We start from the raw sequence: 144,179 nt of genomic DNA on the forward strand, positions 1-144,179 counted from the left end.
TCTCACAAATTCCTCGTCATTGACAGGGAATGCGGGGGTCACATGTATCCTTAAACCTCTAGGAATTAATTGATATTGGATGTAATTCTCTAGAAAGGCTTTACTCCACCAAGATCTGGTTCTCTTGTATGTCAAATTTTTGATTGTTTTGAATAAGTCATCAAATTGACAACCACCAGATATCATAGTGTCAGCGTTCCCATTAGAAAAGACTGCTTTTATCTGTCCCTGCCATGATAGTTCTCTGGCCTTGAAATCCATATCCTGATTGCGAAGAAACGAACCGGTTCCTGGAGCGTGGATACAGTAGGCGTTCAATTAAAAAAGGATACAATCGGGCCAAGCATATAACAAGGCACCAAGCACTTTATGAGGGGAAACCACTTAAAACAGACCGGACAATTAGGTTCATCACTCAATATCATGGGCAAACGGAACTAATGAGGGCATATCTGAGCAAATCATGGGCCATTTTGAAGGCTGACCCAATAGTGTCACAATATATTGGGGAAAGACCGAATATCACCTTTCGAAGATCTAGAAATCTAAGGGATCAATTAGTTAGGAGCCATTATATGTATAACGCAGTTATTCCATCCTTTTTATCAAGTGCAAGGGCAGTGGTAGGCTGCAAACCATGTGGCCAATGTATTGCATGCCCAAATATCAAAAGAAGTGATTCTTTTTGCAATTATAACGGCACAACCACTTATAAAATTAAGCAGGCGATAACATGTTCCTCTAGAGCGGTGATCTATCACGCCATGTGCCCCTGCTCGCTTGTGTACGTGGGCATGACAACCAGACAACTAAAGGTTCGTGCCCGAGAACATATTCAGGGCATTCTCGCAGCTAAAGAAATAAATGATATAGCATTACTGAAAACAATCCCGAAGCATTTTAAGCTACATCATGAGTGTGATGCATCGTTACTAAAGATAACAGGGATTGATATGCTAAAAACTAATGAGAGAGGAGGCAATATAAGCACAGCCCTTGCAAAGAAAGAAACCAAATGGATTTGGACCTTGGATACTGTGTCACCAAAGGGATTAAATGAAAATCTGAGTTTTATACCTTTTTTATAACGGTTATTTTTATACATAGCATGTTTTTATAAAAAAACTCTTTATATAATTTTTATCCTGTTTATGGATTATTGGCTTTTATGTGATTTTAACGATTTTATATTGTTTTATCTTAGTCATCTACTTACCTTTTATGGGACTTGATTATGTCCAGGTCGTCATTTGCTTGAAGGTGATGTTGGACTGATGTTACCATCAGAATATGGATATTGGAAGATAGAAGGAAGAAAAAAAGAAAAAAAGAAAAAGAGAAATATTAGTGATGAGGAAGACATATATATGAAATATGGACTGACATATATCCTAATGTTGTCCCCTTTCAACGGACAATGGTTTTTGCTCATTATAAATTCTCCTCTTTTGACAAGCTTTATCTAATCTGTCCAACATTCATGGGTGAGATTTGTGACTGTATAATATAATCTCTATCCCCCCCTTTTTTCCAAACATATATGTTATTCTTAATGGTTGCACTGTATATGCACAGGCATATGTGCACATGTTGGTGTTTTATATCCACTGGGTTCCTGGCGGTTTGTTATAGCCGGTAAAATATCTATATATATTAATGGATGCATTGTATATGCACAGGCTTATGTACATATGTTGGCGATCTATGATGCTTCATATCCACACGATTCCTGGTGGTCGGTTATAGTCAGCAAAATATCTATTTTGATTATATGGTGCTTTTAATAATATATATAAATAAGCTTTAGACGATCTGAGTATTTACATTCTTTCTCCCACGCTGTGTCCCTTGGTTGTGCGCATGAGCGGTCTGTGTCCGGGAGCTTCGGTTCACTGCGTCCATGTATCCTTGGCTACGCTGGGTACTCCGCCCCCATGCGGCCGGTCATGTGACGCGGGTGCCGGAACTTCCGGTCCTCCGGACCGGGCATGCGCCGTACAGATCCGGGACGCAGCGCTCGGTTATAGTTCATTATAAAAAGCCTTCTTACCACGGTTTAGCTACCCCTGACGAAGGAGAGCAATTTCCGAAACGCGCGTCGGGTGCGCAGGAATAGCCGTTGGTCCCCCCAGGTACATATGCATGGGATTTTTTCTGTACTGTATACCACGTGATTTTGGTACATTGCCGCACTAATTTAGGTACTGTATCCATGGTCAGCAGAGGCTGACATAGGAGACAGCGCTATATGCACTGATTTTGGCACCTTATATTATATATTTTTTTGGCACATCACTGCATTAAATACTTTTTTGTTATATACGGTCAGCAGATGCTGACTCAGTAGTTCTTTTCTTTGTGAGGCACATTTTTTTGCACTCTTTTGCACTTTGGTGGTTGCACCTCATGACCTTTTTTATATGTGGATATTGAGCAAAGAAATATTTTATATTATATATATTTTTTAGTGCACATGGTCACTTTTATGGTACATATATTTTTATGTGTGGTAGTAGTTTACAATAGAAACCTGCAAAATCCTGATGTTTTAATGGGGACCGAGATGTAATTTTATCCTGCTATTTGATCATCTATATATGTTTTTAAATAAGTTTTTTTTTAAAAATCTTTCTGTTATCACCATTAATAAAGGCTAAATTTCACTATTCCCTTGGGTGTATAGTTTCTTTTATCTTTGGTCCATACTGTATTGCATTGTCCATAATTTTGGATGTACCACTGTAGATGCTGATCATCTGCCATTTACTAGCCAGACCCTGGCGCTAGTATTCTGTTAGGGCTAGCGGAATGCACCGAGTAAATATAGATGTTTATTATTATTGGTGCGTTTGCAGCCCGGGGTCCACCGTGCAGGAGGAACCTGCTGCTAGTGAATGGTGGCACTATTTGGCGGTATAGGCTAGCTCTGTTACTTCACAGAGTAGCTGTGAAAGGAAAGCACTGCGCCCTGTTAGACTCACAGGAGCACAAGCTAACTGCCGAACTGATAGCAGTCAGTGGTCATGCAAGCACAAAATCTCCTCACCAGAGGTGCCGGTATTCTAGGGGCTTATTTCAGCCGGGTCCCTGAATACAATCACATAATCTCCTCACCGGAGGTGCCGGTATTCTAGGGGCTTATTTCAGCCGGGTCCCTGAATACAATCACACATAACCACACTGACGCAAAGCACATAACTTGGATTGATACTAGCGCATGGCCGTGCGGTCATGCAAACCTTTTATGGCTGCAGCCAGTACAGGACCTTCTCAGATGGACCAATGAGAGGCTGCCACAGAAGTTGAACACTTTCAGGACCTTCCTTGAGGACCAATGGGATTAACTGAAGTATCTAAGCATGTGACCCTTGATCTCCAATGAAAGATCTTACCCTGGGCATGCTCAGAAGGGGAAAAGCAGGACTAAGTCCCAAAAACGCCTGCTCGCCGCTGCCCAGTGCTGGCTACAATGGTAGAAGCTGGAAAGGCAGCAGTAACCCTTTGCACAGAGCCACCTGAGTGAGACACTGGGACCGACGTCTCCGCTGAGCAGACTCCACTGCGGCAGGAGAAGAATGGGAGACTGCAGCAGAGATGGCCCGAGATTCCCCCTGTGCAGAGGCAGGAACTTGACCCCTAACACAGTGCAGAGGCAGGAACTTGACCCCTAACACAGTGCAGATCTACGTCTTTTTTCTCAGCTTTAGTCGGCTTGAGGAAAAAAAATCACAAAATGCTGCAATTTGGCTCTGAAATTGGATGGGTGCAAAAAAAAAATCAGATGCCATATGGACCATGTACGGATACATTACAATTCTGTAGAATAGGAAAATGTGAATGATTAATAGCTGCTGAATTAAAAAACAGATTACCGTAAATACAGACGACACAGGGAGAGCACACAGATATAAAATGGTCCCTATGGCATCCAATCTTTTACAATTTCTCAATTTTTTTTCCTGTTTTCCAGTACACTGAATGGTAGATTGAATGTTTTCATTCAAAACTGCAATGCAGCCTGCAAAAAAAAAAGCCCTCACATGACTATGTCAAGGGAAAAATAAAAAAACAGTTAAGAGTCTTGGAAAAAAAGGGGAGGAAAAAATGCCAAAACGGAAAAATCGCCAGCGATGAAGGGGTTAAATGCACATCAAATTATTACAAAATGTCATACCTTCTGGAAACATGAGACTCAGTTTTGTTATCCATGAGGCCTCTCAATTTAATAATGTCTTTCTATAGTCTCCACTTTACAAATTGTAGGTCTGTCAACTCTTTCTATTCCAAAAAAGTTAAAAGAAGCTAATCTGCCCATATGTGCTTTATAAAGTGTTCAGCAGCAGCAGACATAATTATTGTTTTCTTCTGATTGTCATCAATGTCTAATTGGTGGGGGTGCGACATCTAGCACCACTGCCGATCAGCTGTTCCCAGTGTTGTCAGCGGCCAGACCTGCTCAGTTATGGAGCTACACAGCTCTGTTGACCTCATAGTGGTTGCGGCCTGGTACTACTCATCAGCCCCCCTATTTAACTCAATAGTGAGTGGATGTGCAATACTGAGAAGCAGCCACTATTCTTTTGACTAAGCTGTGCACATTAAAAGGAATGTGTCAGTAAGATCAACCCCACAAAATCACATACATGGACATAGAGATCTTTGAAATATAACTCCATCAACACCTTTATATCTTCTATCTTCTGCTGCATTCCCCCAAAAAACACATTTTCATTCATATGCAAGTAAGACTTTAAATGCTTTGAAAGTGACAGATCACATAACAAGCCTCTGTCTCCCCAGGTTGTTTCTTAGTCCAGCAAAAGCTTCTTTGGCTTGATTGATAGTTTACTATCTGTGTGATATCAAATGCAAGGCAAAGAACTCAGACAGTGACCTATCAATCAAGCTAAAGTGACTGGTGCTGACCAGACAAACAACCTAAGTATTTAGAAGCTTGTTGAGTGCTCTGTCATGCCCAAAGCACTTAAAATCTAATTTGCATATCAAGTAAAGCACAAATTTCTGGGAAATGCAGTTAGAAGATGCAAGGAGTAAATGGATTTGCACTTGAAAGATCTGCACACCAAAATATGTGTTTTGGGTGGCGAGAGGGTAATTATAACAAACACTTTGTCCCTAACAGCTAATTATAATATACATTCTACCCACAGAAATTATAAAATTATAATATGCATTTTGCTTCATTCAATTTGCTTTAGTATATGATATGCCATTAGCTCCAACAAATAATTATAATATTCAGAGGAGTCCCTGATGACAAAAGTTACTTAATTTATCAACAGGCCCCTTTTCTTGTGTGCTGACAGCTAAAGTCTAAGGGCAGAGAAAGACTGCCATATTTCTCATGTGAGAATCGCATTGTAAACCTGTACTGGCTGGTTATACGTCAGTCTGGCTCATCTCTTACTCTCTGCCTTTATGCCAACCTTGTGCCAACTACAGTGGTGCTCAAAAGTTTGCATTGGGAACTCGGGTATACACGGAGTATTGCAGGTCCCCACATGTTTTAATTTTTTTTGTCTTTAACCCCTTAAGCCCCGAGGGGGGTTTGCACGTTAATGACCGGGCCAATTTTTACAATTCTGACCACTGTCCCTTTATGAGGTTATAACTCTGGAACGCTTCAACGGATCCTGATGATTCTGACACTGTTTTCTCGTGACATATTGTACTTCATGATAGTGGTAAAATTTCTTCGATATAACTTGCGTTTATTTGTGAAAAAAAACGGAAATTTGGCAAAAATACTTAATAAGTAACATTTCCCACATGTCTACTTTACATCAGCACAATTTTGGAACCAAATTTTTTTTTTGTTAGGGAGTTATAAGGGTTAAAAGTTGACCAGAAATTTCTCATTTTTACAACACCATTTTTTTTTAAGGGACCACATCTCATTTGAAGTCATTTTGAGGGGTCTATATGATAGAAAATACCCAAGTGTGACACCATTCTAAAAACTGCACCCCTCAAGGTGCTCAAAACCACATTCAAGAAGTTTATTAACCCTTCAAGTGTTTCACAGGAATTTTTGGAATGTTTAAATAAAAATGAACATTTAACTTTTTTTCACAAAAAATTTACTTTAGCTCCAATTTGTTTTATTTTACCAAGGGTAGCAGGAGAAAATGGACCCCAAACGTTGTTGTACAATTTGTCCTGAGTATGCCGATACCCCATATGTGGGTGTAAACCACTGTTTGGGCGCATGGCAGAGCTCGGAAGAGAAGGAGCACCGTTTGACATTTCAATGCAAAATTGACAGGAATTGAGATGGGACACCATGTTGCGTTTGGAGAGCCACTGATGTGCCTAAACATTGAAACCCCCCACAAGTGACACCATTTTGGAAAGTAGACCCCCTAATGAACTTATCTAGATGTGTGGTGAGCACTTTGACCCACCAAGTGCTTCAAAGAAGTTTATAATGCAGAGCAGTAAAAATAAAAAATCATATTTTTTCACAAAAATGATTTTTTTGCCCCCAATTTTTTATTTTCCCAAGAGTAAGAGAAGAAATTGGACCACAAATATTGTTGTGCAATTTCTCCTGAGTATGCTGATACCCCATATGTGGGGGTAAACGACTGTTTGGGCTCATGGCAGAGCTCGGAAGTGAAGGAGAGCCGATTGACTTTTCAATGTAAAATTGACTGGAATTGAGATGGGACGCCATGTTGCGTTTGGAGAGCCCCTGATGTGCCTAAACATTAAACCCACCCACAAGTGACACCACTTTGGAAAGTAGACCCCCTAAGGAACTTATCTAGATGTGTTGTGAGAACTTTGAACCAACAAGTGTTTCACTACAGTTTATAACGCAGAGCCGTGAAAATAAAAATTAATTTTTTTTCCACAAAAATGATATTTTAGCCCCCAGTTTTGTATTTTCCCAAGGGTTACAGGAGAAATTGGACTCCAAAAATCGTTGTCCAATTTGTCCTGAGTACGCTGATACCCCGTATGTGGGGGGGAACCACTGTTTGGGCGCATAGCATAGCTCGGAAGGGAAGGAGCGCCATTTGGAATGCAGACTTAGATGGATTAGTCTGCAGGCGTCACGTTGCATTTGCAGAGCCCCTGATGTACCCAAACAGTAGAAACCCCCCACAAGTGACCCCATATTGGAAACTAGACCTCCCAAAGAACTTATCTAGATGTGTTGTGAGAACTGTGAACCGCAAAGTGTTTCACTATAGTTTACAACGCAGAGCCGTGAAAATAAAAAATCTTTTTTTTCCTCACATAAATGATTTTTAGCAGCCCCAATTTTTATTTTCCCAAGGATAACAAGAGAACTTGGACCCCAAAAGTTGTTGTCCAATTTGTCCCGAGTACGCTTATACCCCTTATGTTGGGGTAAACCCCTGTTTGGGCGCACAGGAGAGCTCGGAAGGGAAGGAGCACTATTTTTTGCGTTACCACATATTGAGAGCTATCATTTTTCCATATTTTGGTCCACAGAGTCATGTGAGGTCTTGTTTTTTGTGGGACGAGTTGACGTTTTTATTTGTAACATTGTCGGGCACGTGACATTTTTTGATCGCTTTTTATTCCAATTTTTGTGAGGCAGAATGACCAAAAACCAGCTATTCATGAATTTCTTTTGGGGGAGGCGTTTATACCTTTCCGCGTTTGGTAAAATGGATAAAGCAGTTTTATTCTTCGGGTCAGTACGATTACAGCGATACCTCATTTATATCATTTTTTTATGTTTTGGTGCTTTTATATGATAAAAACTATTTTATAGAAAAAATAATTATTTTTGCGTCGCTTTATTCTGAGGACTATAACTTTTTTATTTTTTTACTTATGATGCTGTATGGCAGCTCGATTTTTGCGGGACAAGATGACGTTTTCAGCGGTACCGTCTTTTTAATCGCGTGTTATTCCACTTTTTATTTGGCGGTATGATAATAAAGCGTTGTTTTTTGCCTCGTTTTTTTTTTTTTCTTTTTACGGTGTTCACTGAAGGGGTTAACTAGTGGGAAAGTTTTATAGGTTTTATAGGTCGGGTTGCTACAAACGCGGTGATACTAAATATGTGTACTTTTTACATCGCGTTGCTCCGGGGGTCTCAGGGAAGCATGCAGGGAGCCCCCTCCCTGCGCGATGCTTCCCTATACCGCCGGAACACTTCGATCATGTTTGATCGCAGTGTGCCGGGGGCGGTCCGTGACCGCTCCTGGCACATAGTGCCGGATGTCAGCTGCGATAGTCCGATTGCATACGACGTACTATCCCGTCACTGGGAATTAAGTCCCAGGTCACCTTGACGGGATATTACGTCATATGGTATTAAGGGGTTAACAGCTACAAAACATGCGGGGCAGGAACTCGAACATGTCACTCGAACATCCATGATATTCGGTGCATATCCGAGCACCCGATGCAAACTGGAGTAGCTAGCACTTGCGCTCAACACTAATGACAACATATTCAATACGACGACCTAATTTTATCAAAATCTGTGTCGTACCTGTGGGTTTAAAATGCTCACTATACCCCTTGATAAAAACCTTAATGGGCATAGTTTACAAAATGGGGACATTTGTGGGGGTTTCGACTGTTTAGGCACATCAGGGGCTTCCAAATATGTCATGGCATCTGCTTTCAATTCCAGCCAATTTCGCAATCAAAATACGGTGCTCCTTCCCTTCCGAATCCTGCCGTGCACCCAAGCAGTGGATTTCCCCCACCTATGTGGTATCAGCATACTCAGGAGAAATTGTGCAACACATTTAGTTGTCCATTTTCTCCTGTAACCCTTGTGAAAAAAAAAAAAAGTTTAGAGTCTAAAGTAAATTTTTGTGAAAATTAGACTAGACTAGACTAGACTAGATGAGCGCATCTTCGATTGTTTTTCTGAAAAAATCGTCTACAGTCAATCATGTTCTTCAGCAGTCCTGTTGACATAGAAACGGAACTTACATTGCTTACGGAGCCTGCTCTAGATCCAAGGTGAAGTATTTTTATGGAAAATGGACAGAAGTCTGCAGAGTTCTTATATATCAAATGACACAAGTATACTTTTTTATATATATGGATTACCTCAAAGGATGAAATAAATACAGAGAATGTACAGTATATACACATCATTATATGAAAGCAAATAGTGTAGAACTTGCAGCTACAAATGAAATGCAAAATAATGTATAGTGAGCTGCATGCTATCGTAAAATCAAGTAAAACCACAGACCTCAATCATTATGAACTGAAGGTTATGTTACAGAGGTGGCCATTTCCTTCCTGTAATTATCTTCACATTTCAAAATATTAATGTTTTATTGGTCTAATGCCTGACAGGGCATTCCACGTACAAACGAATACTGACATCTGGCATTACGTCACCTAGCAGGGATTAAAAACATAGATAATAATATACAGTAATAAAAAAGTAACACATTTAAAAACAAAATTATTATTATTATTAACTAAGAAATGCTATTCATGCAAAAAGTTATTATGTCGTTATGGTGAAAAGTTAAATATTACAATGTCAATTTATTTTTAGGCTTTTGACTAGGGTTGAGCGAAACGGGTCGGCCATTTTCAGAAGTCGCCGACTTTTGGCAAAGTCGGGTTTCATGAAACCCGACCCAACACCTGTGTGGGGTCGGCCATGAGGTCGGCGATCTTCTGAATCTGGTATCGGAATTCCGATACCGAGTTCCGATATGTTTGCGATATCGGGAATCGGTATCAGAATCCATATTTAAGTGTAAAATAAAGAATCAAAATAAAAAATATTGATATACTCACCCTCGGACGCGCCCTGGTACTAACTGGCAGCCTTCCTTCCTAAGAATGAGCGCGTGAATGACCTGCGGTGACGTCGCGGCTTGTAATTGGTCGCCTGAGCGGTCACAAGGGCGGTCGCGACCCGACTTGACCCGACTTTTGAGAAAGTCAGGTTTCGTGAAACCCGACCCGATCCTATAAAAATAAAAGTCGCTCAACCCTACTTTTGACCATTATATATATAAAAAAAACTTTATAAAAAAATATTTTACCTTAGTATCTGTAAGCTAAAACCAGGAGTGGAACAATCAGAGGAAAGGTATAATAAAAACATGTGCAGCACTTCTGCATTTTCACCCAGCTTATAAATACTGATGTAAAATACTGACCAAATACTGAATATGTGAATGTGGCCTTAGGCCATGTGCACACGTTCAGTATTTTTCGCGTTTTTTTCACGTTTTTTCGCTATAAAAACGTGATAAAAACGCGAAAAAACGCTAACATATGCCTCCCATTATTTTCAGTGTATTCCGCATTTCTTGTGCAAATGTAGCCTTTTTTTCCGCGAAAAAATCGCATCGCGGAAAAAAAAGCAACATGTTCATTAAAATGCGGAATTGCTGGGGATTCCGCACACCTAGGAGTCCAATGATCTGCTTACTTCCCGCACGGGGCTGTGCACACCATGCGGGAAGTAAGCAGATTATGTGCGGTTGGTACCCAGGGTGGAGGAGAGGAGACTCTCCTCCACGGACTGGGCACCATATAAGTGGTCAAAAAATAAGAATTAAAATAAAAAATAGTGATATACTCACCTTCGATGTCTTCCCGCCTCTCAGCTGCATGCTGCCGCTTCAGTTCCTGTAGCTGGTGTGCAGTGAAGGACCTGCCGATGACGTCACTGTCTTGTGATTGGTCGTGAGCGGTCATGTGACCGCTCACGTGACCGCGACGTCATGGAAGGTCCTGCGCGCACACACCATCTATACGGAACGGACGCCGGTGAGGAGATCAGCTGTCTGCGGGTGAGTATAAGCATTTTTTTAATTTTTTTAATTATTTTTAAACATTCTATCTTTTACTATAGATGCTGCAAAAGCAGCATCTATAGTAAAAAGTTGGTCACACTTGTCAAACGCTATGTTTGACAAGTGTGACCAACCTGTCAGTCAGTTTTCCAAGCGATGCTACAGATCGCTTAGAAAACTTTAGCATTCTGCAAGCTAATTACGCTTGCAGAATGCTAAAAAAACGTGAAAAAAACGAAAAAAAAACGCAAAAAATAAATGCGGATTTCTTGCAGAAAATTTCCGGTTTTCTTCAGGAAATTTCTGCAAGAAATCCTGACGTGTGCACATACCCTCAAAGTTAACCTGTCAGCAGGATTTTGTTAAGTAAACTACAGGCATTGTCAGGTTGGCAGTGTTAACCTGATTAAAATGATACCTGGGGTGAAGAAATCTGTCTTGTGGTTCTTGTGTAATCAGTGTTAGAAGTTTTCAGTTAATGATATGCCCATGTTCTGGGTGGGACTGTAGGCAGAGTGTTATCTTCTTGCTCTAAGCCAGAGAAACCAAGGAAAGACCTGACCACAAGCTGCCCTGAAGCACAAACATGTTCCTCATCATAGTGACTGACTGTTTGTGCTTCAGGGTGGGCCTTTGGGCAGTTCTTTCACAAGAACCACAAGATGCATTTCTGCTACATCTGTAAATAGAAATCTGTGCAAGAAAAATTGACATTGCAGATTTGGAACATGCACCACAGTTAAAGCTGAGTAAAAAAGAAGCACAGTGGGAGGGAGATTCTTATAAATCCCATCCACTTTTCTGGAACTATAAGATGCTGCGTTTTTTATGCAGTAAAATATGCAATGTCAAAAACTTGCCAAAAACTTATTGTGGGAACACAGCCTAAAAGGTCCCTGACACCTGAAACTCTATTTACCTGCAAGTAATCAGCAGGCTCAATGAGGAAGTGGCTATAGGGAGAAAATTACATTTAATTCTCACTGTACATGCTCACTTCCAGTCATTTGGTATCTATGAGAAAGTAACTGCAAATCTAGATGTTGATAATGCGGCTGATGTGATTTGTCTGGACTATGCAAAGGCATTTGATACTGTACCACCTAACAGTCTTATACTGAAGCTACAGAAGCAGAGACTAGGGAAATTTACATGCAGTTGGGTAAGGAACTGGCAAAAAGGCAGGGGAAAAAAGAGTCATTGTAAATTATACATTCTCTAAATGGGGTATAGTCAGCCGTGGGGGCCTCAGGTATCTGTACTAGGACCAATTAAATTTAATCTCTTTATTAATGACCTTGTGGATGGGACTGAGAGTAAAGTGTCCGTTTTTGCTGATGACACCAAACTATGTAGGATATTAAAATCTGACCTTGACAGCACAATATTACAAAACAATCTGTACAAGATGACTGAATGGGCAAACACTTGGAACATGAGATTTAATGGTAAATGTAGTGCACCCAGGATGCAGTAATCCTCATGGGCATATACTCAGGAACAGGAAAAGGACTTGGGTATTCTGGTTACTAGTAAAGTGAGCAGCAGTACTCAATGTCAAGCAGCAGCTACAAAAGCAAACAAGATTTTTGGGTGTAAGAAAATAGAGATTAAATCCATCAATCCCAATGTATGGTTACCCTTTATAAATCACTTGTAAGGCCACATCTAGAACATGGGATCCAGTTTCTGACTCCACATTTTAAAAAGGATATTCAAAAGGTAGTGTCTATACAGAGGAGGGCATCTAGATTATTAGAAGGGATGGAAGGCCTCCCATGTGATGATAGGTTGAAAAAGTTGGACTTATTTTGCTTAGAAAAAAAGACACCTTAGAAGAGATCTCATTTATACAGTGGGCAAAATAAATGTTTGATACACTGCCCATTTTGCAAGTTTTCCCACGTACATAGAATGGAGAGGTCTACATTTTTTTTATCGTAGGTACATTTCAACTGTGAGATACAGAATCTAAAAAAAACAGAAAATCAGACTGTATGATTTTGAAATAACTAAATTGTATTTTATGACATTAAATAAGTATTTACTCATCTACCAACCAGCAAGAATTCTGGCTCTCACACTTTTATTTTTTTCTTTAAGAGGTCCTCCTACTCTGCACTCATTACCTGTATTCATTGCACCTTTTTGAACTCATTACCTGTATGAAATACACTTATCCACACACTCAATGAATTATACTCCAAGCTCTCTATCATGACCAAGACCAAAGAGCAGTCTAAGGACACCAGGTACAAAATTGTAGACCTGTACAAGGCTGGGATGGGCTACAGGTCAATAGACAAGCAGCTTGGTGCAAAGGCAACAACTGTTGGCACAATTACTAGAAAATTGAGAAAACACAAGTTGACTGTCAATCTTTCTCCTCGGTCTTGTGCTGCATCCAAGATCTCGCCTCGTGGGGTAAAGATGATTCTTAGAGAGGTCAGGATTCAGCTCAAAATTACATGGGAGGAACTGGTCAATGACCTGAAGAGAGCTGGGACCACAGTCTAAAACATTACTGTTAGTAACACACTACACCGTCCTGGATTAAAATACCTGCAGAGCATGCAAAGTCCCCAAGCACATGTCCAGGTTCATTTGAAGTTCAGCCAATGACCATCTGGATGATCCAGAGGAGGCATGGGAGAAGGTCATGTGGTCAGTTGAGATCAAAATAGAACTTTTTGGTATCAACTCCTCTCACTGTGTTTGGAGGAAGAGGAAGGACGAGTACAACCCCAAGAACACAGTCCCCACCATAACGCATGGTGGGGAAACATCATACTTTGGGGGTGCTTTTCTGCAAAGGGGGCAGGAGAGCTGCCCCGTATTGAAGGGAGGATGGATGGGGTCATGTATCGTGAGATTTTGGCCAACAACCTTCTTCCTTCAGTAAGAGCATTGAAGATGGGTCATGGCTGGGTCTTCCAACATGGCAATAACTCGAAACACACAGCCAGGGCAACTAAGGAGTGGCTCTGTAAAAAGCATATCAAGGTCCTGGAGTGGCCTAGCCAGTCTCCAGACCTGAACCTAATAGAAAATCTTTGAAAGGAGCCTAAACTCAATGTTGCCCAGTGACCAAAATCCCTGCTGCAGTGTGTGCAAACTTGGTCAAGAACTACAGGAAATGTCTGACCTCTGTAATTGCAAACAAAGGTTTCTGTAACAAATATTAAGTTCTGTTTTTCTATTGTATCAAATACTTATTTATTGCAATAAAATTAATTATTTAAAAATCATACAATGTGATTTTCTGGATTTTTCTTTGGATTCTGTCTCTCACAGTTGAAGTGTACCTACAATAAAAATTACAGACTTCTCCATTCTTTGTAGGTAGCAACACTTGCAAAATCAGCTTGTATCAAATACTTATTTTCCCCACTGTATGTATAAATAGATGTGTGGTCAATAAAAAAGGACTGAGGCATGACTTATTCCTTTCAAAGACCATACAAAGGAGCAGGGGGGCATTGATTACAGGTGGTAGAAAGGCGATTCCACCAGCTAAATAGGAGACTGTTCTTTACAGTTAGATCAGTCAGACTGTGGAATGCCCGACCACAAGAGGTAGTAATGACAGACACTGCAACAGCTTTTTCAGTAAAAAGGGCTGGATGGTTTCTTCAGTAACATAACATTGGGTGATATAGATAATTTAGTGAAAAAAAAGTATAATTGGTGTAGAAAGGTTGAACATGATGGACCTAAGTCTTTTTTCAACCATGTAACTATGTATAAAATGAATTACAGAAAATCTGCTTTTTGGAAAATGCTAATTTATGGAAAAATTCAAGTATGATTCAGTTTCACTCAACTATATTTGCTAACCTCTAATCAATATATCTGTAGGTAAATGGTATTTCGAGAGGGGACAGGTTCTCTTTAATGTTGGGTTCATATCAGTTTAAAGCTCCACAAGTGCGCCACTATATCTTGCTTAAAAACAAATGTCGACAGAAAGGAGGTTAAACTGAGTCCAAAATTGCAGACTCAATGGCTCAGTTCGAGGTTCTGTATGAGTTTCATTTTTCAGGGATTCAGATATAATTACTAAGGTTTTGAATGAGCCTCTGTAGCAGAGAAGTCGGTCTCTCTGAGCAAATCGGGAGCCAGTGACGCTGATGAGCGTTGTCTTCACTATAAGGCACCTGTGAATAGCAGTCACTTTAACTGACATTCACAAGTGTCAGAGCCAGAATCGGGGGAATGTGGACTACATTGGAGCTTCATGGGAACATTTTTGGTAATAAAATGGTGAACCAAGGAGTCTCTTGTTTTTATTTCTGTCTTTTTATGTTTTTCCGGTATCGATTTATTGACTACATCAGATAATTTGGATTATGGCAAACCTGCATAGGATATATTTTTTCGTTTTTTTATTAATTGGTAAATGAGGAATAGTATGTGTGTTTTTATTTTGGGTTAATGGCTTTGTAATGGGGGTGTCCGAAAGAGACCTCTCCACTAACCCCAGGAATTGATGGCAGCAGTGATTTTTGACAAATCATAGCTGACATCATCCCCAACTACAATTACCATAATTGCCACCACACCAGAGCAATCGGGAAGAGCTGGGCAAAGCGCCGGAATTATTGCATCTAATGTGATGCACCAATTGTGGGGTGGCTGTGGGCTTGACTTAGACTGGGAAGTGTCCAATAACCAGGGACCTTACCAGCCTGATAATATAAACCCACAGCTTTCTGCTTTACCAAAAATAAAGGGGGACCCCATGTCATTTTTTAAAATGTATTTAATAGGTTAAGTAAAGCAAAGCACCCTTTAGTACCACATGAAAGGCAATAAAGGGTGCAATTTTATGATTTGTAGGGGGCTTCTGACATTATATATCTACATGATATCTAGCTATTCTCACTCTATCTATCTATCTATCTATCTATCTATCTATCTATTCTATACACAGTTGTGTGAAAAAAGTGTTTGTCCCTTCCTGATTTCCTATTCTTTTGCATATTTGTCACACTTAAATGTTTCAGATCACCAGACAAATTTAAATATTATAAAGATAACACAAGTAAACACAAAATGCTGTTTTTAAATGCAGGTCTTTATTATTAAGGGCAAAAGAAATCCAAACATATAGGGCCCTGTGATTGCTCCCGAAATCTAATAACTGGTCGGGCCACCCTTAGCAGCAACAACTGCAATCAAGCATTTGCGATAACTGGCAATGTGCATTTTACAAAGCTCAGGAGGAATTTTGGCCCCTTCATCTTTGCTGAATTTTTTTTTAATTCAGCCACATAGATGGGTTTCCAGCCTTTTTAACGTCATGCCACAGCATCTCAGGACTTTGACTAGGCCAATCCAAATGCATTAATTTTGATTTTCTTAATCCATTCAAAGTTGCACTTTGTGTGTTTTGGATCATTGTCCTGCTGCATAACCCAAGTGCCCTTCAGCTTGAGATCACGAACAGATGGCCGGACATTCTTCTTCAGGATTTTTTGGTAGACAGAAGAATGTTCCATTTACCATAGCAAGTCTTCCAGGTCCTGAAGCAGCTAAACAGCCCTAGTCCATCACACTAACACCACCTTATTTTACTTTTGGTGTGATATTCTTTTTCTGAAATGCTGTGTTATTTATATGCCAGATGTAATGGGACATACACCTTACAAAAAGTTCAACTTTTGTCTTATCAGTCCACAGAGTGTTCTCCCAAAAGTCTTGGGGATCACCAATATATCTTCTGGCAAAGATGAAATGAGACTTTATGTTGTCATTGCTCAGCAGTGATTTTTGTCTTGGAATTGGGCCATTTTTGCCCATTCTCATTCTTATGGTGGAGTTATGACCACTGCATCTCAACTGAGGCAACTTAAGCCTGTGGTTCTTTAGATTGTTGTGATTTTTTTTCCTCTTGGATTAGTCATCACTGTGCTCTTGGGGTAATTTTGGTTGGCCAGCCTCTCCTGAGAAGGTTCACCAATGTTCCATGTTTTCGCCTTTTGTGACTCTCTCTGTAGTTAGCTGGAGTTCCAAAGCTTGAGAAATGGCTTTATAACGTTTTCCTGAGTGATAGATCTCAATTACTTTGTTTCTCATTTGTTCCAGATTTTTTTGGTCTACTTCACTTTGTCAGTTAGGTCCTAGTTAAGTGATTTCTTGATTGAAAACAGGTGTGGCAGTAATCAGACTGGCATGTGGCTAGGGAATTTGAACTTAGCTTCCCAAAGATGTGATAAACCAAAGCTAAAATATAAATTAAGTGGGGCGATCCCTTTTTCACACAGGGCCCTGTAAGTTTGGATTTATTTTTCCCTTACTAATAAAGACCTTCATTTAAAAACTGGATTGGTGTTTACTTGTGATATCTATTTTTAATATTTAAATTTGTTTGGTAGCATGAAACATTTAAGTGTGAGAAGCATGCAAAAGAATAGAAAATCAGGAAGGGGCAAACTTTTTTTCACACAACTTTATCTATTCTTTCTCTCTATTCCGACCGTTCTGGCTGTAAATTTACTGTACTTGGCTGATGAAATTATGTGGTTTCTTTGAGATGTGTGTATACGATGTGAATAACATGGTACCACAATACAATTTGTTATTGTATATTAAGATGTGTGGATAAAAATTTGAAGGCACACACATTGTCCGATTTTTTTTTACACCCATTGACTTGCATTAGTGAATGCGATCCAATGCTCGCATCCACTCGCAGCATGCTGCAATTTTTTCTCAGTCCAATTAGAGCTGAGAAAAAAGTTGCAGATGAGTAATACCTCATTGAATAACACTGGTCAGAATGCAATGCAATGTTTTCTCGCATTACACTTGTTCAATTTATACACTTGTGTGAACGTTTTATGTGTTAGCCTTTTTGATAATTTTTTAAGGTATAGAAGCAGAGGCGTAGCTTCAAAGCTCTTGATTAAATGCCAAATCTAGTGGCTCCTATTCTCTTGTTACAGAGAGATCTATGTGCCCCTTCAGTCTACATCTGCATCCTTTATTGACATGTCCCAGACCACAAGCTGTGAAAAACTTTACAAACTTCTGTATGTGTTAATATAGAATCTTAAAAAGGAAATAAGAAAGAAATTGTATACCTAATAGAGAGGAAGCAGTGACATCGGTAAGTGCTAAAAATAATAACCCAGAATGTGGCTGCTTGCTTTATGTACAGCAATTATGTTCTAGATGAGTTCATAACCATAAGGTTTAAAAGAGTAAGTCCTAGTCTGACAGCTTTTCTAAAGGTCATTCTGGCAACCTAACCATTTTTCATAGAACTGCAATTTCATCAATTTATTTTAGAATTTATAAAGGTAAGTGTCTAAGTTTCATGGGGACCTGGGATAGAAGCTTGTTAACTGTATATGATGGCTGTAATAATTGTTTTCTCTGATTTTTAAACATTCATGTGTTTAGGATAGTTGCATGCTGTTGACGAAAAACTTCATTCTAGTGTCAGTTCTTGTTGATGTCCAGCATTTCCTATTGCAAAGCTGGAAAAAAATAGTCAACGGTTTTGCAATAAATGCAATACAAATGAAGAGCATGTATAATGGATTGTATTCAAATATTTCAACCAGAAATGACAAGACCTATTTTTATTTGCAATTCCTCCATTTTATAAAAATTAAGATATGGTCATACTTACTTAATATATAAGTATACTCTATTATTCATATTCATATAAACAATGCAATTGCAATAAATATGTGTATTGTAATTTTTATTTTATATTTTTATACACACATATGTATAATTTGGGGGGAAAATGGGGGTTATAATCCTTATGTAGCTTTCTGGCGTGGGTGGCTGCCGTGGAGCTGGGTCTCAGGAGGCAGGGTCACCAGGATGCTGGTGACAGTGCTAGGAGTGGGGTGATGTTACTGCCATTTTCCCTAGGTCCACCACAGTGAACAGGATGGGAAGTACAGGATCTCCCGACATTTTCTGAGCCTGCCGCTGAAGCGTACTAACGAATACCCCTTCCTCCCAGCCCGGGACCGCCAGCATTGCCACACTCCTGCCATCACCACCACCTTCCTGCGGCAGTGACTCTGCCTCCTGGGACTCCACCCCAGCTACCTTCCCCTGATATGCTACCATAAAAGCAGAATATAAGATGTACCACCATTTTATTTTAAAAAATTCTATACTATTTATTTTATTTACTGTATATATAGTTGCTTTCGTTCCAAAATCATTGGCTCATCTTCTCCAATTTTAACCGCACCCCCAGCCCTAACTGACACTGGCACTACATTGTAGCCGGCTATCAGTGAGGGCCGGGTGCGCAGTTACAGCGGCCGCAATGTATACTTAGAGCAGTGACTGAATAGCGAATGCTGGTGGGGAAAATAAAGTTAATTTTCTCCCCTCTGCATTCGGCTACATGCAGGCGCCGGGCAGCATAATAACACTGTTAGCTTGCAGATTAACCGAATATCAGCAGGTTAACAGCGTTATTCCTGGTGACAGGTTCCCCCTTTAATATTTTCTCCATTTTCTGAGCCGGCAGATGTTGGATTTCAGTCTGATGTTTCACTCACATCCATACACTTGAATCGGTGTGCTTAATCCAATCATCAAGTGCACGCTCAGAATGCCGCAATTGCTTTCTTATTCTGAATCGGCATGAGAAAAATAATCGCAGATTTTTTCTCACTACCGTGCTTTCTGTGTATAATCAGTTTTTTTTTACTCAGCAGCTATGAATCTTTTACAGGACTATTTATAGTTTCCTGTTACAAAAGTTGTAATGTATCCGTAAAAGTCAGATGCCATACTGATGGTCCACATGGCATCTGATTTTTTTTCTCGCAACCATCCAATTTCAGAGTGAAATTGAAGTATGCTGCAATTTTTTTTCTCACGCTGAATACAGCTGAAAAGAAAAACTCAGATCTGCACTGCCTCATTAAATAATTATTAATCAAAATTGGAAAGTCAGATCCTACTTCAAAATCACTATATTGTAAATAACTTAATATTGGGGGTACCAAACAAACATAGCATAAACCCTTAATTGTCTCATCAAAATTAATTAATTGAAATACCAAGGAAACAATATCCAAAATATAACAACATTGTATTAATTAACAAAAAATAGTACACAAATACAAAAGAAAAAAACATTTAAAAAATACTCCATAAAACCAAGATAAAAAATCAGGCAGTGTGGTAAAAAATAAATAGCTTTAAGATAAGTACAAATCCATCAGTACATTTGAATAATGAGAGTATAGGAAAATACACTAACAAACATTAGTTATAGAGACCAAGCGTTTATAAGGAGACTAAACAATAGAAATGGTCCATAAATACTGTAGAATTCTAAAGCAATGTATAAACAGTAGTGTTGAGCATTCCGATACTGCAAATATCGGGTATCGGCCGATATTCGCTGTATTGGAATTCCGATACCGAGTTCCGATATTTTTGTGATATCGGAAATCGGAATCGGAAGTTCCCAGTGTATGGTTCCCAGGGTCTGGAGGAGAGGAGACTCTCCTTCAGGCCCTGGGATCCATATTCATGTAAAAAATAAAGAATAAAAATAAAAAATATGGATATACTCACCCCTCCGGCGGACCCTGGACCTTAGCGGTGTAACCGGCAGCCTCCGTTCCTAAGAATGCAGTGAGTGTAGGACCTGCGATGACGTCGCGGCTTGTGATTGGTCGCGTGAGCGGTCACATGAGCGGTCACGCGACCAATCACAAGCCGCGACATCATCGAAGGTCCTTCACTCTGCATTCTTAGGAACGGAGGCTGCCGGTTGCACTGCTAAGGTCCAGGCTCCGTCGGAGGGGTGAGTATATCCATATTTTTTATTTTTATTCTTTATTTTTTACATGAATATGGATCCCAGGGCCTGAAGGAGAGTTTCCTCTCCTTCAGACCCTGGGAACCATCCAGGATACCTTCCGATATTTGTGTCCCATTGACTTGTATTGGTATCGGGTATCGGTATCGGCGAGATCCGATATTTTGCCGGTATCGGCTGATCCAATCCGATACCGATACTTTCGAATATCGGAAGGTATCGCTCAACACTAATAAACAGCCATATCAATGGATAAGTAAAATAAATCTCAAATAAGTGAAAGATCCCCCTGAAGTAGAAATCACACTTGGTAGAATAAACCCAGACCAAGCCTATACCCACCATAAGCCATAATAGATGAAGACCACACTGCCCAGTACCCCAATATGCATTTCACATTTCATATCAGACTACAGGGGGCTGAATACAAAAGCACACCACAATTTTCAGATTTATTTTCTTAAAATAATTAGAAAAAAACAATGTATCATTTTCCTGTACACTTGCCAAATAGTTTGAGGGTGTAACGTGAAAAAATGTGGAAAAGTTCAAGCAGTATAAATACTTTTTAATGGCACTGCATATTCGTATATATATATATATATATATATATATTAATCAAAGAAAAAATGAGCGGCACTATCTTCAATCAGAGACTCTATACAGGGTCTGTAAATGCCACTCACACATGTGCCGTTTAATGACCTCGGGTGCTCCTCCAGGAAACAAAGTCTTCTATGTATATGATACAAAAAGAGAACAAAAGTCGAGGGCACTCACCAGTCTTCAAACAAATCCTTCTTTATTCAATATACATCCAGATAAAAACTCATGGCCGGGGAGGACGGAGCCGAAGCTCGTGTGAGCAGGGGAGGACGACGGCCGTTTCGCGCTGTGCCTGCGCTTCTACGGGTCGATTTGTGCTCAGGATAGACAGCGGATATAGTGCACCGGCCATGACGCACCCCGCTGCCAAATCCCTCCCACAAACCATGAAGATACAAACATTAAAAAGCACAATTAAAATACAGAACAAAGCTTAAACACCATTTGTGGACAACCTCAGAATAATCAAAAAAGTCCAGGAATCATTAAAGGTAGCAAAAATTACTGAGTTAATACCTATGGCTTTGCATACCATACAACTACTACATCCCCTAGAGGAATATCGACATATCCACTCTGTCGTTGAAGCCAAGTGGACCCATGGCATTACTGTGCATGATCCACCTGGCCTCACATCTCAAGAGCAGGTTGTCTAGATCACCTCCCTGAGAGGCCAAACTGACCCTTTCAATCCCGGCAAAGGTGAGACATTCAGCGCCGCCTCCATGCTCTTCTCTCATATGGGAGATTAATCGTGGGACTCCTTTCCCCGATGTTATAGATCGGCAGTGTTCTCGGAAATGGACAAACATAGGTCTAACTGTCTTCCCTATGTAATATCGCCTGCAGGGACAGAACACGATATAGACTACATGGTCCGTCCTGCATGTAATGAACTCCTTGACAGTATGCTTCACTGCCCCTATATGTAGGACCTTATCTATCATGTGCTGCTTGCAACACGAACAGTGTCCGCACTTAAAATTCCCTTTGGGAACCGCTACATCTAGCCAATTCGTGTTCGATTTGCTGATGCGGTTCCTGACCAATCTGTCTCTCAACCTAATACTTCTCCTATTTGCTATCAGGGGTTCTCTGGCTGCAATTTCAGATAATTCCTTATCACGTCCTAACAGGTGCCAATTCTTTTTTATGGCTAACCTGATTTGTTGGTCCATACTACTGTATTTAAAACAAAACGTGAATTTTTTCTCTGCTCCTTGCTTTTGACTCAGCCGTTCCTTCCTACAACCCTCCTCTCTTTACTTTTTTACTCTATCCAAGGAGGATTTTAACAGCCCCTCCGGGTAACCCCTTTGTCTGAGCCTAGCTCCCATCTCTTCTGATTGATGATGAAAATTTTCCTCAGTGTTATTCACCCGACTCACCCTCAAGAACTGGTTGTACGGTAAAGCCCTTTTAGTGTGTGCGGGGTGGAAACTATTGTAATGCATTAACATATTAGCTGCCACTGGTTTACGGAAAAGTGATGTACAAATTTTACCTTCCTTAATGTCTATAACGACATCTAGAAATTCCAGCCGCTTATTTCCAAATACTGAGGTAAAAACCATATTCATATCATTAACATGATTCAGATACTTAAGAAATTCATTGAATGTCTCTTCTGCGCCATCCCAGATTATTACTATGTCATCGATGTACCTCTGATAATATTTAATATGCTTCAAAAAGACATTGTTGCTAGAATATACATATTTCTCCTCCAAAAATCCAAGGAATAAATTCGCGAAAGTACATGCTGCCGGAGTCCCCATCGCAGTCCCCACTTCCTGTAAGTACCAATCATCTAAAAATGTAAAAGCATTGTGGGTCAAAATAAAATTAAGACCTTCACATATAAATTCAATAAACTCGTGGCTTTTACCTATGGTACCCAAAATGGACTTAATAGTGTCTACCCCTATCTTTTGGGGAATCCTAGTGTATATATATATATACTAGATGGAGGACCGATGTTATCGCATCGGGAGGGTGGTGACTGTGCTGCTCCCATTCTGTGCCCCATCCTGTCATGTGCTGCTCCCATCCTGCACCCCCATTCTGTCATGTGCTGCTCCCATCGATATGCCCTGTATGCTGCTCCTAAAGGTTGATGGCCCCCATAAGATGCTCCATAGCATAATATGCCATTATGCTGCTGTTGCGATTAAACAAAAATGACATACTCACCTCTCATCGATGGGTGCCGAGGGTCAGCAGCCTGAGCAGGCAGGGACACGTGCGCACTATGGGGGTCAGGTGCCGGAGTTTCCGTTGGCTCAGGCCCCCGGCACTTGTGATATTCACCTGTCCACGTTCCACCACTGCGCACCGCTCTGTCTTCTGGGTCTCTGGCAGGGGACGTGCACTAACCATGCCATTGTGCCCTCTGACCTGAACATCACAGCCAGATGACGCAGAAGACAGAGCGGCGCACGGCGGTGAAATGGGGACAGGTGAATATCGCATACTCACCCTTCCCGGTCATACTCACCCCACGCTGGCATGGTTCCTGCTTCTCCATCAGACATTGCAGTATGTGTTCAGTGCTTACGCATAACGCGATCTCCAGCAGCCTAAATCCCAGTGGTGGAGAGGGGTCCTTGCGGTGTGAGGTTCTTGCGCGGGGGGAGTCCCACCAGCGGGGGGTCCCGCAATGACACACTGGTGGTACTGTTCAAGGGCCTTGTACCACCAGCAGGTGCCATATTGGAATACCCATCACTTGGGTATTCGAATATGGCAGTCGGCGTACTTCTGGTGAGGTGCGGTGGATTGTGGGATTCTAGGGTGTCCAAACGGAAGTGGATGACAGACAATTTAAGATAATTATATAAAGATATACTATATATATATATATATATATATATATATATATATATATATATACACTGTGTTCCAAATTATTATGCAAATTGGATTTAAGTGTCATAAAGATTTAATTGTTTTGTTTTTCAAATAAACTCGTGGATGGTATTGTGTCTCAGGGCTCAATGAATCACTGAAATCAATCTTAAACACATGTGATAATTAGTTTTCCAGGTGATTCTAATTAAAGGAAAACTACTCAAAAATGATGTTCCACATTATTATGCAGGTCACAGTGCAATGCCTTGGACAAGGTATGAAAAAATTAGATATTTCACGAAAACTTAAGAGTGATCATCTAACTCTGATGAGATTTGTGACTGAAACAGAGCACAGGCAGAGTTCATGCAAATAAAGGCATAATGAGGAAGTTTTCTGCCAGACAAATTTATTGGATTAAGAGAGCAGCTGCCAAAATACCATTACAAAGCAGTAAACAGTTATTTGAAGCTGCTGGTGCATCTGGAGTCCCTCGAACCTCAAGGTGTAGGATCCTTCAAAGGCTTGCTGTGGTGCATAAACCTACTATTCGGCCACTCCTAATCAGTGTTCACAAGTAGAAATGGTTGCAGTGGGCCCAGACATACATGAAGACTAATTTTCAAACAGTCTTGTTTATTGATGAGTGTCGAGCAACCCTGGACAGTCCAGATGGATGGAGTAGTGGATGGTTGGTGGATGGCCACCATGTCCCAACAAGGCTGCGACGTCAGCCAGGAGGTGGAGGAGTCATGTTTGGTAGAGCCCTTTAAGGTTCCTGAAGGTGTGATAATGACCTCAGCAAAGTAAATAGAGTTTCTGACTGACAACTTTCTTCGATGGTCTAAAAAGCAGAAACGTGCCTTCAGGAACAAAATCATCTTCATGCATGACAATGAACACCTCTGAGTAATTGGCTGCTATAGGCATAAAAGGAGATAAACTCATGGTGTGGCCACCATCTTCCCCTGACCTCAACCCTATAGAGAACCTTTGGAGTATCATCAAACAAAAGATCTATGAAGGTGGGAGGCAGTTCACATCAAAACAGCAGCTCTGGGAGGCTATTCTGACTTCATGCAAAGAAATACAAGCAGAAACTCTCCATAAACTCACAAGTTCAATGGATGCAAGAATTGTGAAGGTGATATCAATGAAGGGCTCCTATGTTAACATGTAACTTGGCCTGTTAGGATGTTTTGGGGTTAAATAGCTTTTTTGTTCAGTGAATGTGACCTAATGCTGCAAATTCCACAAATGAGCATTTTCAGTTCTTTAAAACATATCAAATGTTTAGAAATACTACTGTGCCTAATAATTTGGAACAGTGCATTTTGAGTTTTTATTCATTTTGGAGATTATACTGTTATCATTGGGAGGTTTCTTCAATAAAATTAGATGTATACTCTAACGGGTGATGACTTTTATTAGACTGACTGTCATTTGCACCGACCATTTAGGAAAATCCGAGAAAAATGTCATTTGCATAATAATTTGGAACATAGTGTATATACATACAGATATGTATATACACTGCTCAAAAAAATAAAGGGAACACTTGAACAACAGAATATAACTCCAAGTAAATCAAACTTCTGTGAAATCAAACTGTCCACTTAGGAAGCAACACTGTTTGACAATCAATTTCACCTGCTGTTGTGCAAATGGAGTAGACAACAGATGGAAATTATTGGCAATTATCAAGACACCCCCTATAAAGGAGTGGTTCTGCAGGTGGGGACCACAGACCACATCTCAGTACCAATGCTTTCTGGCTGATGTTTTGGTCACTTTTGAATGTTGGTTGTGCTTTCACACTCGCGGTAGCATGAGACGGACTCTACAACCCACACAAGTGGCTCAGGTAGTGCGGCTTTTCCAGGATGGCACAACAATGCGAGCTGTGGCAAGAAGGTTTGCTGTGTCTGTCAGCACAGTATCCATATGCTGGAGGCGCTATTAGTAGACAGGCCAGTACACCAGGAGATGTGGAGGGGGCCTTAGGAGGGCAACAACCCAGCAGCAGGACCACTTCCTCAGCCTTTGTGCAAGGAGGAAAAGTAGGAGCACTGCCAGAGCCCTACAAAATGACCTCCAGCAGGCCACAAATGTGCATGTGTCTGCACAAACGGTTAGAAACCAACTCCATGAGGATAGTCTGAGTGCCCGACATCCACAGATGGAGGTTGTGCTCATAGCCCAACACCGTTCAGGACACTTGGCATTTGCCACAGAAAAGCAGGATTGGCAAATTTACCACTGGCACCCTGTGCTTTTCACAGATAAAAGCAGGTTCACTGTCATGATTCCCAATGGCAGGGAAACATCAAAACACAAAGATAACGGACGAGCTCTGGGTGATGGAATCTCGAGCTGACCGTGAGCTAAATCTACCACACAACTAATAGTAGCCAGGGAGCATACCTGATTAACCCTAGATGCCACGCGCCAGGCGGAGGACTAACTACCCCTGGTAGAGGAAGGAACAGACCTGGCTTACCTCTAGGGAAATACCCCAAAAGATGATAGCAGCCCCCCACATGTAATGACGGTGAGTTTAGAGGAAAAGACATACACAGTATGAAGGTAGATTTAGCAAAGAGAGGTCCACTTACTAGATAGCAGAAGGATACAAAAGAGGACTTCACGGTCAACTGAAAACCCTATCAAAAAACCATCCTGAAATTACTTTAAGACTCCTGTGTCAACTCATGACACAGGAGTGGCAATTTCAGCCCACAAGAGCTTCCAGCTACAGAGAATAACAAAACTGCAAACTGGACAAAAGATACAAAACAAAAGGACAAAGTCCACTTAGCTGATCAGCAGACTAGTAGCAGGAACATGCAACCGAAGGCTCTGGTTACAATGATGACCGGCAAGGAAATGACTGGAGAGCAAGGCTAAATAGGAAACTCCCAAACACTGATGGGAGCAGGTGAACTGAGACAGCAAAGACACACAAGTCACCAGTACCACCAGCAACCACCAGGGGAGCCCAAAAGCGGATTCACAACAGTTCACACTTAGCACATGTGACAGATGTGACAGAGTCTGGAGACGCCATGGAGAGTGAGCTGCTGCCTGCAATATCCTTCAGCATGACCAGTTTGGCAGTGGATCAGTAATGGTGTGGGGTGGCATTTCTTTGGAGGGCCCGCACAGCCCTCTATTTGCTCGTCAGAGGTAGCCTGACTACCATTAGGTGCCAAGATGAGATCCTCAGACTCCTTGTGAGACATTTGCTGGTGCGGTTTGCCCTGGGTTCCTCCTTATGGAGGACAATGCAGACCTCATGTGGCTGTAGTGTGTCAGCAGTTCCTGCAAGATGAAGGCATTGAAGCTTTGGACTGGCCCGCCTGTTCCCCAGACCTGAATCCGATTGAACACATCTGGGACATCATGTCCCTATCCATCCACCAAAATCACATTGCACCACAGACTGTCCAGGAGTTGGTGGATGTTTTAGTCCAGGTCTGGGAGGAGATCCCTCAGGAGACCATCCGCCACCTTATCAGGAGCATGCCCAGGCATTGTAGGGAGGTCATACAGGCACGTGGAGGCCACACACACTACTGAGCATCATTTCTTTGTTTTGAGGCATTTCCACTGAAGTTGGATCAGCCTGTAATTTGATTTCCCACTTTAATTTTTGATATATATAAGAGTGTGCAAAGCAGTCATCAAAGCAAAAGGTGGCTACCTTGAAGAACCTAGAATATAAGACATAATTTCAGTTGTTTCAGACTTTTTTGTTAAGTATATAATTCCACATGTGTTAATTCATAGTTTTGATGCCTTCAGTGTGAATGTACAATTTTCATAGTCATGAAAATACAGAAAAATCTTTAAATGAGAAGGTGCGTCCAAACTTTTGGTCTGTACTGTATATATATATATATACATATATAGTATATTTTTATATTTATAGTTTAAATTACCTACCTTTTCCCCATTCAAAAATAAAGAAATAAAAATAGAAATGTAAAAAAACAAAGCTTATTTGGTATTGTCGTGTCTGAAAAAGTGTAATCTATTAAAATGTAAAATTATTTAATTGGAATAGTGAACGCTAAAGCAGAAAAATCGACATACAATAATTATTGTTTTTTTGGTTGGCAGGCAACCTTGAAAAAATATTTACCAAAACAATAAAAAAACAAGTCATTAATCAGCTGCATGGACAGAAAAATAAAAGAGTCTCCAAAAACACTCTTGTTTATATAAGGTTCTGAAATTATTTAATTCACCAAAAAAATATAAAACATAACCTTAGACATTTGGTATTTATATGATTATATTGACCTGGAAAATAATATTTCCAGGTCATTTTTACCACTCAATTAGCAACATGAAAATAAAGTGTCCCAGCCTCTCACCTGCCCCCCAAAAAAACAATGCCAGAATAGTTTTTTTTCACCATTTCATCTACTGCAATACTTTTCCTGTTTTTCAGTAGATTAAAATAAATTATGTCTTTCAAAACTGCAGCTTGACCCGCAAGAAAACAAGCACTGATGTGACAATGACGTGAAAAAATATATATACTCTATGTATGCAAAAACATATTATATTTTGTAAAAAAATAGTTTTTAGTGTGCAACACTAGCAAAACATACAGTATAAAACCTATGTACGTCTGGTATAGCTGTAATTGATCCAAAAAACAAAGTTGTCATATTGCTTTTCCACATGATGAATGGTTTAAAAAAAATAATTAAAACAATTCCTGAACTGCTGTTGGAAGTAGGGGAGGAAAAAGCAAAAGTGAAAAACTTAAAAATATACAAATCTATAAAGGGATAAGTTAAATAATTTGCTTTATTTTATTAATAGTGTTATTAGTAATAGGGCTAATAATCCTCTGTTTCTTTTCTTAAACCATCGCACCGCGTCCTCTTCAGACTGCTTTATTGTATGCATCGTCCTCAGCTCCTCAGGGGGTGTACAGAAGAGAAATCAGAGGTTTCTTCTGCTGGAAGGCTACACATAGAGTAAGGCTGGCCGGAGAGGATGCGGCGACAGGGGAAAGAGAAAAGAAGAAGCATATAGGACTGGACAGCAGCGGGACAGGTGAGGTATTTTTTTTTCAACCTTTTGCACACCCTCTGTAGTTCAGCAAAATGGCAATAAGGTCAGAGGGTTAGACCACATGACCAGGTCCTGAGCTTAGTGCCTAAAGAGAAGGAGACATCTTGTGTGGGCACATGTAGTGGCTTTGCCTGAAAGCTGGAGGAGCAGGTAGGCAAACTCCGAGCTCCTGTACAAAAAAGGCCACAGCCTCAGCTGCAGGTAGTTGTATGAGCGACTGTGCATATAAGCAGAAGATAGTACTCAGGACTCGCGGCACCATTTATGTATCTGCATCACTATACTGGAAAAAAACTGTGCTTGCTGCATTTCAATGAAATCTGCTGAATTATCGTTTGTCTGGATTTATCTGTGTTTGTATGCAACAGCTTAAGCTTATCAATAGCATATTGGCCTCCTTGTTTTTCTGGACAATCGAGTGCATTACATATCATCACACTACCAGGAAACAGAAGTTAATACAGTGCATCACTGGAATTACATACATTCTGGAGAATAGACATTTTTCTATGATTCAAGAAGAATTCAATTCCGCTCAAGTAAATTTGCTCATCTCTAGTACTGCTTTTATTATTATTATCATATTACTAATTATATTACTAGTATATTAATAATGATAATAGTAATAATAATAAAAATAATAATATAATGTTATAGATTATCACTTTACTATTTTAGATTAGGGTGCGCAACGTGAGCCTCAAATTCTAACTATTCCAATCATTAAATGGACTTTCCACTTTTCTAATTTTAATGTTTTATTTTTCTAGCAAATATATGAAAACAATACTATTTAAAATTAATTAAAATTAATCAAAAGTATGGAAGGTCATGTTGAATATGCTCTTCTAAATCTTCCCTTGGAATCCAGTCATTCACAGTTGGATATTACTAATGGAATAGAAGCAACTGGTAAGTTCATATTAGCTACTGCATGGAGTCTATTGCTTTTATGTTTACTTAGCTATAATGGGAACGCAAAGTCATTTTCTGGTTTCAGAAAGTCATTGTTCTCAAGCTTCAGTTAGTTTAAAATACAAACAAGCTTTAGCCACCCTCCCCAGGTCCTGTGCTGAGACTCTGTCTTTGCCTCCCAATGTCTTTTTTGTCTGCAGCCATAGGTCATGATGATGACAGCCCTGCAGCCAATCAGTGACCACAGCTGGTCTGACCAGCTCATGTCGTCAACTTGGTCAGAGCTGCTGAGTTCACGGATTGGCTGCATCATTGTTGAAGGGGATATCAGTGCTGCAGACATTAACAAACATTGGAAGGAAAACTGAACCACTGCTGGACCAGCAGAGAATACATAAAGCGCATTTTGTTTTCTTTTTTCAAAGAAACTGAGCTAGGGAAAAGGCATTGTCCCCAAAAAGGAAAACCCCTTTAATAAAAGTAGACTTTCAAATAAAACTGACATTAAATTAATAGTTTTTTTCATACTTTTGAAGTTTCTTAATTGCTCTAATATATTTTGAAGGGAACCTCTCAGCATATTTTTAGATACTGAAGATTAAGTATAGTTGTGTTGGACACTTGTCCCCAATAAAAATTATACAATTTTGTTTATTAGTTCCAATGTGTTAATCATGAGAAATTTAGCTTTAAAACTAGATGCAAATCAGGCTGGAAGGGCACTGGTAGTATGTCAATGCATTTGAGAGAATCAATCCAAGTTCACTGACACACCCCTAGTCCACCTCCAAAGTGATCTGCATCTGATTTTTAGGCTAAATTTCTCATGGTTGGCATTTTGGATACGTACAAACCAGATCTCCACTTTGCATTGATGAGGGGCAGTACCCCGAAACACAGTGTCTGTAAATTGAGATTCTGGTTTGGCTTTTATCCTGTCATGTGACAAGGCTTATTAAAGGGTCAACATTGACTGTTAGGATTGCTACTTCCAATTGGTGACACTAGAGTTTTAGTCCTCTTCCTCTATGAAGAGACAATTTGCATATTTCCCAGAGGAGCATTGTGGCTTTAAGTCTCTTCACCTCGACATGCTTAACATGTCACTCTCCGCAAGGAGAAACGATACTGTCATGTCGGAAGCTGTTCAGACCAGGTCATCCGACAGACAGCGGTAGTTCTGCTTTTGACCACTATTTGCTCATTGGCGTCGGCTAGATTTTGTCTAGCTGTTCCGGGGTTAATTTACCTGATCCTCGGATTGGAGGCTGGGCCATGCCCATTGCCTTTTTATAGTTCTCCTGATCATTGGGTGTCGCCGATTATAGCTTCTGTCTTGCGCATTTGTTATCTCGGTCTGGAGTGGAGAGCTGGTCGTTGGAGTATCGTTGCTGGTGGTGTATTTTCCCTTGTCTTATTTACTCCTTCCTGTATTTGTGTTTATTTTGCCCTGCATATTTAGAGTGTATTCCTGAGTGACTGCAGCGTGATGTATATTTTCCTTTATCCTTGTCTGTGCTAACTGTGGGTACTGGTGTATTGCATTCACTGGGTGGAGGGCGGAGGTTTCCAGCTCAGGGTTGTATCAGGAGGCAGGGTGAGGTTCGAGGCCTGAACATGCACACCATCAGTGTAAACTTCAGGTAGAGGGCCAGTCAGTATTTCCCTAGTCTTAGGGAAATTGCAGGGGCCCGGGTTATAAGCTCTCGCCCACCTAGTCTCTCCGTGACATTATAATCGGCCAACATTATTTCCATGGATCCCATGATTTCCATAAACCGCCAGTTGAGGGCGCTGCTCCTACAGGTCACTGAGTTGAGGGGGGCAGTGCAGCAACAGGGAATAGCAGTATCTAATGTGCAAGCCGTTGTTACAGATAAAGTTGCTGAACCTAAGTATCAGTTGCCTGAAATATTTGCTGGGGAACGCAGTAAAATTGTTACTTTTCGTGAAGCTTGCAAACTATATTTTTGGATGCGTCCGACTTCCTCCGGTAATGAGGCTCAGCGTGTGGGCCTGGTGTTGTCATTATTAAGCGGGGATCCCCAAGCATGGGCGTTTTCTTTGCCATCTGATTCTGTTGCATTTGACTCTGTGGAGAGTTTTTTTTCTGCACTTGGAAACATCTACGACGAGCCTGACAGAATGGCTCCAGCAGAATCTAAGATACGCACTATTTGCCAGGGGGAGCGAGTAGCAGAGGATTACTGTTCTGAATTCCGCCGCTGGGCGGTCAACACTCAGTGGAATGATTCCCCGCTGCGGAGTCATTTTATTCATGGAGTTTCTGACAGGGTTAAAAAAGCCCTCCTGATGTACGAGACTCCTACTTCACTAGATTCCGCTATGAGTCTTGTTATCCGTATTGATCGCCGTTTGCGTCTGGGAGAGCATGTGACGTCATCTGTGGGAGGAGGTTTGGGTTTACGTGAGGTTGCTGCAGGTGAGCCCACGGAACCTATGCAAATCGCAGGGGTATCACATGTTAAGCATCAGGCTTCTGTACATGGGAGGCAGGGAGCCTGCTTTTTCTGCAGTAAAACTGGTCATTTTATTAATATCTGTCCTCTGAAAAATGCAACGGCGGAAAGACTTCTAAACTCAGAGGGTGTGGAGGAGTCCAATCTGAGCTTGTGTTTGTCCTCCATGATGGTATCTCAGTGCATGCTCCCTGCCAAGGTTGTTGTTCCTGGCAGAGAGCTGCCAATCACTGTTTTTGTGGATAGTGGTTCTGCCACAAATCTCATTGATGAGGAGTTTGCGTGCACTGCTGGGTTTAGGATCGAAAAACTGCCTCATCCTATCCGCGTGGTCGCTATCAATTCTGCTCCTCTCCCACAGGGGGAGATTACTGAGTTTGTGTCTGAGATTAAACTCCACATTGGGGTTCTTCATTCTGAGCAGGTTACATGTAAGGTGCTCAAGAGTCTTCCGGCACCATTGGTTCTGGGTTTTCCATGGTTGTCTACACATAACCCAGTGATAGACTGGAAAACTCAGGACATAATTCAGTGGAGTGATTTCTGCCAGGAGAATTGCTTGGCCACATGTGTTGCTGCTGTGACTTCAAGTGTCCCTGAGTCACTTCTGGATTTTGTGGATGTGTTCTCTGAGAAGGGTTGTTCAGAGTTGCCACCACATCGTCTCTATGACTGTACTATCAGGTTTAAACCAGGGGCTAAATTGCCCAAAGCAAGGATATTTAACATCTCCGGTCCGGAGAGACAAGCGCTAAAGGATTACATTGCTGAAAGTTTGAGCAAAGGGCACATCAGGCCTTCATCCTCTCCGGTGGCAGCAGGGTTCTTCTTCGTTAAGAAGAAAGATGGTGGACTACGGCCGTGTCTGGATTTCCGGGAGTTAAACCAGATTACGGTTCGTGATCCATACCCTATGCCATTGATACCGGATTTGTTCAACCAGGTGGCAGGTGCTAAGTGGTTTACCAAGCTTGACCTCAGGGGGGCGTACAACCTCATAAGAGCCAGTCAAGGTGATGAGTGGAAGACGGCTTTTAATACCCCTGAGGGTCATTTTGAAAATTTGGTGATGCCATTTGGGTTGACAAACGCACCTGCAGTGTTTCAGCATTTCATAAATGATGTGTTCTCGCATGTTTTGGGGAAATTCGTTATTGTGTACCTTGATGACATCCTCATATATTCTTGCAACCGTGATACTCATTTAGATCATGTCAGGAAGGTGTTACAGCTTCTCAGAGAGAATAAGCTGTATGCAAAACTGGAGAAATGTGTGTTTTCGGTACAGGAGTTGCCTTTCTTGGGCTATATCGTGTCTGCCTCTGGTTTTAAAATGGACGCCGCTAAGGTGCAAGCGGTGTTGCATTGGGAACAGCCGGATAACCTGAAAGCACTTCAGCGGTTACTTGGGTTTTCTAACTACTATAGGAAATTTATCAAGGATTTTTCCACCATTGCTAAACCGCTAACTGACATGACTAAAAAGGGTAACAATTTCTCCATTTGGCCTGAGGCTGCTGTGTGCGCATTAGAATCTCTTAAAAACAGGTTTGTTTCGGCCCCCATTCTGGTGCAGCCAGATGTATCGAAACCTTTTGTGGTGAAAGTCGATGCATCTGAGGTTGGTGTGGGGGCGGTGCTGTCACAAGGCTCATCCTTGAGCGGTTTGTGTCCGTGCGCCTATTTTTCCAAGAAATTGTCGCCCGCCGAACGTAACTACGATATCGGCAACAGAGAGTTGTTGGCAATCAAATTGGCCTTTGAGGAATGGCGACACTTCTTGGAGGGGTCGATTCATCAGGTCACTGTTTTTACCGAGCATAAGAATTTGCTTTATTTGGAGTTTGCCAAGCATCTGTCTCCCAGGCAGGCTCGCTGGGCATTGTTTTTCACGCGGTTCAATTTTGTTGTCACCTACAGACCGGGGTCTAAAAACACTAAGGCAGATGCTCTGTCCAGGTGTTTTCCGGGGGGAGAACCTCGGGAGGATCCAGTACCCATCCTCCAAAAGGGTGTTGTGGTTTCTGCTCTCACTACCGAGGTGGAGGCTGAGATTACCGAGGCTCAGGAGGAGGTACCATCTGACCTTCCTATCAACAAATCTTTTGTACCGCTTCATATCCGCTTAAAGGTTTCGGCGGAGCATCATGATGCTGTCCTGGCTGGCCACCCAGGGGTTAGAGGTACCTTGGAGTTGGTGTCACGTCGGTTTTGGTGGCCCAAGATCTGACAGGACGTGGTCTCATACGTGTCAGCTTGTACCACGTGCGCTAGGGCTAAGACGCCTCGCTCCCATCCTGTTGGCACACTACTTCCTCTTGAGGTACCTAGTAAGCCATGGATGGAAATCTCCATGGATTTCATCACTGATTTGCCCTCATCAGCTGGGAACACGGTCATCTTGGGGATTGTTGATCGGTTCTCAAAAATGTCGCACTTTGTGTCTTTGCCTTTGTTGCCTAACGCTAAGACTCTGGCGCAGGTATTTGTGCAGGAGGTGGTCAGACTTCATGGGGTTCCATCTGACATCGTGTCTGATAGGGGGTCTCAGTTTGTGGCAAAATTTTGGAAAGCATTTTGCTCACGGCTGGGGATCAAGTTGTCTCATTCTTCGGCGTTTCATCCTCAGTCAAATGGTCAGACTGAGCGTATGAACCAAAATTTGGAACAGTACTTACGCTGCTTTGTCTCTGATAATCAGGAGGAGTGGTCTACCTTTCTTCCTTTGGCTGAGTTTGCCATCAATAATCATCGCCAGGAGTCATCTGGGGAGTCTCCATTTTTTTGTGTTTACGGGCTACATCCTCAATTTTGTACTTTGAGTCAAAGGGGTTCTTCCGGTGTTCTGGAGGAGGACCGCTTAGGAGCACAATTGTCATCAGTCTGGAGGAGAGTTAAACAGCGCCTGTTGAGTGTGGGTGCTAGGTACAAACGTGTGGCTGACAGTAGGCGTGTGCCAGGTCCGGACCTGAGTGTGGATGACTGGGTGTGGTTATCCACAAAAAACATAAGACTCAAAATTCCATCCCTTAAATTGGGTCCACGGTTTATTGGTCTATTTAGGGTCACCGCCGTCATTAACCCAGTAGCGTACCGACTGGAGCTCCCTACGGTGTATAAGATACACAACGTGTTCCACATGTCTCTTCTGAAGAGGGTGGTAGGTTCTGTGGACGCGGCGCCTATGCCATCTCCAGTCTTGGTGGATGGTAACCTGGAATTTGAAGTCTCCAAGGTGGTTGACTCTCGTGTAGTGCGCCGCACTTTACAGTACTTGGTACACTGGCGTGGTTATGGGCCTGAGGAGATGTCCTGGGTACCAGCCTCAGACATTCATGCGGATCAGCTGATCAGGTTTTTTCATCGTCGTCATCCGGACAAGCTGGGTCCTATAAGCCGTGAGGGCCCTGGGGTCCCTCTTAGAAGGCGGGGTACTGTTCAGACCAGGTCATCCGACAGACAGCGGTAATTCCGCTTTTGACCACTATTTGCTCATTGGCTTCGGCTAGATTTTGTCTAGCTGTTCCGGGGTTAATTTACCTGATCCTCGGATTGGAGGCTGGGCCATGCCCATTGCCTTTTTATAGTTCTCCTGATCATTGGGTGTCGCCGATTATAGCTTCTGTCTTGCGCATTTGTTATCTCGGTCTGGAGTGGAGAGCTGGTCGTTGGAGTATCGTTGCTGGTGGTGTATTTTCCCTTGTCTTATTTACTCCTTCCTATATTTGTGTTTATTTTGCCCTGCACATTTAGAGTGTATTCCTGAGTGACTGCAGCGTGATGTATATTTTCCTTTATCCTTGTCTGTGCTAACTGTGGGTACTGGTGTATTGCATTCACTGGGTGGAGGGCGGAGGTTTCCAGCTCAGGGTTGTATCAGGAGGCAGGGTGAGGTTCGAGGCCTGAACATGCACACCATCAGTGTAAACTTCAGGTAGAGGGCCAGTCAATATTTCGCTAGTCTTAGGGAAATTGCAGGGGCCCGGGTTATAAGCTCTCGCCCACCTAGTCTCTCCGTGACAGCTACTTCTTGGATACTGGATACATACAAAAATTGATGCCATTTTTATTGGCGGACAAGTGCCGATACAACTTTACCACTATTTACATTTGTACACTACCTACATAAGCAATTACAGCCTTGCTTTGCGCCTCTGTCAGACCTTTGTGCCATCAAGATTTCCACAGGCTGTGGTTGGGTGCAATATTATTACGCTACCTCCCATCTACTATATGTAGGCTACAAAAAATTGGAGGTATTGAGTGAGAAGCACATGACTGCAAGTTCAGAATGCACACAATGCTTGTAGACTGTAACCATGGGAATACATAAGTGTCCTTAGGAGCTGTATACCAAAGCAATTTATATATTTTTATGAATTGGTGCAGTGTAAAATTTGTTGCAAACAGTTCCTAAAACACGACTCGGACATCGCTCGAAAAGATTTGGCAAGAGTTGTGAGTACACTGTCTTTTTATTTTATAAAGAGGACTGCTTTATTTAAAAAGGGGATGTCTAGGTAGTGATCAATATCCTTAAAAAATCAGCAACAGGCCTACAAAATAGACCATGTGCTTATACTGAGAAAGCCAATTCTGGAATGTAGTATTTTTTAATATATTTATAGAAGTTTATTTGGTGTGATGTAAAGATCATTTATTAAGGTGACCCTTGGTTGTTTACAATACAAGGTGTGGTCTTGCCTCAAGAAAAAAACTATAAAGGTATATTTTGAGTTATCTAAAAGACAAAAAAAATATTTTAATGTGTTCTCTCTTATTTTGTTACAGATCCAAGAATGCAGCACGTTGAAAAGAAACAAAGTAATGTTTGGACAGGCACAATCATAGTTTTCCTCTTAATACTGGTAATTCTTCTCAGCTGTACAGTTGGAGTACTTGGTAAGAAACACTTTAACATTAGAAGACTTATTGGCCATAATTTTTGCGTTTGGTCTAATATAAATACCTAATTAACAATGTTTTAATTGATTGAAAATATATTTTAACAAATGAAACATTTTAATTAATTTTACTTTTTAATTTAGCAATTTTTGTGCATGCATCATTTATTAAGCATTAAACACATGATTCTGTTCTGGAAGTTTACGACAGCCTTTTCCAAAGCCATTTTAGGGAAATACATTTCTGACCTCATTCTTGACGCTGGAGGATTTGATATGTAAAATTTCTCCTTATAGAAAGGGCAAAATGTAATAGAGAGGCTTATAGGCAGTGGTAGGATTCAAGGGATTCTCCCCAGTTCAATAGAACCACTTGCCTCTTCAACCATCACATTGAATGCTTCATTGGCCCTCGATGGTGCCTTTTAACCAATTATGTGCCTCTTTGGTGGCGCCACATCACACACACCTAATGCCCTTGTGGTCCTAGTGTTACCTCTCTCTAGGAGGGTTGCTACTCCTTCATTCCTTCATCTTTTTTGAGCGTTTTAAAAAGCTTTGGAAATTTCAGTGTTCCTGATGTGTCTATTAAAAAAAGCATGCTTACCTCCTAAGGCAGCACCACTGTGAGTCCTGTGTACGTCACAATAATGTAACCCCTACAACTCCTAAATGCTCAATGCCTAACTACAAAATTATGATCTTATATTTGCCACATTGATGTATTTTTCCTATCAAAAAAGTCTTCTAAGAATGAATAAAACAAAACATTCATTTTTTTGGAAACGTCTCACTATTGTAATATTGTGATGTCATGATGTCCGCCATGACACCATGGGGTACTGTAATCTCTGAGGCCTCTCCAAGCCAGAAGACCCATTCTTGAGTGAAAACATTGGAGAAAATACATGCGATTGTCGAAGGGTAAAAGATGAGACATAGGATTGGACAGAGGGCTGTAGCAATGACAGAGCAGATGAGTGATGAGGAGAGTATTTTTTTTTCAATCGTTTGCCTATAGTTCAGCAACATAAAGCTGTATCTTGCTGCCATTTTGCTGAATTGTAAAAAAATTGTAAAAAAATCTGTATAATGGAGAATACTGATCTTCTTTGCAAAATTTGAGAATTGAATTTCCACTAGAATAAATTTGCTTATCTCTATTGCTGATTATTTCTTCTGTCATCCAAAAATAGGAATAAAAAGTGATCCAAAATTATTATGTACAAACAAATGGTCCAATAAAAAATTTACATGACCCTGCAAAAAATTGGATAGGTCATCGATATGAAATTGAAATCAATGGAAGTCTGACACCCTTTACACCCAGTGATCAGTTGAAAACTGCCCCAACAGTGGCTGGAACTAAGCAGTGTAATCACGGAACACAGCAGTCCCTCTTAGTTCTGGCTACTGCCAGAGTAGTATTAAGCTGATCAGCAGGGGTGTCAAACCCCCACCAATCTCATGTTAAAATAGATTATCAATTGTTGAGTCCTGGACAACCTTTTAAATAATTTATGAATTGCGTGTCTCTGGAAGCTCCCACTGAGCACTATGTGTTAGGCACTAAAATGGCATATTTGCAATTTTCACTTCAAAATCTACTGTGCACTAATTTCACTGATGAACTCAAAAACAATCAATACATCCAAATATGAATTGTTTGAGTGTAATTTGGAAAATGGGCTAACCTTTAAGGGATTTCTGTACCGTGAGAGCTTTGCAAATGTTGCATGTAATGTATTCTACCATAATCTGCACCAAAAAGGCAAATATCATTCCTTCTCTGCTGAGCCTTGCCATGTGCCCCACATACAGTGAGTGAAATAAGTATTTGATGACTTTCTAATTTTATAAGTTTACCCACTGACAAAGACATGAACAGTCTATAGTTTTAAGGGTAGGTTAATTTTAACATTGAGAGATGGAATATCAAAAATAAATTCAGAAAATTACATTGTATAAATTATATAAATGTATTTGCATTTTGCAGTGAGAAAAAAGAATTTGATCCCTCTGGCAAACAAGACTTAATACTTGGTATCAAAACCCTTGTTGGCAAGCACAGCAGTCAGATGTTTTTTTGTAGTTGATCATGAGGTTTGCCAACATGTCAGGAGGAATTTTGGTCCACTCCTCTTTGCAGATTATCTCTAAATTATTAAGATTTTAGGCTGTTGCTTGGCAACTCAGAGCTTCAACTCCCTCCAAAAGTTTTCTATGGGATTAAGGTCTGGAGACTGGCTAGGCCACTCCATGACCTTAATGTTCTTCCTTTTTGAGCCACTCTTTTGTACAACGTGATTTTCTAGATTTAATTTTTGATATTCTAGCTCTCAGTGTTAAAATTAACCTACCCTTAAAATTATAGACTGTTCTTGTCTTTGTCAGTAGGCAAACTTACAAAATCAGCAAGGGATCAAATACTTATTTCCCTCACTGTAAGTGTATGACTAAATATATGCTTTTTCCAAACTTGGGAGAAACAACGAAATCTATTATGGGGTAGTTATTTTTTATTACACTTGGTAAAAATGAAACATACTACTGTAAAAAATGTATTTTTTTATATTTCTACACAGCCCAATGATATATAAATAAGTGAAACACCTGTGAGGTAAATCAAAAATTGCTATGAGATGTGTAGTGTCAAAAACAGGGAAATTTTGGTGATTTTTTTGCTGATTTGGCATCTTGGAGCTCTGCAAGTGATATTCACAAGTTCTTCCAGAAAAATCTGCATTCCGAAAGCCAAAAAGTGTTTATTTTTTTCTTTTTGAATCATACTATGTGTCTTAACTTTAGTTTTTCTACCGAATGCGGGGTATTGTTGTTTGGGAGAAATTGACAAATTATGGGTCCCTTTGCACCCTGAAAAAATGAATAAATTGGGACTATAGAAGCATTTTAGAGGAAAAAATCTCCTGTTTTTATTTTTTAGACAAATGTTAAAAAAGGACATTTTTTCCTCTAAAATGTTTCTAGATGGATGTATTTAGGAATAACAGCACAACAAATTTGGAGATTAATTTTCTCGTTGTACTCTTGAGAAATTGAAACATTTGTGGCTAAAGCAACATTTTTGTAAAAGGAACTTAATTTTTCATTTGTATTATCTCAAAGTTATACAATTCTAAGAAATAACTATGAGCTATTTCCAAAATTAGATCACTTTTGATGATTTGACCTGACAGGTCTTTTTTTAATCTATGTTGTTATGATTTTCCTGAAGATCTATTAATATAATGTTTTTATTTCAGCTTTTCAAATTCAATTTGGAAATGATACAAACGCACTGAATGCAGAATTTGTGAAAAATTTTTCAATTCTTTCTGTGCGAGATGAGTTGTGTATTAGAGTTCCAAATGCAACAAATGAACAGAAAAATGGTGAGTTACATAGAAAGATGACATAAGTCTGCTCTCATAAAATAACAGAGGAAGAAATGTTTTAGATTTCATGCATGAAATTAGTCAAAATAACATGCAATTGTGGTGTTTTCAGCAACCTATTAGATTCCTTCAGTTATTTCTGTAGTAAACTGGTTGTTAGTAGGGTTGAGCGAAACGGGTCGATCATTTTCAAAAGTCGCCGACTTTTGGCTAAGTCGGCGTCTCATGAAACCCGATCCGACCCCTGTGCTTGTCGGCCATGCGGTACGCGACTTTCGCGCCAAAGTCGCGTTTCAATGACGCGAAAAGCGCCATTTCTCAGCCAATGAAGGTGAACGCAGAGTGTGGGCAGCGTGATGACATAGATCCTGGTCCCCACCATCTTAGAGAAGGGCATTGCAGTGATTGGCTTGCTGTCTGCGGCGTCACAGGGGCTATAAAGGGGCGTTCCCGCCGACCGCCATCTTACTGCTGCTGATCTGAGCTTAGGGACAGGTTGCTGCCGCTTCATCAGAAGCAGGGAGAGCGTTAGGCAGGGTCCACTAACCACCAAACCGCTTGTGCTGCAGCGATTTCCACTGTCCAACACCACCTTCGGTGTGCAGGAACAGTGGAAGCTATTTTTTTTTTTTTTTCCCCTCAGCGCTGTAGCTCATTGGGCTGCCCTAGAAGGCTCCGTGATAGCTGTATTGCTGTGTGTACGCCACTGTGGAAACCAACTGCTTTTTTCAAAGCACATATCCTCTTGTTCCTTCCTTTCTGCACAGCTATCTTTTTTGTTTGTCCACACTTTTTATTTAATTTGTGCATCAGTCCACTCCTATTGCTGCCTGCCATACCTGGCTTACATTACTGCAGGGAGATAGTAATTGTAGGACAGTTTTTTTTTTTTTTTTGTTTTTTTTTTGTGGGAGATTAAGATTGGCATTTCTGCTACAGTGCCATCCCTGTGTGTGCCATCTCTCACTGAGTGGGCCATAGAAAGCCTATTTATTTTTTCCGTGATTTGTGTTCTAAAATCTACCTCAACACAGAAACACTACATCAATCAGTGGGAGAAAAATATTGGCCTCAGTCAGGGCTTGTGTGCCACTGCTGTGTGTGCGCTATCTCTCATTCAGTGGGCTATAGCAAGCCTATATTTTTTTTTTTTTTTTTTTTTTAATATTATTTGGTTTCAAAAGTCTCCCTGAAAAAAAAAAAAAACCTAAAAAAACAGTGGGAGAGTAATATTGCCCTTTCAGCTTGTGTGCCAGTCTTGACTCCTGGGTGTGCCACCTCTCTCCCTCTCATTCAGTGGGCCATAGAAAGCCTATTTATTTTTTTTTTTAAATATTATTGGGTTTCTAAAGTCTCCCTGAAAAAAACAAAAAATACATAAAAAAACAGTGGGAGAGTAATATTGCCCTTTCAGCTTGTGTGCCAGTCTTGACTCCTGGGTGTGCCACCTCTCTCCCTCTCATTCAGTGGGCCATAGAAAGCCTTTTTTTTTTTTTTTTTTAATATTATTTGGTTTCTAAAGTCTCCCTGAGAAAAAAAAAAAATAAATTAGGTGGGAGATTAATATTGACATTAGTGCTTGAGTGACAGTCCTGCGTGTGTGTCATCTCTGTGATTTTGTGCCACAGAAAACAGAGTGTGTAACATTGTGCCTGATTTTCCTTGTGGTCTCACCAACCTGTTAAGGGATATTGAAATCATACTGAAGTTATAGCTCACCGTGTAAGTTGTTTGATAGCAACAAATAAAGTTACTTTGGTTAAGATTTTAAAACAATGAGGAAGTCTGGTGCAAGAGGTCGTCGTGGGCGTTCATTGTCAGCTGGTAATGATGGTAGTGGTAGTGGAGCATCAGGTGGTCGTGGGGATAAAAATATTCCACCTAAGTCTGGAGCTGTGGAGCCAGTTTCGTCGTCAGGCTACACAAGGCCTCGAACGCTCTCTTTTCTGGGAGTAGGAAAACCGCTTTTAAAGGCGGAGCAGCAACAGCAAGTTTTGGCTTACATTGCAGACTCAGCCTCTAGCTCTTTTGCCTCCTCTTCCGAAACTGGTAAATGTAAAAGCAGCGCGTCGCTTGTGGATGTTCACGGTCAGGGACAAGTCGCTTCCTTGTCCTCCTCAGCAAAAACTACAACAAGAGAGAAGGATGCAGCAGGCGACACAACGGGTCACTCCATGGAGCTCTTTACACATACCGTCCCTGGCTTAGAAAGTGAAACATTTAACAGGCCATGCCCATTACAAGTATATTCTGACATGGAGTGCACTGATGCACAGCCACAGCCAGAGTACTATGCTGCTCCTTTGACTCAGACCACCACATTGCCCTCTCAGGGTACAGATCCACAATCAGACCCTGATGAGACTATGTTGCCCCGCCACGAACGCTATACCACCGACCGACACAGTGACACAGACGAAGTTGCACACGAGCTCGAAGAGGAGGTAATAGATGACCCAGTTATTGACCCCGATTGGCAGCCATTGGGGGAACAGGGTGCAGGCGGCAGTAGTTCAGAAGCGGAGGTGGAGGAGGGGCCGCAGCAGGCATCAACATCGCAACAGGTTCCATCTGCCGGGCCCGTATCTGGACCAAAACGCGTGTCAAAGCCAAAACCTGTTGGAGCACAGCGTTGCCATCCGGTTAAAGCTCAGTCTGCAATCCCTGAAAAGGGATCAGAGTCTAGGAAGAGTGCAGTCTGGCATTTTTTTAAACAACATCCAACTGATCAGCGCAAAGTCATCTGTCAAAAATGTTCAACTAGCTTAAGCAGAGGTCAGAATCTGAAAAGTCTAAATACTAGTTGCATGCATAGACACTTAACCACCATGCATTCTCAAGCCTGGACTAACTACCAAACGTCCCTCAAGGTTGTAGCACCCTCGGCCAATGAAGCTAGTCAGCAACGCAACATCCCTTCCGTCACTGTAAGGCCACCATTTTCCGCACCACCGGCAGTATCTGTGCAGGTTTCTTTGCCAGCCAAAAGCAGTCAGGGTCAGGGAATCACCAGTTTTGTAGGAGGAAATATTGCATGTAGGGCACCGGCGGAAACAATACCGTCTCCAACCGTCTCTCAGTCTGCCATGTCCACCGGCACACCCGAAAGTTCCACGATCTACAGCTCTCCAGTCCAGCTCACCCTACATGAGACTCTGGTTAGAAAAAGGAAGTACTTATCCTCGCATCCGCGTACACAGGGTTTTAACGCCCACATAGCTAGACTAATCTCGTTAGAGATGATGCCCTACCGGTTAGTTGAAAGCGAAGCTTTCAAAGCCCTGATGGAGTACGCTGAACCACGATACGAGCTACCCAGTCGACACTTTTTTTCCAGAAAAGCCATCCCAGCCCTGCACCAGCATGTTAAACAGCGCATCGTCCATGCACTCAGGCAATCTGTGAGTACAAAGGTGCACCTGACTACAGATGCATGGACCAGTAGGCATGGCCAGGGACGTTATGTGTCCATCACGGCACACTGGGTGAATGTGGTGGATGCAGGGTCCACAGGCGACATCAATTTAGGGACAGTTGTGCCTAGCCCACGGTCTAGGAAACAGTTGGCTGTAGGCGTTCGCACCCCCTCCTCCTCCTCCTCGTCCTCCTGCAGAAGCTACAGCTCTTCCACAGAACGCAGTCGGCCAACCACTCCATCGGCAGATGACACTGTTGCACACCAGTTGTCCCATTATGGGCCAGCTACTGCCAAGCGTCAGCAGGCTGTATTGGCTATGAAGTGTTTGGGCGACAACAGACACACCGCGGAAGTTCTGTCCGAGTTCTTGCAACAAGAAACGCAGTCGTGGCTGGGCACAGTAGATCTTGAGGCAGGCAAGGTAGTGAGTGATAACGGAAGGAATTTCATGGCTGCCATCTCCCTTTCCCAACTGAAACACATTCCTTGCCTGGCTCACACCTTAAACCTGGTGGTGCAGTGCTTATTGAAAACTTATCCTGGGTTCTCCGACCTGCTCCTCAAAGTGCGTGCACTTTGCTCACATATCCGACGTTCGCCTGTACACGCCAGCCGTATGCAGACCTATCAGCGGTCTTTGAACCTTCCCCAGCATCGCCTAATCATAGACGTTGCAACAAGGTGGAACTCAACACTGCACATGCTTCAGAGACTGTGCGAACAGAGGCGTGCTGTTATTTATTTGTGGGAGGATACACGGGCAGGCAGTAGGATGGCAGACATGGAGTTGTCAGGTGTGCAGTGGTCGAAGATACAAGACATGTGTCAAGTCCTTCAGTGTTTTGAGGAATGCACACGGCTGGTTAGTGCAGACAACGCCGTAATAAGCATGAGCATCCCCCTAATGCGTCTGCTGATGCAAAGTTTGACGCACATAAAGGAGCAGGCGTCTGCACCAGAGGAAGAGGGAAGCCTTGATGACAGTCAGCCATTGTCTGGTCAGGGCAGTGTACAGGACGAGGTAGCGGGCGAAGAGGAGGTGGAGGACGAGGAGGATGATGGGGATGAGTATATTTTTAATGCGGAAACTTTCACGGGGGCACAGGAAATTGGTTGCGTGTCACGGCCGGGTTCTGGTTTTTTGAGGGACACAAGTGACGTAGATTTGCCTGCAACTGCCCCTCAACCAATCACAACCGGAGATTTGACAAGTGGAACTTTGGCCCACATGGCGGATTATGCCTTACGTATCCTACAAAGGGACACACGCATTACGAAAATGATGAACGATGACGATTACTGGTTGGCCTGCCTCCTTGATCCACGCTATAAAGGCAAATTGCAAAATATTATGCCACATGAGAACTTGGAACTAATATTAGCAACCAAACAATCAACTCTTGTTGACCGTTTGCTTCAGGCATTCCCAGCACACAGCGCACGTGATCGTTCTCACACGAGCTCCAGGGGGCAGCAGACTAGGAGTGTTAGGGGTGCACACATCAGAAGTGGCGTTGGACAGAGGGGTTTTCTGACCAGGTTGTGGAGTGATTTTGCTATGACCGCAGACAGGACAGGTACTGCTGCATCAATTGAAAGTGACAGGAGACAACATTTGTCCAGTATGGTTACTAACTATTTTTCATCCCTTATCGATGTTCTCCCTCAACCGTCATTCCCATTTGATTACTGGGCCTCCAAATTAGACACCTGGCCAGAATTGGCAGAATATGCATTGCAGGAGCTTGCTTGCCCGGCAGCAAGTGTCCTATCAGAAAGAGTATTCAGTGCTGCAGGGTCAATATTAACCGAAAAAAGGACTCGTCTGGCTACCCAAAATGTTGACGATCTAACATTCATTAAAATGAACCACAACTGGATTTCAAAATCTTTTGCCCCACCTTGCCCGGCCGACACCTAGCTTTCCTATGAAAAGCTCTTGCCTGTGAATTACTTTTCTAATGTCTAATTTGCTGCTGCAGATTGTACAGCATACGACATGTTTACACCTCCCTAAATGGCCAAACTCCCCACACGGGGCCGTGGTATCGCGACTTGGCGCAAGCACCCGTGAGACTGCTGTTTGTCTGAAGAGGTGGGTGTGCTCGCTTTTGGTTGACGGCATTGCTACTGGGTCCCTCATAGTACAATGTAGTGTCTCTGGCGGTGGTGGTGCGCACCCAACGTCAGACACACCGTTGTAACATGAGTGGCCCTGGGGCGGTCCCGCCGGCCTCAAGAGAGTTCCCCCCTACCCCAGCTCAAACTGGGCTCTACTACGTGCAAAATTATGTCGCACAGCTCCACCAATCTTTAGTCTATTCGCTGACATCATTCAATGTCTGGCACTGACAATACAAATTTGTAGACATCTATGATGCAACTTAAAGTAGTCTGTGTCTGTGTCCTATATTGGCACCATTAAATAGTTACTGCCAAATTACTATGTCAGAAACACAGCAGATGAGCCCACCCCTGTACCTAAGTATGCCATCTTTTTTTTTGTTTTGGTTGTTTTGCGAGACATTAACATCTATTTATATTTTGGGAGTACTGGGACAGACACTCCTTGCACTACTCCTCCACTCAGCACCAAGCTGCCTGCCCGTGTATCCATGTAACCGCTGTAAAACTGCCATGAGCCTATTGTTTGTTATTTTAGGCCTTTGATAGCCTGTCTGCGGTCCCTACTCCTCCACTGACCACCAAGCTGCCTGCCCGTGTATCCATGTAACCGCTGTAAAACTGCCATGAGCCTATTGTTTGTTATTTTAGGCCTTTGAAGCCTTTCTGCGCTCCCTCCTTCCACTAGTCCTCCACTGACCAGACCACTGCTGCCCGTGTACCCCTGGAACCAATTTTAAAGTGCCTACAGCCAGCCCATTTTATTGTGTTAGGCCTTCGAAGCCTGTCTGCGGTCCATACTTCCACTAGGCCTCCACTGACCAGACCACTGCTGCCCGTGTACCCCTGGAACCAATTTTAAAGTGCCTACAGCCAGCCCATTTTATTGTGTTAGGCCTTCGAAGCCTGTCTGCGGTCCATACTTCCACTAGTCCTCCACTGACCAGACCACTGCTGCCCGTGTACCCCTGGAACCAATTTTAAAGTGCCTACAGCCAGCCCATTTTATTGTGTTAGGCCTTCGAAGCCTGTCTGCGGTCCATACTTCCACTAGGCCTCCACTGACCAGACCACTGCTGCCCGTGTACCCCTGGAACCAATTTTAAAGTGCCTACAGCCAGCCCATTTTATTGTGTTAGGCCTTCGAAGCCTGTCTGCGGTCCATACTTCCACTAGGCCTCCACTGACCAGACCACTGCTGCCCGTGTACCCCTGGAACCAATTTTAAAGTGCCTACAGCCAGCCCATTTTATTGTGTTAGGCCTTCGAAGCCTGTCTGCGGTCCATACTTTAAATACTCCTCCACTCACCACCAAGCTGCCTGCCCGTGTATCCATGTAACCGCTGTAAAACTGCCATGAGCCTATTGTTTGTTATGTTAGGCCTTTGATAGCCTGTCTGCGGTCCTTACTTTAAATACTCCTCCACTCACCACCTAGCTGCCTGTGTATCCATGTAACCGATGTAAAACTGCCATGACTGCCTACTGTTTGTTATTTTAGGCCTTTGATAGCCTGTCTGCGGCCCCTACTTGCAATACTCCTCCACTGACCACAATGCTGCCTGGAGTGCCTGCCTGTGTATCCATGTAACCGATGTAAAACTGCCATGACTGCCTACTGTTTGTTATTTTAGGCCTTTGATAGCCTGTCTGCGGCCCCTACTTGCAATACTCCTCCACTGAGCACAATGCTGCCTGGAGTGCCTGCCTGTGTATCCATGTAACCGATGTAAAACTGCCATGACTGCCTACTGTTTGTTATTTTAGGCCTTTGATAGCCTGTCTGCAGCCCCTACTTGCAATACTCCTCCACTGACCACACCAATGCTGCCCGTGTACCCCTGGAACCTATTTAAAAGTTCATAGAGCCTAGTTATATATTTTATTTACTATTAATAAGGCCATGATGGACTACGCTGTACCACGCTACAAGCTAACCAGTCGACACTTCTTTTGCGAGAAAAGCCATCCCAACCCTCCACCAGCATGTAGAAGACCGCATTGTCCATGCACTCTGGCAATCTGTGAGTACAAAGGTGCACCTGACAACAGACGCATGGACCTGTAGGCATGGCCACGGAAGATTACGTGTCCATTACGGCGCAATGGGTTAATGTGGTGGATGCATGGTCCACAGGGGACAGCCTACTAAGTCTGTCTGCAGTCCCTAATTCAAATTGTCCTCCACTGTCTAAATCGGAACTTCCACCTTCTGGCTTTCGGCCTATAGTATCAGAAATTAAACTGCATTTGGCCTTCAACTTTGGTTAGGGCCTACTAACGGCTTCTGCCCCTCCCTGGTGTTGCCCTCAACTAAATAAAGCTGAGCTTCAACCTTCCGGCTCTCATTATGTGGTTTTAAAAAAAAAAATGGTGGTTAGGGCCTACTAACGGCTTCTGCCCCTCCCTGGTGTTGTCCTCAACTAAATAAAGCTGAGCTTCAACCTTCCGGCTCTCATTATATGGTTTAAAAAAAAAAAATGGTGGTTAGGGCCTACTAACGGCTTCTGCCCCTCCCTGGTGTTGTCCTCAACTAAATAAAGCTGAGCTTCAACCTTCCGGCTCTCATTAAGTGGTTTTAAAAAAAAAATGGTGGTTAGGGCCTACTAACGGCTTCTGCCCCTCCCTGGTGTTGTCCTCAACTAAATAAAGCTGAGCTTCAACCTTCCGGCTCTCATTATGTGGTTTAAAAAAAAAAAATGGTGGTTAGGGCCTACTAACGGCTTCTGCCCCTCCCTGGTGTTGTCCTCAACTAAATAAAGCTGAGCTTCAACCTTCCGGCTCTCATTAAGTGGTTTTAAAAAAAAAATGGTGGTTAGGGCCTACTAACGGCTTCTGCCCCTCCCTGGTGTTGTCCTCAACTAAATAAAGCTGAGCTTCAACCTTCCGGCTCTCATTATGTGGTTTTAAAAAAAAAAATGGTGGTTAGGGCCTACTAACGGCTTCTGCCCCTCCCTGGTGTTGTCCTCAACTAAATAAAGCTGAGCTTCAACCTTCCGGCTCTCATTAAGTGGTTTTAAAAAAAAAATGGTGGTTAGGGCCTACTAACGGCTTCTGCCCCTCCCTGGTGTTGTCCTCAACTAAATAAAGCTGAGCTTCAACCTTCCGGCTCTCATTAAGTGGTTTTAAAAAAAAAAAAAATGGTGGTTAGGGCCTACTAACGGCTTCTGCCCCTCCCTGGTGTTGTCCTCAACTAAATAAAGCTGAGCTTCAACCTTCCGGCTCTCATTAAGTGGTTTTAAAAAAAAAATGGTGGTTAGGGCCTACTAACGGCTTCTGCCCCTCCCTGGTGTTGTCCTCAACTAAATAAAGCTGAGCTTCAACCTTCCGGCTCTCATTATGTGGTTTAAAAAAAAAAAATGGTGGTTAGGGCCTACTAACGGCTTCTGCCCCTCCCTGGTGTTGTCCTCAACTAAATAAAGCTGAGCTTCAACCTTCCGGCTCTCATTAAGTGGTTTTAAAAAAAAAATGGTGGTTAGGGCCTACTAACGGCTTCTGCCCCTCCCTGGTGTTGTCCTCAACTAAATAAAGCTGAGCTTCAACCTTCCGGCTCTCATTAAGTGGTTTTAAAAAAAAAAAAAATGGTGGTTAGGGCCTACTAACGGCTTCTGCCCCTCCCTGGTGTTGTCCTCAACTAAATAAAGCTGAGCTTCAACCTTCCGGCTCTCATTAAGTGGTTTTAAAAAAAAAATGGTGGTTAGGGCCTACTAACGGCTTCTGCCCCTCCCTGGTGTTGTCCTCAACTAAATAAAGCTGAGCTTCAACCTTCCGGCTCTCATTAAGTGGTTTTAAAAAAAAAAAAAATGGTGGTTAGGGCCTACTAACGGCTTCTGCCCCTCCCTGGTGTTGCCCTCAACTAAATAAAGCTGAGCTTCAACCTTCTGCTCCAAATTACCATTTTAAAAAATGCAATAGGCTTTTCCGGCCTACTAAAGGTGTCTGCCCCTCCCTGGTGTTGTCCTCAACTGAACAAAGCTGAGCTTCCACATTCTGGCTTTCGCCCTATACTATCAGATATTAAACTGCATTTGGCCTACTAGTGTGGTTAGGCCCTTGAAACAGTGTCTGCTGCTCTTGGGTTTGCTACTCCACTGAACAAAGCAATGCCGCCTGTTTAGTCCTGTTACCAATTTTGAACTGCATGTAGCCTACTTTATTCTTTGGCCCTATATCTGTTTCCTCCTCATCCTGCCCATTGCCCAGCCACTGCTAAATGAGTCTGCTGGTACATTGACCTAGACCACTACATTCCCCTTGTACTCTACACAGCCAGAATCTGTCCCTGCTGAAAGTAAGGTTCCCCTTCCCGCATGTTATACCACCTTACACAGGGACAAAGAGGAAGGTGCAGATGAAAGTGCAGGTTCCTTCATCAGGTGGGGGGGCATACTCGTTGGCGACGTCACTGGCACAGGGCCCCTCAGAGTACGCAAAAGTGTCGCTGCTGGTGGGAGGCGCCCCCGCCATGCAAACACACCGCCGTACTTTGAGGGGCCCTGTGCCAGTGGCAATGCGAACGAGTGGGCCCCCCCTGCTTGCTCAGGATCACAGCACTTGCAACTTTTAAATACTTACCTTTCCCTGCAACACCGCCGTGACGTAGTCCGCATTTCCTGGGCCCACGAAAAACTTGAGCCAGCCCTACTCCCCCCACAACTTTCCCCCAATTCCCTATGCCCAACTATTATTATACAGTTAATTAAGATTGGCAAGCTTCAGAAACAAGAATGGATGTTTTTGGCATTAAAATGGGCACTGTAGGTGTTTTCCTGGCCTCCACTCACTGCCGACTATGCTTCCCCATTGACTTGCATTGGGTTTCGTGTTTCGGTCGATCCCCGATTTTTAGCGATAATCGGCCGACTGCACTCGACTCGACTCTGGACAAAATCGGGTTTCCCAAAACCCTACTCGATCTTAAAAAAATGAAAGTCGCTCAACCCTAGTTGTTAGTCCTGGGAAATTTCTCTAATTTATGTTTGTAGATGGAGTTAGAGTATGTCCATGTGGACAGTGCAAAACAGCATGCAATTTAAACTAAAGACAACACTTAAAGAGAAGGTACAGCTTTTGTAGATCTTATTAATAAATCAATGCAATGTAGCATAACATGCTGTTATAACCAAGTTCTGAAAGCATTTGAAACATTTTTCATGTGTTATAGGAGTTTAAAGAAGGCACTAGGGGCTGACATCTTGCTTTCACAGTAGCAGCAACGACACTGTCAGTGTCACAGTGTCATAATACGGCACCCCATGGTCATAGGAGATAACAGATGGACTTCGACCCTATCTATTGTAATAGAACTGTCACTGCTGTGAACTGGGCACGCCTCTGTGGGTTGAACAATTCACAGTAGTGGGAGTGTTCTGCTGCCATATTCATGGAGCCCTCGATCTGCTAACATAAGTAGTACTGCTTCCAGCAGAACAGACCCTAGATTAACGGTTGATGGGAGTAAAATGCGGGAGGAAAGCACAGGCAGAATACCAGAGACATCAAGGAGGAAGAGTGTACCATAAGCATTATCCATAATGAATGAGAACCACTATATCCTTCCATGCCAGTCAACTGGCTCTCTGCAGAGGGTACAAGATGTCACACTAAATAGAACAAGGAATATTAATAGTGGAGTCCAGGAAAAAGAAAAAAGTAATACCCGCACTGCTGCCTATCGCGATCATCTATCAGCGTGCCCTACGCTGCTATTCCAGTACCAATAAGAACTACTCCACATTCGGGCGCTTCAGGAGCATAACCAAAAAAGAAAATGTGAATCCAGAAAAAAAGAAAAAAACGGTTTGCACTCACCAAGCCCGATGAAACAAATTAGTCTTTATTAGGACATGTGCGATATGGACAGGGAGATCATGTTGACCACTGGATGACAGCTGTTTCGCGCACACCGTGCTTCCACAGATCCCGATGCCAAAAAGGGAAATGAGGTAATCATTTATACAAATGTAATCCCTCCCTTGCAATGACATCATACAAGACAACTCCCCTTACACAAAATGTGAAAAAAAGAACATTAGTCAAAGAACAAAAACATAAAATATTAATAACCACATATTAAAAAGAACACAAAGGAATCAGCAGGAATCAAAAACAGGAGGCAAATAAATATTAAACATTTTTGGCAGGAAAACTTATAGAAAGACCGACATATCAATTTTCTCATTAAGACCCATTGGGCCCAATGCGTTCGTGCGCAGTATCCATGTCGCCTCTCTCCTTAGAAGGAGCCTGTTTAAATCACCGCCTCGTTGCGGTAAAAACACTCTTTCCAAACCCACAAATACGAGTGACCTTGTATCGCTGTTATGCACCTGTCTAACATGACTAACGAGACGGGGGACACCCTTCCCTGTGCAAACCGAATTAAAGTGTTCCCTTATGCATACAAAAAGAGGACGAAAAATTTTACCTATATAGTAAAAACCGCAAGGGTACAATATGGCATACACCACATGTGTGCTTTTACAAGAAATAAAATCGCGCACCACATGATCAACGGGGCCAATTTTGCAAGTCCTACCAATCAGGTTAAAAGAACAAAAGTTACACTGCCCGCACTTGAAATTACCTTTAGGAACACCCTCTGTTAACCAATTACTTCTTTTAGATCATACCTGATTGTGCACCAATAAATCTCTTATATTTTTTACCATGGCGGCTAGCAAAAGAGGACAATTACCAGCTCTATCTTTTAGGTCACTGTCCCTGCTCAAAATATCCCAATTTTTTCTGATCACTGACTTAATTACATTATCCATGGGGCCAAATTTAAAGGAAAAGATAAATCGTTTTTCACCCTCCATGTCCTTTCCTTTATCTGACAAGCTATTAGAAGAGAGGTTTTCAACATTATTCTCTCATCTTGCCAAAGCTGCATCCAAAACAGAAAGTGGATAACCTCGATTCTGAAACCGCTTGTGTAGTTCCAAAGACTGCTCTTTAAAACCCGACAATGTGCTGTTTACCCTTCTTATTCTAAGAAACTGACTCTAAGGTAAAGAGTGCTTCGTGTACTGCGGATGAGCGCTATCATAATGAAGTAGAGAATTAGAAGAGGTTTTCGAAAAAACTCCAGTGTGAACAACACCCTCTTTTATTTCTACTTTAACATCCAAAAACTCCAAAACCGCACCCCCAAAATGGGATGTAAACTTCATGTTTATTGTATTAACACACCCCAAATACTCTACTAATTGTACAAAAACATCCTGAGCGCCATCCCAAACCACAAAGATATCATCGACATACCTTATATAGAGCTTGATATACTTCAAAAACGGGTTATTCATAGAATAGATGAATCTCTCCTCAAAAACCGCTAGAAAAAGATTAGCCAGAGTACAGGAGACCGATGTGCCCATGGCAGTACCTTCCTCCTGTATATACCATGAATCATCAAATCAAAAAGCATTATGGCTGAGAACAAAAGACAAAGCTTCACAAATAAAATCAATTGTGCCCCCATCTGTAGGTGTGTGCAACAAAACTTCCCTGATCGCCGCTACCCCCATGCTCTGAGGAATCCGGGTATAAAGACTCTCAACATCTGTGGAGGTCAAATTGAAACCTTCCTGCCATTGAAAACCCCTAATGTTACGTAAGAAATCATTAGTGTCCTTCACATATGAAGGTACGTCCCGCAATAATGGTCTCAAAAGCCAGTCTAAATACCTGGATAGGGATTCCGTGACTGACCCCACCCCCGAAACTATTGGACGACCCGGCGGACTAATCAAACTTTTGTGCACTTTAGGGACATGGTACCAGCATGGTTTATTAGGGAAATCAAATATCAACTTCTCTGCTTGTTTTCTTGACAAGACCTCCTTTTCGTCATACCGCCTCAAGAAAGTACGCAATTCATTGTTAAACCTCAATGTGGGATCACCCTTTAATTTCCTATATGTAACAGTATCCGAAAGCTGTCTAATTGCTTCTGCCATATAATACTCTTTGGATAAGAGCACAATGTTGCCCCCTTTTTCGGCTGGGCGCACCACCGTGTCTGACCAACCCTGGATTTCCTTCAAGGCACGAGATTCAGCAGAACTAAGATTAGAGGGTAATGTACGATATATAAAAACCTCCATGTCCTTACTGACCTGTGCCTCAAGGATGTCTATGGGGCTACCCGGGGAGACAGGTGGAACAAAAGTAGATCTAACCCCCCATAAAGGGTTCAACTGGAGAAAGGCCAGAATCCACTACATCCCCATAGAATCTGTAAGGCTCAGTAAAAGGTGCTCAGCACCATTTATAATAAACAGCTATATTTACTTGGTGCATTCCGCTAGCCGTAACAGCGTGTCTCTCTGAATATCTGCTTCATGGTTATACATTGCCATAAACCCCAATGGGCCCACCTGGCATGGAATCTTCCCAGGACTCTTATTTTTTTCAACTTGTTTCGAGGATTTAAATGATTTGTACAAGTGAATCTTCCTAACAGCTTTATATAAATCCACTTTAAATTGCACCAAATCAAAAGGTTCTGGCAGGCAATAGTTAAGACCTTTGGAAAGAACTGAATAATGCGCCACATTAAGGGTATGATTCGTCAAATTGATAACCACATTGGCCAGCACAGGGACTAAGTTGTTGGTCTCCACGAGACCTGTTTCCTTTTGCGAGATGCCATTTCTGCGCCCCCCTCGCCACGTCTTGCGTCTAAAGGGACCGCTAATGGAGGGCCTGAACTCGAGGGATCAGTAGGAACAACCACTGCCGCTGCATCTTCATTAGCACTAAAATCCGAGTCCGTGGTAAGATAATCCCTTCTGTTGTGAATTCCGTTCTCGGGCTCCCTCCTGTGGTCATGAGTGGTACTTTGTGAGTTCTGTTCTTGGGCTCCCTCTGGTGGCTTTGAGTGTTACGGCTGGTCTTTAGCTGATCTCCAGCTGCCTCGTTTCCTGCTAGGCTTGCTGCCTATTTAACTCCATCTGGACCTTTACTTGTTGCCTGCTGTCGTTGTATTCAGTACTGGTTCAGATCTCTCTGGGACTTCCCTTGTGACCTGTCTCCTCGTGGAGAAGCTAAGTTCATACTAGTCCATTTTTGCTCATTGCTATTTGAAAATGTTTCTCAGTATATTATGAGTTCAGTCCAGCTTGCTTATATGCTATTTGATTGCTAGCTGGAACCTCTGGGGTGCGGAGTTGCGCCCCTCAAATAGTGAGTCGGTGTGGGGGTCTTTTTGTATTCTCTGCGTGGATAACTTTTGTAGTATTTTATACTGACCGCACAGATTCCTTGCTATCTTCTGTCTATTTAGTTATTAGTGGGCCTCATTTGCTAAAACCTGTTTTCATTTCTATGTTTGTGTTTTCCCCTTAACTCACCGTTATTATTTGTGGGGGCTGTCTACACTTTGGGGAAAATTTCTCTGAGGCAAGTGAGGCTTTGTTTCTCTCTAGGGGTAGCTAGTTTCTCAGGCTGTGAATGAGGCGTCTAGGCCGAGTTAGGAACGCTCCACAGCTGCCTATTGTTATGACCCCAATGGCAGAGGGTCTCAGAAATAATACCAAGTCTGCAAACACAAAAACCAGCTCATAGGGCAGTGGTAACTGAGCTGACCGTATATCTAATCCTAGCACCACAAATAGCAGCAGCCGGGGAACGTGCCTACGTTGGTTCTAGACGTCTCGCGCCAGCCGGAGAACTAACTAACCCTAGAAGGGAAAAGATAGACCTTTCTTGCCTCCAGAGAAAAGACCCCAAAAGTTGGATACAAGCCCCCAACAAATAATAACGGTGAGGTAAGAAGAAAAGACAAACGTAAGAATGAACTAGGTATTTAGCAAAGAGAGGCCCACTGACTAATAGCAGAATATAGTAAGATGGCTTATACGGTCAGCAAAAAACCCTATCAAAATTTCCACGCTGGATATTCAAGAACCCCCGAACGGTCTAACGGCCCGGGGGGAGAATACCAGCCCCCTAGAGCTTCCAGCAAAATCAGGAATCACATTTAGTACAAGCTGGACAAAAAAATAAGAGCAATGCAAATAACCAAAAAACAAGGAAGCAGGACTTAGCTTAATTTTGCAAGAACCATGACTAGCAGACAGGAGCAAACAGAAAGGACTGATTACAACGATGCCAGGCACCAGACTGAGAATTCAGGAAGTTTATATAGCAACACCCCTGGACTAACGACCCAGGTGGGTGCCAAACAGAGGAAAGACAATCCCAGAGTCATATCACTAGTGACCACAAGAGGGAGCCAAAAAAGTCTAATTCACAACAGTACCCCCCCTTTAAGGAGGGGTCACCGAACCCTCACCAAGACCACCAGGGCGATCAGGATGAGCAGCGTGAAAGGCACGAACTAAATCGGCCGCATGCACATCAGAGGCAACCACCCAGGAATTATCCTCCTGACCATAGCCCTTCCACTTGAACAGATACTGAAGCCTCCGCCTGGAGAGACGAGAATCCAAGATCTTCTCCACCACGTACTCCAACTCGCCCTCAACCAACACCGGAGCAGGAGGCTCAACAGAAGGAACCACAGGTACAACGTACCGCTGCAACAAAGACCTATGGAACACGTTGTGAATGGCAAACGACACCGGAAGATCCAAGCGAAAGGACACAGGATTAAGGATTTCCAATATCTTGTAAGGACCGATGAAGCGAGGCTTGAATTTAGGAGAGGAGACCTTCATAGGAACAAATCGAGAAGACAGCCATACCAGATCCCCAACACGAAGTCGGGGACCCACACCGCGGCGGCGGTTGGCAAAACGCTGAGCCTTCTCCTGTGACAACTTTAAGTTGTCCACCACATGATTCCAAATCTGCTGCAACCTATCCACCACAGAATCTACCCCAGGACAGTCAGAAGGCTCCACATGTCCCGAGGAAAAACGAGGATGAAAACCAGAGTTGCAGAAAAATGGCGAAACCAAAGTAGCGGAACTAGCCCGATTATTAAGGGCAAACTCAGCCAACGGCAAGAAGGTCACCCAATCATCCTGATCTGCAGAAACAAAACACCTCAAATAAGCCTCCAGAGTCTGATTAGTTCGCTCCGTTTGTCCATTAGTCTGAGGATGAAAGGCAGATGAAAACGACAAATCAATGCCCATCTTAGCACAAAAGGATCGCCAGAACCTGGAAACAAACTGGGATCCTCTGTCAGACACGATATTCTCAGGAATGCCGTGTAAGCGAACCACATTCTGAAAGAACAAAGGAACCAGATCGGAAGAGGAAGGCAGCTTAGGCAAAGATACCAAATGGACCATCTTGGAAAAGCGATCACATACCACCCAGATGACAGACATTCCTTGAGACACCGGAAGATCTGAAATGAAATCCATGGAAATGTGTGTCCAAGGCCTCTTCGGGACAGGCAAGGGCAAGAGCAACCCGCTGGCACGAGAACAGCAAGGCTTAGCTCGAGCACAAGTTCCACAGGACTGCACAAATGACCGCACATCCCGTGACAAGGAAGGCCACCAAAAGGACCTAGCCACCAAATCTCTGGTGCCAAAAATTCCCGGATGCCCTGCCAACACCGAGGAATGAACCTCGGAAATGACTCTGCTGGTCCACTTATCAGGAACAAACAGTCTGTCAGGTGGACAAGAATCAGGTCTACCAGCCTGAAATCTCTGCAACACACGTCGCAAATCTGGAGAAATGGCTGACAAGATTACTCCCTCTTTAAGAATACCAACTGGTTCTGCGACTCCAGGAGAATCAGGCACAAAGCTCCTTGAAAGAGCATCAGCCTTCACATTCTTTGAACCTGGTAAATACGAGACCACAAAGTCAAAACGGGAGAAAAACAATGACCAACGGGCCTGTCTAGGATTCAGGCGTTTAGCAGACTCGAGATACATCAGATTTTTGTGATCAGTCAAGACCACCACACGATGCTTAGCACCCTCGAGCCAATGACGCCACTCCTCAAATGCCCACTTCATGGCCAACAACTCCCGATTGCCAACATCATAATTCTGCTCAGCAGGCGAAAACTTCCTAGAGAAAAAGGCACATGGTCTCATTACAGAGCAACCAGGGCCTCTCTGCGACAAAACGGCCCCTGCCCCAATCTCAGAAGCATCCACTTCAACCTGAAAGGGAAGTGAGACATCAGGCTGGCACAAAACAGGCGCTGAAGTAAACCGGCGCTTCAACTCTTGGAAAGCTTCCACGGCTGCAGGAGCCCAGTTAGCAACATCAGAACCTTTCTTGGTCATATCCGTCAAAGGTTTAACAACGCTCGAAAAATTAGCGATAAAACGACGGTAGAAGTTAGCAAAACCCAAGAACTTCTGAAGACTCTTAATTGACGTGGGTTGAGTCCAATCATGAATAGCTCGGACCTTGACTGGGTCCATCTCCACCGCAGAAGGGGAAAAAATAAAACCCAAAAAGGGAACCTTCTGTACTCCAAAGAGAAACTTTGAGCCCTTAACAAACAAAGCATTCTCACGCAAAACCTGAAACACCATCCTGACCTGCTCTACATGCGAGTCCCAATCATCAGAAAAAACCAGAATATCATCCAGATAAACAATCATAAATTTATCCAGATACTTCCGGAAAATATCATGCATAAAGGACTGAAACACTGAAGGAGCATTAGAGAGCCCAAAAGGCATCACCAAGTACTCAAAATGACCTTCGGGCGTATTAAATGCAGTTTTCCATTCATCTCCTTGCTTAATGCGCACAAGGTTGTACGCACCACGAAGATCTATCTTGGTGAACCACTTGGCACCTTTAATCCGGGCAAACAAGTCCGACAACAGAGGCAAAGGATACTGAAATTTAACAGTGATTTTATTTAGAAGCCAATAGTCAATACAAGGTCTCAAAGATCCGTCCTTCTTGGCCACAAAAAAGAATCCCGCACCAAGAGGGGAAGAGGATGGATGGATATGCCCCTTCTCCAGAGATTCCTTGATATAGAACGCATTGCGGTATGCTCAGGTACAGACAGATTAAATAGTCTTCCCTTAGGAAATTTACTACCTGGAATCAAATCTATAGCGCAGTCACAGTCCCTATGAGGAGGCAGCGCACTGGACCTGGACTCACTGAATACATCCTGAAAATCAGACAAATACTCAGGAACTTCCGAAGGAGTAGAGGAAGCAATAGACACCGGTGGGGAATCACCATGAATCCCCTGACAGCCCCAACTTGACACAGACATTGCCTTCCAATCCAAGACTGGATTATGGGTCTGTAACCATGGCAGTCCCAAAACGACCAAATCATGCATTTTATGCAGAACAAGAAAACGAATCACCTCCCGATGTTCAGGAGTCATGCACATGGTTACCTGTGTCCAAAACTGCGGTTTATTTTCCGCCAATGGCGTAGCATCAATACCTCTAAGAGGGATAGGATTTACCAATGGCTCAAGAACAAAACCACAGCGCTTGGCAAATGACAGATCCATAAGACTCAGGGCAGCACCTGAATCCACAAACGCCATAACAGGGTAGGAAGACAATGAGCAAATTAAAGTCACAGACAAAATAAATTTAGGTTGCAAATTACCAATGGCGACAGGGCTAACAACCCTTGTTAGGCGTTTAGAGCATGCTGATATAACATGTGTAGAATCACCACAGTAAAAACACAACCCATTCTGACGTCTATGATTTTTCCGTTCATTTCTAGTCTGAATTCTATCACATTGCATTAAATCAGGTGTTTGTTCAGACAACACCACCAGAGGATTAGCAGTTTTGCGCTCCCGCAAACGCCGGTCAATTTGAATAGCCAGCGCCATGGAATCATTCAGACTTGTAGGAATGGAGAAACCCACCATCACATTCTTAATGGCTTCAGAAAGGCCATTTCTGAAATTTGTGGCCAGAGCACACTCATTCCACCGAGTAAGCACGGACCATTTCCGAAATTTTTGGCAATACACTTCAGCTTCATCCTGGCCCTGAGAAATAGCCAGCAAGGCTTTTTCTGCCTGAATTTCAAGATTGGGTTCCTCGTAAAGCAATCCGAGCGCCAGAAAAAACGCATCAATATTCGCCAATGCCGGATCTCCTGGCGCTAACGAGAAAGCCCAATCCTGAGGGTCGCCCCGCAAGAAAGAGATAACACTTTTAACTTGCTGAGCTGAGTCTCCAGACGAACGGGGTCTCAGAGATAGAAACAATTTACAATTATTCCTGAAATTCCTAAACTTAAATCGGTCTCCAGAGAACAGTTCAGGAATAGGTATTTTAGGTTCAGACATTGGACTACTGGTAACAAAATCTTGTATGCCCTGCACACTAGCAGCAAGCTGATCCACACTTGTAATCAAAGTCTGGACATTCATGTCTGCAGCAAGCTTAAGCCACTCAGAGGTAAAGGGGAGGAAGAAAGAGAGGAAAAAAAAAAAAAAAAAACCTCAGAATTTCCTTTCTTATTATCCCACTTCTGCAATGCATTAAACATTCAACTTTGGCCTGGCATACTGTTATGACCCCAATGGCAAAGGGTCTCAGAAATAATACCAAGTCTGCAAACACAAAAACCAGCTCATAGGGCAGTGGTAACTGAGCTGACCGTATATCTAATCCTAGCACCACAAATAGCAGCAGCCGGGGAACGTGCCTACGTTGGTTCTAGACGTCTCGTGCCAGCCGGAGAACTAACTAACCCTAGAAGGGAAAAGATAGACCTTTCTTGCCTCCAGAGAAAAGACCCCAAAAGTTGGATACAAGCCCCCAACAAATAATAACGGTGAGGTAAGAAGAAAAGACAAACGTAACCCCCGAACCGTCTAACGGCCCGGGGGGAGAATACCAGCCCCCTAGAGCTTCCAGCAAAATCAGGAATCACATTTAGTACAAGCTGGACAAAAAAATAAGAGCAATGCAAATAACCAAAAAACAAGGAAGCAGGACTTAGCTTAATTTTGCAAGAACCATGACCAGCAGACAGGAGCAAACAGAAAGGACTGATTACAACGATGCCAGGCACCAGACTGAGAATTCAGGAAGTTTATATAGCAACACCCCTGGACTAACGACCCAGGTGGGTGCCAAACAGAGGAAAGACAATCCCAGTCATATCACTAGTGACCACAAGAGGGAGCCAAAAAAGTTTAATTCACAACAGCCTATAGTGTGTGTTGATAGGATCAGGATTGCGGTCAGTAAAGTTCCCACATTCCCAGAGCTTGTCCTTATTTTTGGGTTTACTTATCAGGTCAGTTCATGTGTTCTAACCACCAGGATCATAACAGTACAGCAGGCCCGTAAAGTGTTAATGCATCGCAAAAGAGGGATAAGAGAAGCTCTGAGGTTTTTTTTTTCCTCTGCAGTGTGTTTAGCCTCTCTCCTCCCCTTAATCTCTGGGTGGTTCAGGACTCAGCTGCAGATATGGACATTCAAGGTCAGTCCTTTTGTGTGGATCAGCTCGCTACAAGGATACAAAGCATTCAGGATTATGTAGTTCGCAGTCCTATGTCAGAACCTAAAATACCAATTCCTGAGCTGTTCTCTGGAGATAGATCTAGGTTTTTGAATTTCAAAAATAATTGCAAATTGTTTCTTTCTCTGAGACCTCATTCCTCTGGTGACCCTGCTCAGCAAGTTAAATTTATTATTTCTTTGTTACATGGTGACCCTCAAGATTGGGCATTCTCCCTGGCGCCAGGAGATCCTGCATTGCTAAATGTGGATGCGTTTTTTCTGGCGCTTGGATTGCTTTATGAGGAACCTAATCTAGTAGACCAGGCAGAAAAAATTTTGCTGGCTCTCTCTCAGGGTCAGGATGAAGCAGAGGTTTACTGTCTTTACTGTCAGAAATTTAGGAAGTGGTCTGTGCTCACTCAATGGAATGAGTGTGCCCTAGCAGCGATTTTCAGAAAGGGTCTTTCTGAAGCCCTTAAGGATGTTATGGTGGGGTTCCCCACGCCTGCGGGTCTGAATGAGTCTATGTCTTTGGCCATTCAGATTGATCGGTGTTTGCGGGAGCGCAAACCTGTGCACCATCTGGCGGTGTTTTCTGAGCAGAAGCCTGAGTCTATGCAATGTGACAGGATTCTGACCAGAATTGAACGGCAAAATCACAGACGTCAGAATGGGTTGTGCTTTTACTGTGGTGACTCCACTCATGTTATCTCTGATTGTTCTAAGCGCACAAAGAGGTTCGCTAAGTCTGTCACCATTGGTACTGTACAGCCTAAATTCATTTTGTCTGTTACTTTGATTTGCTCTCTGTCATCCTACTCTGTTATGGCTTTTGTGGATTCAGGCGCGGCCCTGAATTTGATGGATTTGTCATTTGCCAGGCGCTGTGGTTTTATTTTGGAGCCATTGCAATTCCCTATTCCACTGAAGGGAATTGATGCTACGCCATTGGCCAAGAATAAGCCTCAGTACTGGACCCAAGTGACTATGTGCATGACTCCTGCACATCAGGAGGTTATTCGCTTTCTGGTGTTACATAATTTGCATGATGTTGTCGTGTTGGGTCTGCCATGGCTGCAGGTTCATAATCCAGTCCTGGATTGGAAAGCAATGTCTGTGTAAAGTTGGGGTTGTCAAGGGGTACATGGCGATGTTCCTTTAGTGTCAATTGCTTCTTCTACTCCTTCTGAAGTCCCTGAATTTTTGTCGAATTACCAGGATGTATTTGATGAGCCCAAATCCAGTGCCCTACCTCCTCATAGGGATTGTGATTGTGCCATAAATTTGATTCCTGGTAGTAAGTTCCCTAAGGGTCGACTTTTTAATTTATCTGTACCAGAACATGCCGCTATGCGGAGCTATATAAAGGAGTCTTTGGAGAAAGGGCATATTCGTCCGTCCTCGTCACCTTTGGGTGCAGGGTTCTTTTTTGTGGCCAAGAAGGATGGTTCTCTGAGACCCTGTATAGATTATCGCCTTCTAAATAAAATCACGGTCAAATTTCAGTACCCTTTGCCTCTGCTGTCCGATCTGTTTGCTCGGATTAGGGGGGCTAGTTGGTTCACCAAGATAGATCTTCGAGGAGCTTATAATCTTGTGCGTATAAAGCAGGGCGATGAATGGAAAACAGCATTTAATACGCCTGAAGGTCATTTTGAGTACTTGGTGATGCCTTTTGGGCTTTCTAATGCCCCTTCCGTGTTTCAGTCCTTCGTGCACGACATCTTCCGAGAGTATCTGGATAGATTTATGATTGTGTACCTGGATGATATTTTGGTCTTTTCTGATGATTGGGAGTCTCATGTGAAGCAGGTCAGGGTGGTGTTTCAGGTCCTGCGTGCCAATGCCTTGTTTGTGAAGGGCTCTAAATGTCTCTTTGGAGTCCAGAAGGTTTCCTTTTTGGGCTTTATTTTTTCCCCTTCTACTATCGAGATGGATCCAGTTAAACTCCAGGCCATCTATGACTGGACTCAACCTACATCGGTGAAGAGCCTTCAGAAGTTCTTGGGCTTTGCTAATTTTTACCGTCGCTTCATCACTAATTTTTCTAGTGTGGTTAAGCCTTTGACGGATTTGACTAAAAAGGGTGCTGATGTGACGAATTGGTCTTCTGCGGCCGTTGAGGCCTTTCAGGAGCTGAAATGTCGGTTTTCTTCAGCTCCTGTCTTGTGTCAGCCTGATGTCTCTCTTCCCTTTCAGGTCGAGGTTAATGCTTCTGAGATTGGAGCAGGGGCTGTCTTGTCACAGAGAAGTTCTGATGGCTCGGTGATGAGACCATGTGCTTTCTTTTCTAGAAAGTTTTCGCCAGCCGAACGGAATTATGATGTTGGTAATCAGGAGTTGTTGGCAATGAAGTGGGCATTCGAGGAGTGGCGACATTGGCTTGAGGGAGCCAAGCATCGCGTGGTGGTCTTGATGGATCACAAGAATTTGATTTATCTCGAGTCTGCCAAGCGGTTAAACCCTAGACAAGCTCGATGGTCGCTGTTTTTCTCCCGTTTTGATTTCGTGGTTTCATACCTTCCGGGCTCAAAGAATGTGAGGGCTGATGCCCTTTCTAGGAGTTTTGTGCCTGACTCTCTTGGAGTTTCTGAACCGGCTGGTATCCTCAGAGAGGGGGTAATCTTGTCTGCCATCTCCCCTGAATTGCGGCGGGTGCTGCAGGAATTTCAGGCCGATAGACCTGACCATTGTCCACCGGAGAGACTGTTTGTCCCGGATAGATGGACCAGTAGAGTTATTTCCGAGGTTCATTCTTTGGTGTTAGCGGGTCATCCTGGGATCTTTGGTACCAGGGATTTGGTGGCTAGGTCCTTTTGGTGGCCTTCTTTGTCGCGGGATGTGCGTTCCTTTGTGCAGTCCTGTGGGATTTGTGTTATGATCCCTAGTGGCTGAGGATCACAAATAGATCAGCAAGTGATTAAACTAAGGATGAGCTCTAGGGAGATGGTAACTGGACTGATCGCAAATCTGAACCTATCCAACACAACTAGAGGTAGCCGGTGAACGTGCCTAAAAAATTCCTAGACGTCTCGAGCCAGCCTGAGGAACTAGCTACCTCTAAAGAGAAAGAAAGACCTCGCTTGCCTCCAGAGAAATAATCCCCAAAGATATAGAAGCCCCCAACAAATATTAACGGTGAAGTAAGAAGAAGGCACATACATAGGGATGAAACCAGATTCAGCAAAAGAGGCCCACTAGTACTAGAAAGCAGAAAATAGAGCAGGGGTCTATGCGATCAATAAAAAACCCTTACAAAATATCCATCCTGAGATTTCAAGAACCCACACACCAACTAACGGTGTGTGGGGAGAAACTCAGCCCACTAGAGCAACCAGCAAGTGAGGGAATTACATTTTAGCAAGCTGGAACAGAAAACATGATAAACACTGCTGATCAAAAAATGAGCAAACAAAACTTAGCCTATCCTGGATGAACTGGGAGCAAGGTAGTCAGAAGGAATCTGAGTAGCACTGATTACATCGACAGCCGGCAACAAGTGGAAGTAAAACAGAGCTATATAGGAACTTCCCAGAGGATAACGAACCAGCTGATAGCCAGAGACCAGCAGGATAACAGACAAAGCCACCAGGGGAAGCCCAAAGCAAAAGTCACACCATACCACCAGTGACCACAAGAGGGAGCCTGAACACAGAGTTCACAACAGATTTGTGCTCGGGCCAAGCCTTGCTGTTATCGTGCCAGTGGATTGCTTTTGCCTTTGCCTGTCCCGAAGAGGCCTTGGACGCATATTTCCATGGATTTTATTTCGGATCTTCCAGTCTCTCAGAGGATGTCTGTCATCTGGGTGGTTTGTGATCGTTTTTCTAAAATGGTCCATTTGGTGCCCTTGCCTAAGTTACCCTCCTCCTCTGTTTTTTCAGAATGTGGTTCGTTTGCATGGTATTCCGGAGAACATTGTGTCTGACAGAGGGTCCCAGTTTGTGTCCAGATTTTGGCGGTCCTTTTGTGCTAAGATGGGCATTGATTTGTCTTTTTCTTCGGCCTTCCATCCTCAGACGAATGGCCAAACCGAACGTACTAATCAGACCTTGGAAACTTATCTGAGATATTTTGTTTCTGCTGATCAGGATGATTGAGTGACTTTTTTGCCATTGGCGGAGTTCGCCCTCAATAATCGGGCTAGTTCCGCTACTTTGGTTTCACCTTTTTTTTGTAATTCTGGTTTTCATCCTCGTTTTTCCTCAGGTCAGGTTGAACCTTCTGACTGTCCTGGGGTGGATTCGGTGGTGGATAGGTTGCAGCAGATTTGGAACCACGTAGTGGACAATTTGATGTTGTCACAGGAGAAGGCTCAGCGCTTTGCTAATCGCCGTCGCTGTGTGGGTCCCCGACTTCGTGTGGGGGATTTGGTATGGTTGTCATCTCGTTATGTTCCTATGAAGGTTTCCTCTCCTAAGTTCAAACCTCGTTTCATCGGTCCTTATAAGATTTCAGAAATCCTCAATCCTGTGTCATTTCGTTTGGACCTCCCAGCATCTTTGTTTGTGTTCCATAGCTCATTGTTGTGGAGGTATGTGGTGCCTGTGGTTCCTTCTGGTGATCCTCCTGCTCCGGTGTTGGTCGAGGGAGAATTGGAGTATGTGGTGGAGAAGATCTTGGATTCTCGTATTTCGAGACGGAAGCTTCAGTACTTGGTTAAATGGAAGGGCTATGGTCAGGAGGATAATTCCTGGGTTGTTGCCTCTGATGTCCATGCTGCCGAATTGGTTCGTGCCTTTCATTTGGCTCGTCCTGATTGGCCTGGGGGCTCTGGTGAGGGTTCGGTGACCCCTCCTCAAGGGGGGGTACTGTTGTGAATTCTGTTCTCGGGCTCCCTCCTGTGGTCATGAGTGGTACTTTGTGAGTTCTGTTCTTGGGCTCCCTCTGGTGGCTTTGAGTGTTACAGCTGGTCTTTAGCTGATCTCCAGCTGCCTCGTTTCCTGCTATGCTTGCTGCCTATTTAACTCCATCTGGACCTTTACTTGTTGCCTGCTGTCGTTGTATTCAGTACTGGTTCAGATCTCTCTGGGACTTCCCTTGTGACCTGTCTCCTCGTGGAGAAGCTAAGTTCATACTAGTCCATTTTTGCTCATTGCTATTTGAAAATGTTTCTCAGTATATTATGAGTTCAGTCCAGCTTGGTTATATGCTATTTGATTGCTAGCTGGAACCTCTGGGGTGCGGAGTTGCGCCCCTCAAATAGTGAGTCGGTGTGGGGGTCTTTTTGTATTCTCTGCGTGGATAACTTTTGTAGTATTTTATACTGACCGCACAGATTCCTTGCTATCTTCTGTCTATTTAGTTATTAGCGGGCCTCATTTGCTAAAACCTGTTTTAATTTCTATGTTTGTGTTTTCCCCTTAACTCACCGTTATTATTTGTGGGGGCTGTCTACACTTTGGGGAAAATTTCTCTGAGGCAAGTGAGGCTTTGTTTCTCTCTAGGGGTAGCTAGTTTCTCAGGCTGTGAACGAGGCGTCTAGGCCGAGTTAGGAACGCTCCACGGCTGCCTATAGTGTGTGTTGATAGGATCAGGATTGCGGTCAGTAAAGTTCCCACATTCCCAGAGCTTGTCCTTATTTTTGGGTTTACTTATCAGGTCAGTTCATGTGTTCTAACCACCAGGATCATAACACCCTTCTGTTCCTTCTTGGATTCTTAGATCTATAGTTCTTTCTCACATACTTGCGGTTATTCTGCTGATGTCCATACTTGTTCCATGTAAAGACTCTGCCCGACTCAAAGTCACTCTAATCACGGATGAACTTATCCCGCTTCCTTTGTTTTATTTCTGTCTGTAAGTTTACCAATTTAATGTCCAATTTTTTATCTATTGCTGTCCATTGGACCTCCGTTAGTCTCGATTTTAGCTCTTCTTTGGTTTTACTCAATTCAAGTTTTGTAGCCTCATAATTCGCCATGTTCTGCTGTAGTACCAATTGGAGCAAATCTTGCGAACATTTCAATAAGATTTTTTCCCACTCTAATACAAAATCATTTAAATCCTCGAAACAAGTTGAAAAAAATAAGAGTCCTGGGGAGATTCCATGCCAGTTGGGCCCATTGGGGTTTATGGCAATATATAACCATGAAGCAGATATTCAGAGAGACACGCTGTTACAGCTAGCAGAATGCACCAAGTAAATATAGCTGTTTATTATAAATGGTGCTTTCGCAGCCCGGGGTCCACCCTGCAGGAGGAACCTGCTGCTAGTGAATGGTAGCACTGTTTGGCGGTATAGACTAGCTCTGTTACTTCACAGCGTAGCTGTGAGAGGAAAGCACTGTGCCCTGTTAGCCTCACAGGAGCACAAGCTTGCTGCCGAATTGATAGCAGTCAGTGGTTATGCACACAGGCAATCTCCTCACCGGAGGTGCCGGAATTCTAGGGGCTTATTTCAGCCGGGTCCCTGAATACATACATACAATCTCCTCACCGGAGGTGCTGGTATTCTAGGGGCTTATTTCAGCCGGGTCCCTGAATCCATTCATACATAACCACACTGGCACAAAGCACACATTCGGATTGATACTAGCTCATGGCCGTGCGGCCATGCGAGCCTTTTATAGCTGCAGCAAGTACAAGACCTTCCTAGAAGGACCAATGAGAGGCTGCCACAGAGCCTGAGCACCTTCAGGACCTTCCTGGAGAACCAATGGGCTTTGCTGCAGTATCCAAGCATGTGACCCTCGATCTCCAATGAGAGATCGTACCCTGGGCATGATCAGAAGGAGAAAAGCAGGACTTAGTCTCAAAAGCATCTGCTCGCCGCTGCCCAGCACTGGCTTCAATGGCAGAAGCTGGAAAAGCAGCAGTAACCCTTTGTACAGAGTCAGACTGAGCGAGACGCTGGGACCGACATCTCCGCTGCGCAGACTCCACTGAGGCAGGAGATGAATGGGAGACCACAGCGGAGATGGCCCGAGATTCCCACTGTGCAGAGGCGGAAACTCGACCCCTAACACATGGACCTTTTACTGAGCCTTACAGATTCTATGGGGGATGCAGTGGATTCTGGCCTTTCTCCAGTTAAACCTTTTATGGGGGTTAGATCTACTTTTGTACCACCTGTCTTCCCGGGTAGCCCCATAGACATCTTTGAGGCACATGTCAGTAAGGACATGGAAGCTTTAATATATCGTGCATTACCCTCTAATCTTAGTTCTGCTGAATCTCGTGCCTTGAAGGAAATCCAGGGTTGGTCAGACACGGTGGTGCGCCCAGCTGATAAAGAGGGCAACATTGTGCTCTTATCCAAAGAGTATTATATGGCAGAAGCAATTAGACAGCTTTCGGATACTGTTACATATAGGAAATAGGGGTTGAGGTTTAACAATGAATTGCGTACTTTCTTGAGGCGGTATGTCGAAAAGGGGGTCTTGTCAAGAAAACAAGCAGAGAAGTTGATATTTGATTTCCCTAATAAACCATGCTGGTACCATGTCCCTAAAGTGCACAAAAGTTTGATTAGTCCGCCGGGTCGTCCAATAGATTCGGGGGTGGGGTCAGTCACGGAATCCCTATCCAGGTATTTAGACTGCCTTTTGAGACCATTATTGCGGGATGTACTTTCATATGTGAAGGACATTAAAGATTTCTTACGTAACATTAGGGGTTTTCAATGGCAGGAAGGTTTAAATTTGACCTCCATAGATGTTGAGAGTCTTTATACCCGGATTCCTCAAAGCATGGGGGTAGCGGCGATCAGGGAAGATTTGTTGCACACACCTACAGATGGGGGCACAATTGATTTTATTTGTGAAGCTTTGTCTTTTGTTCTCAGCCATAATGCTTTTCGATTTGATGATTCATGGTATATACAGGAGGAAGGTACTGCCATGGGCACATCGGTCTCCTGTACTCTGGTTAATCTTTTCTAGTGGTTTTTGAGGAGAGATTCATCTATTCTATGAATAACCCATTTTTGAAGTATATCAAGCTCTATATAAGGTATGTCAATGATATCTTTGTGGTTTGGGATGGCGCTCAGGATGTTTTTGTACAATTTGTAGAGTATTTGGGGTGCATTAATACAATGAACATGCAGTTCACATCACGTTTTGGGGGTGCGGTTTTAGAGTTTTTGGATGTTAAAGTAGAAATAAAAGAGGGTGTTGTTCACACTGGAGTTTTTTGAAAACCGACCTCTTCTAATTCTCTACTTCATTATGATAGCGCTCATCCGCAGTACACGAAGCACTCTTTACCTTAGAGTCAGTTTCTTAGAGTAAGAAGGGTAAACAGCACATTGTCAGGTTTTAAAGAGCAGTCTTTGGAACTACACAAGCGGTTTCAGAATTGAGGTTATCCACATTCTGTTTTGGATGCAGCTTTGGCAAGGGGAGAGAATAATGTTGAAAACCTCTCTTCTAATAGCTTGTCAGATAAAGGAAAGGACATGGAGGGTGAAAAACGATTTATCTTTTCCTTTAAATTTGGCCCCATGGATAATGTAATTAAGTCAGTGATCAGAAAAAATTTGAGCAGGGACAGTGACCTAAAGGATAGAGCTGGCAATGGTCCTCTTTTTGCTAGCCGCCGTGGTAAAAACATAAGAGATTTATTGGTGCACAATCAGGTACGATCTAAAAGTAGTAATTGGTTAACAGAGGGTGTTCCTAAAGGTAATTTCAAGTGTGGGCAGTGTAACTTTTGTTCTTTTCACCTGATTGGTAGAACTTGCAAAACTTGCCCCGTTGATCATGTGGTGCGCGATTTTATTTCTTGTAAAACCACACATGTGGTGTATGCCATATTGTGCCCTTGAGGTTTTAAGTATATAGGTAAATCTTTTTGTCCTCTTTTTGTACGCATAAGGGAACACTTTAATTCGGTTCACACAGGGAAGGGTGTCCCCTGTCTCTTTAGTCACGTTAGACAGTTGCATAACGACGATACAAGGTCACTCGTATTTGTGGGTTTGGAAAGAGTGTTTTTACCGCAACGAGGCGGTGATTTAAACAGGCTCCTTCTAAGGAGAGAGGCGACATGAATACTGCGCACGAACGCATTGGGCCCAATGGGTCTTAATGAGAAAATTGATATGTCGGTCTTTCTATAAGTTTTCCTGCCAAAAATGTTTAATATTTATTTGCCTCCTGTTTTTGATTCCTGCTGATTCGTTTGTGTTCTTTTTAATATGTGGTTATTAATATTTTATGTTTTTGTTCTTTGACTAATGTTCTTTTTTTCACATTTTGTGTAAGGGGAGTTGTCTTGTATGATGTCATTGCAGGGGAGGGATTACATTTGTATAAATGATTACCTCATTTCCCTTTTTGGCATCGGGATCTGTGGAAGCGCGGTGTGCGCGAAACAGCTGTCATCCTGTGGTCAACATGATCTCCCTGTCCATATCGCAAATGTCCTAATAAAGACTGAATTGTTTCATCGGGCTTGGTGAGTGCAAACCATTTTTTTCTTTTTTTTCTGGAATAGTGATAGTGGAAGCTAAAGTACATCACATAGGTCTGGTTTACTGGTCAACTTCTGGACCTTCTTGTTTCAACATAAGCTGTACAAATGGTTTGATGGGGAAGTGACCTAATATTGGATCTGTGGCTCATGACTAATATAAGTAGACAACCACATCTCTGCTGATTATGAGAAGCTTGAGTAACTGTAACAGGTAAATTCATTATTCTTCTATTTTCATATAGAAGCCACTCAAAGGAAACAGAGTTCTGTTTTTTTATGACCCACCATGTGTATGCCAAATAAAGAGGTTACAAGTTATACAGAAGTAATAAAGTAATATAAAATGCAGAAAAAAAGAGAAGCAAAAATTACCGCAGTAAGAAAATACTGTATATATTATGTATTAGAAATAATTTTTCATTTCTTTTTTCATTTCTCTGTTCCACCTTTCATCTATAAATAATGATCAGGAACCACAAGTGAACTTTCTAAGAATTCTATTAAACTTGCAAGATAGATAAGTTTCTTATCTTCTCATCATTCTTTCTTTTAGAATGTAAACTTTGTCCTGTGGACTGGAAGCTCTTTCAGGAAAACTGTTACTTTATTTCTACAAATAATCAAATTAAAAATTGGAAGGAAAGTCAGGCCTTCTGTAGCGAGATGAATTCTCATCTTATGGTATTAGAGAATCAAGTGCAAGTGGTAAGTTTATGGAAAACTAGAGAGATATGCCCGATGCCAGTTTTTAGTAATCTTCTGTGTGATCAACAAAATGTCAAGATTACCTTGATTAGAGAATCACTTGTGTCCTGACTCCTATCCTATCTTCTTCCCTCCTTTTGGTCACATCTGTCCTATATGTTACAAAAAATGCTCCATACAGCCAAAATAATAATACAAATATCTGCAACTATTGAAAGAAATGCAAGTGTACTATCACCCCATTCTCTCAGGACTCTTTAAGACCCTCAGTGAGCATACATTTTATACCTATCCTGTAAATTTGGATGTATTTAGTGATGAAACCCCTTTACACATCTTTTAAGATTTGATAAGATAAACATTAATAAACTTTACATTCTAATGTTAGAAGATAATGAGTATATAGACAGGGCCGGCACCAGGTTTTCATGGGCTCTGGGCGAAAGAGTCTCAGTGGTCCCCTTAAACACATACCACGATTCATGATGCACAGATATGACAGAGAAATTTAGGTATACTACACAGGGGCCGATCCTGTCCCTTTATACTTCACATATGCAGATATGCACACACACAATATGCAGACATGCACACACAATACACTGACATGCATACACATACAGTATACAGACATGCAGACACACAATACGCAGACATGCAGACATACAATACACAGACATGCACATACATACAGTACGCAGACATGCACACACACGATACTCAGACATGCATACACATACAGTACACAAACATTCACACACACAATACACAGATTCACAGAAAAAAATCCCCTGTGTTGGTTGAATAAAATACCTTTTATTTCTTATTATATTAAAATCCAAAAAATTGGTGCACTAACAAAAACCATCACCATAACAGCAACATACCATAGAAAAGACCAGGGTGGTGCCTATCCCTGTACTCCACTACTTGCACCCTACCTGCCTGCGGAGGTTGGCACCCTATATTCCTGCGCAATTGGCGCCCCCGCTCCTCGTCGGCTATCCCTCCTACCCCTGTTGGGCCCTGATAGGACAGGATAGAAAATTAATGCCAATCATAGCAGATCACCCATCATCAATGTTCAAATTATTAGAAATATTGATAAAGTGGCAGGTTTCTATCTGCAACTATCCTGCCCCTGCCTAACTGCGGGGGTTGGCACCCTATTATGATACGACAGTGGCGCCCCCACTCCTCGACGGCTAGCCTCTATCCTGTCCCCTATCAGACAGTTGAGGGAAAAAGTAGTTTTTCATTAAAGTGCTGTAGTGCTTTAAAGATATCCCAAAACACTCCACAGGATTATACATGTAAATCCGGATCCCCTTAATAACAACATTCACAGCGCATGTATACCAGACACAAAAACAGCTTGGTGTTTACCACTTCCAAATATCAGATCTAGCACAGCGCCAGATCGCTATGGTGCACTGCTACAGTTTGATGTTACACACTTTCAAATATCTAATCTAGTGCACAGCCTGATCCCCCTGGTGCATTAGTAGGTATAGTCCATAATCCCTTAGTATACCCGCTGTCTTGAGATACCGAAAAAATCCTTTGAACACAATGGCATCATTCACATTATACAACTATAGGTATATCCCTTATAGCCTCCATTCACATTATGTACCCATAAGTATATCCCTTGAGCACTCGACGCGTTTCCCCTCACAAATTATATGAGGTTCATCAGGAGCAACAATTTGTTATCAAAGGGTTACTTAGCTCTTATCTTCAATATTGGTGTGTTTTAACCATTTATACAGCTCGGCATTCCAGGACGGGTCCCCTTTTGATATGATGCCTCGAAGAAAGTGCCGAAGTGCATGCGCTTTATACCTTCCGTACTCCTCACTATTATCACCTGGTGGCTCGGCGTGCCTATCAACCTAGACATCTGGTTATCTTATTTGTGTTCCAAATGTATCCCGTGGTCCTGATCATATGACCATAGGACCTGACGTGTATCTAAAGATATCGCGCACTTGCGCAGATACCACTGCGTTCCACAAGTGAGTTCCATTTTCTGCGCCTGCGTGCTCTTCTCCGTGCCCCATAGTGAGAAGGTCATTTGTGCTAATGCGCACGCGTCATCACTATGGCAACCGGAGAGACCATCTTATATATAGCTGCTGCGCCTGCGCTGTTCCTTCAATGGAAGCGCCGAACTCATCGATGTGCATGCTTCATCATTAAGGCCACTTGGATACCATATATTGTAAATCTCGTAAGAAATGTATACAGTACCCATGTATTATAAAGGCAGCTATAGCTACTACGCTTGGTATCAACATGCATGTACTTTGGTCATTATATCATTATACAAACGCATAGAGAGTTCAGATTTAGCACACTGCTTATATGCATTCTTTTATACTTACTCCATATACTATTATTAAAATGCCATCCAGGGTTGGTATAACCATTCATCTCAAAGTGCCTCTTGCCATATGGCCATATAATAGTTCCATAAGTATCTTTTGGAAATTGGGTATCTATCCTCCCCATTTCCATTATATAACTGACACATACATATAATCATATCAGCGCATGTCACCATCTCATTCTCATATCAGAAATTAAGCCTTCACCAGATAAATACAAATATAATATCCTAAAATTAGGAAGGATAAATTTACACTACATTTAACCCATTCGGGTCGATACTGCAGGCCAACTCTTTAACCAATATTTCATCAACAGGGAATAATTCATAAAAAACAACCAAAGTTCATCTGTTCATTTAGCCCCTTTGGGGATACAGTATCCAGTCGATGGATCCATTTGACCTCCTTCCTTAAAATGTTTCTATCCCAGTTACCACCTCGGACCGATGGAGCCACCACTTCCACAACGCAGAAAGAGAAGGAACCAAGGTCACCCTGGTGTACCTCCCCGACATGCCTAGATATAGGAGTATCCCTGGCATGTCTAATGTCACCCAGGTGATCCCCTATCCTTCTCCTCAATTCCCTTTTAGTTTTTCCAATGTAGTTTTTTTGGCAGGTACACTTAAATAAATATACCAAACCACGCGTTTTGCAATTGGCAAAATGTCTGGTCTCAAAAATTTGACCTGTACTTGCACTAGAGAAGATGTTTCCTGTTGAAATAAAGCCACAAAAGGAACAACCCCCACATCGAAAGGTGCCCATCTGTCTTTTATCAAGCCAAGTGCCACTCTTTTTTGGGGGGGTAAAGGTACTATGCACAAGTTGATCCCTAATGGACCTCCCCCTCTTGTATGTAATCATGGGTGTTACAGGCAAAAATTCTTTGATGTCTGTATCTGCCAGCAGGATGTCCCAGTACCTTCCAATAATATCCCTTACTTCCCGGGAGCAGTCATCAAAGTTACCAATGAGTCTCACAATAGAGTCAGTTTGTTCCCTGATCTTAGGTTGTAGGAGGCTAGTTCTTGGGATTTTTTCCACATGCTTAAATGTTTCCCGAAGAATGTTATTGGGGTAGCCCCTTTCCCGGAATCTATCCCTTAGATTCCGAGTCTCCACATAAAAGGACGAGTCTGAGGAGCAATTTCTCCTAGCCCTCATGTATTGACTAGGGTTGAGCGACTTTCATTTTTTTAAGATCGAGTAGGGTTTTGGGAAACCCGATTTTGTCCAGAGTCGAGTCGAGTGCAGTCGGCCGATTATCGCTAAAAGTCGGGGATCGACCGAAACACGAAACCCAATGCAAGTCAATGGGGAAGCATAGTCGGCAGTGAGTGGAGGCCAGGAAAACACCTACAGTGCCCATTTTAATGCCAAAAACATCCATTCTTGTTTCTGAAGCTTGCCAATCTTAATTAACTGTATAATAATAGTTGGGCATAGGGAATTGGGGGAAAGTTGTGGGGGGAGTAGGGCTGGCTCAAGTTTTTCGTGGGCCCAGGAAATGCGGACTACGTCACGGCGGTGTTGCAGGGAAAGGTAAGTATTTAAAAGTTGCAAGTGCTGTGATCCTGAGCAAGCAGGGGGGGCCCACTCGTTCGCATTGCCACTGGCACAGGGCCCCTCAAAGTACGGCGGTGTGTTTGCATGGCGGGGGCGCCTCCCACCAGCAGCGACACTTTTGCGTACTCTGAGGGGCCCTGTGCCAGTGACGTCGCCAACGAGTATGCCCCCCCACCTGATGAAGGAACCTGCACTTTCATCTGCACCTTCCTCTTTGTCCCTGTGTAAGGTGGTATAACATGCGGGAAGGGGAACCTTACTTTCAGCAGGGACAGATTCTGGCTGTGTAGAGTACAAGGGGAATGTAGTGGTCTAGGTCAATGTACCAGCAGACTCATTTAGCAGTGGCTGGGCAATGGGCAGGATGAGGAGGAAACAGATATAGGGCCAAAGAATAAAGTAGGCTACATGCAGTTCAAAATTGGTAACAGGACTAAACAGGCGGCATTGCTTTGTTCAGTGGAGTAGCAAACCCAAGAGCAGCAGACACTGTTTCAAGGGCCTAACCACACTAGTAGGCCAAATGCAGTTTAATATCTGATAGTATAGGGCGAAAGCCAGAATGTGGAAGCTCAGCTTTGTTCAGTTGAGGACAACACCAGGGAGGGGCAGACACCTTTAGTAGGCCGGAAAAGCCTATTGCATTTTTTAAAATGGTAATTTGGAGCAGAAGGTTGAAGCTCAGCTTTATTTAGTTGAGGGCAACACCAGGGAGGGGCAGAAGCCGTTAGTAGGCCCTAACCACCATTTTTTTTTTTTTTAAAACCACTTAATGAGAGCCGGAAGGTTGAAGCTCAGCTTTATTTAGTTGAGGACAACACCAGGGAGGGGCAGAAGCCGTTAGTAGGCCCTAACCACCATTTTTTTTTTAAAACCACATAATGAGAGCCGGAAGGTTGAAGCTCAGCTTTATTTAGTTGAGGACAACACCAGGGAGGGGCAGAAGCCGTTAGTAGGCCCTAACCACCATTTTTTTTTTAAAACCACTTAATGAGAGCCGGAAGGTTGAAGCTCAGCTTTATTTAGTTGAGGACAACACCAGGGAGGGGCAGAAGCCGTTAGTAGGCCCTAACCACCATTTTTTTTTTTTTTAAAACCACATAATGAGAGCCGGAAGGTTGAAGCTCAGCTTTATTTAGTTGAGGACAACACCAGGGAGGGGCAGAAGCCGTTAGTAGGCCCTAACCACCATTTTTTTTTTTAAAACCACATAATGAGAGCCGGAAGGTTGAAGCTCAGCTTTATTTAGTTGAGGGCAACACCAGGGAGGGGCAGAAGCCGTTAGTAGGCCCTAACCACCATTTTTTTTTTAAAACCACATAATGAGAGCCGGAAGGTTGAAGCTCAGCTTTATTTAGTTGAGGACAACACCAGGGAGGGGCAGAAGCCGTTAGTAGGCCCTAACCACCATTTTTTTTTTAAAACCACTTAATGAGAGCCGTAAGGTTGAAGCTCAGCTTTATTTAGTTGAGGACAACACCAGGGAGGGGCAGAAGCCGTTAGTAGGCCCTAACCACCATTTTTTTTTTTAAAACCACATAATGAGAGCCGGAAGGTTGAAGCTCAGCTTTATTTAGTTGAGGACAACACCAGGGAGGGGCAGAAGCCGTTAGTAGGCCCTAACCACCATTTTTTTTTTTAAAACCACATAATGAGAGCCGGAAGGTTGAAGCTCAGCTTTATTTAGTTGAGGACAACACCAGGGAGGGGCAGAAGCCGTTAGTAGGCCCTAACCACCATTTTTTTTTTTTTTAAAACCACTTAATGAGAGCCGGAAGGTTGAAGCTCAGCTTTATTTAGTTGAGGACAACACCAGGGAGGGGCAGAAGCCGTTAGTAGGCCCTAACCACCATTTTTTTTTTTAAAACCACATAATGAGAGCCGGAAGGTTGAAGCTCAGCTTTATTTAGTTGAGGACAACACCAGGGAGGGGCAGAAGCCGTTAGTAGGCCCTAACCACCATTTTTTTTTTTTTTAAAACCACTTAATGAGAGCCGGAAGGTTGAAGCTCAGCTTTATTTAGTTGAGGACAACACCAGGGAGGGGCAGAAGCCGTTAGTAGGCCCTAACCACCATTTTTTTTTTTAAAACCACATAATGAGAGCCGGAAGGTTGAAGCTCAGCTTTATTTAGTTGAGGGCAACACCAGGGAGGGGCAGAAGCCGTTAGTAGGCCCTAACCAAAGTTGAAGGCCAAATGCAGTTTAATTTCTGATACTATAGGCCGAAAGCCAGAAGGTGGAAGTTCCGATTTAGACAGTGGAGGACAATTTGAATTAGGGACTGCAGACAGACTTAGTAGGCTGTCCCCTGTGGACCATGCATCCACCACATTAACCCATTGCGCCGTAATGGACACGTAATCTTCCGTGGCCATGCCTACAGGTCCATGCGTCTGTTGTCAGGTGCACCTTTGTACTCACAGATTGCCAGAGTGCATGGACAATGCGGTCTTCTACATGCTGGTGGAGGGTTGGGATGGCTTTTCTCGCAAAAGAAGTGTCGACTGGTTAGCTTGTAGCGTGGTACAGCGTAGTCCATCATGGCCTTATTAATAGTAAATAAAATATATAACTAGGCTCTATGAACTTTTAAATAGGTTCCAGGGGTACACGGGCAGCATTGGTGTGGTCAGTGGAGGAGTATTGCAAGTAGGGGCTGCAGACAGGCTATCAAAGGCCTAAAATAACAAACAGTAGGCAGTCATGGCAGTTTTACATCGGTTACATGGATACACAGGCAGGCACTCCAGGCAGCATTGTGCTCAGTGGAGGAGTATTGCAAGTAGGGGCCGCAGACAGGCTATCAAAGGCCTAAAATAACAAACAGTAGGCAGTCATGGCAGTTTTACATCGGTTACATGGATACACAGGCAGGCACTCCAGGCAGCATTGTGGTCAGTGGAGGAGTATTGCAAGTAGGGGCCGCAGACAGGCTATCAAAGGCCTAAAATAACAAACAGTAGGCAGTCATGGCAGTTTTACATCGGTTACATGGATACACAGGCAGCTAGGTGGTGAGTGGAGGAGTATTTAAAGTAAGGACCGCAGACAGGCTATCAAAGGCCTAACATAACAAACAATAGGCTCATGGCAGTTTTACAGCGGTTACATGGATACACGGGCAGGCAGCTTGGTGGTGAGTGGAGGAGTATTTAAAGTATGGACCGCAGACAGGCTTCGAAGGCCTAACACAATAAAATGGGCTGGCTGTAGGCACTTTAAAATTGGTTCCAGGGGTACACGGGCAGCAGTGGTCTGGTCAGTGGAGGCCTAGTGGAAGTATGGACCGCAGACAGGCTTCGAAGGCCTAACACAATAAAATGGGCTGGCTGTAGGCACTTTAAAATTGGTTCCAGGGGTACACGGGCAGCAGTGGTCTGGTCAGTGGAGGCCTAGTGGAAGTATGGACCGCAGACAGGCTTCGAAGGCCTAACACAATAAAATGGGCTGGCTGTAGGCACTTTAAAATTGGTTCCAGGGGTACACGGGCAGCAGTGGTCTGGTCAGTGGAGGACTAGTGGAAGTATGGACCGCAGACAGGCTTCGAAGGCCTAACACAATAAAATGGGCTGGCTGTAGGCACTTTAAAATTGGTTCCAGGGGTACACGGGCAGCAGTGGTCTGGTCAGTGGAGGACTAGTGGAAGTATGGACCGCAGACAGGCTTCGAAGGCCTAACACAATAAAATGGGCTGGCTGTAGGCACTTTAAAATTGGTTCCAGGGGTACACGGGCAGCAGTGGTCTGGTCAGTGGAGGCCTAGTGGAAGTATGGACCGCAGACAGGCTTCGAAGGCCTAACACAATAAAATGGGCTGGCTGTAGGCACTTTAAAATTGGTTCCAGGGGTACACGGGCAGCAGTGGTCTGGTCAGTGGAGGACTAGTGGAAGGAGGGAGCGCAGAAAGGCTTCAAAGGCCTAAAATAACAAACAATAGGCTCATGGCAGTTTTACAGCGGTTACATGGATACACGGGCAGGCAGCTTGGTGGTCAGTGGAGGAGTAGGGACCGCAGACAGGCTATCAAAGGCCTAAAATAACAAACAATAGGCTCATGGCAGTTTTACAGCGGTTACATGGATACACGGGCAGGCAGCTTGGTGCTGAGTGGAGGAGTAGTGCAAGGAGTGTCTGTCCCAGTACTCCCAAAATATAAATAGATGTTAATGTCTCGCAAAACAACCAAAACAAAAAAAAAGATGGCATACTTAGGTACAGGGGTGGGCTCATCTGCTGTGTTTCTGACATAGTAATTTGGCAGTAACTATTTAATGGTGCCAATATAGGACACAGACACAGACTACTTTAAGTTGCATCATAGATGTCTACAAATTTGTATTGTCAGTGCCAGACATTGAATGATGTCAGCGAATAGACTAAAGATTGGTGGAGCTGTGCGACATAATTTTGCACGTAGTAGAGCCCAGTTTGAGCTGGGGTAGGGGGGAACTCTCTTGAGGCCGGCGGGACCGCCCCAGGGCCACTCATGTTACAACGGTGTGTCTGACGTTGGGTGCGCACCACCACCGCCAGAGACACTACATTGTACTATGAGGGACCCAGTAGCAATGCCGTCAACCAAAAGCGAGCACACCCACCTCTTCAGACAAACAGCAGTCTCACGGGTGCTTGCGCCAAGTCGCGATACCACGGCCCCGTGTGGGGAGTTTGGCCATTTAGGGAGGTGTAAACATGTCGTATGCTGTACAATCTGCAGCAGCAAATTAGACATTAGAAAAGTAATTCACAGGCAAGAGCTTTTCATAGGAAAGCTAGGTGTCGGCCGGGCAAGGTGGGGCAAAAGATTTTGAAATCCAGTTGTGGTTCATTTTAATGAATGTTAGATCGTCAACATTTTGGGTAGCCAGACGAGTCCTTTTTTCGGTTAATATTGACCCTGCAGCACTGAATACTCTTTCTGATAGGACACTTGCTGCCGGGCAAGCAAGCTCCTGCAATGCATATTCTGCCAATTCTGGCCAGGTGTCTAATTTGGAGGCCCAGTAATCAAATGGGAATGACGGTTGAGGGAGAACATCGATAAGGGATGAAAAATAGTTAGTAACCATACTGGACAAATGTTGTCTCCTGTCACTTTCAATTGATGCAGCAGTACCTGTCCTGTCTGCGGTCATAGCAAAATCACTCCACAACCTGGTCAGAAAACCCCTCTGTCCAACGCCACTTCTGATGTGTGCACCCCTAACACTCCTAGTCTGCTGCCCCCTGGAGCTCGTGTGAGAACGATCACGTGCGCTGTGTGCTGGGAATGCCTGAAGCAAACGGTCAACAAGAGTTGATTGTTTGGTTGCTAATATTAGTTCCAAGTTCTCATGTGGCATAATATTTTGCAATTTGCCTTTATAGCGTGGATCAAGGAGGCAGGCCAACCAGTAATCGTCATCGTTCATCATTTTCGTAATGCGTGTGTCCCTTTGTAGGATACGTAAGGCATAATCCGCCATGTGGGCCAAAGTTCCACTTGTCAAATCTCCGGTTGTGATTGGTTGAGGGGCAGTTGCAGGCAAATCTACGTCACTTGTGTCCCTCAAAAAACCAGAACCCGGCCGTGACACGCAACCAATTTCCTGTGCCCCCGTGAAAGTTTCCGCATTAAAAATATACTCATCCCCATCATCCTCCTCGTCCTCCACCTCCTCTTCGCCCGCTACCTCGTCCTGTACACTGCCCTGACCAGACAATGGCTGACTGTCATCAAGGCTTCCCTCTTCCTCTGGTGCAGACGCCTGCTCCTTTATGTGCGTCAAACTTTGCATCAGCAGACGCATTAGGGGGATGCTCATGCTTATTACGGCGTTGTCTGCACTAACCAGCCGTGTGCATTCCTCAAAACACTGAAGGACTTGACACATGTCTTGTATCTTCGACCACTGCACACCTGACAACTCCATGTCTGCCATCCTACTGCCTGCCCGTGTATCCTCCCACAAATAAATAACAGCACGCCTCTGTTCGCACAGTCTCTGAAGCATGTGCAGTGTTGAGTTCCACCTTGTTGCAACGTCTATGATTAGGCGATGCTGGGGAAGGTTCAAAGACCGCTGATAGGTCTGCATACGGCTGGCGTGTACAGGCGAACGTCGGATATGTGAGCAAAGTGCACGCACTTTGAGGAGCAGGTCGGAGAACCCAGGATAAGTTTTCAATAAGCACTGCACCACCAGGTTTAAGGTGTGAGCCAGGCAAGGAATGTGTTTCAGTTGGGAAAGGGAGATGGCAGCCATGAAATTCCTTCCGTTATCACTCACTACCTTGCCTGCCTCAAGATCTACTGTGCCCAGCCACGACTGCGTTTCTTGTTGCAAGAACTCGGACAGAACTTCCGCGGTGTGTCTGTTGTCGCCCAAACACTTCATAGCCAATACAGCCTGCTGACGCTTGGCAGTAGCTGGCCCATAATGGGACAACTGGTGTGCAACAGTGTCATCTGCCGATGGAGTGGTTGGCCGACTGCGTTCTGTGGAAGAGCTGTAGCTTCTGCAGGAGGACGAGGAGGAGGGGGTGCGAACGCCTACAGCCAACTGTTTCCTAGACCGTGGGCTAGGCACAACTGTCCCTAAATTGATGTCGCCTGTGGACCCTGCATCCACCACATTCACCCAGTGTGCCGTGATGGACACATAACGTCCCTGGCCATGCCTACTGGTCCATGCATCTGTAGTCAGGTGCACCTTTGTACTCACAGATTGCCTGAGTGCATGGACGATGCGCTGTTTAACATGCTGGTGCAGGGCTGGGATGGCTTTTCTGGAAAAAAAGTGTCGACTGGGTAGCTCGTATCGTGGTTCAGCGTACTCCATCAGGGCTTTGAAAGCTTCGCTTTCAACTAACCGGTAGGGCATCATCTCTAACGAGATTAGTCTAGCTATGTGGGCGTTAAAACCCTGTGTACGCGGATGCGAGGATAAGTACTTCCTTTTTCTAACCAGAGTCTCATGTAGGGTGAGCTGGACTGGAGAGCTGTAGATCGTGGAACTTTCGGGTGTGCCGGTGGACATGGCAGACTGAGAGACGGTTGGAGACGGTATTGTTTCCGCCGGTGCCCTACATGCAATATTTCCTCCTACAAAACTGGTGATTCCCTGACCCTGACTGCTTTTGGCTGGCAAAGAAACCTGCACAGATACTGCCGGTGGTGCGGAAAATGGTGGCCTTACAGTGACGGAAGGGATGTTGCGTTGCTGACTAGCTTCATTGGCCGAGGGTGCTACAACCTTGAGGGACGTTTGGTAGTTAGTCCAGGCTTGAGAATGCATGGTGGTTAAGTGTCTATGCATGCAACTAGTATTTAGACTTTTCAGATTCTGACCTCTGCTTAAGCTAGTTGAACATTTTTGACAGATGACTTTGCGCTGATCAGTTGGATGTTGTTTAAAAAAATGCCAGACTGCACTCTTCCTAGACTCTGATCCCTTTTCAGGGATTGCAGACTGAGCTTTAACCGGATGGCAACGCTGTGCTCCAACAGGTTTTGGCTTTGACACGCGTTTTGGTCCAGATACGGGCCCGGCAGATGGAACCTGTTGCGATGTTGATGCCTGCTGCGGCCCCTCCTCCACCTCCGCTTCTGAACTACTGCCGCCTGCACCCTGTTCCCCCAATGGCTGCCAATCGGGGTCAATAACTGGGTCATCTATTACCTCCTCTTCGAGCTCGTGTGCAACTTCGTCTGTGTCACTGTGTCGGTCGGTGGTATAGCGTTCGTGGCGGGGCAACATAGTCTCATCAGGGTCTGATTGTGGATCTGTACCCTGAGAGGGCAATGTGGTGGTCTGAGTCAAAGGAGCAGCATAGTACTCTGGCTGTGGCTGTGCATCAGTGCACTCCATGTCAGAATATACTTGTAATGGGCATGGCCTGTTAAATGTTTCACTTTCTAAGCCAGGGACGGTATGTGTAAAGAGCTCCATGGAGTGACCCGTTGTGTCGCCTGCTGCATCCTTCTCTCTTGTTGTAGTTTTTGCTGAGGAGGACAAGGAAGCGACTTGTCCCTGACCGTGAACATCCACAAGCGACGCGCTGCTTTTACATTTACCAGTTTCGGAAGAGGAGGCAAAAGAGCTAGAGGCTGAGTCTGCAATGTAAGCCAAAACTTGCTGTTGCTGCTCCGCCTTTAAAAGCGGTTTTCCTACTCCCAGAAAAGAGAGCGTTCGAGGCCTTGTGTAGCCTGACGACGAAACTGGCTCCACAGCTCCAGACTTAGGTGGAATATTTTTATCCCCACGACCACCTGATGCTCCACTACCACTACCATCATTACCAGCTGACAATGAACGCCCACGACGACCTCTTGCACCAGACTTCCTCATTGTTTTAAAATCTTAACCAAAGTAACTTTATTTGTTGCTATCAAACAACTTACACGGTGAGCTATAACTTCAGTATGATTTCAATATCCCTTAACAGGTTGGTGAGACCACAAGGAAAATCAGGCACAATGTTACACACTCTGTTTTCTGTGGCACAAAATCACAGAGATGACACACACGCAGGACTGTCACTCAAGCACTAATGTCAATATTAATCTCCCACCTAATTTATTTATTTTTTTTTCTCAGGGAGACTTTAGAAACCAAATAATATTAAAAAAAAAAAAAAAAGGCTTTCTATGGCCCACAATTAGAGAGAGAGAGGTGGCACAACCAGGAGTCAAGACTGGCGCACAAGCTGAAAGGGCAATATTACTCTCCCACTGTTTTTTATGTTTTTTTTGTTTTTTTCAGGGAGACTTTAGAAACCAAATAATATTAAAAAAACCAAAAAAAAAAAAAGGCTTTCTATGGCCCACTGAATGAGAGGGAGAGAGGTGGCACACCCAGGAGTCAAGACTGGCACACAAGCTGAAAGGGCAATATTACTCTCCCACTGTTTTTTTATGTATTTTTTGTTTTTTCAGGGAGACTTTAGAAACCCAATAATATTTAAAAAAAAAAATAAATAGGCTTTCTATGGCCCACTGAATGAGAGGGAGAGAGGTGGCACACCCAGGAGTCAAGACTGGCACACAAGCTGAAAGGGCAATATTACTCTCCCACTGTTTTTTTAGGTTTTTTTTTTTTTTTCAGGGAGAATTAGAAACCAAATAATATTAAAAAAAAAAAAAATAGGCTTTCTATGGCCCACTGAATGAAAGGGAGAGAGGTGGCACACCCAGGAGTCAAGACTGGCACACAAGCTGAAAGGGCAATATTACTCTCCCACTGTTTTTTTATGTATTTTTTGTTTTTTCAGGGAGACTTTAGAAACCCAATAATATTTAAAAAAAAAAATAAATAGGCTTTCTATGGCCCACTGAATGAGAGGGAGAGAGGTGGCACACCCAGGAGTCAAGACTGGCACACAAGCTGAAAGGGCAATATTACTCTCCCACTGTTTTTTTAGGTTTTTTTTTTTTTTTCAGGGAGAATTAGAAACCAAATAATATTAAAAAAAAAAAAAATAGGCTTTCTATGGCCCACTGAATGAAAGGGAGAGAGGTGGCACACCCAGGAGTCAAGACTGGCACACAAGCTGAAAGGGCAATATTACTCTCCCACTGTTTTTTTAGGTTTTTTTTTTTTTTTCAGGGAGAATTAGAAACCAAATAATATTAAAAAAAAAAAAAATAGGCTTTCTATGGCCCACTGAATGAAAGGGAGAGAGGTGGCACACCCAGGAGTCAAGACTGGCACACAAGCTGAAAGGGCAATATTACTCTCCCACTGTTTTTTTATGTATTTTTTGTTTTTTCAGGGAGACTTTAGAAACCCAATAATATTTAAAAAAAAAAATAAATAGGCTTTCTATGGCCCACTGAATGAGAGGGAGAGAGGTGGCACACCCAGGAGTCAAGACTGGCACACAAGCTGAAAGGGCAATATTACTCTCCCACTGTTTTTTTAGGTTTTTTTTTTTTTTTCAGGGAGAATTAGAAACCAAATAATATTAAAAAAAAAAAAATAGGCTTTCTATGGCCCACTGAATGAAAGGGAGAGAGGTGGCACACCCAGGAGTCAAGACTGGCACACAAGCTGAAAGGGCAATATTACTCTCCCACTGTTTTTTTATGTATTTTTTGTTTTTTCAGGGAGACTTTAGAAACCCAATAATATTTAAAAAAAAAAATAAATAGGCTTTCTATGGCCCACTGAATGAGAGGGAGAGAGGTGGCACACCCAGGAGTCAAGACTGGCACACAAGCTGAAAGGGCAATATTACTCTCCCACTGTTTTTTTAGGTTTTTTTTTTTTTTCAGGGAGACTTTAGAAACCAAATAATATTAAAAAAAAAAAAAAAAAAAAAAAAATAGGCTTGCTATAGCCCACTGAATGAGAGATAGCACACACAGCAGTGGCACACAAGCCCTGACTGAGGCCAATATTTTTCTCCCACTGATTGATGTAGTGTTTTTGTGTTGAGGTAGAATTTAGAACACAAATCACGGAAAAAATAAATAGGCTTTCTATGGCCCACTGAATGAAAGGGAGAGAGGTGGCACACCCAGGAGTCAAGACTGGCACACAAGCTGAAAGGGCAATATTACTCTCCCACTGTTTTTTTATGTATTTTTTGTTTTTTTCAGGGAGACTTTAGAAACCCAATAATATTTAAAAAAAAAAATAAATAGGCTTTCTATGGCCCACTGAATGAGAGGGAGAGAGGTGGCACACCCAGGAGTCAAGACTGGCACACAAGCTGAAAGGGCAATATTACTCTCCCACTGTTTTTTTAGGTTTTTTTTTTTTTTCAGGGAGACTTTTGAAACCAAATAATATTAAAAAAAAAAAAAAAAAAAAAATATAGGCTTGCTATAGCCCACTGAATGAGAGATAGCGCACACACAGCAGTGGCACACAAGCCCTGACTGAGGCCAATATTTTTCTCCCACTGATTGATGTAGTGTTTCTGTGTTGAGGTAGATTTTAGAACACAAATCACGGAAAAAATAAATAGGCTTTCTATGGCCCACTCAGTGAGAGATGGCACACACAGGGATGGCACTGTAGCAGAAATGCCAATCTTAATCTCCCACAAAAAAAAACAAAAAAAAAAAAAAAACTGTCCTACAATTACTATCTCCCTGCAGTAATGTAAGCCAGGTATGGCAGGCAGCAATAGGAGTGGACTGATGCACAAATTAAATAAAAAGTGTGGACAAACAAAAAAGATAGCTGTGCAGAAAGGAAGGAACAAGAGGATATGTGCTTTGAAAAAAGCAGTTGGTTTCCACAGTGGCGTACACACAGCAATACAGCTATCACGGAGCCTTCTAGGGCAGCCCAATGAGCTACAGCGCTGAGGGGAAAAAAAAAAAAAAATAGCTTCCACTGTTCCTGCACACCGAAGGTGGTGTTGGACAGTGGAAATCGCTGCAGCACAAGCGGTTTGGTGGTTAGTGGACCCTGCCTAACGCTCTCCCTGCTTCTGATGAAGCGGCAGCAACCTGTCCCTAAGCTCAGATCAGCAGCAGTAAGATGGCGGTCGGCGGGAACGCCCCTTTATAGCCCCTGTGACGCCGCAGACAGCAAGCCAATCACTGCAATGCCCTTCTCTAAGATGGTGGGGACCAGGATCTATGTCATCACGCTGCCCACACTCTGCGTTCACCTTCATTGGCTGAGAAATGGCGCTTTTCGCGTCATTGAAACGCGACTTTGGCGCGAAAGTCGCGTACCGCATGGCCGACAAGCACAGGGGTCGGATCGGGTTTCATGAGACGCCGACTTAGCCAAAAGTCGGCGACTTTTGAAAATGATCGACCCGTTTCGCTCAACCCTAGTATTGACCCTTAGGTATCCACCTCCTGAGTCCATAAGGGTGGTGACTAGTGTTGAGCGATACCGTCCGATACTTGAAAGTATCGGTATCGGAAAGTATCGGCCGATACCGGCAAAGTATCGGATCCAATCCGATACCGATACCCGATACCAATACAAGTCAATGGGACTCATGTATCGGACGGTATCCCTGATGGTTCCCAGGGTCTGAAGGAGAGGAAACTCTCCTTCAGGCCCTGGGAACCATATAAATGTGTAAAAGAAAGAATTAAAATAAAAAATATCGCTATACTCACCTCTCCGACGCAGCCTGGACCTCAGCGAGGGAACCGGCAGCGTTGTTTGTTTAAAATTCGCGCTTTTACTTGGTTACGTGAAGTCCCGGCTTGTGATTGGTCAGGGCGGCCATGTTGCCGGGACGCGGACCAATCACAGCAAGCCGTGACGAAATTTCGTCACGGCTTGCTGTGATTGGTCCGCGTCCCGGCAACATGGCGCCGTGACCAATCATAAGCCGGGACGTCACTGGAGGCTGGACACGCGCTCTTTTTAAAATGCGCGCGTGTCCAGCCTCCCGTGACGTCACGGCTTGTGATTGGTTAATGGCGGCCATGTTCTTGGGACGCGGACCAATCACAGCAAGCCGTGACGTAATTTCGTCATGGCTTGCTGTGATTGGTCCGCGTCCCGGCAACATGGCCGCCCTGACCAATCACAAGCCGGGACTTCACGTAACCAAGTAAACGCGCGAATTTTAAACAAACAACGCTGCCGGTTCCTTCGCTGAGGTCCAGGCTGCGTCGGAGAGGTGAGTATAGCGATATTTTTTATTTTAATTCTCTCTTTTACACATTTTTACATTAATGTTGTTTCGATACCGATACCCGATATCACAAAAATATCGGATCTCGGTATCGGAATTCCGATACAGCAAGTATCGGCCGATACCCGATACTTGCAGTATCGGAATGCTCAACACTAGTGGTGACTGCTCCATCTTAATAAATTATTTGTAGAGGTGGGTTTCCTGTATATTGCAGTCCCCAGGTGGCCTTCACTATCTTTTCTAATTGTGACGTCCAAGAAATTGATTTTCTCTTTATCAATCTCAGCTGTAAACCTCAGACCAATATCGTTCTTATTTAAATCCTGAACAAAAGTGTTGAAAGAGGTAGCATCCCCGATCCCCAGAATCAGCACATCGTCGATATAACGCCCCCAGAATAATATCTGGGGGCACCACCAGGACGACCTCCCCTCATCAAATACAACCGTGTCCTCCCACCAGCCCAGGAGCAGATTGGCATAGGTAGGGGCACATGGGCTACCCATTGCCGTGCCCCTGAGCTGGTGGTAAAACTTTCCATCAAAAAGAGAATAATTATGGGTCAACACAAATTGTAAAAGGCGGCCTATGAACTGGTTATGCTCCACAAACTGGATCCCTCTGGATTTCAGAAAATAATCAACGGCTCGAAGACCTGCATCATGGGGGATACTGCTATACAAAGCTTCAACATCAATTGATGCTAAACACACCTCCTCTCCGACCATGATATCCTCTATTTTCAATAAAAGATCAGCAGTATCCCGTACATAAGAAGGTAGGGCTGTCACGAAGTTTCTTAAAACTTTATCAATATATATGCCACAATTCTGTGTGATGGAGTCGTTACCCGAAACTATCGGCCGTCCCTTTAAAGGTACCAGCCCTTTGTGCCCTTTTGGAAGGGCATAGAACACAGGTATTGTTGGTGTTTTCTGTAACATAAAATCCCTTTCATTCTTAGATATTAACCCATAACTCAAGGCCTCATCCAGCATGTAGCTAAGTTCAGAATTGAATTCATCAGTGGGGTCTTTTTTTATTATCCCATATGTTGATTCATCCTTTAATATTCTCAGGCACATATTTCTATAATCATCACAGTCCAGAATCACGAGATTACCCCCCTTGTCAGATGGTTTGAACACCAGTTCCTTCTTTTCTGATAGAGCATCAAGAGCTCTTCTTTTATATGAAGATAAGTTTGATATAGTTTTCTTCTTATTGGCCCCCAGTTTTTTAAGGTCAGTTAACACCAATTGCATGAATATATCCACACTGGTGTTCACAGACAAGGGGGGCATTCTCGTGCTACCTGGCTTAAGTTTGGTAAATGGACCTGTACCCACTGGTCTCGTGCTCTCCTCCAACATGTCCGTCAGGATTCTTACATCAGATAGTTCAGTCATGTCAATGCCCAAGGTCAAACATTCAGCCTGATCATGATTTTTGAAAAATTTCCTCCATTTTAACTTACGGGCAAACAGATTAATATCTTTCACCCATTCAAATTCACTAAACCTATTGGTCGGAACAAAACCTAAACCTCTTTCAAGAACTTTCCTCTCTACATCAGACAAAGTATAGGATGATAGATTAATTATCCTGTTGTCTTCACTTGTGCTCCTTAATAACGGGGAGCCCCTAGCCGTTCCCTCAGTTGATAGGGGAACCCTCGCCTCTCTAAAAAATTGGAAGAGGAGGATATAGCAGAGGAACCAGATGTAGCAGAATGACCCGAATAGGTTGTTTGGTAATTCATTCCACCTCTTGACGAGGCATACCTCTTTTTTGCAGTTTTCCCCCATTTATCTCTACGGGGTCTATAGGCTGGACTTGTGATATTAATCCCTGAGTTCCCAGGGGGCCCACTTCTTTCGCTATCTGATGTTTCAAAGTCTGAAGAGGACGCGCTAGGGGCTTCACTTCTTTGGGACAGATCCTCTTCCAAAAAGCAAAACACCCTATTGTCCTTAAAGTCACGGCTGTCCCGATTAAACTGCTTGTGTTTCCTCTCTTTTATGTCAGCCTGAAATTTTTCTATGTTAGTTTGAAGGGTTGACTCCCTCCTATTAAAATCGGGATCACTCCTATGTTTAGTGATGTTGTCTATAAGTTCCGTCAGCCTCTTACTCGTTTTATCAAAGGTGTTTTTCTCTTCCTGTAGAAGGATCTGCGTGAGTCTCACTGAGCTCTCAATTAGCTCATTCCGCCACTTGTGCAGAAGCTCAGATGTTCTAGCCCTACGTGCTGGAATAATATTTAATCTCAGTCCTTTAGGTATAGTTTTTGTTTTAATATAATTTTCTAACGACTGTACCTCCCACCACGACCTAATATTGTCTCTATAGCATCCAGTCAATTCCTGAAAAAGATCCCTTAGATCAGGTGAATTAGTTAAATCATTAGTACCTCTAGGGTCACTAAAAACATCTCTGGTGTCACATACCCATGATTCCCTGTTGATTGGCCCTGCGAGAAAACCTGCCATAAGGCTAACTAAACAAATTCACAGAAAAGAAAATTATCGTTGGGGAAAAAAATCTTTAACAAATTCACAGAAAAAAATCCCCTGTGTTGGTTGAATAAAATACCTTTTATTTCTTATTATATTAAAATCCAAAAAATTGGTGCACTAACAAAAACCATCACCATAACAGCAACATACCATAGAAAAGACCAGGGTGGTGCCTATCCCTGTACTCCACTACTTGCACCCTACCTGCCTGCGGAGGTTGGCACCCTATATTCCTACGCAATTGGCGCCCCCGCTCCTCGTCGGCTATCCCTCCTACCCCTGTTGGGCCCTGATAGGACAGGATAGAAAATTAATGCCAATCATAGCAGATCACCCATCATCAATGTTCAAATTATTAGAAATATTGATAAAGTGGCAGGTTTCTATCTGCAACTATCCTGCCCCTGCCTAACTGCGGGGGTTGGCACCCTATTATGATACGACAGTGGTGCCCCCACTCCTCGACGGCTAGCCTCTATCCTGTCCCCTATCAGACAGTTGAGGGAAAAAGTAGTTTTTCATTAAAGTGCTGTAGTGCTTTAAAGATATCCCAAAACACTCCTCAGGATTATACATGTAAATCCGGATCCCCTTAATAACAACATTCACAGCGCATGTATACCAGACACAAAAACAGCTTGGTGTTTACCACTTCCAAATATCAGATCTAGCACATCGCCAGATCACTATGGTGCACTGCTACAGTTTGATGTTACACACTTTCAAATATCTAATCTAGTGCACAGCCTGATCCCCCTGGTGCATTAGTAGGTATAGTCCATAATCCCTTAGTATACCCGCTGTCTTGAGATACCGAAAAAATATCGGTATTGAGGAGAAGGATAGGGGATCACCTGGGTGACATTAGACATGCCAGGGATACTCCTATATCTAGGCATGTCCGGGAGGTACACCACGGTGACCTTGGTTCCTTCTCTTTCTGCGTTGTGGAAGTGGTGGCTCCATCGGTCCGAGGTGGTAACTGGGATAGAAACATTTTAAGGAAGGAGGTCAAATGGATCCATCGACTGGATACTGTTTCCCCAAAGGGGCTAAATGAACAGATGAACTTTGGTTGTTTTTTATGAATTATTCCCTGTTGATGAAATATTGGTTAAAGAGTTGGCCTGCAGTATCGACCCGAATGGGTTAAATGTAGTGTAAATTTATCCTTCCTAATTTTAGGATATTATATGTGTATTCATCTGGTGAAGGCTTAATTTCTGATATGAGAATGAGATGGTGACATGCGCTGATATGATTATATGTATGTGTCAGTTATATAATGGAAATGGGGAGGATAGATACCCAATTTCCAAAAGATACTTATGGAACTAATATATGGCCATATGGCAAGAGGCACTTTGAGATGAATGGTTATACCAACCCTGGATGGCATTTTAATAATAGTATATGGAGTAAGTATAAAAGAATGCATATAAGCAGTGTGCTAAATCTGAACTCTCTATGCGTTTGTATAATGATATAATGACCAAAGTACATGCATGTTGATACCAAGCGTAGTAGCTATAGCTGCCTTTATAATACATGGGTACTGTATACATTTCTTACGAGATTTACAATATATGGTATCCAAGTGGCCTTAATGATGAAGCATGCACATCGATGAGTTCGGCGCTTCCATTGAAGGAACAGCGCAGGCGCAGCAGCTATATATAAGATGGTCTCTCCGGTTGCCATAGTGATGACGCGTGCGCATTAGCACAAATGACCTTCTCACTATGGGGCACGGAGAAGAGCACGCAGGTGCAGAAAATGGAACTCACTTGTGGAACGCAGTGGTATCTGCGCAAGTGCGCGATATCTTTAGATACACGTCAGGTCCTATGGTCATATGATCAGGACCACGGGATACATTTGGAACGCAAATAAGATAACCGGATGTCTAGGTTGATACGCACGCCGAGCCACCAGGTGATAATAGTGAGGAGTACGGAAGGTATAAAGCGCATGCACTTCGGCACTTTCTTCGAGGCATCATATCAAGAGGGGACCCGCCCTGGAATGCCGAGCTGTATAAATGGTTAAAACACACCAATATTGAAGATAAGAGCTAAGTAACCCTTTGATAACAAATTGTTGCTCCTGATGAACCTCATATAATTTGTGAGGGGAAACGCGTCGAGTGCTCAAGGGATATACTTATGGGTACATAATGTGAATGGAGGCTATAAGGGATATACCTATAGTTGTATAATGTGAATGATGCCATTGTGTCCAAAGGATTTTTTCGGTATCTCAAGACAGCGGGTATACTAAGGGATTATGGACTATACCTACTAATGCACCAGGAGGATCAGGCTGTGCACTAGATTAGATATTTGAAAGTGTGTAACATCAAACTGTAGCAGTGCACCATAGTGATCTGGCGATGTGCTAGATCTGATATTTGGAAGTGGTAAACACCAAGCTGTTTTTGTGTCTGGTATACATGCGCTGTGAATGTTGTTATTAAGGGGATCCGGATTTACATGTATAATCCTGAGGAGTGTTTTGGGATATCTTTAAAGCACTACAGCACTTTAATGAAAAACTACTTTTTCCCTCAACTGTCTGATAGGGGACAGGATAGAGGCTAGCCGTCGAGGAGTTGGGGCGCCACTGTCGTATCATAATAGGGTGCCAACCCCCGCAGTTAGGCAGGGGCAGGATAGTTGCAGATAGAAACCTGCCACTTTATCAATATTTCTAATAATTTGAACATTGATGATGGGTGATCTGCTATGATTGGCATTAATTTTCTATCCTGTCCTATCAGGGCCCAACAGGGGTAGGAGGGATAGCCGACGAGGAGCGGGGGCGCCAATTGCGCAGGAATATAGGGTGCCAACCTCCGCAGGCAGGTAGGGTGCAAGTAGTGGAGTACAGGGATAGGCACCACCCTGGTCTTTTCTATGGTATGTTGCTGTTATGGTGATGGTTTTTGTTAGTGCACCAATTTTTTGGATTTTAATATAATAAGAAATAAAAGGTATTTTATTCAACCAACACAGGGGATTTTTTTCTGTGAATTTGTTAAAGATTTGTTTCCCCAACGATAATTTTCTTTTCTGTGAATTTGTTTAGTTAGCCTTATGGCAGGTTTTCTCGCAGGGCCAATCAACAGGGAATCATGGGTATGTGACGCCAGAGATGTTTTTAGTGACCCTAGAGGTACTAATGATTTAACTAATTCACCTGATCTAAGGGATCTTTTTCAGGAATTGACTGGATGCTATAGAGACAATATTAGGTCGTGGTGGGAGGTACAGTCATTAGAAAATTATATTAAAACAAAAATTATACCTAAAGGACTGAGATTAAATATTATTCCAGCACGTAGGGCTAGAACACCTGAGCTTCTGCACAAGTGGCGGAATGAGCTAATTGAGAGCTCAGTGAGACTCATGCAGATCCTTCTACAGGAAGAGAAAAACACCTTTGATAAAACGAGTAAGAGGCTGACGGAACTTATAGACAACATCACTAAACATAGGAGTGATCCCGATTTTAATAGGAGGGAGTCAACCCTTCAAACTAACATAGAAAAATTTCAGGCTGACATAAAAGAGAGGAAACACAAGCAGTTTAATCGGGACAGCTGTGACTTTAAGGACAATAGGGTGTTTTGCTTTTTGGAAGAGGATCTGTCCCAAAGAAGTGAAGCCCCTAGCGCGTCCTCTTCAGACTTTGAAAAATCAGATAGCGAAAGAAGTGGGCCCCCTGGGAACTCAGGGATTAATATCACAAGTCCAGCCTATAGACCCCGTAGAGATAAATGGGGGAAAACTGCAAAAAAGAGGTATGCCTCGTCAAGAGGTGGAATGAATTACCAAACAACCTATTCGGGTCATTCTGCTACATCTGGTTCCTCTGCTATATCCTCCTCTTCCAATTTTTTAGAGAGGCGAGGGTTCCCCTATCAACTGAGGGAACGGCTAGGGGCTCCCCGTTATTAAGGAGCACAAGTGAAGACAACAGGATAATTAATCTATCATCCTATACTTTGTCTGATGTAGAGAGGAAAGTTCTTGAAAGAGGTTTAGGTTTTGTTCCAACCAATAGGTTTAGTGAATTTGAATGGGTGAAAGATATTAATCTGTTTGCCCGTAAGTTAAAATGGAGGAAATTTTTCAAAAATCATGATCAGGCTGAATGTTTGACCTTGGGCATTGACATGACTGAACTATCTGATGTAAGAATCCTGACGGACATGTTGGAGGAGAGCACGAGACCAGTGGGTACAGGTCCATTTACCAAACTTAAGCCGGGTAGCACGAGAATGCCCCCCTTGTCTGTGAACACCAGTGTGGATATATTCATGCAATTGGTGTTAACTGACCTTAAAAAACTGGGGGCCAATAAGAAGAAAACTATATCAAACTTATCTTCATATGAAAGAAGAGCTCTTGATGCTCTATCAGAAAAGAAGGAACTGGTGTTCAAACCATCTGACAAGGGGGGTAATCTCGTGATTCTGGACTGTGATGATTATAGAAATATGTGCCTGAGAATATTAAAGGATGAATCAACATATGGGATAATAAAAAAAGACCCCACTGATGAATTCAATTCTGAACTTAGCTACATGCTGGATGAGGCCTTGAGTTATGGGTTAATATCTAAGAATGAAAGGGATTTTATGTTACAGAAAACACCAACAATACCTGTGTTCTATGCCCTTCCAAAAGGGCACAAAGGGCTGGTACCTTTAAAGGGACGGCCGATAGTTTCGGGTAACGACTCCATCACACAGAATTGTGGCATATATATTGATAAAGTTTTAAGAAACTTCGTGACAGCCCTACCATCTTATGTACGGGATACTGCTGATCTTTTATTGAAAATAGAGGATATCATGGTCGGAGAGGAGGTGTGTTTAGCATCAATTGATGTTGAAGCTTTGTATAGCAGTATCCCCCATGATGCAGGTCTTCGAGCCGTTGATTATTTTCTGAAATCCAGAGGGATCCAGTTTGTGGAGCATAACCAGTTCATAGGCCGCCTTTTACAATTTGTGTTGACCCATAATTATTTTCTTTTTGATGGAAAGTTTTACCACCAGCTCAGGGGCACGGCAATGGGTAGCGCATGTGCCCCTACCTATGCCAATCTGCTCCTGGGCTGGTGGGAGGACACGGTTGTATTTGATGAGGGGGAGTCGTCCTGGTGGTGCCCCCAGATATTATTCTGGGGGCGTTATATCGACGATGTGCTGATTCTGGGGATCGGGGATTGCTACCTCTTTCAACACTTTTGTTCAGGATTTAAATAAGAACGATATTGGTCTGAGGTTTACAGCTGAGATTGATAAAGAGAAAATCAATTTCTTGGACGTCACAATTAGAAAAGATAGTGAAGGCCGCCTGTGGACTGCAATATACAGGAAACCCACCTCTACAAATAATTTATTAAGATGGAGCAGTCACCACCCTTATGGACTCAGGAGGGGGATACCTAAGGGTCAATACATGAGGGCTAGGAGAAATTGCTCCTCAGACTCGTCCTTTTATGTGGAGACTCAGAATCTAAGGGATAGATTCCGGGAAAGGGGCTACCCCAATAACATTCTTCGGGAAACATTTAAGCATGTGGAAAAAATCCCAAGAACTAGCCTCCTACAACCTAAGATCAGGGAACAAACTGACTCTATTGTGAGACTCATTGGTAACTTTGATGACTGCTCCCGGGAAGTAAGGGATATTATTGGAAGGTACTGGGACATCCTGCTGGCAGATACAGACATCAAAGAATTTTTGCCTGTAACACCCATGATTACATACAAGAGGGAGAGGTCCATTAGGGATCAACTTGTGCATAGTACCTTTACCCCCCAAAAAAAGAGTGGCACTTGGCTTGATAAAAGACAAATGGGCACCTTTCGATGTGGGGGTTGTTCCTTTTGTGGCTTTATTTCAACAGGAAACATCTTCTCTAGTGCAAGTACAGGTCAAATTTTTGAGACCAGACATTTTGCCAATTGCAAAACGCGTGGTTTGGTATATTTATTTAAGTGTACCTGCCCAAAAAACTACATTGGAAAAACTAAAAGGGAATTGAGGAGAAGGATAGGGGATCACCTGGGTGACATTAGACATGCCAGGGATACTCCTATATCTAGGCATGTCCGGGAGGTACACCACGGTGACCTTGGTTCCTTCTCTTTCTGCGTTGTGGAAGTGGTGGCTTCATCGGTCCGAGGTGGTAACTGGGATAGAAACATTTTAAGGAAGGAGGTCAAATGGATCCATCGACTGGATACTGTTTCCCCAAAGGGGCTAAATGAACAGATGAACTTTGGTTGTTTTTTATGAATTATTCCCTGTTGATGAAATATTGGTTAAAGAGTTGGCCTGCAGTATCGACCCGAATGGGTTAAATGTAGTGTAAATTTATCCTTCCTAATTTTAGGATATTATATTTGTATTCATCTGGTGAAGGCTTAATTTCTGATATGAGAATGAGATGGTGACATGCGCTGATATGATTATATGTATGTGTCAGTTATATAATGGAAATGGGGAGGATAGATACCCAATTTCCAAAAGATACTTATGGAACTAATATATGGCCATATGGCAAGAGGCACTTTGAGATGAATGGTTATACCAACCCTGGATGGCATTTTAATAATAGTATATGGAATAAGTATAAAAGAATGCATATAAACAGTGTGCTAAATCTGAACTCTCTATGCGTTTGTATAATGATATAATGACCAAAGTACATGCATGTTGATACCAAGCGTAGTAGCTATAGCTGCCTTTATAATACATGGGTACTGTATACATTTCTTACGAGATTTACAATATATGGTATCCAAGTGGCCTTAATGATGAAGCATGCACATCGATGAGTTCGGCGCTTCCATTGAAGGAACAGCGCAGGCGCAGCAGCTATATATAAGATGGTCTCTCCGGTTGCCATAGTGATGACGCGTGCGCATTAGCACAAATGACCTTCTCACTATGGGGCACGGAGAAGAGCACGCAGGCGCAGAAAATGGAACTCACTTGTGGAACTGTTGTGAATTAGACTTTTTGGCTCCCTCTTGTGGTCATTAGTGATATGACACTTTGATATTCCTTCCCTTGCTTGGTACCCACCTGGCCTCGTTAGTCCAGGGGTGTCGCTATTTGAACTTCCTGGATTTTCAGTCTGGTGCCTGGCATCGTTGTAATCAGATCCTTCTGTTTGCTCCTATCTGCTGGTCCTGGTTCTTTGCAAAATTAAGCTAAGTCTTGCTTTCTTGTTTTTGGTTATTTTCTGTGCTCTTATTTTTGTCCAGCTTGTACTAAATGTGATTCCTTATATTGCTGGAAGCTCTAGGGGGCGGATGTTCTCCCCCCGTGCCGTTAGACGGTTCGGGGGTTCTTGAATATTACGCGTGGAGTTTTTGTGAGGGTTTTTGCTGACCATATAAGTCATCTTCCTATATTCTGCTATTAGTTAGCGGGCCTCTCTTTGCTAAAACCTAGTTCATTTCTTGCGTTTGTCTTTTCTTCTCACCTCACCGTTATTATTTGTTGGGGCTTGTATCCAACTTTTTGGGGTATTTCCTCTGGAGGCAAGAAAGGTCTTTCTTTTCCCTGCTAGGGTTAGTTAGTTCTCCGGCTGGCGCGAGACGTCTAGAATCAACGTAGGTACGTTCCCCGGCTGCTGTTATTTGTGTGCTAGGTTCAGGTATATGGTCAGCCCAGTTACCACTGCCCTATGACCTGGGTTTTATGTTTGCAGACTTCGCTATTGTCTCTGAGACCCCCTGCCATTGGGGTCATAACAGTATGCCAGGCCATAAGTGAATATTTAATGCATTGCAGAAGTGGGATTATAAGAAAGGAAATTCTGAGTCTTTTTTTTTTTTTTCTTTCTTTCCTCCCCTTTATCTCAGAGTGGCTGGAGCCTTGCTGCAGACATGAATGTCCAGACCTTGATTACTAGTGTAGATCAACTTGCTGCTCGTGTGCAGAGTATTCAAGATTTTGTTACTAGCAGTCCTATGTCAGAACCTAAAATACCTATTCCGGAACTGTTTTCTGGAGACCGATTTAAATTTAGAAATTTCAGGAATAATGGTAAATTGTTTCTATCTCTGAGACCTCGTTCGTCTGGAGACTCAGCTCAGCAAGTAAAAATTGTTATCTCTTTCTTACGGGGCGACCCTCAGGATTGGGCCTTCTCGTTAGCGTCAGGCGATCCGGCTTTGGCAGATGTTGATGCGTTTTTTCTGGCGCTTGGGTTGCTATACGAGGAGCCCAATCTTGAAATTCAGGCAGAAAAAGCTTTGCTGGCTATCTCTCAGGGCCAGGATGAAGCTGAAGTTTATTGCCAAAAATTTCGGAAATGGTCCGTGCTTACTCAGTGGAATGAGTGTGCTCTGGCCGCAAATTTCAGAAATGGCCTTTCTGAAGCCATTAAGAATGTGATGGTGGGTTTCTCCGTTCCTACAAGTCTGAATGATTCCATGGCGTTGGCTATTCAAATTGACCGGCGTTTACGGGAGCGCAAAGTCGCTAATCCTCTGGTGGTGTTGTCTGAACAGACACCTGAGTTAATGCAATGTGATAGAGTTCAGACTAGAATTGAACGGAAAAATCATAGACGTCAGAATGGGTTGTGTTTCTACTGTGGTGATTCTACACATGTTATATCAGCATGCTCTAAACGCTTAACAAAGGTGGTTAGTCCGGTCGCCATTGGTAATTTGCAACCTAAATTTATTTTGTCTGTGACTTTAATTTTCTCATTGTCTTCCTATCCTGTTATGGCGTTTGTGGATTCAGGTGCTGCCCTGAGTCTTATGGATCTGTCGTTTGCCAAGCGCTGTGGTTTTGTTCTGGAGCCTTTGGTTAATCCTATTCCTCTGAGAGGTATTGATGCTACGCCATTGGCGGAGAATAAGCCGCAGTTTTGGACACAGGTGACCATGTGCATGTCTCCTGATCATCGAGAGGTGATTCGTTTTCTTGTTTTGCATAAAATGCATGATTTGGTCGTTTTGGGTCTGCCATGGTTACAATCTCACAATCCAGTTTTGGATTGGAAGGCTATGTCTGTGTCAAGTTGGGGCTGTCAGGGAATTCATTGCGATTCCCCGCTGGTGTCTATTGCTTCCTCTACTCCTTCGGATGTTCCTGAGTATTTGTCTGATTATCAGGATGTATTCAGCGAGTCCAGGTCCAGTGCTCTTCCTCCTCATAGGGACTGTGACTGCGCTATAGATTTGATTCCAGGTAGTAAGTTTCCTAAGGGTAGATTATTTAATCTGTCTGTACCTGAGCATACCGCAATGCGTTCGTATATTAAGGAGTCTCTGGAGAAGGGACATATTCATCCATCCTCTTCCCCTCTTGGTGCGGGATTTTTCTTTGTGGCCAAGAAGGACGGATCTTTGAGACCTTGTATAGACTATCGACTTCTGAATAAAATCACTGTTAAATTTCAGTATCCTTTGCCTCTGTTGTCGGACTTGTTTGCCTGGATTAAGGGTGCCAAGTGGTTCACCAAGATAGACCTTCGTGGTGCGTACAACCTTGTGCGCATTAAGCAGGGAGATGAATGGAAAACTGCATTTAATACGCCCGAAGGTCATTTTGAGTACTTGGTGATGCCTTTTGGGCTCTCTAAGGCTCCTTCAGTGTTTCAGTCCTTTATGCATGACATCTTCCGGAAGTATCTGGATAAATTTATGATTGTTTATCTGGATGATATTCTGTTTTTTTCTGATGATTGGGACTCCCATGTAAGGCAGGTCAGGATGGTGTTTCAGGTTTTGCGTGAGAATGCTTTGTTTATTAAGGGCTCAAAGTGTCTCTTTGGTGTGCAGAAGGTTCCCTTTTTGGGTTTTATCTTCTCCGCTTCTGCTGTGGAGATGGACCCAGTCAAGGTCCGAGCTATTCATGATTGGACTCAGCCCACGTCGGTTAAGAGTCTTCAGAAGTTCTTGGGTTTTGCTAACTTCTACCGTCGTTTTATCGCTAATTTTTCTAGTGTTGTTAAACCTTTGACGGATATGACCAAGAAAGGTTCTGATGTTGCTAACTGGGCTCCTGCAGCCGTGGAGGCTTTTCAGGAGCTGAAGCGCCGGTTTACTTCGGCACCTGTTTTGTGTCAGCCCGATGTCTCGCTTCCCTTTCAGGTTGAAGTGGATGCTTCTGAGATCGGTGCAGGGGCCGTTTTGTCGCAGAGAAGCCCTGGTTGCTCAGTAATGAGACCATGTGCTTTTTTTTCTAGGAAATTTTCGCCTGCTGAGCGGAATTATGATGTTGGCAATCGGGAGTTGTTGGCCATGAAGTGGGCATTTGAGGAGTGGCGTCATTGGCTCGAGGGTGCTAAGCATCGTGTGGTGGTTTTGACTGATCACAAAAATCTGATGTATCTCGAGTCTGCTAAACGCCTGAATCCTAGACAGGCCCGTTGGTCATTATTTTTCTCCCGTTTTGACTTCGTGGTCTCGTACCTGCCTGGTTCAAAGAATGTTAAGGCTGATGCTCTTTCTAGGAGCTTTGTGCCTGACTCTCCTGGAGCCTCAGAGCCAGTTGGTATTCTTAAAGAGGGTGTAATCTTGTCGGCCATTTCTCCGGATTTTCGACGTGTGTTGCAGAGATTTCAGGCTGATAGACCTGACTCTTGTCCACCTGACAGACTGTTTGTTCCTGATAAATGGACCAGTAGAGTCATTTCCGAGGTTCACTCCTCGGTGTTGTCAGGGCATCCGGGTATTTTTGGCACCAGAGATTTGGTGGCTAGGTCCTTTTGGTGGCCTTCCTTGTCATGGGATGTGCGGTCATTTGTGCAGTCCTGTGGGACTTGTGCTCGGGCTAAGCCTTGCTGTTCTCATGCCAGCGGGTTGCTTTTGCCCTTGCCTGTCCCGAAGAGGCCTTGGACACACATTTCCATGGATTTCATTTCGGATCTTCCAGTGTCTCGGGGGATGTGTGTCATCTGGGTGGTATGTGATCGCTTTTCCAAGATGGTCTATTTGGTGCCCTTGCCTAAGCTGCCTTCCTCTTCTGATCTGGTTCCGTTGTTCTTTCAGAATGTGGTTCATTTGCACGGCATTCCTGAGAATATCGTGTCTGACAGAGGATCCCAGTTTGTTTCCAGGTTCTGGCGATCCTTTTGTGCTAAGATGGGCATTGATTTGTCGTTTTCATCTGCCTTTCATCCTCAGACTAATGGCCAAACTGAGCGAACAAATCAGACTCTGGAGGCTTATTTGAGATGTTTTGTTTCTGCAGATCAGGATGATTGGGTGACCTTCTTGCCGTTGGCTGAGGTTGCCCTTAATAATCGGGCTAGTTCCGCTACCTTGGTTTCGCCATTTTTCTGCAACTCTGGTTTCCATCCTCGTTTTTCCTCGGGACATGTGGAGCTGTCTGACTGTCCTGGGGTGGATTCTGTGGTGGATAGGTTGCAGCGGATTTGGGATCATGTGGTGGACAACTTGAAGTTGTCACAGGAGAAGGCTCAGCGTTTTGCCAACCGCCGCCGCGGTGTGGGTCCCCGACTTCGCGTTGGGGATTTGGTGTGGCTGTCTTCTCGCTTTGTTCCTATGAAGGTCTCCTCTCCTAAATTTAAGCCTCGCTTCATCGGTCCTTATAAGATTTTGGAAATTCTTAATCCAGTGTCCTTTCGCTTGGAACTTCCTGTGTCGTTTGCCATTCACAACGTGTTCCATAGGTCTTTGTTGCGGCGGTACGTTGTGCCTGTGGTTCCTTCTGTTGAGCCTCCTGCTCCGGTGTTGGTTGGGGGCGAGTTGGAGTATGTGGTGGAAAAGATCTTGGATTCTCGTCTCTCCAGGCGGAGGCTTCAGTATCTGGTCAAGTGGAAGGGCTATGGTCAGGAGGATAATTCCTGGGTGGTCGCCTCTGATGTGCATGCGGCCGATTTGGTTCGTGCCTTTCACGCTGCTCATCCTGATCGCCCTGGTGGTCTTGGTGAGGGTTCGGTGACCCCTCCTTAAGGGGAGGGTACTGTTGTGAATTAGACTTTTTGGCTCCCTCTTGTGGTCATTAGTGATATGACACTTTGATATTCCTTCCCTTGCTTGGTACCCACCTGGCCTCGTTAGTCCAGGGGTGTCGCTATTTGAACTTCCTGGATTTTCAGTCTGGTGCCTGGCATCGTTGTAATCAGATCCTTCTGTTTGCTCCTATCTGCTGGTCCTGGTTCTTTGCAAAATTAAGCTAAGTCTTGCTTTCTTGTTTTTGGTTATTTTCTGTGCTCTTATTTTTGTCCAGCTTGTACTAAATGTGATTCCTTATATTGCTGGAAGCTCTAGGGGGCGGATGTTCTCCCCCCGTGCCGTTAGACGGTTCGGGGGTTCTTGAATATTACGCGTGGAGTTTTTGTGAGGGTTTTTGCTGACCATATAAGTCATCTTCCTATATTCTGCTATTAGTTAGCGGGCCTCTCTTTGCTAAAACCTAGTTCATTTCTTGCGTTTGTCTTTTCTTCTTACCTCACCGTTATTATTTGTTGGGGGCTTGTATCCAACTTTTTGGGGTATTTCCTCTGGAGGCAAGAAAGGTCTTTCTTTTCCCTGCTAGGGTTAGTTAGTTCTCCGGCTGGCGCGAGACGTCTAGAATCAACGTAGGTACGTTCCCCGGCTGCTGTTATTTGTGTGCTAGGTTCAGGTATATGGTCAGCCCAGTTACCACTGCCCTATGAGCTGGGTTTTATGTTTGCAGACTTCGCTATTGTCTCTGAGACCCCCTGCCATTGGGGTCATAACATGGAACGCAGTGGTATCTGCGCAAGTGCGCGATATCTTTAGATACACGTCAGGTCCTATGGTCATATGATCAGGACCACGGGATACATTTGGAACGCAAATAAGATAACCGGATGTCTAGGTTGATACGCACGCCGAGCCACCAGGTGATAATAGTGAGGAGTACGGAAGGTATAAAGCGCATGCACTTCGGCACTTTCTTCGAGGCATCATATCAAGAGGGGACCCGCCCTGGAATGCTGAGCTGTATAAATGGTTAAAACACACCAATATTGAAGATAAAAGCTAAGTAACCCTTTGATAACAAATTGTTGCTCATGATGAACCTCATATAATTTGTGAGGGGAAACGCGTCGAGTGCTCAAGGGATATACTTATGGGTACATAATGTGAATGGAGGCTATAAGGGATATACCTATAGTTGTATAATGTGAATGATGCCATTGTGTCCAAAGGATTTTTTCGGTATCTCAAGACAGCGGGTATACTAAGGGATTATGGACTATACCTACTAATGCACCAGGGGGATCAGGCTGTGCACTAGATTAGATATTTGAAAGTGTGTAACATCAAACTGTAGCAGTGCACCATAGTGATCTGGCGATGTGCTAGATCTGATATTTGGAAGTGGTAAACACCAAGCTGTTTTTGTGTCTGGTATACATGCACTGTGAATGTTGTTATTAAGGGGATCCGGATTTACATGTATAATCCTGAGGAGTGTTTTGGGATATCTTTAAAGCACTACAGCACTTTAATGAAAAACTACTTTTTCCCTCAACTGTCTGATAGGGGACAGGATAGAGGCTAGCCGTCGAGGAGTGGGGGCGCCACTGTCGTATCATAATAGGGTGCCAACCCCCGCAGTTAGGCAGGGGCAGGATAGTTGCAGATAGAAACCTGCCACTTTATCAATATTTCTAATAATTTGAACATTGATGATGGGTGATCTGCTATGATTGGCATTAATTTTCTATCCTGTCCTATCAGGGCCCAACAGGGGTAGGAGGGATAGCCGACGAGGAGCGGGGGCGCCAATTGCGCAGGAATATAGGGTGCCAACCTCCGCAGGCAGGTAGGGTGCAAGTAGTGGAGTACAGGGATAGGCACCACCCTGGTCTTTTCTATGGTATGTTGCTGTTATGGTGATGGTTTTTGTTAGTGCACCAATTTTTTGGATTTTAATATAATAAGAAATAAAAGGTATTTTATTCAACCAACACAGGGGATTTTTTTCTGTGAATTTGTTAAAGATTTTTTTCCCCAACGATAATTTTCTTTTCTGTGAATTTACACAATACACAGACATGCACACATACAATACGCAGATACATGCATATACGTATTTGAAGACAAATTCACAAAAATACATAAATATATGCAGCCATACACACTGATATACACAGATATGCACATTATACATGCATACACAGACATACAGACAGATTGCAAATATTTTTTAATATGGTGATATTGTCAACAAGCTTCTTTCACCTCCCCCCGGCTTCTCTCCAGTCCAGCTCCTCTGGCATGTGGTTGTGCAGAGCGTGCTGCTTGATTGCTGTCACTTAAACAAACGTGGCCGCGCACAGTGCACTGTGCGGCTGTGTCTGCTAATAATAATGCGGCTGGGTCAGCACTGCGCCTTTAACTTTGCTTGTGTGTCGCCCCTATACTAAGTAGTACATTATACAATACAAAGTGATGTTACTGTATATTCTCATTGATAATAGCAATTTCTATATTGATTCGTGATTTATTTTCCAAAGTAAAAAAGTGAACATCTAAACCGACCTAAAATGCTAAAATAATTAAATTCTCAATGCACTAACATATTAGAAACTTTGATACCACAACATCATGCCGCCACACTCCCAGTAACCATGTTATTTTCCTTCAGCAGTCATAGTTGCCTATGATGTCACGCCAGTGTCTTTCCTTCTTCCCGTTGTATTCCCAGTAGTTTATGTTTTCATACAGTTCACATAGCTCATTGTCACACGTTTGTATTATATAACTTGTTTTAAAACAGAACTTTTGGGATCAAATGTTTGCTAAAGATGCCAACTATTGGATTGGACTGTATTTTGATACCCGTATACAGAACTGGACTTGGGTATCTTGTGAATCCTGCGCGGACTTTCAGTAAGTATCCATTTCTGTAACAAATTATGTATTGTCCTTTGACAGCTATTTATTTTCATACATTTATTTTAGATATTCATGGAAAAGTCATATATTCTTCTTAAAAACTTACTGATTATAGATTGCTTTAAAATTTTCAATAAAAAATTATATACAGTGACTAGCGTGCTCACTTTAAAGGGCCACTGTCACCCCCCTCCAGCCGTTATAAACTAAAAGAGCCACCTTGTGCAGCAGTAATGCTGCAGTCTAACAAGGCGGCTCTTTTAGTTTTTGTTGCTGTTATTCTCAAAATAAAGCGTTTTATAATTTTGCCCAAATACCTGTCTTTCGCCATGGAGGCAGGTCTGAACCCCCTTCTTTGAAGCGCCCAACTGCCGTCAGTCATCTCTTCTGGGGCGCTGGTCGCCGCCCCCTCAGCGATGTTTTCCTCTGAAATCCGGTGCCTGCGCTGTGCTCTTCTGCCTGGGGCAGGCGCATTGAGCATTGGCCGTCATAGCTCAGATGCCGGGTTCCGTTCTGCGCCTGTGCGGGCAGTGCGGCCACCCTGCTACTGAATCCCCGCCCCACAGTGTGTTATGCATTATGCACAGTGTGGGGCTGGGATTCCTAGGCATGGCACAGGCGCAGTCCGGAACCCGGCATCTGAGCTATGACAGCCAATGCTCAATGCGCCTGCCCCAGGCAGAAGAGCACAGCGCAGGCGCCGGATTTCAGAGGAAAACATCGCTGAGGGGGCGGCGGGGGGGGGGCGGGCAAAATTATAAAACGCTTTATTTTGAGAATAACAGGAACAAAAACTAAAAGAGCCACCTTGTTAGAATGCATTATTACTGCTGCACAAGGTGGCTCTTTTAGTTTATAATGGCTGGAGGGGGGTGACAGTGTCCCTTTAAGTACAATCATGGCCAAAAATTTTAAGTCTGAAACACATATTGGTTTTCACAGTTTGCTGCTTCAGTTTTTAAATAGGTAATTTGCATTAACTCTAGATTATTACAAAAACTGACAAACTGAAAAAAATTCAAAGTCATTCCTTGCCATGGAAATTAACTTCATTCCAAAAAACAAACAAAAAACATTTACACTGATTTTAAGTCCTGTCGCAATGTTTCCTTCTTACACAATATCAATCTTCTCTTTAGCACAGGAGCAAGTGTTAGTCAGGACTAGGGTTGAGCGACTTTTATTTTTATAGGATCGGGTCGGGTTTCACGAAACCCGACTTTCTCAAAAGTCGGGTCAAGTGAAATCGGCCGATCCTATAAAAAAGTCGGGGTCGCGCCCTGCTTCTTTCCGGCAGCCTTCCTTCCTAAGAATGAGCGCGTGAAGGACCTTAGATGACGTCGCGGCTTGTCCATGTGACCGCTCGCGACCAATCACAAGCCGCGACGTCACCGCAGGTCATTCACGTGCTCATTCTTAGGAAGGAAGGCTGCCGGTTAGTACCAGGGCGCGTCCGAGGGTGAGTATATCAATATTTTTTATTTTGATTCTTTATTTAACACTTAAATATGGATTCCGATACCGATTCCCGATATCGCAAACATATCGGAACTCGGTATCGGAATTCCGATACCAGATTCAGAAGATCGCCGACCTCATGGCCGACCCCACACAGGGGTCGGGTCGGGTTTCATGAAACCCGACTTTGCCAAAAGTCGGCGACTTCTGAAAATGGCCGACCCGTTTTGCTCAACCCTAGTCAGGACAAATTAGCTGATATCACTATGTCATACTGATTCAATTATTAAAGCATATTGGTTGCTTTAGAAGGTGGTCTAAGAACACTGAACATACTCCAAGAGCAATTTAGTGATGAACCATGGTTATCCCAATATCATTGAGCACCATGTCACAAGTCAAAAGTGATAATTAAGAGGTTCAGTGAGCAAAACATTGATATTTTTGATCCATGGCCAGGAAATTCATCAGATTTCAATCCAATTGAGAACCTTTGGTCAAACCTCAAAAAGTGGGTGGACAAGCAAAAATACAGAAATTGTGAAACACCAAGCACTAATTAGGCAAAATGGTCTGTCATAAGACAGGATTTGGTCCAGAAGCTGATATCCAGCATGCCAGAGTGAATTGCAGAAACTGAACTAAATTTGTCTGAGTCTACAAACTTTTGGTCGCAGCTGTCCTGCGAAAGCGTTCTATCAATACTAAATGCCAATCTTCTTGTTGATGTTGTGTCTCCTTTTCTTAAAAGGCTCAATTTCAAAATCACTTCTAAAGAAGACCATTGTGTATTAAGATCAACTACATATAACTCCGAGAATTGCAAAAGTCCAAACAACTGGATTTGTCAAAAGAAAGCCATAAGACTTTGAAGATGAGTGCAGAAATAAATATCAAGTGGACATTTTATAATACTATAAGTAAATTGTCAGCAAAGTAACTGGGACTTTCTTTAAAAAGAACCAATAAAAATTAAAGGACTTTTTTAATTTATTTATCATATTGTCAGATATCTATGTATATATCTTTGCACTTTAACAATTGTTAAATAATTAGTTGATGAACTAACATATTTATGGCAGCCTAGTTAAATAATTTATTTTAAATATTAACCAAAGACAATGCATTAAATACATTACAAAAATGCATTTAAACAATTTAATGCATGGCTGTAATAATAACCCAAATAATAAAGTGAACATTGTGTACAATTTGTATATATAATATCACACAATTTAACTAAAAAATAACAGCCGGATTAAGCTATTTTTTACAATATTTGTCTAAAAAAAATTCTATTTGCCTACAAAAAATAAAATTATCCTGCAAAGAAATATATCATACAATTACTCCAATGAAAATAAATGAAAACTATAATGGTTGGTATGTGGGAAAAGAAAAACCAATAAAAAATAGCTTTTTAAAAGCTACATTTTTGCTTAAATGGGTATAGATAAAATGGCATTTTTTAATCCAGTGTACATTTATGCAAGTTATTTTGTTCAGTCAAGTATTTTGAGTGAATACATTGGTATATCAAATTATTGTCATATCAAAAAAGATAAAAAATACTAATCTTTCTATACAGTCATTGTTTGCTCATTAATCACTTCAAGACTGCAATTTTTTGTTTCCGCATTTTTTGCTTTTTATTACTCTTTTTTGAAGAGTCATAACTTTTTCATTTTTCTATTGACATAGGAATATATGGACTAGGTTTTTGTGGGACAAGATGCAGTCTTTATTTACCCTATTCATTGTAACATTCGGTGTACTGGAAAATGGGTAAAAAAATCCAAGAGCAGAAAAATTGTGAAAAGAAATTCTGCCATGTATTTTTGGGTTTTGTTTTTACAGAGTTACGGTAATTATCTGATAAAAATATACCCTGAATCATGATTCTCCACATCAATATGATAATGTCAAAACTAAGATTTTTTTAAATTCATGTGGAGAAAAAAAATTCAGAAGTTTGCTAACACAAATGTTTGGCTTTTGTCGCATTTTTCAAGACCCTTAAAATGTTTATTTTTTAGCAGAGATGGGCGAACCCGAACAGTAAAGTTCAGCATCCGTACCGAAGACCTATTGTTTGGGCACGGACACCGAACACTGACTTAACCAGGAAGTCCGTGTTTCTGTTTGGGTTCGGCTGCCCGAACACCAGGTGCTTGTCGCGCTGTTATGTGCATGACAGCGCGACAAACACCACTTCTGATCGGCAGTGAAATCATCACCACTGGTCAGAGAGCCATGGTTCCCACACTGTCAAAACATAGCATGAGCACTCAGCTGTGATTGGAGATATAAAGTTTACCTCCGGTCACTGGTATCAGTTGATGGGACAACTGCTCCCATCATCTGAAACCTGCTGCCACTAACAACAGCCAGAGCAGGAGCGGCGGATGGTTGTATTCATCAGGCGCTCCTGCGCTGTAAATAAATAATTTTGAAAAAACCTGGCGTGGGTTCCCTGTATTTTTGATAACCAGCCAGGAAAAACTCACAGCTTGGGGCTGCAACCCTCAGCTGTCAGCTGTCAGCTTCAGCAAGGCTAGTTATCAAAAATAGAGGGGTAAAAGCCCCAGCTGTGAATTTTGCCTGACTGGTTAACAAAAATACAGGGGAACCTACGCTGTTTATAAAAAAAAATATTTATTCACAGCGCAGGAGCTGCAAATGAAGACACTCTCCCACCGCTCCTGCTCTCGCTGTTATTAGCGGCAGCAGGTGTTGGATCATGGGATCAGTTGTCCCATCAGCTGACACCAGTGACCGGAGGTAAAATTTATACCACCGATAACAGCTGAATGCTCATGCTATCTTCTGACAGCGTGGGAACAGCGTCTCTCTGACCAGTGGGGATGATTTCACCATTGATCAAAGGCTGTGTTTGCCACACTGTCATGCACATTACAGCGCAGCAAACACTGGATGTTCGGGCCCCCCATTCAAGTGAGTGGGGTCCGGGTTCGGGTCCAGGTCCTGTTCTGGTACCCCAACTCGGACTGTTTGTAACTGTTCGGCCGAACCCGTCGGAACTGAACATCCAGATGTCTGCCCATCTCCAATTTTTAGGCGATTGAGCTGTGTGAGGCCATTTTTTTGTGCAGTAAGCTGATGATTTTAGTGATAACGATTTGGGGTGCATGAGATGTTTGGATACATTTCTATTACGTTTTTTAGGTAGGAATGGTGACTGCTATTCTGCAAATTATATTTTTTTTACAGTTGCGTCATTTTCCACATTGGGATAATTAATTTTATATTTTGATAGATTGGACTTTTCTGGATGTGGTAATACCGTATGTGTTTATTTTTATCTTTTTTTTTGTTAATTCTTTAATTTTTAATGACAGAAAATAGGGGAGTGGATGATTATCTTTTTATGAATACTTTTTTAACCCCTTAATCCCGTATGACGTACTATACCGTCGAGGTGGGGTGGGCCTTAATTCCCGGTGACGGTATAGTACGTCATACGCGATCGGCCGCGCTCACGGGGGGAGCGCGGCCGATCGCGGCCAGGTGTCGGCTGCATATCGCAGCTGACATCCGGCACTATGTGCCATGAGCGGTCACGGACCGCCCCCGGCACATTAACCCCCGGCACACCGCGATCAAACATGATCGCGGTGTACCGGCGGTACAGGGAAGCATCGCGCAGGGAGGGGGCTCCCTGCGTGCTTCCCTGAGACGATCGGTACAAGGTGATGTACTCACCTCGTACCGAACGTCTTCTCCCTGCAGGCCCCAGATCCAAAATGGCCGAGGGGCTGTATCCGGGTCCTGCAGGGAGCACTTCCGGGTCGGAGCAGGCTGCAGATGAAAGCTGCAGCCTGCTCCGATGAAAGTATGATCGCCGATCTGACAGAGTGCTGTGCACACTATCAGATCTGCGATCTGTGATGTCCCCCCCTGGGACAAAGTAAAAAAGTAAAAAAAAAAATTTCCACATGTGTAAAAAAAAAAAAAAAAAAAAAAATCCTAAATAAATAATAATAATAAAAAAATATTATTCCCATAAATACATTTCTTTATCTAAAAAAAACAAACAAAAACAATAAAAGTACACATATTTAGTATCGCCGCGTCCGTAACGACCCAACCTATAAAACTGGCCCACTAGTTAACCCCTTCAGTAAACACCGTAAGAAAAACAAAAAAAAAAACGCGTCAAAAAACAACGCTTTATTACCATACCGCCGAACAAAAAGTGGAATAACACACGATCAAAAAGACGGATATAAATAACCATGTTACCGCTGAAAATGTCATCTTGTCCCGCAAAAAACGAGCCGCCATACAGCATCATCAGCAAAAAAATAAAAAAGTTATAGTCCTGAGAATAAAGCGATACCAAAATAATTATTTTTTCTATAAAATAGTTTTTATCGTATAAAAGCGCCAAAACATAAAAAAATGATATAAATGAGGTATCGCTGTAATCGTACTGACCCGACGAATAAAACTGCTTTATCAATTTTACCAAGTGCAGAACGGTATAAACGCCTCTCCCAAAAGAAATTCATGAATAGCTGGTTTTTGGTTATTCTGCCTCACAAAAATCGGAATAAAAAGTGATAAAAAATGGTCACGTGTCCGAAAATGTTACCAATAAAAACGTCAACTCGTCCCGCAAAAAACAAGACCTCACATGACTCTGTGGACCAAAATGTGGAAAAATTATAGGTCTCAAAATGTGGAGACGCAAAAACTTTTTTGCTATAAAAAGCGTCTTTTAGTCTGGTTTCACACTTGCGTTTTTATCTGCATGCGTTTTTTAAAAAACCGCATGTGTGAAAAAATGCATGTAAACGCGGTAAAACGCATGCGTTTTTATAGAAAAACACAAGAAAACAAGAAAAAAACAAAAAACCCTAACCCTACCCCTAACCTGAAATACGTGGCACTGAAATACGTGGCACTGAAATATACGTTTATATACGTATATACGTATATAAGTGCCACGATATTTCAGTGGCCACGTATATAAGTGCCACGTATTTAAGTGCCACATATTTAAGTGCCACGTATTTAAGTGCCACGTATTTACGTGCCACGTATTTACGTGCCACGTATTTTTCAGTGCCTGAAATACGTGGCACTGAAATACGTGGCACTGAAATACGTGGCACTGAAATACGTGGCACTGAAATATCGTGGCACTTAAATACGTGGCACTTAAATACGTGGCACTTAAATACGTGGCACTTATATACGTGGCACTTATATACGTGGCACTTATATACGTGGCACTTACATACGTGGCACTTACATACGTGGCACTTACATACGTGGCACTTATATACGTGGCACTTATATACGTGGCACTTATGACTGTCAGAAAATGTTCAGTAAACGGTTAGGGGTGAGGTTAGGGGTAGGGTTTCAGGTAGAATTGGGGAGTTTCCACTGTTCAGGAACATCAGGGGCTCTCCAAACGCGACATGGCGTCCAATCTCAATTCCAGCCAATTCTGCGTTGAAAAAGTAAAACAGTGCTCCTTCCCTTCCGAGCTCTCCCGTGCGTCCAAAATGGGGTTTACCCCAACATATGGGGTATCAGCGTACTAGGGACAAATTGAACAACAACTTCTGGGGTCCAAGTTCTCTTGTTATCCTTGGGAAAATAAAAATTTGGGGGGCTAAAAATCATTTTTGTGGGAAAAAAAATATGTTTTATTTTCACGGCTCTGCGTTGTAAACTGTAGTGAAACACTTGGGGGTTCAAAGTTCTCACAACACATCTAGATAAGTTCCTTGGGAGGTCTAGTTTCCAATATGGGGTCACTTGTGGGGGGTTTGTACTATTTGGGTACATCAGGGGCTCTGCAAATGCAACGTGACGCCTGCAGACCAATCCATTTAAGTCTGCATTCCAAATGGTGCTCCTTCCCTTCCGAGCTCTGTCATGCGCCCAAACAGTGGTTCCCTCCCACATAGGGGGTATCAGCGTACTCAGGACAAATTGGACAACAACTTTTAGGGTCCAATTTATCCTGATACCCTTGTGAAAATACAAAACTGGGGGCTAAAAAATCATTTTTGTGAAAAAAAAAAATAATTTTTATTTTCACGGCTCTGCGTTATAAACTGTAGTGAAACACTTGGGGGTTCAAAGTTCTCACAACACATCTAGATAAGTTCCTTGGGGGGTCTAGTTTCCAATATGGGGTCACTTGTGGGGGGTTTGTACTGTTTGGGTACATCAGGGGCTCTGCAAATGCAACGTGACGCCTGCAGACCAATCCATTTAAGTCTGCATTCCAAATGGCGCTCCTTCCCTTCCGAGCTCTGTCATGCGCCCAAACAGTGGTTCCCCCCCACATAGGGGGTATCAGCGTACTCAGGACAAATTGGAAAACAACTTTTAGGGTCCAATTTATCCTGATACCCTTGTGAAAATACAAAACTGGGGGCTAAAAAATCATTTTTGTGAAAAAAAAAATAATTTTTATTTTCACGGCTCTGCGTTATAAACTGTAGTGAAACACTTGGGGGTTCAAAGTTCTCACAACACATCTAGATAAGTTCCTTGGGGGGTCTAGTTTCCAATATGGGGTCACTTGTGGGGGGTTTGTACTGTTTGGGTACATCAGGGGCTCTGCAAATGCAACGTGATGCCTGCAGACCAATCCATTTAAGTCTGCATTCCAAATGGCGCTCCCTCCCTTCCGAGCTCTGTCATGCGCCCAAACAGTGGTTCCCCCCCACATAGGGGGTATCAGCGTACTCAGAACAAATTGGACAACAACTTTTAGGGTCCAATTTATCCTGATACCCTTGTGAAAATACAAAACTGGGGGCTAAATTTCATTTTTGTGAAAAAAAAAAAAAAATTATTTTCACGGCTCTGCGTTATAAACTGTAGTGAAACACTTGGGGGTTCAAAGCTCTCAAAACACATCTAGATAAGTTCCTTAGGGGGTCTACTTTCCAAAATGGTGTCACTTGTGGGGGGTTTAATGTTTAGGCACATCAGGGGCTCTCCAAACGCAACATGGCATCCCATCTTAATTCCAGTCAATTTTGCATTGAAAAGTAAAATAGCGCTTCTTCCCTTCTGAGCTCTGCTATGCGCCCAAACAATGGTTTACACCCACATATGGGGTATCGTCGTACTCAGGACAAATTGCACAACAACTTTTGTGGTCTAATTTCTTCTCTTACCCTTGGGGAAATAAAAAAATGGGGGTGAAAAGATCATTTTTGTGAAAAAATATGATTTTTTATTTTTACGGCTCTGCATTATAAACTTCTGTGAAGCACTTGTTGGGTCAAAGTGCTCAACACACATCTAGATAAGTTCCTTAGGGGGTCTACTTTCCAAAATGGTGTCACTTGTTAGGGGTTACAATGTTTAGGCACATCAAGGGCTCTCTAAATGCAACATGGCGTCCCATCTCAATTCCAGTCAATTTTGCATTGAAAAGTCAAATGGCGCTCCTTCCCTTCCGAGCTCTGCCCTGCGCCCAAACAATGGTTTACACCCACATATGGGGTATCAGCGTACTCAGGACAAATTGCACAACAATTTTTGGGGTCCAATTTCTTCTCTCACCCTTGGGAAAATAAAAAATTGGGGGTGAAAATATCATTTTTGTGAAAAAATATGATTTTTTATTTTTACGGCTCTGCATTATAAACTTCTGTAAAGCACTTGTTGGGTCAAAGTGCTCACCACACATCTAGATAAGTTCCTTAGGGGGTCTACTTTCCAAAATGGTGTCACTTGTTAGGGGTTTCAATGTTTAGGCACATCAAGGGCTCTCTAAATGCAACATGGCGTCCCATCTCAATTCCAGTCAATTTTGCATTGAAAAGTCAAATGGCGCTCCTTCCCTTCCGAGCTCTGCCCTGCGCCCAAACAATGGTTTACACCCACATATGGGGTATCAGCGTACTCAGGACAAATTGCACAACAATTTTTGGGGTCCAATTTCTTCTCTTACCCTTGGGAAAATAAAAAATTGGGGGTGAAAAGATCATTTTTGTGAAAAAATATGATTTTTTATTTTTACGGCTCTGCATTATAAACTTCTGTAAAGCACTTGTTGGGTCAAAGTGCTCACCACACATCTAGATAAGTTCCTTAGGGGGTCTACTTTCCAAAATGGTGTCACTTGTTAGGGGTTTCAATGTTTAGGCACATCAGGGGCTCTCCAAATGCAACATGGCGTCCCATCTCAATTCCAGTCAATTTTGCATTGAAAAGTCAAATGGCGCTCCTTTGCTTCCAAGCTCTGCCATGCGCCCAAACTGTGGTTTACCCCCACATATGGGGTATCAGCGTACTCAGGACAAATTGTACAACAACTTTTGGGGTCTATTTTCTCCTGTTACCCTTGGTAAAATAAAACAAATTGGAGCTGAAATAAATTTTGTGTGAAAAAAAGTTAAATGTTCATTTTTATTTAAACATTCCAAAAATTCCTGTGAAACACCTGAAGGGTTAATAAACTTCTTGAAAGTGGTTTTGAGTACCTTGAGGGGTGCAGTTTTTAGAATGGTGTCACACTTGGGTATTTTCTATCATATAGACCCGTCAAAATGACTTCAAATGAGATGTGGTCCCTAAAAAAAAATGGTGTTGTAAAAATGAGAAATTGCTGGTCAACTTTTAACCCTTATAACTCCGTCACAAAAAAAAATTTTGGTTCCAAAATTGTGCTGATGTAAAGTAGACATGTGGGAAATGTTATTTATTAAGTATTTTGTGTGACATATGCAGCGCCCCAGAGTCCTGGTCGTTGCAGTGCCGTGGCTTCGCCGCTAAGGGGAGCCATGGTACGTTCGATGGCACCGAAGGAGTTCCTCCAATCAGGTATCACAGACACCAATATGTTTCACAGCTGGGCCTCCGGGGGGAGCTAAGGGTGCTATTCATTAGGCCACTCCCCACCATAGTGGGTAAACTGGGGGTCAGGCAGGAAGTTAGAGAGAACGCTGACGGGATTGAACGGAGCAACACCCTGTGGCAGGGGGTGTTGTGAAGGGAGAGACTGTAGGGTCTCTGCCAGGGGTGGGATCCTGGCAGAGGCTTGGCATTGAAAGAACGTAACGGGTCCGCGCAGGCTCCTGGAAGCGGCGGGACTCAAGAAAGGACTAGAAGCGAGATAGATTGTGCTGAGTGAGAAACGAGATCAAGCAGAAGGAGAATACCAGCAGGGGTTTTGTTGAAAGAGGCAGCACCCTGCTGAGGCGCAATACCGGTGGCCGGAACGCCGAGGGAGTGGATTAGAATACAGCTTCAAGCCATACTCCAAACAGCGGCAGGACAGTCGGTCTCAGGCGGGCTGTCTACCACATATCACCTATGAAGTCTTGGGGGGCAATTGCGGGAGAGGGGCGACTCTAGGGTCCCGGAAGAACTCCAGGCCTACCTGACAAACGGGTGCCATTCCAACCTGAATACAGGGAAGGGGTGGATTACAGAGGAACATCAAATCGAGTTGTGAGGGAACTTAAGAAACAGACACAACCGTTGTGGGGTTACTTTCCGTGAGCACAGCAGGGAAGGACTACAACACATAGCGCTAGAAGGAAGGCACAGATCTCCACCTGAGAGGAGAACTCTGGAGGTGCCATTGGACCGGCCGGACTTGCGTAGCCTGGTGAACCGTGTTCTGGACTGAGGACTCAGAGATCTCCAGTAAAGAGGTAAAGAGACTGCAACCTGGTGTCCTCGTTATTTACCGCGACTTACACCCCACAACCGCACCGCTACATCGCTACCATTACTACCACCTATTACACCGGACGTCCCCCACTGACGGACAGGGCCACGGACCGGGTCTAGCCACCGTGACATCCCCGAGACTGAGAACTAGAGGCCCGGCTCCGGGTACCCCTCGGCCCTGCGGCGGTGTGGGGGCGCGCCGCACATATGTCTGTGATTTAAGGGCATAAAAATTCAAAGTTGGAAAATTGTGAAATTTTCAAAATTTTCGCCAAATATTCGTTTTTTTCACAAATAAACGCAAGTTATATCGAAGAAATTTTACCACTAACATGAAGTACAATATGTCACGAGAAAACAATGTCAGAATCGCCAAGATCCATTGAAGCGTTCCAGAGTTATAACCTCATAAAGGGACAGTGGTCAGAATTGTAAAAATTGGCCTGGTCATTAACGTGCAAACCACCCTCGGGGCTTAAGGGGTTAAAAAAAACTTTTTTTTTTCTTAAACAATATTTTTTTACTCCCCTTAGGGGATTTGAGCCTGCTGCTATTCGATCGATTACTGTAAACTTCAATACCACAATATCTATATATATAAAAGTGAGTTTATGTATGTGTGTGTGTGTGTGTGTGTATCGGCAACCAATCACTAAGCATCTTTCATTTCACCAGAGCTGTTTATAAGAAGCTGAGCTGTGATTGGTTGCTTTGAGCAACAGTTTTCCTTGTAGACAGTTGTGGTAACTGAGGCCTATTATTTTTATCATTTCTATGGTGTTATCTTCCTTCTGTAAAGCTGGAAATTACATAATTTATTACCGTGCCAACACAGACCACCCTCTGCCACAGACAGCAGAGGGAGCCCAGTATCACACAAGATAGGATTAGATACACGGCTCAGTAGAATATCACACAGGATAGGATTAGATACACAGCTCAGCAGACAGTATCACACAAGATAGGATTAGATACACAGCTCAGCAGACTGTATCACACGGGATGGGATTAGATAGACAACTCAGCAGACAGTATCACACAGTGTAGGATTAGATACACAGCTCAGCAGACAATATCACACAGGATAGGATTCGATACACGGTTCAGCAGTCAGTATCACACAGGATAGGATTAGATACACAGGTCAGCAGTCAGTATCACACAGGATAGGATTAGATACATGGCTCAGCAGACTGTATTGAACAGGATAGGATTAGATACATGGCTCAGTAGACTGTATCACACAGGATAGGTTTAGATACACGGCTCATCACACAGTATCACACAGGATAGGATTAGATACAGAGCTCAGCAGTCAGTATCACACAGGGTAGGATTAGATACACAGCTCAGTAGACAGTATCACACAGAATAGGATTATGTAAACAGCTCAGCAGAAAATATGAGTTGACTTCAGTTGACTGAAGACTAAGAACACAGCAGTTGTTCGAAATGCGTTCAGTCACTCATGGCTGGTCCCAAACTATTTTTGCTGGTCATTTGTATGCCCTTGTTTCAATATTTAATGTTTGAATAAAGAATCTTTTTGAAATTTTACATTCTTTTCTCATGGTCAACTTTATGTGGCCTGCTCAAGAGTTGGAACTGCCAAAAAATCTGTTCATCTTTGCACCAGAAGGAAAAACCAAAAATGTTTATCAAAAGGCTCTTGAATAAGTTGAAAATAAAATACTATCAATACTTAGGAAATCGTTTAGTTAATTTGTGTTGCAAATCTGTAGTGTTGAGTATATGATGTGAAATGTTTTTATGTGCAATATAATCATTGTAATTTGTTAGAACTAACCACAGTTGGTTATTATGCCTGGGCAATGCGGGGCTCTTCAGCTAGTTGCAGTATATAGTGTAAATTATGGTCTCCTATGGAGATGAACTAAGATAACACCAGCTGGAGGTCTTCAATAAGCCTTGGGCTGCTATCCATTGCGCCCAGTGATTCACAAAGAATCCAGTGGATGTTGGTTCATGCAAACACTGACATTGGCACTTAAATGGTTAAATCTGTAAGAGAAGGTATAAAACACACGTTTATCATTTATCCCTTCACAACCTATGCTGTCATAGGTTGTGTCCCTGCTCTCCATGTAGGCTCCGACACTGAGCTTGCATGTTTTCTCCTAAAAACTGAATCGCGATCCACCCGTGGCTGTTAGCATGTTAAATGCCACTGTCAATCTCTGTCAGTGGTATTTAACATGCTTGCCCCAGAAGTCCATCACAGACCCCGCCCATTGGCACCAATGTCACATGACCGCAGGGCACTCATGAGTTGGTATGACAACCCATGGTCTGCAAGAGACCCCTGAGGTTGTCATTGCTGTTAGCACCGGCCATAGCAGATGAGCATTTTAGCTAAACATAGCAAGTGTTAGGGCTGGCAGAACTCACCAAATAATAATAAGGATGATGTAAGGTTGTGTTCCTAGTCCGAGGTCCACCTTGCAGAGATAACACCTGCTGCTCAGTAATGGCGGACAGTATATGGCGTCATAATGTGAACACAAAAGGGTTAGCTTCACCCAGTATGTAAGGTGGTGAACACTGTTGCGCCAAAGGGCTGCAATACCGTAGAGTGAACACTAGTATTAGGTCACAGGACTCTGCCCCACGGACACAGGGTTACAGTCCCTCTAGACCACTAGCACTCGGCGCCGCAACTGTGGTGCCAGGGAAAAACTAAATAAAGATTTACCGTACCAAGTGCATACAGTGCTGCTCTGGCAGATGCCACTAACCACCCTAACTAGAGCCTGGAAAGGGCAATAGTTGCGCACGGCACCACACTGGCGGTCGCTGCTAATAGACGCAGTATACTCGTGCCTAGGGCTGGATGGCACAGTCTGGTGCTAGATAACTCAATCACCCAAGTACATGCAACAACGCTAGGGATGGGTATGATTAAGGAGCTTTCACCAGATTCAATCACACGTCCAAACACACACGAGTTTAGTTTGATACTAGTGCAAGGCCGAGAGACCATGCAAGCCTTTTATAGATGTAGCCTTCCGACACCTTCCTAGTGGTCCAATCAGAGCCACTACAGGACCTGAGCATGTGACCTCCGACCTCCAATGAGAGGTTGTCCCACGGGCATGCTCAGTAGACAAAAAGCAGGACTTAGTTCATGGAACATCTGTTCTCCACTGATCAATGCTGGATACAAAAGCTGAACCTGGGGCGGCAGCTGTAACTGAAGATTGGGAGACCACAGAGGACATGGTTTAAGATTCCCCCTGTGCAGTGGCAGCAACTCGACACCTAACAGCAAGTAAAAAAGTAAAAAAATACAAAAAAAGAAATTATATATATATATATATATATATATATATATATATATACACACATATATATATAGATATATTCAAATCACCCCATTAATCTTATTCAAAATAAAACAATAAAAAAACATATTTTTTGCTTTGTAAGACGCACGTTTTTCCCCACAAAGTTGGGGGGAAAATTGGGGGGTGCATCTTGCAAAGCGTACATGCCTTATCGATACCGTGAGTGTAGGACGCAGGCTGGGATGAGGGGGTGCTGGGTATCTCTGGGTGCCTGACGGTTGCTTGCCAGTGCTGCGGGCATCTCCGGTGCCCAGCGGAGTGTCCGGCGCTGTCCGTGGCTGAAATCTCATCTCTCGAGATCTTGGTTCCGAGATCACCATCAGCGCATGCTCCGCCCCTGGTGGCGGACATATTCCCAGAGCCCACCGCACACGCACAAGGAAACATGGAATTACCGGGCACCGGAGAGCAACCGCCGGGAACCCGGAGACACCCAGATACTCCCTCATCCCAGCCTGCGGCCTACACCCACAGTATCGGTAAGGCATGCACGCTTTGTAAGACGCACCAGAGGGCATCAGAAACACCAGCAGCACCGACCAGCAACCGCCGAGCACCCGGACACACCTGGCAGCAGCACCGGACATGCACAGCACAAGACCCCCGCCCCAGTGTGCCGCATATCGGAGCCCCCCTCATCCTAGACTGTGGCCTGCAGCATCACCCCACTCCTGTCTCCTCCAGCAGTGACCCTGGGACCCTGCTTCACCGCACCCGCAACCCCTGATAAGCAATAAGACGCATGGATTATAAGAAGCACCACCATTTTATTAAAAAAATTTGAGGTGCGTCTTATAATCCGGAGCTTCTTATAATCCGAAAAATACGGTACATATTTGGTATTGTCATGTTCAGAATTGCCCGATCTATCAAAATATAAAAAGAAGTAATCCAATCAGTAAACAACGTAAAGAGAAAAAAAAAATGGCAATATTTGGTCACTGCAACATTGCAATAAAATGCAATAACAGGCAATCAAAACATCGTACCTACACAAAAATGGTATAAATAAAAAGATATATATCTTTGTACCATGTTAGCCAGTAGAAAGAAAAAAAACTTATGACAACCTTTGACACTCTTAGTGCAGGAATGACTGTGTCGCATGGATTTATGTCTTTTTACATCAATTAAGGAATTTGCTCTTCTGACCTTGTGGGGGCATCACAACACAGAACCAGACCCCAATCAGAGGACAATAAAACATTCACTCCTTATCTATGAACTGTTCCAATATTTATGGACACGACTGTTTATCACTCTCTCATAATGACAGTTTTGTGCTGTGATGTGTATAAATATGTGATTCTTCAGATGTTGTATTAGTCTATGCCTGATGAAGAGGCCTGAGTAGTCTCGAAAGCTTGCAATTTGTTACCATCTTTTCAGTTAACCATTAAAAGGTATCAACCTCTGAGGACTCTCAATTCCAAATATTTTTCAAATTTTACATTAGAAAGTACAGGAGTTAAAATATACAGCATAAGTTTTCTAGCTTGATAAAACAGCCCCATCACTTCTACTTTGAGGTTCTGAGGTAAAATGTTAATACAGCATAGAGATAAGACCTGATAACCCTTCTGCTGAGCTCACCATATGCATTACACCCCCAGGAGTGATAGCAAAACTACCCAGCAATTAACAATTTACTTCCCAAGTGAGAAGATGACGTAACTGAGGGAACTTGAAGAAATGGTCAGAAGTCAGTTCTAAATCTGTCAGTAAATCAAATAAGTAATCCATCCCTAATCATTTGTGACACATGTTGTATGCCCTTATAGTTTCATTTCTGGAAGATCTCCAGGCTGCTTAATTTTGGAAGCTATGGTGTATGCCAAATAATTGTGAACAAAGAAAAATCTTCATTACTCAGAACACTCATCTTCTTCCACTACACCCACACCCTTAGTATTATATATACTTTAGGAAATCACTTAAAGTTAGTTTTAATTTAATGTCATTCAAGTTCTTTTTGACTACAAGAAAGGGTTGCAGATACCACGTTTACCATAAAAATATTAAAATGACAAGTGAAACTCTTGAGCAAGGCTGTATTACTTCCTGTTCTGATCACGCATGAGAAGACTCACATATACGCAAATTGTTTTCATACTCATGTGCGGGTACAATGTAAAGTTTATTAATAAAAATTTTGAAAATAAATAATATCTATATTAGTGCACATACTTGACTTCACCAAGCAACACTGTCTCAATACAAAGCACTGGAGGAAGACTTATTCCTTCCAAGGACTTTAAAAAGAATCAAGATAAATACATTGTGTGGAGGAAAAGTAATTCTGGCAGCTAAATAGCAAAGGGTTATTTACAGTTGGAGCAATCAGACCGTGGTATGCCCGATCACAAGATGTAATAATGCAGACACTATAACAGCACTTATAAAAGGGCCGGTTGCTTTTCTTACATTAAATGGCATTGTGGGTTACAAATAATTTAACAATAGAGAATACTGTATATAACTGGTGTAGAAAGTTTGAACTTGAGTGACCTGTGTCTTTTTTTCATCCAAATTTTTAATGTTGAACTGGACACACATTGTAAAAGTAGCTGCAGAGTGGTATAAAATGTTTTGTTCTTTTTTTGAAATTCTCCTATCCATTGCAGACATATTAGCTATCAAATGTTTGGCATCTAATGAGTTAACTTTAGTTAAGTCCAAGTGGGTGATATTGAATATTTTCACTGGGGTGTGTAATTTTGCCTCCTTTATGATTAGCAGGCTGCATAGAAGTGCAAAAGAACCTGTGATTATGTCATCAGGGTCACATGACCCGAGTTCTGCCAGTCAGTGTGTGCAGCCTAAATAACCTCTTAAATTATATTACACAGCATAGACGTTCTGGAAATATTAACTAAAGAGAAGAAAAACCCTTGTTTGCGCTGCAGCAACAATTACATGATTTGTCCAGTTCAATATGAAAAATTTGGTGACAGGTCGTCATTTTCTGTCTACTTCCTGCAAGTATCATGAGAAGGATATTAAACTAAGTTTAATAAAGTAACACTTATAACACCTATAACACATTTGTTAACAAGCTATAGGTGTTACTTTATTAAATAATGTTTTTTGCTGAGGCAGAAGTGTGTCACATAGATTACTTCCTGTTCTGATCATGCACGAGAAGACTCACATATGCGCAAATTGTTTTCAGACAAAAGTAGCAATTGTTATCAGAAATATTTGCCACAGTAGCTTTAAATTTGTTATTGAGGACTAGGAAAAGGGGAGCCAACAATGCTCTTGGGTCCAAAATACAGAACCCCATATATATTGTGTTTCTGCCATAAACAGTAATGTGATTTTGCCATCGGAATGGACTTTCAACAGAAAATGTCCAGAATGTATAAGACTCTGCTATGATTGGCTTTTTAAGACCGATTTAGGGATGAGAAAACCAGAACTGTAAAGCTCAGGATATGTATCGGACACCTAGTGTACGGTGCGGAACATGGACTTCTCCCGGAAGACCGTGATACAATTTGGATGCTTAATAAAGCTCCTTGAAAGGCTGCAGTGCAACCAATTAATCTTTGAAGCTGTGGGCACTTCCGGAGCCATCACAGCCATGCCAAGTATTGACAGGCTTTGTTTTTATGAGTGATGACAGAAGCCAGGTGAGACTCTTAGAGACTATGCTTTGGCCCCCCCAGACTGCTTTCAGGACCCTGCACCAAGTGGATACTCTAGCCCCTGCAGAGACTGAGCGTATGATTCTGGACAGAATTATAGAGGGTGTGGACTCTAGGCTACTACAAAGCCACCTCCGTATTCTTGCTGCTCAGAACCCTGGAATGTTTTTTCTGGGTTCAAGACTCAAGCCTTACATGTTTTAGGTACAGATTTACCTTATGGGGGATCCCCTACTGTACCCCCACTGTCTCATATTTTATCCACTCCAGCTTGTTAGGCAGCACAAGCCTCAGGTGCCATTACTATTACCTCATTACACGAACAAGTAGATGCAATCCTTAGAATATAACTTTGGTACATTTCTATTTATTTATGAAGATATTGTATGGTCTATGAAAAAAATGAAAGGGTGCCAATAACGAAAAGCAGGGCTGTATCTGATTCTTCAGAAGTAGAGTCACACTGGCCTTTAAAGGGAACTTGTCAGCAGTGTCAGGTTGGCACCGTTATACTGATTAAAATGATACCTTGGTAGATGAAATCTGTCTTGTGGTTATTGTTTAATGTTTATTTCCAGTTTTGAGTTAATGATATGCTCGTGGCCCAGGGCGAGCCTGTGGGGGGCTTCATGTGGTGCTCTCCTTAGGTACTCATAATGCTGACTGCTGACAGGTCACTGAGCCCTCAGTGATCTGCCTCCTAGTTTGCATAATGATTATCTGTACATACTGAAGAAGAAAAAACCCTTCTGCAGGCAGGTGCCATCCTTAGCAGCTATCGGTGTGTATAGAGGTGATCCGATAGCTGCTTTTGTGCAGGTGCCAGTGACACCATCTTGCTGGACAAGACAAAAAATGTCCTTCTCCAAGATGGTGGCACCTACGCCTGCACAGTAGCAGCTCTCAGAGATAGTTGGCACCTGCCTGCAGAAGGAGATTTTTTTTTCAAGATATTTATATAATAATAACAAAAAAACTGACTAGCACATCCACACTAGTCTGAATAGATGCATACCAAGGGCAGCTACCTCCATATAAAATATACAAAAAAAATGTATATAATATTCATTATGTAAACTAGGGGCAGGTCAGTGAGGGATCAATGACCTGACAGAAGCCATACATATGAATACCTAATCAGAGCACCATATGAAGACCCCCACAGGCCGCCCTGGGGCATGAGCATATCGCTAACTCAAAACTGAAAATAAAGATTACACAACAACCACAAGATGGATTTCATCAACCAAAGTATCATTTTAATCAGTATAACTGCGCCGACCTGACAAGGTTTGTAGGTTACTGTGTACAATCCTGCAGACAGGTTCCCTTTAAGCAATGCTTTTTAGAAAATGCTGCTCTGTGATCATTAAATCTTTAATCACAATGATAAGTCCCAATGAACATTAATTTCAAGAGCTGGGAATAACAATGTCCCCAGGCTGCCAGATCACCCCTTTTATAATGGAATGAAAAGGACTGAGTGACAAGAAATAAGGAATATATCTGCTAAAAAGCAAGTAATGAAATAATACTTATGGACAGCAAGAAGAGCTGTATTCTGATTCCAACAGTTCAGAGACTTATGAATACCTTCACTTTCTCATAATAACATATTGCAAAAATCTATTATTTATTGCTTAATCTGAGTTCAACATTTATTTTTCATTTCTGTTAAAATGAAGAAGAGCTAAAAAATTTATTATTTGCAATGTAATATAAAAATGCTCTACAGACTACAGCAACATTCGATATATATTGATGCCTATGAAAGAATAGAAATACCTATGTAGAAAGTTATGCTTTCTTGCATACCAGCAATTTATTGCTACATTGTTTTACTGTTGTTGTTATACTAAAACCTCTGAAAAGTTTTGTGGTCGAATGCATCATAGTGTTTCCAAATTCATACAAATGCATACAACATTTAATAATTATGGAAATCTGACAAAAAAGACATTTTGCTACAGTATATTCTATTGGATGCTGCATTACCATTACACAGGTCTCCTGCACCAAAGAATGAAGAGCTGCAAGAGATTTAAATTCCTTCCTTGCTCAAACAGAAGTCTAGAAAAATGGCACTATTTTTTGTAGAGCTATTGAAAATAAATTGAGAAAAAACAAATAAATGAGCGGGAGCATAGGTTAGTATATGTGCAGTGTGTAAGAACATGTTCTGGCTGTGATATACACTCACCGGCCACTTTATTAGGTACACCATGCTAGTAACGGGTTGGACCCCCTTTTGCCTTCAGAACTGCCTCAATTCTTCGTGGCATAGATTCAACAAGGTGCTGGAAGCATTCCTCAGAGATTTTGGTCCATATTGACATGATGGCATCACACAGTTGCCGCAGATTTGTCGGCTGCACATCCCAAAGATGCTCCATACAAGGCAGGATGGATCCATGCTTTCATGTTGTTTACGCCAAATTCTGACCCTACCATCCGAATGTCGCAGCAGAAATCGAGACTCATCAGACCAAGCAACGTTTTTCCAATCTTCTACTGTCCAATTTCGATGAGCTTGTACAAATTGTAGCCTCAGTTTCCTGTTCTTAGCTGAAAGGAGTGGTGTTATGGTTCTCAATGGCAAGAGAACATAGCCCAGCATACATAAGAACAAGCTCTTGGAAGGATGGAAACTAAAACTGACCATGAACTAAACCTGCCGCACAACTAACAGTAGCCGGGTAGCGTGCCTACGTTTTATCCCTAGACGCTCAGCGCCAGCCGGAGGACTAACTAATCCTAGCAGAGGAAAATACAGTCCTGGCTCACCTCTAGAGAAATTTCCCCGAAAGGCAGACAGAGGTCCCCACATATATTGGCGGTGATTTTAGATGAAAATGACAAACGTAGTATGAAAATAGGTTTAGCAAAATCGAGGTCCGCTTACTAGATAGCAGGAAGACAGAAAGGGCACTTTCATGGTCAGCTGAAAACCCTATCAAAACACCATCCTGAAATTACTTTAAGACTCTAGTATTAACTCATAACATCAGAGTGGCAATTTCAGATCACAAGAGCTTTCCAGACACAGAAACGAAACTGCAGCTGTGAACTGGAACAAAATGCAAAAAACAAACAAGGACAAAAGTCAGACTTAGCTGGGAGTTGTCTAGAAGCAGGAACATGCACAGAAAGGCTTCTGATTACAATGTTGACCGGCATGGAAATGACAGAGGAGCAAGGTTAAATAGCGACTCCCACATCCTGATGGGAACAGGTGAACAGAGGGGATGATGCACACAAGTTCAATTCCACCAGTGGCCACCGGGGGAGCCCAAAATCCAATTTCACAACAGTACCCCCCCCCTCAAGGAGGGGGCACCGAACCCTCACCAGAACCACCAGGGCGATCAGGATGAGCCCTATGAAAGGCACGGACCAGATCGGAGGCATGAACATCAGAGGCAGTCACCCAAGAATTATCCTCCTGACCGTATCCCTTCCATTTGACCAGATACTGGAGTTTCCGTCTGGAAACACGGGAGTCCAAGATTTTTTCCACAACGTACTCCAACTCGCCCTCAACCAACACCGGAGCAGGAGGCTCAACGGAAGGCACAACCGGTACCTCATACCTGCGCAATAATGACCGATGAAAAACATTATGAATAGAAAAAGATGCAGGGAGGTCCAAACGGAAGGACACAGGGTTAAGAATCTCCAATATCTTGTACGGGCCGATGAACCGAGGCTTAAACTTAGGAGAAGAAACCCTCATAGGGACAAAACGAGAAGACAACCACACCAAGTCCCCGACACAAAGCCGAGGACCAACCCGACGCCGGCGGTTGGCAAAAAGCTGAGTCTTCTCCTGGGACAACTTCAAATTGTCCACTACCTGCCCCCAAATTTGATGCAACCTCTCCACCACAGCATCCACTCCAGGACAATCCGAAGATTCCACCTGACCGGAGGAAAATCGAGGATGAAACCCCGAATTACAGAAAAAAGGAGACACCAAGGTGGCAGAGCTGGCCCGATTATTGAGGGCAAACTCCGCTAAAGGCAAAAAAGCAACCCAATCATCCTGATCTGCAGACACAAAACACCTCAAATATGTCTCCAAGGTCTGATTCGTCCGCTCGGTCTGGCCATTAGTCTGAGGATGGAAAGCAGACGAGAAAGACAAATCTATGCCCATCCTAGCACAGAATGCCCGCCAAAATCTAGACACGAATTGGGTTCCTCTGTCAGAAACGATATTCTCCGGAATACCATGCAAACGAACCACATTTTGAAAAAACAGAGGAACCAACTCGGAAGAAGAAGGCAACTTAGGCAGGGGAACCAAATGGACCATCTTAGAGAAACGGTCACACACCACCCAGATGACAGACATCTTCTGAGAAACAGGAAGATCCGAAATAAAATCCATCGAGATGTGCGTCCAAGGCCTCTTCGGGATAGGCAAGGGCAACAACAATCCACTAGCCCGAGAACAACAAGGCTTGGCCCGAGCACAAACGTCACAAGACTGCACAAAGCCTCGTACATCTCGTGACAGGGAAGGCCACCAGAAGGACCTTGCCACCAAATCCCTGGTACCAAAGATTCCAGGATGACCTGCCAACGCAGAAGAATGAACCTCAGAAATGACTTTACTGGTCCAATCATCAGGAACAAACAGTCTACCAGGTGGGCAACGATCAGGTCTATCCGCCTGAAACTCCTGCAAGGCCCGCCGCAGGTCTGGAGAAACGGCAGACAATATCACTCCATCCTTAAGGATACCTGTAGGTTCAGAATTACCAGGGGAGTCAGGCTCAAAACTCCTAGAAAGGGCATCCGCCTTAACATTCTTAGAACCCGGTAGGTATGACACCACAAAATTAAACCGAGAGAAAAACAACGACCAGCGCGCCTGTCTAGGATTCAGGCGTCTGGCGGACTCAAGATAAATTAAATTTTTGTGGTCGGTCAATACCACCACCTGATGTCTAGCCCCCTCAAGCCAATGACGCCACTCCTCAAAAGCCCACTTCATGGCCAAAAGCTCCCGATTCCCAATATCATAATTCCGCTCGGCGGGCGAAAATTTACGAGAAAAAAAAGCACAAGGCTTCATCACGGAGCAGTCGGAACTAGGGTTGAGCGACTTTCATTTTTTTAAGATCGAGTCTGGTTTTGTGAAACCCGATTTAGTCCAGAGTCGAGTCGAGTGAAGTCGGCCGATTATCGCTAAAAGTCGGGGATCGACCGAAACACGAAACCCAATGCAAGTCAATGGGGAAGCATAGCCGGCAGTGAGTGGAGGCCAGGAAAACACCTACAGTGCACATTTTACTGCCAAAAACATCCATTCTTGTTTTCTGAAGCTTGTCAATCTTAATTAACTTTATAATAATAGTTGGGCACTGGAAATTGGGGGTCATTTGGCAAAAGTTGTGGGGGTAGGGCTGGTTCAAGGTTTTAGTGGGCCCAGGAAACATGGACTACGTCATGGCGGTGGAGCAGGGAGAGGTAAGTATTTCAACGTTGTAAGTGCTGTGATCCTGAGCAAGCAGGGGGGGCCCACTCGTTCGCATTGGCACTGGCACAGGGCCCCTCAAAGTACGGCGGTGTGTTTGCATGGCGGGGGCGCCTCCCACCAGCAGCGACACTTTTGCGTACTCTGAGTGGCCCTGTGCCAGTGACGTCGCCAACGAGTATGCCCCCCCACCTGATGAAGGAACCTGCACTTTCATCTGCACCTTCCTCTTTGTCCCTGTGTAAGGTGGTATAACATGCGGGAAGGGGAACCTTACTTTCAGCAGGGTCAGATTCTGGCTGTGTAGAGTACAAGGGGAATGTAGTGGTCTAGGTCAATGTACCAGCAGACTCATCTAGCAGTGGCTGGGCAATGGGCAGGATGATGAGGAAACAGATATAGGGCCAAAGAATAAAGTAGGCTAAATGCAGATCAAAATTGGTAACAGGACTAAACAGGCGGCATTGCTTTGTTCAGTGGAGTAGCAAACCCAAGAGCAGCAGACACTGTTTCAAGGGCCTAACCACACTAGTAGGCCAAATGCAGTTTAATATCTGATAGTATAGGCCGAAAGCCAGAATGTGGAAGCTCAGCTTTGTTCAGTTGAGGACAACACCAGGGAGGGGCAGACACCGTTAGTAGGCCCTAACCACCATTTTGTTTTTTAAAAAACACTTAATGAGAGCCAGAAGGTTGAAGCTCAGCTTTATTCAGTTGAGGGCAACACCAGGCAGGGGCAGACACCGTTAGTAGGCCGGAACCACCAATGTGTTTAAAAACAGCAGTTAATCAGAGCCGGAAGGTAGAAGCTCAGCTTTATTCAGTTGAGGGCAACACCAGGGAGGGGCAGAAGCCATTAGTAGGCCCTAACCACCATTTTGTTTTTTAAAAAACACTTAATGAGAGCCAGAAGGTTGAAGCTCAGCTTTATTCAGTTGAGGGCAACACCAGGCAGGGGCAGACACCGTTAGTAGGCCGGAACCACCAATGTGTTTAAAAACAGCAGTTAATCAGAGCCGGAAGGTAGAAGCTCAGCTTTATTCAGTTGAGGGCAACACCAGGGAGGGGCAGAAGCCGTTAGTAGGCCCTAACCACCATTTTGTTTTTTAAAAAAACACTTAATGAGAGCCAGAAGGTTGAAGCTCAGCTTTATTCAGTTGAGGGCAACACCAGGCAGGGGCAGACACCGTTAGTAGGCCGGAACCACCAATGTGTTTAAAAACAGCAGTTAATCAGAGCCGGAAGGTAGAAGCTCAGCTTTATTCAGTTGAGGGCAACACCAGGGAGGGGCAGAAGCCATTAGTAGGCCCTAACCACCATTTTGTTTTTTAAAAAACACTTAATGAGAGCCAGAAGGTTGAAGCTCAGCTTTATTCAGTTGAGGGCAACACCAGGCAGGGGCAGACACCGTTAGTAGGCCGGAACCACCAATGTGTTTAAAAACAGCAGTTAATCAGAGCCGGAAGGTAGAAGCTCAGCTTTATTCAGTTGAGGGCAACACCAGGGAGGGGCAGAAGCCGTTAGTAGGCCCTAACCACCATTTTGTTTTTTAAAAAACACTTAATGAGAGCCAGAAGGTTGAAGCTCAGCTTTATTCAGTTGAGGGCAACACCAGGGAGGGGCAGAAGCCGTTAGTAGGCCCTAACCACCATTTTGTTTTTTAAAAAACACTTAATGAGAGCCAGAAGGTTGAAGCTCAGCTTTATTCAGTTGAGGGCAACACCAGGCAGGGGCAGACACCGTTAGTAGGCCGGAACCACCAATGTGTTTAAAAACAGCAGTTTATCAGAGCCGGAAGGTAGAAGCTCAGCTTTATTCAGTTGAGGACAACTTGAATTAGGGACTGCAGACAGACTTAGCAGGCTGTCCCCTGTGTGGACCATGCATCCAATACATTAACCCATTGAGCCACACAGGACACGTAACCTTCCGTGGCCATGCCTACAGGTCCATGTGTCTGTTGTCAGGTGTACCTTTGTCAGTGTAGGCCTATTGGAAGGAGGGACCGCAGACAGGCTTCGAAGGCCTAACACAATAAAATGGGCTGGCTGTAGGCACTTTAAAATTGGTTCCAGGGGTACACGGGCAGCAGTGGTCTGGTCAGTGGAGGCCTAGTGGAAGGAGGGACCGCAGACAGGCTATCAAAGGCCTAAAATAACAAACAATAGGCTCATGGCAGTTTTACAGCGGTTACATGGATACACAGGTAGCTTGGTGGTGAGTGGAGGACTATTTAAAGTAGGGACCGCAGACAGGCTATCAAAGGCCTAAAATAACAAAAAATAGGCTCATGGCAGTTTTACAGCGGTTACATGGATACACGGGCAGGCAGCTTGGTAGTGAGTGGAGGAGTATTTAAAGTAGGGACCGCAGACAGGCTATCAAAGGCCTAAAATAACAAACAATAGGCTCATGGCAGTTTTACAGCGGTTACATGGATACACAGGCAGCTTGGTGGTGAGTGGAGGACTATTTAAAGTAGGGACCGCAGACAGGCTATCAAAGGCCTAAAATAACAAACAATAGGCTCATGGCAGTTTTACAGCGGTTACATGGATACACAGGCAGCTTGGTGGTGAGTGGAGGACTATTTAAAGTAGGGACCGCAGACAGGCTATCAAAGGCCTAAAATAACAAACAATAGGCTCATGGCAGTTTTACAGCGGTTACATGGATACACAGGCAGCTTGGTGGTGAGTGGAGGACTATTTAAAGTAGGGACCACAGACAGGCTATCAAAGGCCTAAAATAACAAACAATAGGCTCATGGCAGTTTTACAGCGGTTACATGGATACACAGGCAGCTTGGTGGTGAGTGGAGGAGTATTTAAAGTAGGGACCGCAGACAGGCTATCAAAGGCCTAAAATAACAAACAATAGGCTCATGGCAGTTTTACAGCGGTTACATGGATACACGGGCAGGCAGCTTGGTAGTGAGTGGAGGAGTATTTAAAGTAGGGACCGCAGACAGGCTATCAAAGGCCTAAAATAACAAACAATAGGCTCATGGCAGTTTTACAGCGGTTACATGGATACACAGGCAGCTTGGTGGTGAGTGGAGGACTATTTAAAGTAGGGACCGCAGACAGGCTATCAAAGGCCTAAAATAACAAACAATAGGCTCATGGCAGTTTTACAGCGGTTACATGGATACACAGGCAGCTTGGTGGTGAGTGGAGGACTATTTAAAGTAGGGACCGCAGACAGGCTATCAAAGGCCTAAAATAACAAACAATAGGCTCATGGCAGTTTTACAGCGGTTACATGGATACACAGGCAGCTTGGTGGTGAGTGGAGGAGTATTTAAAGTAGGGACCGCAGACAGGCTATCAAAGGCCTAAAATAGCAAACAATAGGCTCATGGCAGTTTTACAGCGGTTACATGGATACACAGGCAGCTTGGTGGTGAGTGGAGGACTATTTAAAGTAGGGACCGCAGACAGGCTATCAAAGGCCTAAAATAACAAACAATAGGCTCATGGCAGTTTTACAGCGGTTACATGGATACACAGGCAGCTTGGTGGTGAGTGGAGGACTATTTAAAGTAGGGACCGCAGACAGGCTATCAAAGGCCTAAAATAACAAACAATAGGCTCATGGCAGTTTTACAGCGGTTACATGGATACACGGGCAGGCAGCTTGGTGGTGAGTGGAGGAGTATTTAAAGTAGGGACCGCAGACAGGCTATCAAAGGCCTAAAATAACAAACAATAGGCTCATGGCAGTTTTACAGCGGTTACATGGATACACAGGCAGCTTGGTGGTGAGTGGAGGACTATTTAAAGTAGGGACCGCAGACAGGCTATCAAAGGCCTAAAATAACAAACAATAGGCTCATGGCAGTTTTACAGCGGTTACATGGATACACAGGCAGCTTGGTGGTGAGTGGAGGACTATTTAAAGTAGGGACCGCAGACAGGCTATCAAAGGCCTAAAATAACAAACAATAGGCTCATGGCAGTTTTACAGCGGTTACATGGATACACGGGCAGGCAGCTTGGTGGTGAGTGGAGGAGTATTTAAAGTAGGGACCGCAGACAGGCTATCAAAGGCCTAAAATAACAAACAATAGGCTCATGGCAGTTTTACAGCGGTTACATGGATACACGGGCAGGCAGCTTGGTAGTGAGTGGAGGAGTATTTAAAGTAGGGACCGCAGACAGGCTATCAAAGGCCTAAAATAACAAACAATAGGCTCATGGCAGTTTTACAGCGGTTACATGGATACACAGGCAGCTTGGTGGTGAGTGGAGGACTATTTAAAGTAGGGACCGCAGACAGGCTATCAAAGGCCTAAAATAACAAACAATAGGCTCATGGCAGTTTTACAGCGGTTACATGGATACACAGGCAGCTTGGTGGTGAGTGGAGGACTATTTAAAGTAGGGACCGCAGACAGGCTATCAAAGGCCTAAAATAACAAACAATAGGCTCATGGCAGTTTTACAGCGGTTACATGGATACACAGGCAGCTTGGTGGTGAGTGGAGGAGTATTTAAAGTAGGGACCGCAGACAGGCTATCAAAGGCCTAAAATAACAAACAATAGGCTCATGGCAGTTTTACAGCGGTTACATGGATACACAGGCAGCTTGGTGGTGAGTGGAGCACTATTTAAAGTAGGGACCGCAGACAGGCTATCAAAGGCCTAAAATAACAAACAATAGGCTCATGGCAGTTTTACAGCGGTTACATGGATACACAGGCAGCTTGGTGGTGAGTGGAGGACTATTTAAAGTAGGGACCGCAGACAGGCTATCAAAGGCCTAAAATAACAAACAATAGGCTCATGGCAGTTTTACAGCGGTTACATGGATACACGGGCAGGCAGCTTGGTGGTGAGTGGAGGAGTATTTAAAGTAGGGACCGCAGACAGGCTATCAAAGGCCTAAAATAACAAACAATAGGCTCATGGCAGTTTTACAGCGGTTACATGGATACACGTGCAGGCAGCTTGGTAGTGAGTGGAGGAGTATTTAAAGTAGGGACCGCAGACAGGCTATCAAAGGCCTAAAATAACAAACAATAGGCTCATGGCAGTTTTACAGCGGTTACATGGATACACGGGCAGGCAGCTTGGTGGTGAGTGGAGGAGTATTTAAAGTAGGGACCGCAGACAGGCTATCAAAGGCCTAAAATAACAAACAATAGGCTCATGGCAGTTTTACAGCGGTTACATGGATACACAGGCAGCTTGGTGGTGAGTGGAGGAGTATTTAAAGTAGGGACCGCAGACAGGCTATCAAAGGCCTAAAATAACAAACAATAGGCTCATGGCAGTTTTACAGCGGTTACATGGATACACAGGCAGCTTGGTGGTGAGTGGAGGACTATTTAAAGTAGGGACCGCAGACAGGCTATCAAAGGCCTAAAATAACAAACAATAGGCTCATGGCAGTTTTACAGCGGTTACATGGATACACGGGCAGGCAGCTTGGTGGTGAGTGGAGGAGTATTTAAATTAGGGACCGCAGACAGGCTATCAAAGGCCTAAAATAACAAACAATAGGCTCATGGCAGTTTTACAGCGGTTACATGGATACACGGGCAGGCAGCTTGGTAGTGAGTGGAGGAGTATTTAAAGTAGGGACCGCAGACAGGCTATCAAAGGCCTAAAATAACAAACAATAGGCTCATGGCAGTTTTACAGCGGTTACATGGATACACGGGCAGGCAGCTTGGTGGTGAGTGGAGGAGTATTTAAAGTAGGGACCGCAGACAGGCTATCAAAGGCCTAAAATAACAAACAATAGGCTCATGGCAGTTTTACAGCGGTTACATGGATACACAGGCAGCTTGGTGGTGAGTGGAGGAGTAGTGCAAGGAGTGTCTGTCCCAGTACTCCCAAAATATAAATAGATGTTAATGTCTCGCAAAACAACCAAAACAAAAAAAAAGGTGGCATACTTAGGTACAGGGGTGGGCTCATCTACTGAGTTTCTGACATAGTAATTTGGCAGTAACTATTTAATGGTGCCAATATAGGACACAGACACAGACTACTTTAAGTTGCATCATAGATGTCTACAAATTTGTATTGTCAGTGCCAGACATTGAATGATGTCAGCGAATAGACTAAAGATTGGTGGAGCTGTGCGACATAATTTTGCACGTGGTAGAGCACATTTTGAGCTGGGGTAGGGGGGAACTCTCTTGAGGCCGGCGGGACCGCCCCAGGGCCCCTCATGTTACAACGGTGTGTCTGACGTTGGGTGCGCACCACCACCGCCAGAGACACTACATTGTACTATGAGGGACCCAGTAGCAATGCCGTCAACCAAAAGCGAGCACACCCACCTCTTCAGACAAACAGCAGTCTCACGGGTGCTTGCGCCAAGTCGCGATACCACGGCCCCGTGTGGGGAGTTTGGCCATTTAGGGAGGTGTAAACATGTCGTATGCTGTACAATCAGCTGCAGCAAATTAGACATTAGAAAAGTAATTCACAGGCAAGAGCTTTTCATAGGAAAGCTAGGTGTCGGCCGGGCAAGGTGGGGCAAAAGATTTCGAAATCCAGTTGTGGTTCATTTTAATGAATGTTAGATCGTCAACATTTTGGGTAGCCAGACGAGTCCTTTTTTCGGTTAATATTGAACCTGCAGCACTGAATACTCTTTCTGATAGGACACTTGCTGCCGGGCAAGCAAGCTCCTGCAATGCATATTCTGCCAATTCTGGCCAGGTGTCTAATTTGGAGGCCCAGTAATCAAATGGGAATGACGGTTGAGGGAGAACATCGATAAGGGATGAAAAATAGTTAGTAACCATTCTGGACAAATGTTGTCTCCTGTCACTTTCAATTGATGCAGCAGTACCTGTCCTGTCTGCGGTCATAGCAAAATCACTCCACAACCTGGTCAGAAAACCCCTCTGTCCAACGCCACTTCTGATGTGTGCACCCCTAACACTCCTAGTCTGCTGCCCCCTGGAGCTCGTGTGAGAACGATCACGTGCGCTGTGTGCTGGGAATGCCTGAAGCAAACGGTCAACAAGAGTTGATTGTTTGGTTGCTAATATTAGTTCCAAGTTCTCATGTGGCATAATATTTTGCAATTTGCCTTTATAGCGTGGATCAAGGAGGCAGGCCAACCAGTAATCGTCATCGTTCATCATTTTCGTAATGCGTGTGTCCCTTTTTAGGATACGTAAGGCATAATCCGCCATGTGAGCCAAAGTTCCAGTTGTCAAATCTCCGGTTGTGATTGGTTGAGGGGCAGTTGCAGGCAAATCTACGTCACTTGTGTCCCTCAAAAAACCAGAACCCGGCCGTGACACGCAACCAATTTCCTGTGCCCCCGGGAAAGGTTCGGCATTAAAAATATACTCATCCCCATCATCATCCTCGTCCTCCACCTCCTCTTCGCCCGCTACCTCGTCCTGTACACTGCCCTGACCAGACAATGGCTGACTGTCATCAAGGCTTTCCTCTTCCTCTGGTGCAGACGCCTGCTCCTTTATGTGGGCACAAGAACTCGGACAGAACTTCCGCGGTGTGTCTGTTGTCGCCCAAACACTTCATAGCCAATACAGCCTGCTGACGCTTGGCAGTAGCTGGCCCATAATGGGACAACTGGTGTGCAACAGTGTCATCTGCCGATGGAGTGGTTGGCAGACTGCGTTCTGTGGAAGAGCTGTAGCTTCTGCAGGAAGACGAGGAGGAGGAGGAGGAGGGGGTGCGAACGCCTACAGCCAACTGTTTCCTAGACCGTGGGCTAGGCACAACTGTCCCTAAATTGATGTCGCCTGTGGACCCGGCATCCACCACATTCACCCAGTGTGCCGTGATGGACACATAACGTCCCTGGCCATGCCTACTGGTCCATGCATCTGTAGTCAGGTGCACCTTTGTACTCACAGATTGCCTGAGTGCATGGACGATGCGCTGTTTAACATGCTGGTGCAGGGCTGGGATGGCTTTTCTGGAAAAAAAGTGTCGACTGGGTAGCTCGTATCGTGGTTCAGCATACTCCATCAGGGCTTTGAAAGCTTCGCTTTCAACTAACCGGTAGGGCATCATCTCTAACGAGATTAGTCTAGCTATGTGGGCGTTAAAACCCTGTGTACGCGGATGCGAGGATAAGTACTTCCTTTTTCTAACCAGAGTCTCATGTAGGGTGAGCTGGACTGGAGAGCTGGAGATCGTGGAACTTTCGGGTGTGCCGGTGTACATGGCAGACTGAGAGACGGTTGGAGACGGTATTGTTTCCGCCGGTGCCCTAGATGCAATATTTCCTCCTACAAAACTGGTGATTCCCTGACCCTGACTGCTTTTGGCTGGCAAAGAAACCTGCACAGATACTGCCGGTGGTGTGGAAAATGGTGGCCTTACAGTGACGGAAGGGATGTTGCGTTGCTGACTAGCTTCATTGGCCGAGGGTGCTACAACCTTAAGGGACGTTTGGTAGTTAGTCCAGGCTTGAAAATGCATGGTGGTTAAGTGTCTATGCATGCAACTAGTATTTAGACTTTTCAGATTCTGACCTCTGCTTAAGCTAGTTGAACATTTTTGACAGATGACTTTGCGCTGATCAGTTGGATGTTGTTTAAAAAAATGCCAGACTGCACTCTTCCTAGACTCGGATCCCTTTTCAGGGATTGCAGACTGAGCTTTAACCGGATGGCCACGCTGTCCTCCAACAGGTTTTGGCTTTGACACGCGTTTTGGGCCAGATACGGGCCCGGCAGATGGAACCTGTTGCGATGTTGATGCCTGCTGCGGCCCCTCCTCCACCTCCGCTTCTGAACTACTGCCGCCTGCACCCTGTTCCCCCAATGGCTGCCAATCGGGGTCAATAACTGGGTCATCTATTACCTCCTCTTCGAGCTCGTGTGCAACTTCGTCTGTGTCACTGTGTCGGTCGGTGGTATAGCGTTCGTGGCGGGGCAACATAGTCTCATCAGGGTCTGATTGTGGATCTGTACCCTGAGAGGGCAATGTGGTGGTCTGAGTCAAAGGAGCAGCATAGTACTCTGGCTGTGGCTGTGCATCAGTGCACTCCATGTCAGAATCTACTTGTAATGGTCATGGCCTGTTAAATGTTTCACTTTCTAAGCCAGGGACGGTATGTGTAAAGAGCTCCATGGAGTGACCCGTTGTGTCGCCTGCTGCATCCTTCTCTCTTGTTGTAGTTTTTGCTGAGGAGGACAAGGAAGCGACTTGTCCCTGACCGTGAACATCCACAAGCGACGCGCTGCTTTTACATTTACCAGTTTCTGAAGAGGAGGCAAAAGAGCTAGAGGCTGAGTCTGCAATGTAAGCCAAAACTTGCTGTTGCTGCTCCGCCTTTAAAAGCGGTTTTCCTACTCCCAGAAAAGAGAGCGTTCGAGGCCTTGTGTAGCCTGACGACGAAACTGGCTCCACAGCTCCAGACTTAGGTGGAATATTTTTATCCCCACGACCACCTGATGCTCCACTACCACTACCATCATTACCAGCTGACAATGAACGCCCACGACGACCTCTTGCACCAGACTTCCTCATTGTTTTAAAATGTTAACCAAAGTAACTTTATTTGTTGCTGTCAAACAACTTACACGGTGAGCTATAACTTCAGTATGATTTCAATATCCCTTAACAGGTTGGTGAGACCACAAGGAAAATCAGGCACAATGTTACACACTCTGTTTTCTGTGGCACAAAATCACAGAGATGACACACACGCAGGACTGTCACTCAAGCACTAATGTCAATATTAATCTCCCACCTAATTTATTTTTTTTTTTTCTCAGGGAGACTTTAGAAACCAAATAATATTAAAAAAACAAAACAAAAAAAAAAAGGCTTTCTATGGCCCACTGAATGAGAGAGAGAGGTGGCACACCCAGGAGTCAAGACTGGCACACAAGCTGAAAGGGCAATATTACTCTCCCACTGTTTTTTTATGTTTTTTTTTTTTTTCAGGGAGACTTTAGAAACCAAATAATATTAAAAAAAACAAAAAAAAAAATGCTTTCTATGGCCCACTGAATGAGAGAGAGGTGGCACACCCAGGAGTCAAGACTGGCGCACAAGCTGAAAGGGCAATATTACTCTCCCACTGTTTTTTTAAGTTTTTTTTTTTTTATTTTCAGGGAGACTTTAGAAACCAAATAATATTAAAAAAACCAAAAAAATAAATAGGCTTTCTATGGCCCACTGAATGAGAGGGAGAGAGGTGGCACACCCAGGAGTCAAGACTGGCACACAAGCTGAAAGGGCAATATTACTCTCCCACTGTTTTTTTATGTATTTTTTGTTTTTTAAGGGAGACTTTAGAAACCCAATAATATTTAAAAAAAAAAATAAATAGGCTTTCTATGGCCCACTGAATGAGAGGGAGAGAGGTGGCACACCCAGGAGTCAAGACTGGCACACAAGCTGAAAGGGCAATATTACTCTCCCACTGTTTTTTTATGTATTTTTTGTTTTTTAAGGGAGACTTTAGAAACCCAATAATATTAAAAAAAAAAAAAAAATAGGCTTTCTATGGCCCACTGAATGAGAGGGAGAGAGGTGGCACACCCAGGAGTCAAGACTGGCACACAAGCTGAAAGGGCAATATTACTCTCCCACTGTTTTTTTATGTTTTTTTTTTTTTTTTTCAGGGAGACTTTAGAAACCAAATAATATTAAAAAAACCAAAAAAATAAATAGCCTTTCTATGGCCCACTGAATGAGAGAGAGAGGTGGCACACCCAGGAGTCAAGACTGGCACACAAGCTGAAAGGGCAATATTACTCTCCCACTGTTTTTTTATGTTTTTTTTTTTTTTTTCAGGGAGACTTTAGAAACCAAATAATATTAAAAAAAACAAAAAAATAAATAGGCTTTCTATGGCCCACTGAATGAGAGGGAGAGAGGTGGCACACCCAGGAGTCAAGACTGGCACACAAGCTGAAAGGGCAATATTACTCTCCCACTGTTTTTTTATGTATTTTTTGTTTTTTAAGGGAGACTTTAGAAACCCAATAATATTTTTTTAAAAAAATAAATAGGCTTTCTATGGCCCACTGAATGAGAGGGAGAGAGGTGGCACACCCAGGAGTCAAGACTGGCACACAAGCTGAAAGGGCAATATTACTCTCCCACTGTTTTTTTATGTTTTTTTTTTTTTTTCAGGGAGACTTTAGAAACCAAATAATATTAAAAAAACCAAAAAAATAAATAGCCTTTCTATGGCCCACTGAATGAGAGAGAGAGGTGGCACACCCAGGAGTCAAGACTGGCACACAAGCTGAAAGGGCAATATTACTCTCCCACTGTTTTTTTATGTTTTTTTTTTTTTTTTCAGGGAGACTTTAGAAACCAAATAATATTAAAAAAACCAAAAAAATAAATAGCCTTTCTATGGCCCACTGAATGAGAGGGAGAGAGGTGGCACATCCAGGAGTCAAGACTGGCACACAAGCTGAAAGGGCAATATTACTCTCCCACTGTTTTTTTATGTATTTTTTGTTTTTTAAGGGAGACTTTAGAAACCCAATAATATTTAAAAAAAAAATAAATAGGCTTTCTATGGCCCACTGAATGAGAGGGAGAGAGGTGGCACACCCAGGAGTCAAGACTGGCACACAAGCTGAAAGGGCAATATTACTCTCCCACTGTTTTTTTATGTTTTTTTTTTTTTTTTCAGGGAGACTTTAGAAACCAAATAATATTAAAAAAACCAAAAAAATAAATAGCCTTTCTATGGCCCACTGAATGAGAGAGAGAGGTGGCACACCCAGGAGTCAAGACTGGCACACAAGCTGAAAGGGCAATATTACTCTCCCACTGTTTTTTTATTATTTTTTTTTTTTTCAGGGAGACTTTAGAAACCAAATAATAAGAAAAAAAATAAATAAATAAATAGGCTTTCTATAGCCCACTGAATAAGAGATAGCACACACAGCAGTGGCACACAAGCCCTGACTGAGGCCAATATTTTTCTACCACTGATTGATGTAGTGTTTTTGTGTTGAGGTAGAATTTAGAACACAAATCACAGAAAAAATAAATAGGCTTTCTATGGCCCACTCAGTGAGAGATGGCACACACAGGGATGGCACTGTAGCAGAAATGCCAATCTTAATCTCCCACAAAAAAAAAAAAAAAAAAAAAAAACAGGGACTGTCCTACAATTACTATCTCCCTGCAGTAATCTAAGCCAGGTATGGCAGGCAGCAATAGGAGTGGACTGATGCACAAATTAAATAAAAAGTGTGGACAAACAAAAAAGATAGCTGTGCAGAAAGGAACAAGAGGATATGTGCTTTGAAAAAAGCAGTTGGTTTCCACAGTGGCGTACACACAGCAATACAGCTATCACGGAGCCTTCTAGGGCAGCCCAATGAGCTACAGCGCTGAGGAAAAAAAAAAAAATAGCTTCCACTGTTCCTGCCCACCGAAGGTGGTGTTGGACAGTGGAAATCGCTACAGCACAAGCGGTTTGGTGGTTAGTGTACCCTGCCTAACGCTCTCCCTGCTTCTGACGAAGCGGCAGCAACCTCTCCCTAAGCTCAGATCAGCAGCAGTAAGATGGCGGTCGGCGGGAACGCCCCTTTATAGCCCCTGTGACGCCGCAGACAGCAAGCCAATCACTGCAATGCCCTTCTCTAAGATGGTGGGGACCAGGACCTATGTCATCACGCTGCCCACACTCTGCGTTCACCTTCATTGGCTGAGAAATGGCGCTTTTCGCGTCATTGAAACGCGACTTTGGCGCGAAAGTCGCGTACCGCATGGCCGACAAGCACAGGGGTCGGATCGGGTTTCATGAGACGCCGACTTAGCCAAAAGTCGGCGACTTTTGAAAATGATCGACCCGTTTCGCTCAACCCTAGTCGGAACTTCTCTGCGACAAAACCGCCCCAGCTCCGATTTCAGAAGCGTCGACCTCAACCTGAAAAGGAAGAGCAACATCAGGCTGACGCAACACAGGGGCGGAAGAAAAGCGGCGCTTAAGCTCCTGAAAGGCCTCCACAGCAGCAGGGGACCAATCAGCAACATCAGCACCCTTCTTAGTCAAATCAGTCAATGGTTTAACAACATCAGAAAAACCAGCAATAAATCGACGATAAAAGTTAGCAAAGCCCAAAAATTTCTGAAGACTCTTAAGAGAAGAGGGTTGCGTCCAATCACAAATAGCCTGAACCTTGTCAGGATCCATCTCGATGGAAGAGGGGGAAAAAATGTATCCCAAGAAGGAAATCTTCTGCACCCCAAAAACGCACTTAGAACCCTTCACACACAAGGAATTAGACCGCAAAACCTGAAAAACCCTCCTGACCTGCTGGACATGAGAGTCCCAGTCATCCGAAAAAATCAGAATATCATCCAGATACACAATCATAAATTTATCCAAATAATCACGGAAAATGTCATGCATAAAGGACTGAAAGACTGAAGGGGCATTTGAAAGGCCAAAAGGCATCACCAAATACTCAAAGTGGCCCTCGGGCGTATTAAATGCGGTTTTCCACTCATCCCCCTGCTTAATTCGCACCAAATTATACGCCCCACGGAGATCTATCTTAGAGAACCACTTGGCCCCCTTTATGCGAGCAAACAAATCAGTCAGCAGTGGCAACGGATATTGATATTTAACCGTGATTTTATTCAAAAGCCGATAATCAATACACGGCCTCAAAGAGCCATCTTTCTTAGACACAAAGAAAAAACCGGCTCCTAAGGGAGATGACGAAGGACGAATATGTCCCTTTTCCAAGGACTCCTTTATATATTCTCGCATAGCAGCATGTTCAGGCACAGACAGATTAAATAAACGACCCTTAGGGTATTTACTACCCGGAATCAAATCTATGGCACAATCGCACTCCCGGTGCGGAGGTAATGAACCAAGCTTAGGTTCTTCAAAAACGTCACGATAGTCAGACAAGAATTCAGGAATCTCAGAGGGAATAGATGATGAAATGGAAACCACAGGTACGTCCCCATGCATCCCCTTACATACCCAGCTTAACACAGACATAGCTTTCCAGTCGAGGACTGGGTTATGAGATTGCAGCCATGGCAATCCAAGCACCAACACATCATGTAGATTATACAGCACAAGAAAGCGAATAATCTCCTGATGATCCGGATTAATTCGCATAGTTACTTGTGTCCAGTATTGTGGTTTATTACTAGCCAATGGGGTGGAGTCAATCCCCTTCAGAGGTATAGGAGTTTCAAGAGGCTCTAAATCATACCCACAGCGTTTGGCAAAGGACCAATCCATAAGACTCAAAGCGGCGCCAGAGTCGACATAGGCGTCCGCGGTAATAGATGATAAAGAACAAATCAGGGTCACAGATAGAATAAACTTAGACTGAAAAGTGCCAATTGAAACTGACTTATCAAGCTTCTTAGTACGCTTAGAGCATGCTGATATAACATGAGTTGAATCACCACAATAAAAGCACAACCCATTTTTTCGTCTAAAATTCTGCCGTTCGCTTCTGGACAGAATTCTATCACATTGCATATTCTCTGGCGTCTTCTCAGTAGACACCGCCAAATGGTGCACAGGTTTGCGCTCCCGCAGACGTCTATCGATCTGAATAGCCATTGTCATGGACTCATTCAGACCCGCAGGCACAGGGAACCCCACCATAACGTCCTTAATGGCATCAGAGAGACCCTCTCTGAAATTCGCCGCCAGGGCGCACTCATTCCACTGAGTAAGCACAGACCA

General features: G+C 43.4%; 1 protein-coding gene across 2 annotated transcripts; it reads left to right on the forward strand.

Annotated features, from left to right (window-relative positions):
- The first annotated feature begins 17,960 nt into the window (after window positions 1–17,960).
- LOC143768392 (natural killer cells antigen CD94-like) lies at window positions 17,961–108,560 on the forward strand. 2 transcript variants are annotated; one of them, XM_077257071.1, is made up of 8 exons: window positions 17,961–18,097; window positions 28,968–29,136; window positions 29,925–30,066; window positions 37,341–37,451; window positions 40,717–40,845; window positions 71,769–71,920; window positions 105,772–105,884; window positions 108,100–108,560. In XM_077257071.1, the coding sequence occupies exons 3-8, from the start codon at window positions 29,976–29,978 to the stop codon at window positions 108,218–108,220; spliced, it is 717 nt and encodes a 238-aa protein (XP_077113186.1). In that variant the 5' UTR covers window positions 17,961–18,097; window positions 28,968–29,136; window positions 29,925–29,975; the 3' UTR covers window positions 108,221–108,560. The 2 variants fall into 2 exon arrangements, with proteins under 2 accessions (XP_077113186.1, XP_077113187.1); XM_077257072.1 differs by lacking the exons at window positions 17,961–18,097; window positions 28,968–29,136 and having other exon boundaries at window positions 29,783–30,066.
- Window positions 108,561–144,179: the final 35,619 nt, after the last annotated feature.

Source organism: Ranitomeya variabilis, chromosome 4 (genome assembly GCF_051348905.1).
Source record: "Ranitomeya variabilis isolate aRanVar5 chromosome 4, aRanVar5.hap1, whole genome shotgun sequence".
In the NCBI taxonomy this organism is placed as follows: Eukaryota; Metazoa; Chordata; class Amphibia; order Anura; family Dendrobatidae; genus Ranitomeya; species Ranitomeya variabilis.

What these genes read in the sequence shown, in the direction of transcription:
- LOC143768392 (XM_077257071.1), top strand. Translation starts at nt 29,976, where the DNA reads ATGGAAGGTCATGTTGAATATGCTCTTCTAAATCTTCCCTTGGAATCC. An exon ending in AACAAATGAACAGAAAAATG is followed by an intron (nt 40,846 to 71,768) that starts GTGAGTTACATA and finishes TCTTTCTTTTAG; the next exon opens with AATGTAAACTTTGTCCTGTG. An exon ending in TAGAGAATCAAGTGCAAGTG is followed by an intron (nt 71,921 to 105,771) that starts GTAAGTTTATGG and finishes GTTTTAAAACAG; the next exon opens with AACTTTTGGGATCAAATGTT.